The sequence below is a fragment of the Dromaius novaehollandiae genome, chromosome 2 (genome assembly GCF_036370855.1).
Source record: "Dromaius novaehollandiae isolate bDroNov1 chromosome 2, bDroNov1.hap1, whole genome shotgun sequence".
In the NCBI taxonomy this organism is placed as follows: Eukaryota; Metazoa; Chordata; class Aves; order Casuariiformes; family Dromaiidae; genus Dromaius; species Dromaius novaehollandiae.
In genome coordinates, this window is record NC_088099.1 from 142,894,364 (window position 1) to 143,038,542 (window position 144,179).

At 40.3% G+C, this 144,179-nt stretch overlaps 3 protein-coding genes across 12 annotated transcripts; all 3 read right to left on the reverse strand.

The window, feature by feature from the left end:
- Positions 1–4,827: 4,827 nt before the first annotated feature.
- Positions 4,828–34,027, reverse strand: FZD6 (frizzled class receptor 6). 3 transcript variants are annotated; one of them, XM_064507630.1, is made up of 7 exons: positions 33,957–34,027; positions 33,244–33,618; positions 14,616–14,812; positions 11,121–12,138; positions 8,935–9,083; positions 7,428–7,859; positions 4,828–6,884 (listed from the first exon to the last, which is right to left on the reverse strand). In XM_064507630.1, exons 2-7 carry the CDS (start codon positions 33,421–33,423, stop codon positions 6,728–6,730), a joined length of 2,133 nt encoding a protein of 710 aa, XP_064363700.1. In that variant the 5' UTR covers positions 33,424–33,618; positions 33,957–34,027; the 3' UTR covers positions 4,828–6,727. The 3 variants fall into 3 exon arrangements, with proteins under 3 accessions (XP_064363700.1, XP_025975412.2, XP_064363701.1); XM_026119627.2 differs by lacking the exon at positions 33,957–34,027 and having other exon boundaries at positions 33,244–33,721; XM_064507631.1 differs by lacking the exons at positions 33,244–33,618; positions 33,957–34,027 and adding an exon at positions 32,697–32,717.
- A 14,559-nt stretch (positions 34,028–48,586) lies between these two features.
- Positions 48,587–76,684, reverse strand: BAALC (BAALC binder of MAP3K1 and KLF4). 5 transcript variants are annotated; one of them, XR_010387991.1, is made up of 6 exons: positions 66,887–66,960; positions 66,709–66,794; positions 63,365–63,877; positions 55,920–56,089; positions 52,647–52,812; positions 49,801–49,858 (listed from the first exon to the last, which is right to left on the reverse strand). XR_010387991.1 is itself a non-coding variant. In XM_064507634.1 (6 exons), exons 3-6 carry the CDS (start codon positions 63,513–63,515, stop codon positions 54,102–54,104), a joined length of 393 nt encoding a protein of 130 aa, XP_064363704.1. In that variant the 5' UTR covers positions 63,516–63,877; positions 66,709–66,794; positions 66,887–66,960; the 3' UTR covers positions 52,857–54,101. The 5 variants fall into 5 exon arrangements, 3 of the variants coding, with proteins under 3 accessions (XP_064363702.1, XP_064363703.1, XP_064363704.1); XM_064507634.1 differs by lacking the exons at positions 49,801–49,858; positions 52,647–52,812 and adding exons at positions 52,857–54,110; positions 55,172–55,234; XM_064507632.1 differs by having other exon boundaries at positions 48,587–52,812.
- A 23,259-nt stretch (positions 76,685–99,943) lies between these two features.
- On the reverse strand, positions 99,944–123,807 carry ATP6V1C1 (ATPase H+ transporting V1 subunit C1). Of its 4 annotated transcripts, XM_064507636.1 has the most exons (14): positions 122,884–123,036; positions 121,738–121,799; positions 116,530–116,711; positions 113,864–113,931; positions 112,400–112,485; positions 111,385–111,479; positions 107,929–108,020; positions 106,742–106,840; positions 105,287–105,355; positions 103,836–103,928; positions 103,636–103,729; positions 102,696–102,793; positions 101,640–101,766; positions 99,944–100,559 (listed from the first exon to the last, which is right to left on the reverse strand). In XM_064507636.1, the coding sequence occupies exons 3-14, from the start codon at positions 116,659–116,661 to the stop codon at positions 100,464–100,466; spliced, it is 1,149 nt and encodes a 382-aa protein (XP_064363706.1). In that variant the 5' UTR covers positions 116,662–116,711; positions 121,738–121,799; positions 122,884–123,036; the 3' UTR covers positions 99,944–100,463. The 4 variants fall into 4 exon arrangements, with proteins under 4 accessions (XP_064363706.1, XP_025975391.1, XP_064363705.1 ...); XM_026119606.2 differs by lacking the exons at positions 121,738–121,799; positions 122,884–123,036 and adding an exon at positions 123,788–123,807; XM_064507635.1 differs by lacking the exon at positions 121,738–121,799 and having other exon boundaries at positions 122,884–123,038.
- Between the last annotated feature and the right edge of the window lie 20,372 nt (positions 123,808–144,179).

Consider the following 144,179-nt stretch of genomic DNA (forward strand, 5'->3'; position numbering starts at 1 on the left):
TGTATTTCTCTACAGCTGTTACTTTTACAATAAGAAGTGAAGCATTGAATACCTTAAACTAAATACCACTCACAACTTGTCAGACTAAGGTAGATGAACTTTTGTAGAACTATTTGGGAGAACTGAATGCGTCACTGATAAAGGATAACTCAGGATAAAAGATCAGACATATCCATAATGTAAACATTATGGTGAAAAGTCCGTACTGAGACCTGTTTCTACTTGATGGAAAATTTGACTCTAAATGACTGTGATATGTACTTCTGCAAAACTCGCTGTCTTCCAAGCGCAGCCGCTGCACTCCTAGCTGCAGGCACAGAAACATTTGGGTTGGAAGGGATGTCTGGAGTTCCTCTGGTCCAACCCCCTGCTCAAAGCAGGTCTGGTTAGGGAAGGTTGATGGAGAACTTACATCTGCAGTAGAATGTGAAAATTACTTCTGTCCAGTCACAATTTAGATTCTTGAAGAAGATGGTGATTATAGGGATCAGACTAAATATACAGCGCAGGCCTCCAGTGAATTAAAATGTGTAAGGAGGGAGTTTGGATTCCAGGGAAACATTAGTTGATTAGACTGGTTGTAATTAGTCAATGGTAGAAAAATTGGCTGCCTGAATCCTCAATGAATAGAACAGCCGTTTCTACTGAATTGAAAAATTATCTTAAGTCCTGTGCCAGTAAGTAATTAGAATATGGTATTCACAATACTCTTATTCATGCAGGGAAGTAGCTTCTTCAACAGAGGGAACAGTCTTGTTTCTTCTATACCATTCATCTGCCATAGATCTGTCCTTCGAATTTTGGAAAATGGTACCCTGAGTTAGTGAAAATGCTGAGATTAAAGGAATGGACTTGTTTAAATGTTTATTTTTATTTGTATCCAGCATGCTCTTTGAAAAGGAGTTGCTGAAGAGAGTCAATGCAACAATACACGGTAGTCTGAGAAAGGACTGCCTACCTCCTCTGGGTGTCTTAAAGAAACTTTCAGACTTTCATAGTAGCCATAGCTGACACACAGCAGACTGTGGATGCAAAAGAACCAGGTCGCAGATACAAATTAGTTGGTCCGGGACACTCAACAAAGGTGTATAAAACTTTCTGTCTGACAGGAGAGAAGGAATTCCTGGCAATAGCAGAGCTCATGCATGGTCACCAAGCCTCAGCCTACTGGGGAGGTCAGCAGTGCTGCCTGGAGACCACAGCTCCATGGTGGGACTGGGCATCTTATGGCCACACTGTCCCTGCAGGCAGCCTGAGCTCTGTGTCAAAATGCCCTGGCTGCAGGCAATGCTGCGGGCCTCCTGGGCAGGCCCTGCCTAGTCTGTTCAGTGATGGACACACACTGTCGCCAAAAGGGCAATAGATTTACAGAGGCTGCTGAGTTAGGCACAGTGACAGGTATTTTCACCCTGTGCATATCACTTGGGTCATCCAATGGTTAGCCCTAAGGATACTTCAACAGATAAACTCTTGCATTAAAATTATTATATGTGTAAAAATACAGATTTTGTTTGTCTTGCCTCTTAATCTGACTAGTGTAATGTAGCTGGAAATAGTTGAGCACACTACTGAATCACTGTCTCACATGGAGACGAAATTGTATTCTGGCCAGACCAGTGAAAGACCTATGAGACTACTGTGAACAAAAGCACCTTTTGAAGTACTGCTTTGATTTTTTTTTTTTTTCCTATAGATGCTCATCTAACTATGCATTTGTGAGGCACAATTTTATTTCTAGTATGACTTCCTTACTTCTGTCCTTACAACTTTGCTGTAATTACAGCACATCTTGATTGATTAAAACGTTCCATTGTATAAATGAAGTTAACAATTTTCCACTGGCAGGTAGAGAAACTTTCTGTATGTGTGCCATAAATATAGGTACTGCTGTTGAGGTTATATTAATTTAAAAGTTAAAGTCCTCCCTCGTTTTTATTGTCTCTCCTTTCTTGTTCTTTTTCTACTGTCTTGGTGACTTTCCTTTTCTCTTCCAAGGGAACTTCATCCTGATTTTTAGCTTCTCTCACAGTATCCATTCTCAGGATGATCTTGTCTATTACAATCACGTTAGGAAAACTAGCTTGCACTAATTTCCATTTCAAGTCCTGACGTGCACCAGTCCAATACATTTACATCTCATCTGCTCGTTACTATCTCATAAGTTTCTCCATGATATCCCTTTAGATTTTACAGAATGAAATACACTTTTGGCTGTGAGCCATTTAATGATGGCTGATTGATTGGTGTAGGTTTAAAGATAAGTGGTTTTGCTTTACTTCAAGTCTTTCTTACTAGCTAAAGTAATGAAACTACTTTAGATTTAGTTTTGATGAACAGAGTTGAAATACAGGCAGTAAGCATAATGAAGAATTCAGATATAAATGTCATGGCATGTTTTTAATCTTTTAATTATACTTTATGGCTCAAACACTCTTTAATAGGAAGTAAAATCTGGTTAATATACAGAAGCAGATTTGATAGATGTACATCAGAAACATACTCTTATTTCTACTTCTAGAGATAAAAAGTAGACAGCTCATGAAGGTGTGGTATAGGTAGCCCAACTTCTTTAATTTTTAAAAATTATTTCTAAATGTTTTAGTTTTTTTTTTTTAAAAAAAGAGGTTAAGTAGAATAAGGAACGAAAATAAGAGTGAAAGAATAAGTGCAAAAAAGGTAAGACAGGAAATAACATTTATTCCTGTGAGACTCTAAAATATCTTTGGTGCCAGCCAATTTTTGCAAATACCAGAGATTAATATTGGCAAAGATCTTGACCAGTGAACACAACCAAACAGAAAGTGGTCAGACATCTTCAATGACCTATTCAGCACAGCAGCCAGCATCAACCGAGGGATGCAGCAGTTCTCCTTTGATGTGTAGCGTTCTGAAATCATGCATTGAGAATGGGTGGTCAGACTTCAAAGCGAAACGTGATTCCTTCTCCTATTCAGCTATTGCATTTTTCAGTGCTGTTTAGAATGTTAAACTTATTGTTAAGAAGTTCAGTATTTAAATTAAAATAATTTTATGATTTAGCTCCTGAAATTCAACTAAAAAGAAACCTGGCTTTAAAGCATAAATTTTATATAAATACGTATTCTATATACAGTGAAGAAAAAGGACCTACAGTTCTCTGTAAATCAGATGAATAATTGTCGAAAGAAAAAAAAAGAATGTTTTAGCTCTTTAGTGTTCCATATCTGAATTGGTTCTTTGGATGCTTCAAAAAGTAAAAGGATTTAAAGAGATTTTAAATACTGCAGATATTTTTCTTATAATCTGCTAATACCACCTTTCAAGTTTTACAAATAAAGACAGAACAACAAACCTTTTCCCAGTGTCCTTGTTTAGTTTCTGTAAACTTGAACTATTTTTTCCAAATATTTGCATAGCTTTATTTTGTACTCTAGGTAAACTTTATCCCAATTTTCTCTAAAAAGATTAGCAAAATAGAACAGCAAAATAGAGTATACGCAAACTATCCCATAAAACTACTGTATTGGTAATTTCTGGCACTATTTATATCATAGATCAAATATAGCATATTATATCTTGGCCACTGAAACATTTTATATGTGACTTGAAAACCAAATATAATACATATTTTGAAGTGATTTACAACAGAGATACATTAAGAGAAAGAAGAGAAGTAAAAGACCATTTGGCGCACACATTTTAGGGCTTGAAGAAGCTGTTAGTATCCTCTATTTTAGCTTCTTGCAACGGTGGAGAACTAGACCAACAATTGCTGTAACAACATTTTAAATTGTTGGAATTATAGTACATCTTTTAGAAAGATATCCAGTCTTGATTAAATGATGCAGGTTGATGGAGATGTTCCGATATGCTTGCAGTTTTTAAAAAGCCCATTTAATGTGAGTATCTATCTTCAGTTTTAACCACTGGATTGCAGTAACTTGTGTGATAAAACAGATGAAAGCAAATACCCTAAATCACCTTTTGTTAGAAGAACAATGTTAGTAAGCTTCTTTATAGTCCATCACTGTAAGGCAATCTTCCATACCCTGATTCATCCTTACGCCTCTTTTCTTAACTTTTCCAATTCTTCTTCCCCATCATCATTTTTGTGGACATTTCAACAACTACTTTACTTTCTAAATACTACTTGGTATTTCCAGGTTAAAACAGGCAGAGATCACAGACAATCTGTTAACTATGATGTTTACTTTGGGAATTCACATCCTGTCAGCTATTTATGGTACAGCTATACTGGAACATGAGTGCTACAATCTAATTCACCACTGAAATATTCCATTTTAAAAGAGTGTTCTGACAACCATTTAGTTGATATTTTACAGTTCTTTGAAAATAGAGTAATTTTTAAGTATCATCTCTGTAACTTCAAGTTCTCTTTGTACTCATTTTCTATAGCAGTTTTCTATAGCAATTACAAGAAGCATAACCTTTTCTGAATTACCTAAAAAAGTAAATAATAAATAAATTTTAAAAGTACTTTAAGAGAGTTTACCAAGATCATATTGTGGAAATATATATTCTCCATAAGCTAAAGGAGGTCTTTAACTAGAGGGCATGTAAGAAAGAATGCTCTAAATGTCAGGATGAAAGAACTAGCGCAGTTTCTTGCTCTTTCATAAACTCTTCATGTGCATTTGGACAATTCACACCATTTTTCTCTGTCTCACTTCCTCGCTTATACAAGAGGGATAAAAGCATTGAAGTATTTATTACCTCAGACAGCTGTAAGTAGAAATACATTGAAAAGTCTTAGGTGTAAAAACACGATAGTGGTAGAGCAATAAACATGCTAAATCTAGTTAGTAAGAAATACCAACTCAGAAGCTCTTACTATACAACAGTATATTTTATTACTAACAAAGACAATAATAACAAAACTATTGAAAGTGTGTATAAAGTCTTCCGTTTACAAATATGACTACAAGAGTGAAGGGTATTTAGTATGCATTTTCACAGAAGATATTTCAGATTTTTTTCATTGTCCTTTTCAGCAGCAAGAATACTATATATATTTTTAAAGGGGAAACTATAAAAGAAATGGCACATCCTATTTAAGGCAATAAATTACAAATGTTAAAATGCAGAAGACAATATAAGGTGAATACATTCAATTTTTAATACATGATTGATAAAACTTTGGTTTATCAGAATTGTATTTCCTATTGAATCAGCATTTACATGACCTTTGCATTATGCAATTTTGCTTGACTGTTCAAAGCATCACCATGAAAGCTGTACAAACTGGAATGGAATAATTTCTCTGCCTAATATCGAAATGAATGTATCAATTTAAGAGCCATATTATTATCAGTAACAAATACGCAAGATGCTGAACAGTCTTACAAAATGCACTTTTAGAGTTAGACAAACAGCAAAATCCTGGCTCCGAATTAACTCAGTGAATCACAGCACCTTCAGTGGAGCCAGGATTTCTTAAGATTCAAACCATGAAACTCTTATCCATGTCGGATAAGTAGCACTTGCTCTTGAAAACCACCCTCTCAATAAAAAGGCTACCTGTATTAAGGATTTTTCAATTTAAAGAAAATATATTGCTATAGCATATAGAAAATTAAACTTTGTAGAAAAAGCATTAAGGTCTTGTTTTAAGTAAAAATATTATTGAACAAGCCTACATATTAACTCAAACATTTATTTTCTGCAAGGTATTTTTCCACAGAATTTTTAAAAAATTCAAGTCAGTTGCATAGAAACAAAGGGAAACAAATACACTTTCATTGCAGCTCAGTAGAAAAATGTATACTTCTGATTCTGTCCTCATGTCTTTAGGTATCTGCTGTATTTTCTTGTCTGGAATGATGCCCTGGAACACCACACCAGGACAGGCTCGAGGAAGCATTTTTTGGAAGCACTGCTGCATCTACTGTACCATCCCTGTAACAGGATGCACAGGTGTCTTATACCAGTCTTGCCCCTGATGTGCGGTGTATAGTGTACATTATGTACAAAGGTATTTTCTGTTTTACTCTGAACTAAATTATGTTGCTGGATCATCACAAGACTGTTGACTTTAGTAGTATCTCCTGGAAGCACATTACCAAGTTTGTACAATACACACAAAACAGTAGTTCTAAATATTGATCTCATGCAGTCAGTTATTTACATAATTCATTTCTATATACAAAATAAATCACTAAAATTCCAGATTCCCTTTCATAGTCAGTGTAGAAACTACCATAAAAACAGTGCTACAATTGATATCTCATGATACATACTTTAAAAAGTATTTATACCTTTGTATCTCAATTTTAAGTGATACAGTCTTTTAAGATAGAGTTAAAAGAAAAAGAATTGTTAACAAGAAGATCTGAAAAATATCGAAGATGCAGATGGAACTTTTATGCCTTGAAAAGTAACACTGCTTTCCATGCATTATTTTAATGCAAGTTATTACAAAGTGTTCTTAATATTGAGAATAATATTTGTTTCTCTCATCTCTTTCTTTTAAATTACTGCCAGTCAATCCAGCTGTGTCCTGTAGAACTTCAGTTTCCATTATTCCTGGATGGGATTAAATGTAGAACATTATTGCTAGCTGTCCCCACTACAAAACTTACATTTCTATAAGTGCAAAACAAGGTACGTGTCTGTGGTTTGTTTCTTTTTTTTTTTTTAATAAGGCACAGAGTATCAATTATTTCCAGTGTAACACAGGATCCTTATCAATTTTATAAACTGAAAATGTTCATATGAAAATTTCCATCTCTCAGGGGTTTAAACTGTTTCCAGAATCCAACTCTTTTCTGGTGTCTGAAGCTGAGTAGACAAGTAGTGACATGGAACCAGACTGTGAGACATCAGGTATTTGGGAACTGCTGCTTTGTAATGGAGGAGATTCAATAAAATCATTTTTAGGAGTTATCCTGTAAGTAATTAAAAATAGAACACAGGAAGTCAGTTTTAAGCACAATGTATTAGAGTGAAAGACAAATACATTTATAGCAACAAAATGATAATATATCTTCAACTATATTCTTTTCAATGCAGTTCTGTATAATCTTTTTCAAGCTTAGGAGTCACCACTGTTCTTTTTCAGACTGGTCACCTCCTAGAATGGTTGCATCGCAGCCATAGATTTCTCTATGCCACTGGATGGCATGTTTTTCTGAGCTTTGTAGCACTGTACCTTAAATCTATCTCAAAGATCAAGGAACACAAACACATCCTAAAAGCTAAAGCTCCAGCACTTGACACTGAAAAAAAATCCTAAAGAATGAGCCCACGTGCTAAAGCTACATGATTTGTGAGGCCATATAGAAAAAAATTGTAAGAATTACAGCATTCTCTTTTGACAGCTACTGAGGCTTAATTGTGTACTGATTCTTCAGATAAAGAAGAAACAGAAAATACACAAAAGCAGTGATAATATAAGCAAGCACCACAAAGATTAAGTTAAGGAGTCTTACCTTCCTTCACGTATTCTCTTCATACTCTCAGACAAGCTACTCATATCACATATATTATCTGCTTTGCCTCTTTTTTCCACCTGATCCACAGTCAGTTTAGAACTAGATAACATTTGATCTCCACACAAATCTTCACCTTCCTTGACTTTTTGGGTTGATGTTCCATCTGCCTCCATCTCTTTCTCAGATGTTTCTGGAGATGTTTTAATTTCTGTAACAGTTTCCTGGCTTAAATAATCATGACTAGTGATTGCTACTGCAGAAGTTCCATGATTTGTTGTGCCACCCGTACTAGTCCCCATTGACTTAGAAATAACTTTCAGTCTGTGCGAACTGGATTTGTAGTGCTTCTTTTTATGCTTAACTTTGGAATTGTGCCTCAAGAAAAATTCACATGATTCTTGCAGTACTCTTCGACTCTCACTTATTGGACTGAAAGAAAATACAAATGTGTGACTAAATGAACAGGATAACTTCAGATAATGTAATACAGTTTCTTATACCAAAAATGTATAAGAATAGCAACCAATGATGTAATCTGAGTTGGATGTAATGAACATGAGGAAAACAATTACATGTGAAAAGAGGGGGAAAGACTCTGATTGTAATGGCTCCAAAGTTATGATGTCTGTGGAACAATTGAAGCCAATTTCTACATTTCTTACTTCAGCAAGCAGGTCCAATGACTTCAGTGGTTTAATCATCTAAGAGAGGATAGTAGGATTAGCTTATAAGCAACTGTATTACTAAATTAAATGTATGTAATGTTTTTATTAATAAACATTATGCATAAACATGTTATTAATAAACATTAATTTATAAGCAGTAATCTAAAAAGAAATAATCAAGGAATAAAGAAGAAAGAAAAGAATGGCAACTACAAGAAATCAAGACTATATTTATAATCTGTTTATATCCAGACATATAAGTTTACTAAAAATCAGTAATAAAACTGAATTACTCTGTCTCAGAAAAAAAGTAAGGAGCTGTAGTCTAATACAGTAAAAGTGAAACTAAGTAGGGGACAATCAGAATAATTTTAAAATAATACAAGCATGGCAGACAAGAGCAGCACAGGACATGCTATTATTGCGTGACAGTAAACATAGCTAAGCACAGTGCCAACTGAAGAAGTCAAAACACTTGAAAGGACCTAAGTTGATGGCTGCAGTCATCTTCCCTGATTTGAATGGAAATCAGAAACCTATCAGTCAGTACTAAACACAACAGCGTGTCTTCTGTTCTATGAAGAGAACAAGTCATTAGAGGAATGTATTTTCTATCTTCTGAAAAGGCGGTCAAAAACTCATTGCCTATGTAAAATTTCCATAGACTCCAGTGGAATTTTGTCTATGCCCCTATGCAGCATTTAAACTCCAAAAAGGAAAGAATGCAAAGGCAAGACTTCAATTACCTGAACTATATTTAAGGAAAATGTCTTACAGCCAACATATTTTAAAGTAAACACTTTAAAAGCCAGGAATAAAAAAAAAAAAATTGTCCTTACTCTCTTTTGCGGTTTCTGTTGAAGAAATTGGCCCATTCAGAACAGGTCTTTTTACTTCCCACCCAAAAGACTGGAGATATGCCAACAATTAATGTCAGTAGATATTTCATCAGAAACAAAAATATTTCTGGTCTTGCTAATGCCTTTGCCTAGAAGATAATAAAGTTTAATAAATACACAGAAGAAAACATACTTGTTCATTTATGTTTTAAGTGCAGAAAACAAACAAATTATGTGAAAGATGTACTTTCTCCTTATGGCAGATATTCTTTGCTCAGGCTTGTACTGTAGACAAATGTAAGACATGTAGAGTCAAGTCAGGCCTTAATAAATGTCTGCTTGCAGGCTATAACTGAGGACACAGAGAGGAGATTGGTTAGAAGGAAATATTTTTATTTTAAATTGGAGGGAAAGATAATTTTAGAGGTAATAGTATTAGTAAGCATGCTCATCAGTGACAGTTGGTATGTAGGAGCTTCATCCTTTCAACTTAAAAGAAACAATAAGGGGATGAGTTGGAGTTAATCAGATTAGACAGCATCTTCAGGGAGCCGCAGGGAACTACATAGCTGTTTTCTGCTGTTTATTGCAAAATTAATCCACCTCTTTGCAGAACAAGATCATAGGAGCTAAGACATTTAACTCTGTAAGAGATTATCATCTTCTCCTCCCATGCTGCAAATTTAATTTATATTATCTGGCTTATCTGCCAATTCCATCTATGAAAGTCACTATTTTTGGTAGCTAGGTAACATTAGTTATGTAAATTGAAGTTTCTTTTTATTTGGTTTTGACCTGATCAATGTAAAAAAGAAGTCTGCAAGCCAGCTCAAGTGAGCCAAGGCCGAGAGTGCAACTTTAAGCTACTCTGAGGTTTGTAAATGCTGTTTATTATAGGGACAGATCCAATTAAGCATGCTTTTGTGTAACATTCCCTGCTGCTACTTACTCTTTCCAATAGATTAATTAAAGGATGAGAATACATGTTCTTCATGCCTTATTATCCTAAGCTGCTATATTTAAGCACTACAAGACAAGCTTTTAAAAAAAGAATAAAAATCTTGTTTTCAGCCTTGTTTATTTTTGGCCATTTATGTTGTATGGAGCTCAGTTCAAAACTCACTGAAGACAGTGCACTTGTTAAGAACATTAATGGAAGCAACAACAACCAAGAAGTCTGTGAGTTGTGGTATTCTTAGCTTATACTGATTTCAACACAGAGGATATAAAGGATGTTTAAGAATGTGGAAGGATCAAGCCTTATGCCACAATGCTGTGTTTATATTCCTCTTTTTAATGGTAGTTTATTGCAGTAAAAACACAGATAAGTGCAAAGCAATGAAAGATGACATGAGAAACCTACAGTTCTCTTACTGATAGTTTCTTCTTTAATATTGTGCTTAAATGGGAGGCACAAACCACAAATCACTTGTGATTACAGGGAGTTTTATATATTTATAAAAAAATAACTTAATCCATAGAGAGTGCTGAACATGTACAGTATTACTTTAAAAGCCTTTCTAAGGAAGGGGTTTTTTTTAACAGTTAAGTAAGAACATCTCAGCAATTTAAAGTTTATTTTAATTTTTTTTGATGATTTCTTTACATTACTGAAAATCAGCCTGCAAATGACAACTATCATGCAAAAAGTATCCTAGAAATTTGTTTTGTCTTGCACTTCTCAGGAAAAAAGAGACAAAAGTGATTTTAAATCTGTGGTTATAAGCAACATTTTAAATCCAATTTAGACTCAATTTTCAAGAATCTATTTTTCAATTTCAACTGAAATTGAAGCAAATTCTCCTTCGGTGCTGAGATACCGAGCTACACAACCAGGCAAGAAAGTACAGAGCAACTTTCTTTAGCAGTAGATACTGTGTGGAAAGATATACACATATACACAACCACTTTTATCATGAAGTTCAAATATTTTAAGGATTACATAATCCTTTTAGAGCTGTGAGTTGGAATTTAATTGCTGAGGGTTATCAACTTGATCAGTGAAAAATTTCAAAACAGAAGCATGATATCACCAATTTGGCTTAAAAACAACTCATCATTGCATGTTTTCAAATTGATTACTTAACCTGAAAATAACCTACTAAACTGCACTTCCATATAGTGATGCATAAGGATTCTATTTATTTAACCTTGCAGTATTAATGATGAAGAAAACTGCTACTTGCCTGATAGGGACAAGGAATATGGTACTGGTTACAGTGGTCGAAGACCCAAGTTGTTTCCCAGATTTTCCGATTCACCAGTTCATAGACATAACATCCAAGAAGTGCCACAAGTGGCACCAAGTATAAACCACTAAAAACTCCAATTCGGATCATGAATTTCTTTAGCTTCTCTTGGTTCCTGCCATCATGCTGTATGACTTGCCGCACATGATTTAAAGAGATAATACCAGCTAAAAGAAGAGAGAGACCAACAAAAACACAAAGGCACAATGGCAAAAGCACAAAGTACAGAGATGCATCCAGATCATAGAGCCCCACAAAACAAACTCCACTAATATTGTCCCCTTCAACTTTGTTCATTGCAAGAAGCATAATGGTTAGAAAACCAGGTATCCCCCACGCAGCTGTGTGGAACCACATGGCCTTCTGTGCAATAGCTTCACAACTCCATTTTCTTCCTGCTGCAAGGAACCAAGTGATCGTAAGAATCACCCACCATATAGTTCCTGCCAGAGTGAAAAAATACAAAACCATGAAGAGGACAGTACAGGCTTTGTTTTGAGAGCCAAGAACCACCGTTTCACCAATTTCTAACTTATCATCTGCCTTGTTACAGGCAGTTCTATTTCCAAGTAAAAATCCAATGAAGTACATAAGAGACACTATGCTGTAACAGACTGAATAATATATGATTGGTCTCTCTGGGTATCTGAATCTTTTAACATCAATCAGAAAAGTCAGGAACGTGAAAAGAGTAGCACAAAGACAAAAAATTGAAACTATTCCAATGAAGCTTTTTGCAACATCCAATTCATAATTTTTGAAGTACATATTGGGACATGGGGGTGCACACTGATCAATTCCTAGAAACTTGTAGCCTTGTCCATTGGAAGTATGTAGGTGTCGTGGACACCAGAATCCATAATCCCTTCGGGTCTGTCCTGGGGTCTTCTGAGTTCCATGTACATTTGCGGTTACAGCGGCAGTGGCAGGAGCAGTCTCGTCACAATTGACCAGTCTACATAAATTAACGAAATAGAAAAATATCTTAATGCCCCTCATTATCAACTATAATTTATGATTATTCTTTATAAATATGAAAAAATCTGCTTCTAAGCACTGTTACATTTTATAGATAATGCAAAATATGACTTGTGAGAATAAAATCAGGTGGCGTGTTAAAAATAGTAGTCTTAAGATTTTATTTTCAGTTTAAAAGAACATTCAAATACAGCTATTTAATACAGCTCTCTATCTGTTGATTTATGAGTTATGAAGCACTTCCTACCCAAACTGCAATTGTTTTTTATGGTTTCAATCCACACCAAAATTTTACATATGTATATAAAAATATTTACAGTAGATTTTCTATCTAGGTAACAGTATACTGTTGGAGGCACATTGCAAATGATCTGGTCAAAACACAAGTTTCCATCAAGAAAAGGAATGAAGGCTGGCAGTATCTAGGATTTACTGATGACTAGTATATGATGCTATGGAATTAATATGACTTTTTGTGTTACTATAATATTACATTGCTGATGTCAGTATTACAGAAACTACCTAACTGAAAAAGACAAGCAAAAGAGATAGGTGTAGCATAAACCGATCAGTATTTTAGCAAATTTTTATAGCTCCATAATGCTCATTTAAAAATTGCTCAAGACTCAGTTGCTCAAGGGTTGAATTGAACAAAATAGGTGAGCTATGTCTATGATTAATATTCTAGGATTAGCATTGTTGCTGGATTATGTAAGCATAAGTCCAACAGGTAAGCATTTACTCAAAATGGGATTTTTATTTATATGCATTCTGAGTTTAAGCATATATTTAAAATAACATTTATTGCATTATAGCTTTTAAAGTTAGATTCTCTTATCTCAAAACATAGGGGTCTGTCTGCAGTAAATGTGCTGACCTTAAAAGAAAGAATATTTTTTAGGACAGCTTGAGCTAAAAAACGTTAAGTTCTTTGTTTCTCTGCATTATCATGCAACCTAAATAAAGCCAGACTGAAAAATAAGAAAACTGATTCGGCAACAGATTCTTTCACTAGCCTCAGGACAAACCAGTATGCACATAAGCAGTGCAAACTTTAGTCACCCAAGTCTTAACAGGCTTTGTGTACTTCTGTAGGAATAAAAGAGTGCGTAACTCAGGATTACAGTTATTGCCTGTTAAAGCCCATCCCTGTGCCAGCCCATCTTATGAGGATTCCAGCAGCGGTATCTTTGCTGTTTTCAGAATATCCTTCATTATATGGACTATTCTGTATGAGGTACTGGGCAGAGATCATTTCACATATAAACTGAGCAGGTTAATTTTCAGTAAACACTAGCAGTAATAGAATAAACTAAAGCTGCAAAGACTGCTGTAAAAATGGAATTTAATCAAAAATATCATTTGGAACATATACTGAATAATTGGATTAACTAATAAGTTTCCTAATTTTTCAAAATAATTCTGGAAGACATTTGCTGCACTGAGTAGCACTGCTACACAGAAGCTCACACTAGATGGAAAAGTTGACGCCTAGCTCTAAAGATCTACAACTCAAATTTTTCCACAGGAATATGGGCTACAGAGTTAATGCCATCTGTCACAGTCATTTGGATATGGATTTCTACCAGAATCATAGTGAGGGACTATTATTCTTGCTCTCCTGTAGCCCCATCGCAAATGAGCAACTGTATGGGGGCTAAACACATGGTTTGTTAAGTTTCCAGCCCTTACTCCTTTCTTCTACTTCTTGCACTTCCATGTGGTAAATAAAAACCATCTGGCCTTAAACATTTATAAATATCTCCAGGTGAAGGCCAGAATCTTAAGAAGAATATAACAGAATGTTTTCAGTGGTTTCCATTTAATATATAAAGAATCCATCTTTGTCCCAAATGCAGTATTAGCTCTCTTCTCTCTGGCACAAAGACCTGAAATACTTTGAGAAAAAGGTGAAGTCTTTGTGGAAAAAAACAGACTTTTGGCACACAGCACAGGAAAAGTAAAAGATTTAATTTGCTCATTTAAGTGATTAGTACTGTGTGGGCATTCTAATAGAGTGCTTTATGTTTCATTGTTCTGTATCAGCAATTATTTAAAAAACCCTGTGAGGTAGGTATCATTATGCCTAGTTGAGAGATGAGAAAGCAGAGTGAAATCTATGCTGTAACGTTTAATGCTTCATTTATATTTTAAGAGTATGTAGAAAAACGCTTCTGTAGGGATCTGAATAGTGAAGAGTATTCACAGCTGCAGAACTTTAATGCAACTGGAATCAAAACTGCTAATAGGAAATGCAGGTGATCATTTTAATAATGAAAGAGCTTTAATAAGAAATACCCCTATGCACTCAATATCGTAGTGTCTCCACTGATGTGCAGGCTACAGCAAAATGTTTTTTAATGCATTGTCTCATATTTCCAATCTAGTCTAGATCAAATATGGCATGTTTGAAAATATCACCTCCTCTACTTGTCACATCAAAAAATACCATACCTGTTACATTCCAGCTCTTCAGGCCATATGATACCAAAAGTGTCAATCAATTGTTTACAGTCAGAATATACTTTCTCACAGAGGCTTCGACAAGGGTGAATCACGTGAACTTGCTCCAGGCAGGCAGGGACAAACGCTTTGCACAGAAACGCGTGGACGTCTGGTGAACAGTGAAGATTCATAAGAGTAAGAAAAGGCTTTGGGAAAGAAAAAGACTTTGGTTAGTAATTTTAAAAAGATAATTCAAGGCAGTAAAACTAATTTTCATCACTGTGGCTCGTATTTGTTCTCCTGTAGGTTTGAAAAGATATGAGAGAATACTATTTGTTCAACAATTGCAAAAGGGAGCAGAACCTGGCGGTTTGACTTCTACTAGCTCTTCTAGCGCACTCCCGGCTCTGACATCCTGGCCCATCTCCAACTATTCAAATTCGATTCTTCTAATTTGACAAAAATAGAAATCTGAAAGGTATCATTATCAAAGCCCTAGACTTTAAAATACAGGGTATAAGGTTAGGTTCCTGTGTTCACCAGTCAACTTCTAAATAAGCGGCCTGAGATTTCAGAAAGTGTGTCCATCTCTGTAGTTCCTGTTGCTATTATATTTTCAGTCCTAAGCAGTGTGTCACATTCATCATCTTCCCTCATACTATAGATGGCTTTTTATGATTAATGCAGTCCAAATATCATTAGTACTCTTTTTTAATATATTTCAAAATCTCAGCATGACTGACAATTTCTCTACCTTTATTACTGAAAGCTAGACAGTGAGTTACTATGCGTCCAAACGCCGTAGAGGTTGCTCTTCACTTTGTTTTGCCTGGGACACCAGGTAAACATTCCTACTTCATTAAAGCAAAACAAGTGAATTTGAATCCCGTTATAAGGCAAAGGGAAGTAATCCATGACTGAGGGTGGAAATGGGTCTGCAAAATCATGTCAGGCTAAGCCCTTTTTCACCCAGCTGTTTGATGGAACAATTGATCAGTCTACAAAAAAAGCCGTCTGTCTTCTATTTCAGAAAAGGAACCTCCGTATCACATCTGAATGGTTAAGTTCATGCATCAGGAAAGCTGAAACAACATTTAATACTCTTTCAAATGTGCTGATAAATAGAGACACTGTGTGAAATTTTGAAAGTAGGCAGAGCTTTTAGTCCAAAACAACGTGACAATTATTTTCTTATTTAATTATTTATTTGCTGTTAACAGCTGCGTATCTCGATTATTCTAAATTGATCAACCAGTGACTGGCAAAGGAAGGATTAACGTCTCTGAGTCTAGAATAGAATCCTTAATTTTGTCAGCCTGTAAATATCCCAAATTATGTACATACATATATGGCAAGGGCAAGTCTGACTACTGAGCATGCAGTTTAAAAGGAAAGACACTAATAAAATAACAGTATTTCCCCACTCAAAATGGAATAGCTACAAATCCTCAAGGAACCTCAGCAATAAACATAGGAATGTGGGAGGGATAGAGAAGATAAGGCAGAGTAGGAATAATGGAAAAATCCTTTATGAAAAAACAACAAAAAGGTTTAGTTGGCACTGTGCTTTAGAGCACTCTGGCTGCGCGCTGCATCTGCAAATTCCATCACAGCAAGCGCACAGAAGTCTGTCCCGCACAGGGATGTCTGCTGTGCATCTACCTTCTTGGGAACCCAAGGCCTGAATATTTTCTGATGAGAAGTATAGCTCTGGTATAATGTCTGGAATTTCCTAGGCTGGATTACTTTCTAAATGCTAAACACTACTTCAAAAAAAAAAAGTTCTGGAGTTAACTAGATGAATTAAATTTCCTTTGCATAATCATGATGCAATTAAATTTTGATTGCTCCAATATTTAATTTATGTTAGCTCTTTTCTTTCTTGCATGTAGGATAAAATAAACATAATAACCTGTGTAGCTGTACAGAACTCCTACAGAAATTGAAATTATTTTTGAAGTTAAGTTCTGTAGAAATTATTATTAATTCTTCCATTTTTCACCCATAATTCATCTCAGTTAATTTAAGAATTAAAATTAATTAAATTAATAAATTAAAATCAATTTTGTCTACAGAAATATTTTACTAGATGTTTTGACTAGCAACTAAATTTTTGAATTATCCATTATTTAATAGAACATAACAAATGAGGCTACATAAGTAAGCTCACTTGATACAGAAAATATAAAGTAAAGAGATACAGAGAGTATAGAGGAAATTGTCTAGTCAAGAAATTCAGGATTCAAGACCAATCTAAAACATTCAAATAGAATTTCTGTTATATAAAAATACTTAAAAGATAAAATATAACAATAATCACCATGCAATCAATAACACTGCCATAAATTAGAGGCAGATATTGACCAGTGAAAAATTACACGCATGCAAGAATTTTTAGTATGGCATGTTGTCCTTGGCTAAATATTGTGGTTTAAAGAACATGTTTTATAATTTAAAACCAAGTATCCGCTTATTAGTATTACATCAGAATGGAAAATGGTAGGAAGAGGAAACTTATGCTCAGCTTGTAATGTCACCATAGCAGAAATCCAAGGGCTTGGCTTATAAAAATAATTGTTCTACAATGATCCTTTTAGCTTATGCTAAATATTTACCTTTTGACACCCGAAAGTAAGAGCAGGAAATCTGGTGTTCTGTGAACACAAGCAGGCATTGAGTCACAGCAAATGTTTATTTAGCTAATTACCCAGTTGTGATAATGGCTGGTAGGAGGGCAGCATAAGACTAAGACAAGCAGACATCTCCTAGCGTCCAGCAATCAACAGCTTAGGAAACTTTCCAAGCTGCAGGTTAGATCCAGACCATTGTGTTTAAAGGACACCAACAGACCTTTTTCCCAAGAAAGTGTCCAATCCCTTTTTGAACCATTAATGCTTACACCCTTTATAAAATACTATAGCAAAAAGTTCTATTGCATAACTTAACTAGGCACTGTGCAAGAAAACACTGTATTTTACTGGCTTATTGTAACTCCTAGTTATCGCAGCTTAGTTCGTATGTTTTGACAGCAGTTAACAGATTATTCACTACTTTTCCTATACCATTTTGCCAACCTGCCATCATGGTTTTATTGACTTTTTCATATCCCTCAAATTATCTCTTCTTTAATCTAGGAGCCTTAGTCTGTTTCATCGGTCTTCACAGAGGAGCTATTCGATATTTCTGGTCATTTTTTTCATTCTCTCGTGTGCATATTTTGTGTGTGTGTATAAAAGATGTAAGCATGCTTTGAATTTACATGTTAGCATAATACTGTTTTTATTTTTTCCTATACCTTTCATAATATACGTTGCATTCTATTTGCCTTGACTACATTTGAACACCAACATCACATCTCCACAGAACTATCTATAGAGACTCCAAAAATTCTTTTCTGAGTGACAGTAGCTACTTTAATACTGTGCCCACTCATTTGTATGAGTAGTTGGGGTTATTTTTCCCTACACTCATTGCCCTGCATTTACCAACACTAAATCTCATCTATTATTTTATTGTCCAGTTGCATCTATCATGAGACCTCTCTGCAAATCTTCAGTCAATTTTGTATTCTAAGCAAATTCACTATCCATCCCTTTTCCAGGTCATTTCCGAATTAGCTGTATACCATAAGTGTCAGTATAGATGATTGGGGAACCCCTCTAGTCATCTATTTGCTAAGGGACCATGCTATCATCTAATGATTTCACACTATACATTGTGGGGAAAAAAGAGGGTTATTTATTCCTGCCTTTTCTTCTTGTTTTTTTTCAGGCAGGTATTAGAAAAGAAAATCTCCATTAGGGTATCAGCCTAGTTGCTTTAAAAACTTTGGGCTACGAACCATATCAAAGTGCTTTTGAAAACTGAAGTACAATAAATTGGCTGAATCATCCTTTTAAACAAATGTATTGAGTCCTTCAAAGAACTTCAATAGATTTTATAAGCAATTACTTCCCTCAACCAAAAAAACTCTACAAAATGTAGAACTCTGCCTCAAGTACAGGCGATTAGGATTTGCAAAATATAAGTTTGTTTTCAGAAACCATCTACTTCTATCATTTAGAGCATCAGAAGAGGTTGTGAATTGTGCTCGGAACACTGTTCATAATTATGCATCTTTAAATGTGGGCTTTTCTTCCAGCTAGCCAATTTGCAATTGTTTCATTATAGAAAATAATAGGTCTGCATATCCTGGTGGACTGTAAAAACTAAAATAAAAACACCCAAAACAAAGGAAAATATTCTCTCCTCCTGCTGGATAGTGCGTGAGCAAAAAGAACGTAAAACTGAGGTCACAGGCTCTCCGGAAATAAGAATTAGTTGCTTCAAGGCTGCAACATCAGGTACGCTGTCATGGAGCTTAACTGGTCCTGCAGCCTAATCCTTCAGCTTTGTTCACTCCTAACACATCAAGTGGTTACACAAACATGCCAGCCTTCTGCTACACAAAAACTCAAACATTACAGACTGTCTCAGCCACGGACTTTACCCTCTCAAGTCAGCTTCCCAGGTGTCCCAACCACCAGATGTTTTCTGTCTTAGTAACTTGCATGCATGTACATGTATATGCCTTGAGCATCCAAATCTGAGATTAAACTCACAGATTCATCAAACTGGTAAATCTAGAATCAAGTATCACAGTCCTCTCCTAATTAGAAAGCTCAGGACTTGCAGGTGGCATGACTGCATGGAGCAGGAGGCTTTTCCAGGAAAGCAAGGTACTCGGCATATCTCGTTAGCAAGCATCGTAATCACAGGAAGGACAGATGCGAAAATCTGCACACTTAGTGAAGGCAGTGCTAAAATAGAGTAAACCCAGGCTGCTTTAAAGCCACAAATAGAGCCTCACATAGCCAGTGGAAGCCCTAAAATAAAAATTCCTATCTTCTCCTTCTTGCCAATGGAAACAAAACCCAGTAAATATGAGGCAAGCTAGAATACACTAACAACATACTACAATGATGAACTACCTACTGAGGCCAGCGCAACATGAGCCCTTCCAGCGCGTTGTTGGGGCAGAGTATGGGAGGGCCACGGGCACCGTACAGACACCCCCCCAGCACAAAGCTGGCCAAACTGACCCCCCCACCCCACCCCACAGCACACACTTACCCACAGGGGACTGTGAGTAAGGACAGTCGCAGGGAAAACAGCAGTGCCGGCCAGCGAGAAATACCCTCAGCACCTGACAAAACATCAGCACCTAACTTAGGAAACCTCAGGTCCTTTCAGAAGTAATTCCCTGCTGTTTTCTCTCCGGCGGCAAAGCCAGCCTATTGCACTGGCGCAGCTTATGCTGCGGCCCTGCAAGCAACTGCAATGACACAGCTGAGAGGAGCGAGAAAACTGTGCCGAGTAGGGAATAAATGGCTAGGTGCGAACAGGATCTCCTAAACTTGCTTTGACAGCAAATGAATTGTGAAGTAGAGCTACATGCAAATCTCACGAGTTTCTGCTGTTTTTTTGCTCAGGACACAACAGAGACAAGGTCAATGTTCTAGAAAGAGAGCGCGGATGACTTTGGTCTCCCTCATCTCGGCTTTTCCCTAGAAAAAAGTATTAGCAAAGATAATTAGATGTCACTAGGGTTAAAAACAAATACATCTCAAAACATATAAGCCTAAAGTGTTCTCCTATACTCTGTTAATTAATGCCGTAGAAATATTTAAATAATATAGAAAGCAACGGGTGAAAATATAGAGGTCTTTGCTACAATCAACTATGGCAAACCTTGACTGGGAAAAGACAGTAAATATTTTGAGTTGCTGAGATACGTAGACTATAAGAGCCGTTGTTGAGCTATTTGGCAGCCAGTGATGTAAAACAGTAAGAATCAATTCTCTTAACCACTCAGGTTTAGCTACCAAGTTAATACATTTAGCTTTAGCACTTAGTTTACGCTGAGGTTAACTAACAAGGTTGAACAACGAGAGACACTAACTGTTCCAGTGTTAAGCAATGGTACTTGTCTCATGGCTTGATACAAATCCTGTGACCTAAAGCAATAACACTGCACCCTTGTTACTCTATGAGTGTCGTCCAGTAAGTGTCATTCTGGAATTATAGCATAACCTCACAACTGAAACACAACACATTTCACGTATACACTTTCACATGTGATACGTGGGAAATACAGCCACCTTCAACCACTGTGTATGTAAATGCCACGGCATCCAAAGAACAGGCAGTAATTACTCCCTATACTCACAGAGCTATATCAACAATTAATCTTCAAGATATCCTTAGCTACCTTTATAAAGATTTTCTGTTTCAATTAAAAATAGCGAAATAAGTAGAGCACGGTTGATTTAGTCCCACGCTATTGTTTCAGTAGAGTTATTTTGGACTCCATGCAAATGAGATAAGTATCATACCCAGAAAGATTAATGCAACTCCCAGACGGGCTGGCAAGGGTGGTAATTTGCTCGTGGCCACACAGTGAATCCGCTGCCAAGAATCCCTGACTTCCAATTCATGCACAATTAATTAAGTCACGATAAATAAATGTACTGACACTTCACGCTAAGTGAAGGATGAAATTTAAATTATATTTTCAAGTTAGATTAAGTTTAAAGCAGGGTTGAGAAAAGACTAGCTGCTTCTTATTAGAAGTTACACTGATAGATTTAGATTAAGGGCAAGTTAAAGACATTTTTAAGTTCATATGTAAGGATTTAGAAAAATACTTATCTTGCAGGAGGCTGGGGCAGTTTAAGCGACAGTATCTTGTTGCTACATGTCTACTAGAAATTACTACTTCCACAGCAGAGCTGCAAAACAGAAATGTGCCTGCAGCTCATCAACTTTAGTGCACTGTCAACCATCCTTCTTTAAGCCACCAGTGAAGATGGTATGAACTAATCTGCTAATTTAGCACTAACTTAGGGAGGGCCCAAACACTCCATGCTAGTATCTGAGCTGTGGGTAATAACCAGTATTTGCTGACAGCAGCAGCAAATATCAATCATAACCTATATTTTCTAACCTCGGTCAAAACGATAACAGTAACTCCTGTAAAACAAAAGTTTTTCAGGCCTAAAATTTCATTGTCAGGAAAAAAATCATTTAGGTATGAATATAAATTAATTTAATATGCATCATTAGTGCATGCTAATTTGATAGTGCCAAAAGAGAACCATTTAGAGCACCCAAATTTGATATTTATTTTAATAAGCTGCTTTTAAACAAAGCAGCATTACTTTCTGCGGATTGTAAAATAGAATTAAGGCAAAATATAAATCATGCTTAATTTAAAACCTTTTAAAACCTTTTCTAAATTTAATCAGTTCCGAGGTTATAAAGATGAAATAAAATCTTTTATCAGAAAAGAGAGTAGGTTACTCCAGTAGTTTAAAAGGCAAATAGTTTAAGTATCCTACCCAGGGACAATCTGGAGTTCAAGGAGCTGAGAAAAAAACAAAGGAAAAATGTAGCAAACAAGCAAGCAGATCAAACAATACGCTTCCACAAAGAGATAAGTCTATAAAGACGTCAGCTTTGATCTTTGTCCTTCAGCTGAAGAACAAATGCAAACCATGCACCTGGACCCTTGAAGACAAAACATTATTTTAGTGAATTAGGGCACTGAAGGAAGAGTGGGGACAGTCTGACTTGGAATGGCTGAAAAGCTTAACTGGTCCCAGCAGCCTGCTCCTTCCACTGCCATACGGATGTGGGAGCTGCTGGCCATCACCACCGGAAGCAGCATAGTCTGCAAGGAAGAGTTTACGAAGTCAGAGGTCAGCAAAGCTTAGAAATACTGTGCTGTAAACTCCAGCAGTTCAGGAGCGGCTGGCGAGCAGGGCAGGTGCCCACGGCGCGCAGACTGGGCGCCAGACCTTCATCACCAGACTCAAGCTAAACTGGTCAGTCATCAGTTCAGACCTCTTAGTCTGCGCAGCCATTCAATAAGCTGAATTACTCATCAGCTAAGCATTCAATATATTTGCAATTAAACAGTCAGGGTATCTGCAAACTCTTTCCCATCATTCACTGCTGCACCTGTGCAATGTATTTTACTGTATTTCATGTCGTGAACCTTCAAACTAGCTGTTCGAAGTCCACAATAGAATTAATCAGAATTTCAAGCAGTGTAAGGCCAAGGCACATGGTGGGGAGGTTTTCAAATGCCTGTAGGGCTGCTAAGCACTCAACACTCACTAAAAAAAGATCAACAGCTGGGCACTCAGCATACCATTTTAGCACCAAAAGTACAGAAAAACACACACACACACAAACACACACACACCAAGATAAAGCAGGCTATTCTGCTTTGTTTTTCTATGGGCTCTGGAGTGTTTTGCATATACTAGCAACTACAGAATTTAAGGTAAAATAATCCATGACCCCATCTCCCCTTTACATACTTCTTAAATACAAAATAAAAATAATAGATATATACCCATATTTTTAAGCTATAAAAAGTTTAGAAACAAAATAAACAGGAATATTATATCTCAGTAAAATAAGTTTTGCTGAAACAAACTAAAATATAAGTATTTCAATACTTTCCAAAATGGCTTATTAGCAAAATTCAGTGAACTCTGTGGTTCTAACCTAAATTATAGCTTGACCTAAATTATAGATCATATTACAGCCCCTACAATTTTCTATTCAAAGAAAAAAAAGAGTATTTTTAGTGAGCACTACAGAGCTGAAATATTTATGCAATGCTTTCAATTATATATGGTTTTATCTCCATGTATATTATACAGAGCATAAAAGACAGACAAAGATGAGTTACACAAAACTAAGGAATGCTGTGGGCCCTGAAACCTCTGAAGTCTAGACTACTCCTGTGGGAGCTTCATTATATCCGGACTATGGCAGCACAAGAATCTTCAGTCTTAAATACTTCAGGTATCTGCCATTTGTTACAGTAGTAAATGGATTTCTTAATGAACATTTTGCGTAGAATACAATTTAGAAGAATGTCATTAATACATCTGGTAGACTACCTGTTATCTAGATGAGAGCTCCCCATTTGGAGGGAATTACAGCAGAAGCAGTTACTGTTCTGGGCCCAAAGCAGTCAGACCAGACCGATGCTCTCCCTGACTCCGTGAGCGCAGAGATCTGTTTTAGCAGAAATGCACAGCCCACATGGAGGATAAGAGAATACTAACCCTGCAGCACGCGTTCTTCTACGCCTACTTCGCACTAACTAAATCAGGAAAATCTCAGCCATTACAGGATTGATCATCTCAAATAATCTTCTCTCAGTCTTTTGGGACACCAGATAAAGAAATCAAGGGCTAAATCCACAAAAGGGACTGGGTGTTGCAACAGTAACTCGTGGTTGCTAACTCTGAGGCACTTAGCAAAATCCCCAAAGCAGTTTTTCTATGCCATGTCCACAACGAGAGGCACCTGAGACTGACATTAAGAGAATTCAGGAACCTGGCAGATAACCTCACAATCAAAAGAAAATGCCCAAGAGGAACAGGAATCAAATCCCACATGTGTCCAAGAATTATGCAACTAACTCCAAGCTCCACTGTGGTGTTTACTCAAGGGACTTCTCAGAATTCCCAGGGATCCAGGGTCGGTTACCACCTTTGCCACTCTATAAAACAAAAATTTCAGCAATAGAGACAGCATGAATCCACAGCTTAGTAACTGGTACGCTCACCTGAGAGACACTGGGGAACCTGTTCCACTGAATATTTAAGTATTTCAAATAAAGTGATATAATATCAACACAGAAGATCAAGAGTGATTCCTGTGCCAGAAAACCATAAAATCGAAAATTAAGAGATCCTCCCGTCACCATTGCCTTAGCCCAGAAGGGACAACTCTTCCTCTCCCCCATGAGATATTCACCTCCCCTTTTCTAGTAAATCCACGCCATGCTAATACTGGACGAACACCAGTAGGTTCAACATCCCTTAGCCGTTGCAGAATTATCAGATTTTTCACATCAGTTGAAACGTAAGGATTTTCTTGCCCATAACACTCAAAAATTCACATGGTTCAATATGAACTTGTCTCCTGGTGAGCAAAGCAGTGGGTCAGTGCCTCAGTGCAGGGCCAGCTAAGCAGCACCAACCGGAGGCACCAAACTCGGAAGACAGAGGTAAGAACTGTACGTGGTGAGGGGGCAAACGCACACTGATGGGCTTCAAATTTAACGACTCAGTAAACTCATCTGACTTGTGCACACCTGACTTTGGCTGCCTGTCACGTTACATGATAAAGTGAACGTTTAGTGAAAGTTTACAGAATTGTTAATTTTAATAATTTTGATATAGCAGTATATCAAATGCTTTCCTTAAACTTCAAATAGATGAACCTACTTAGCTCTTACAAAATCAGTACAAGTCACTTCTGGCATGCACACAGTTCCCCAGGCAGGACTGGGTCTCCTGAATGAATTCTCAGTAATACGAGAGCAGAGACCAGAAGTCATACAGAACACCAAAAATAAACGATCTGAACGTCAGAGCCACAAACCAGAGGCAGCTGAAAAGAACAGTGGAAAATTTCATGGTGACCGTGCTTTGTTTTCATTTGGGGAGCTCTGACCATGTGGTGAACTTTTTATACACTTAGCGTTCACCACCTGCTGTAAATTGGCATCCGGGGTAATTTTCTGTAAAATCACTACTTCTGGGAAGATCATTTATAAACACAGTGGGGGCACAGAACAGCAAACCAAGCCTTCCACTTTAAACTCACTTCTCCTATAACTATTATCTTTGCTACATTTTGAAAATATAAAATTAGTTAATTCAAAAGAGTAGATGGTTATATTACTGTAATAGGAAAAGCGGTACTTAAGATTTGAAAAAAGATATATAAAATCTCTTTAAAAAAAAGTGGTTTATTCCTAAGTATTTGTGGGAAAATAGTTCTGATCTTTCACAGAAATGTATCTTTAACTATTTTCTGAAATTTTTTGTTCAGTTGTTACTTTATTTTTATGAAGTTAAAATGTCTGAAGCAATCCTAACCTAAGTAGCTATAGATTTTGCTCTGTAGACATATGTATGCATCTTAATTAAGTTACTTTTATTTAGCTTTCATTTACTCTGACACACAGGCCAACCTGAGAGACAAGAAAGGAAGAAAAACAACTAGATTTTAAGATCAAAAAAATTATCAAAATTCTAAAGGATGAATAAGGCACCTGGTAAGAAAATAAACTAATTCCTTTACCATCAACAGCCATTATTTTATGATCACCTCCTCCTTCCTCCAAATGCAAGACCTCCAAAAACAGGAAACAGGCTCTCTAAAAAATCAGGCTAAGGAACTGACATTACACCGGAGCCTCCTTCTCTGCTCACTTCCTCACGCGAAGTCTCTCCTCCCTCCCTCCAGCCACCCAAATCCCTGGCACCTTAAAACACCCTACCTATCTCCTGATACAGAGAAGATCGAGAAGTCAAAGGGAGAGACAGTTTCCCGCAGTCGCTGGCCGTAGCAGAGAAGTAACTTAGCACTGCTCAGTGCACCCTCTTGACCTGCCTTCCCCCTCCCCTCCCAGGCGTCAGGCAAAAGAGAAATGGGTACATCCCCAGCACATCCACCACGCTGCAGAAACCTTCACCCTCCCAGAGCTGGGGGCTCTAGGGATGGCCGCAAGCAAGACTACTGCACTGTAACCTCAGGTGGTTGAGGACTCACATGTGCTCTTCTCTTCTTCACAGATGGCCTGATGAAGAGGAGGACACAATGGCCACCTCTTCTTTCTCCCCCTTCCTCCTGGCATCCCAGTCCTAGACTGCAGCAGGTGGGAGGCAGCTTATGCCCTGGAAGGTCACCCCTCGGGTGATGCTGCAGCACCTCAGGGCTGCGGCGGCACTGGGGACAGCACCCAGAAAACCAAGACTGGGCATACAGTCCCTGACTAGCCCACCAAGGATGTGCAGAAGGACCAGAACAGCTCCTGGTGCACATTGCTGCCAAACTGGCAAAGGTGCAGGAGGCTCTAGAAACATGTCAGGGGTGGCAATTCCTGCAGGAGACCTTCCATATCCCTCCAGAGTGGCCAAACTAATCACTACAGTAGCAACTGGTGGGTCAGATGCAAGAGGGTCCATAGGACCTACACCGTCCTCAATGTCTGCTCTGCACCCCCTATCCAAACACCCTAAGCACCCAAGCAAGGCTGCAAGGCAGCATGCTGTAGGTGGCTGTTGGGACCTCTCCTGTTCTCCCCAATTCTGAATGCCCTACACTAGCCAACTTTTCCTTGTAACTAGCCCACAGTGAGCCAGCATGAGAAATATTTGTTTTCTTGGCCATGGTGGCCCCCCATTCTCTTTCCTATTTCTCCTGTTCCAAAAGCTCTAGGTCACCTTTTCCCCTTCCTATTCATCCTATGAGTTGTGAGCTATGTTAACCTTCAGAGTATGAAGCTCTGTCTGTAGCCCCAGGCTTCTTCTCTCCAGCTGGATTTTTGAGCTTTGCTTAAAAGGTTGCACCTTCCTAGCAAGAGTGTAATCTGATGTGAAGTAGTAGGGAGCTGCAACAGGGAGTCTGGGTCGCAGGGTATTGCTAAAGCCATCGTAAGGTTGGCAGGGGGCAGTCCCTCTCTGAGCAGCTGCTTTTAACTTTTGCATGCAGGATAAACGTGTAGAGAGTTTGGCCACTAAGTCCTTTGTGAACAGGAGAGTGATGATGGTTTCTGGGACTGAAGAAATCTGGCTGTGCAGACCCTGCGGGGAACACAGCGTGGGCCAAAGCAGAAAGGATGTGGTTATTCTCTGAATGACATCCATCCACCAAAAGCCTAAGCACAGGAAAGATGATTTTTCCCAGGAAGCTCTTGTTTCACAGCAGAGAGAGAAAGGATTTCTTTGTTAAGAGGGTCTCTCTCCTGCCCTGCAGAGCCCAACTATCCAGGCCTGCCCCATGTCCCTCTACAGCTGAGCAAGTCTGTCTCCCCTCAGTTACAACAGCTGCTTACGCAGCCCTTAGGGTGCTCCGCTGCCTACCACTCTGCTGTCATCTACTAGCAAAACTGAAAGCAAGCACGTCTCCATCCATCTCCGGCAGGCAGTTCAGGTGAAGGGGGCAGACACCTGTCTGCATCTTTTTCTCAGGCAAATAAATTACTGCTGTGGAAGCATAGCATTTCCCAGAGAGGTCTGCAGTTGGGAGGAAGATCTGCAAAACAGCCTTCCTTAGGCCAACTTCAGACATTACATACAGCAGGATGTTCAGTTCAGGAGACTGGCCTAAATAGATTAGAGTAAAACTCCTCAAGCTCATGCACTGGAGAGATAGGGAGCACGTTAACAACTTCATCTAGTGATCCACTCCTGTAACACCGATTACTTGGTAGTGTAGACGTAGCCTCTGAACATGGATGAAGATGAGGGTTTGGGAATCACATTGTCAGCGTTATCTTCATGAACAAAAGCTAACACAGGGCAAGTACCTCTCTCCTTCGAGCATGGATTAGCTTGGATCCCCTTCTACTACAAGCAGCATCCTTTCAGGACAGCGAGCAAGGCAGTACTGTTTGCGTTATCTAGCAGATTGGGAACGCTGTTCTGACAAACCAGCATTAGATTGTGTAGATGACTGATATGCTTAAAGCCAGTGTAATAGGATTACACATATTAGCTTGGTCGGTTTCAGACAACGGAACATGAGATAATCACACTTGATGAAGAGCCTCTGTACTACAGATAACTGAAACATTTTTTGTTGGTGGCACTGATTTAGCCTACCCAGAGGAGTCAGCAGAGATGGTATATGACTGTATTGCTAAATTTCCCACCGTTGGTAAGAATTAACGATTGTTTAGTTTCTTTGAAACACCTGAAAAAGCAAGCAAGTGCGTGCAAAACCCCCAAAACATTCCCTCCCCCTCCCCCAGTTTGTATGACATGGTACAGAATGACACAGATTTGTGTAATTTGCATTTTTTTGACCCGTTAGCCATAACCTTTCTCCGAGACACCTGAAGATGCTCAGTACATCAGAATTATTCATGTTTATCAACTATTCTGTAATTTTAGTCTTGCCCAGCACAGAAGTCAGTCATACTGGTTTCTATTTCCTTTGGTGCATAGGAAAAGCCTTAGAAGAAAAAAAAAGTTTGACATTTGCCACCTTTCATCTAACAAGTAGCAGTTTAACTACTGAAATCTTTTGCAACCACCACTTTGTTCTGATGAGCTACCAAAGATTTGAAAGGCAAAAATTTAGGCTTCAAATTTTAAAGTATTGGTGTGATGATTCTCTAGGCTGAAGGGGACAGGACAAGATGCATCATGCATTGCTCATAAGGGCTAGGTGTGAGAGGGGCAGGACGTGTGTCTGTACAGGTTTCAGTAAATTCACACCCGTGCTGTTTTGCAGAACATCTCAGTAACAGCATTGTATGCTAACTGGAATGGATTTCCCTAACATTCTGCAGAAGGTGGATTTTTTTTCTTTTCTTCTCAGCCACTGCCGCCTCCTCCTCCTGTATATATGCACTGATTTAAGCTTGTCGAGTATCAGGTTTCCAGGTTTTTTAAGTATCTTCATGGCAAATTAATTGTGAATATAGTTAGTGGAAGCAAATTAAGTGATCACATAAAATAAGAATTTAAACTAATTAGATTTAGAGAACCAGAAAATTACAGGGCTTCTGTATCAAGCTTTTGAAGGTATTTCAAAATGGTTTTGGTAGACTGTATGAGAACTACAGTCGGTTTAACTTCCCCCACTGCTGTACCCAGTTCCATTGTACTTTCTGTGGACAAACACACTGTCTGTCATAGGATCAAAGAACTCAGGAGTGAATGGAAAAATTCAATACTGAATAATTTTTCCAGTCCCTCAGAGGTACTTTATTGTTCTCTATGGGATATTTTCCAGTGCTTTGTGTAGCTTGCTTTAAAAATTCACTGGCAACAGTCTTTTCCCTTTGTACTTCTACAAACCAGTGGATCTTACCCGTCAGGAAGTCTTAAGCACTTGTCTGCACATTCCAGAACTGTAGCAGAACAGATTAAGAGATAAGAACAAAAGAAGTTATTATAGAGTAATATTCTCTGCTTTGCTGGAATAATACTTTATATTGACAACTTAATCCAAAAAGTTAAAGTAATTATATTGGAATTAGAAGCGACTTGTTTATAAAATCACAAGGGGGAGTTGTTCCTATTTAACTATAGCAAAATAGCTTCTTCATTACTGCTACATCCATCCATTTTCTTCAGTGAACAAACCCTAGGTCTTCAGCTTCCCAATTTGAGTTAGTAAAGACATGAACAGTCTCACTGTTAAATTGCTTAAAGATGCGGACACTGTGCAGATCTGCAGATAACTGGATTCCACTGTCATGTAGCTGTTTAGCTAACATAGCCTCCAAACCCTCCAAACTTCGTGCCACTAAGTCATGTGGTTTTATTTTAGTAAAATCTGCATTCGTATTAGCAAAACTAACCCAAATATAAAACAAAACTTAAAGAGCCTAAACTCAGTCCACCAGGCTGAAGACTCAAAATAATATAAATTGAGGGGAGGGGGAACACAACTGGAGATTATGAATTTTCTGTTGCAGAAAATAAGAGCCCAGAAGAACTATCGTCATTAGCCAGACCCCCCAGAGCAGAGGCCGTGAGATTGAGTCGATCTGTTTTCCTGCTTCAGTCAGTTCAGTGTTCTACTTTATAGCATATCATGAAGAGTTGATGCATGAGGCAGAAATCTAAGACTAGAAAATAACCGGAGATCCAGCTGACTTCCCGGATGAAAACCACCACCTGAAACAGTGGCTCCATATCATCCTCTCCAGAGAGGATCACTATGAAGACATCATCCCAGAAATGCCAGTGGAACATCTCTGCAGAAAGGAGAGAGACAGCAGATGGAGGGCACAGCTCTTCTGGCCAGGTGAAGCTATACAAGCCTTCCCACAGCAGAACACGCCTGTAGAGCCTTGGAAGTGGAATATACAAGGGAATTATGACAGCTCTGGAAAGTGAACATCCCCCTCATGAGGCACATCCTCTCCACTATGTACCCTTCTTTGTTTTTTCTTGGAGTTAACGCCAAGTAATGGGAAGAAGTTTCTATAGGGGACAGAAGCAGAAGATGGGATTAAGATGAAACCCCTTTATTGCACAAAACAGATTTTTGAAGCAGTCTCCTCCACACAAACTGGGATGGCATGATTAAGTAGCTTGCCCCAAATCAGTTAAGCTAAAGCGAGAAAAATATTCTGAGCCTCAAACTCAAAACCCAGTGTTTACATTTTAAGACCATGCCCAGTCTTGAAAACGGGCTGTGGGGATGGGGAAAAGAAAGAGAGGGAATTAAAAAACAAAGCCTTTCGGCATTCCTACTGAAGATCAAAAGAAGGAAATTTTAACCAACATACTATTAAAATTCTTTCTTTGGTATGAGTGAAGTTTGGACTACCAATTACAGAAAAATTCAGGCTCTTAAAACAACAGATGTCTCCTCCATCTCCCAGTGTGCCGCCTCTTTATGGCTGCAAAATGAAATTAAACAATATTCCAAATAAATCAACACTTCCACTGCCTCTGCTGTGAAACCAAGCTGCCTGAACGGCAGAACCTTTGACAATCCTGGTAAGCTTCATTCCCGCAGTTGGCCACAGACAGCCTGTACGGGTGCCGTCACTGACTACCACGCAGAATTACATCAAACGGTGCAAAGTGACGCTGGTATGCACCGGTCTTCCTCAGGAAACAAGGGCCCAACAATGAACTGGACTAGGCTTATCACACCAGCTCCAACTTAACGGCTAGCAACAGATTCACAAGCTACAAAATGGGTGAAATACTTCCTTATGCTTTCACCAGCAGAGCGTGTCTCTGAAAAATCCCGTTTGACCAACCAATCAATCAGCACTGATCAATCACAAATAAAGGGAGGCAGATGAACACACAAATGCATTAAGTAGCTGAGGAATGTCTATACAGTGCTACAGTAGTGAAGTACACAAAATCAGAGGCCAGACTATAGCAATGACAGGACATGAGGAAACAAATGGAACGGGGGAGGCAAAGCTGCAATCCTAGCAGACACTGCTGTTGCATATAACTCTGAATAGCTACCAGTGAGCTGGCTGAGCAGTGCCCATCAGCCACTGCAGGAAGTCAGAGGTGGCTATAAGGGAGCCAGAACGGAAGAAAAAGAGGAAGCAACAAAACTTGCTACCATACAGCTTTTATAAAATGAGTTGAAAAAGCACAGGTAAACCATGAACCCCTTCGAGAAGGGGCTCCTTCCATACAGGAGAAAAGTGGTAGGGACAAGTTTGTGACGGTTTGGAAAAATAAATCATAGCAAACTAATAAAAATGGCTCTGTGGCCTATCTGCTGTAACAGCAGTATGTCTGGAAGGCAAAAATACTGACAAAAGCTAGCTCAGCAGTCGTAGTTAAGCCACACCAGGTAAGAACTAACAGCATACCTGACGAGATAAAGCGGCAGACGCTACAGAAAAAAAAACAGACAAATGATGACTGGAGGAGGCTGCACAGAGTTTAAGAGCTGAAGTCTAGAGCTTACCTTCCAATTTACAAAGCACGTAATTTATCTGACATCTGTGGCTCAATTCAGCTGCTCACAAATAGGCTCACATACACATCTCATGACATTTAATACTACAATTTCCCATACATTGGAATGGCAGATATGATGCGAGACCAAAGTCTGTACCCTTCCAGCTGGAGGTCAAGCGGGGAATCCTGGGGATCCCAAACAGCACTAAACAAATGTTTTGGCAACTGAACCAAGCATATTGAACCTGCATTTTCCAGGCTCAGTAAAAAAATATGTAAGTAATTCCAATATCACCTTTAACTGTTTATCAGAAATTTCTGAATTTTCAACTCACTTCCATTTCACTCTTTGCATAACACAAGCCTGTGAGCTTTTCAAGGCTTGTATTAAGAGGTTCCCCCTTCTCTTACCACTGTAAAGCCATTATTAAAACAGGTTTAAAACTTGTTTTACAAGCCTCTTACCCAGAGAGGCTCTCGCCCTCTACAGCTATTATTATTGGCAAAGCTTTTCCACAAGGTGGCATACTCTCCAGAGAGACATATGCTGAAGTCAGTTTAGGCAAGAGAATTTTTTTTAACTGCAAACAAACAAAAAAGTTTCTCTTACCAGCATTCAGTCAAGAGACAGCAGAAGGCAAGAACCACAATGGAGACTGGGGCTAAGAATAAGGGTAGGAATTTCTCTTTAGCAAGCTGCACATAAGATGAGAGATTAACAAGAAGTAACTTCTCAATAATTATTTTTGCACCACTCAAGTTGTGGTGGGCCAGGATATCAGCAAGTTATGTCACCAGCGAATTTCAAGAATTGCTCCACGTCAGTGAGGTACCCGGGCTATGCATGATGGGCTCTGCCAGAGGGCTCAGAGCAGCCACACTGCTGTGCACAGCCATCCCTCCTGCAGCCTAGCATAGGCTCCAAGGGAGAAGGGGGGGAAAGAGATCCTATAGCTCCCTTACATATCCAAGAAGCTCAGTGCAGTCCACAGGTATTCAAAGGACCATCTAGTCACTTCAGATTATCTGCTTGGTCCTTCAGTGTAACAAATACCACAAGGATTCCTCAACGACAAAACAAAACCAAAAAAACAAAACACACACGCTGTTTCACTGCATTTACATGTTTATACTAGGATAGGGGAGGGAGAACTCACCTCCATTTGGAGAGCAGCAGTGTCCTGGTCATAGTGTCCCATGATATTTGGGAAAAAAGTCATATTATAAGCCATTCCCGAACATCTGGAAATAGTGATCGGCTCACAGGTGAACAAACTGTGCCCGTGCACCAGAGTCAGCAGGGAAGCGCAGGTCACGGAGAGCGCCAGCACTCCCATTTTGCCACGATCTCCGACCTCAGCACATCGCTCGCACGCGCTGTCTGCTCGCAGGGATAAAACCACGCATCCTCCTCTCCTCCTGCCACGGCGGCGGGACCCAGGCCGGGAGGAGGGCGATCAGGCTCCTCGCTGCTGCCTCGGGCACCTCCCCATCTTGCCCGGCTTCAGGAAACCCCGCCGCCAACTCGCCAGCTGCGGAAGCGAGCAGAGACGAGCCGCCGTCATCCCCGGCCGGCCGCCCCGGCCCGCGCACGGAGCCCCCGGGCGGAGCCGGCTGCCCGCCGGCAGGAGCCGCCGCCGCCGGCCGAGGCCTCGCGGCCGCCCCGGCCCCCACCTACCCCGCAGGGCCCCGTCGCGTCCCGCGCCTCGCCCCGGGGCAGCGCCGCGCCTCGGCGCCGCCGCCGCCCGGGCCCCGCCGCCCCGCGCCGGCTTCCCAGCCCCGCCCTGCGCAGCGGCGCCGCGGGGGCTGGCGGGGACCCGCCCGGGAGCGGGGGCTCGCCGGGCGCCGCCGCCTGCGCCCCGCGCCTCACCTGGCCCCGCGCGGCCCCTCCCCTCCCTCCCCGCCGCGCCGCGCCCGCAATGGCCGCGGCGGCCGGGCGCGACCCACAGGATGTGGCGCCGAGGGGGCGCTCGCGCGATACTTGGGCGGCCGGCGGGGGCGGGGGGCGACGCCCTCACCTTTCCCGCCCGCCCCGCTGAGGGGACGGCGCGCCCCGCCCCGCCCCGCCCCGCCCCGCCGCCCCCGCCTGCCGCCCCCCCGAGAAGGCCCCGCAGGCAGCGCTCGGCGCCGGCGGGAGCGCCGTGCTCAGGCCGGGCGTTGCCTCCCCGGGCGACGCAGGGTTCCCTCCTTCGCAGGCGGGAGCGGTGTGTCCGTTGGCCGCATCCGGCCTGATCCGAATAAACGTGCACAGCTAGGATTTCCAGACCAGCACAGCTTCCACAGCGCTCCGGCTGAGTCAGTCCCCGGGAGCAAACACCCAGAAAACCAAGTGGAAGGGGAAATCCTTCCAAATAATATCTGACACTTAGGTTTTAATAACCATACTAAATATTAGCTGGGCAATGTGTTATATAAACATTGGGATGGTTTTCAGAATTTCAAATATCAAGAATGAACTCATCCCTTCTATCAACGTAATTCTGAAATTTGTTTCCAGATGAGCATGTTACATCCAGTAAACCACATCACTGCTGAGTTCTGCAAGTGCTCTGCAACCGGTCGCCAGGGCATTTCCCTTGAAGTGGGTGGCATCTAGTCTACATTCATGCAAAAAAGGCAGAATCAGTGCAGGCGCTAATTAGATCAGGATGCGGCTGAGGAAGAGTTAGACATCAGAAGTCAGTGTGGAACAACCAAATTTAATGAAGGAAAAGATTTTTCTTTTTGGGGGGATGGCTTTGCTAAGAAAACAGATGCTGTGATGAAGACAAAAGAAGCGCTGTGATGAATCTCCAGATAAAGGAGAAATACCTGACTAAACCTTCCAGGTTTTAGTTGTCTTCCTAGAGACCAAGTTCAACCACGATCTGTGCACTGTCCACTTCTGCTCCTGGCTGAGGCGAGGCCATACAAATACATGTCTGGTAGCATTTAACCATGTTCACAAGCAGCTAGGCCTGAGCTAAGAAGACCTGACTATAGAAATCCTGAAGATTAGTCTGCAGAGACAGCCACATTTCCGTGCGTGGAGCCACCTGAGGTCTCATCAGGCTGGTGCTTAGCCATCTCACTAGCTCCGCGCTGCAGTGCTGGAACAGGAAACTCTGGATGCCGAGACATGCAAACCTAGTGTAGGGATGGTTTAGCTGCGTTCAGGGAGCTCTGCATTTCCGCTAATATGCCCCAAGCTAGTCTGTGCAGAGTCAGGCATATTTATCCATAAACCAGATAATCCGTCCGTAGGTAGCAGAGAGTGTCAAGTTGCTCATTGTTATTCAGAGGATCACGAACATCTAAAAGCTCTCTCTTCATGCAGATCTTTTTTGTATAATTTCCTATGCAAATATATACAAATATGAAAAATATTCCAGATTCCCATATGTGAAACCATTTTGGCACCTGCATGAATCATTACAAGGATTGTACCTACCTGCTGCAGATCCAAATAGCTCTGCCATTTGAGCAAATGGAGTAACTTGATAGCTGTAATGGAATTAAATTTGCTATATGAACAAGCAACTGAATGGGGAGGTGACTAACATTTTGCCAGCAGGTCTCATAGATTACATTAATTTAATCTTGTTATTTTCAGGATATGGCAGTTAATGCGTCCTAGTGGTGCAAAGACACTTACCTACATTATTCTCCGCCCTTGTTCCAGTTCTCATCCTCCAGCTGGCTTCTGTCCTAGTCTCTCTCAGTAGCTCCTTTCCCTTTTAGAAATATTACATTTTTCTTTTCATGAATTCTGGGAGGCTCCACACACTGTGGTTCGAGCAAACACTCTCCCCACTCAATTTTTGAAGAAGCAACTGTAGGACAGTTCTTGTTCAGCTGTTGGAGCTGCTGAGTTAACCTCTGCTCCTGGGACACGGTCAGTTCCTGGGGTATAGAGAGGCTTTGTACAGCACGTGGCAGCGTGTGTTCAGTGCAGATTCAAACTCCAACAGGTTTTTACTGATTTCCTTTTCTCTAGTTACATTGACTACATTTATAGGCATTTTCATGGGAACGGCAACAGGCTTATCTAGGACAATCTATACCAAATGAGAAGTCTCTGCTTCCCAGTATATAGGGTCTACAGAATCTCAGCCAAACTTCTGTGATAATTTTGATGTGGGAAAAAAAGCCTGTCTTACATAATTTTCATAGAAAAAACAAGAAATCTTTCTTAATGAGAAATTTCGCTGAAATGACCAGACAAAATTCTGAGGAAAGGAAATTTCAGCCAAACTATGGAAGTCTGTCAAAGTAGCAAGCAACTGAGTAATAGAGTATTATGAAGTTTAGCAACTTGAACTGTAAGCTTTGCTAGTATCATACCGTATAACGTGATACCTTAGTTCCTTCTATTGGAATGCATTTTCATGCATGGATTAAATCACTAAACCACATGTATGGCTAAATGACATTGTTTTCCTTCCTTTAAAGCACTAGTGTTTTTGCTATATGACTGGAAAAGGTAGAGAAAAGGAAGGATGAGCCCTTTTTCCAATCACACTATTAATGTATGTTGTTTCCTGACAACCTAGTTGCTAAGCAAGTTACTCCAGAGGTTTGTTCTCAGAGCCATGATCTAAGTATATTTGTTTCTGACTATATAAAGGCCTCGACTATCCAGAGCGAGGAGCATGAATGCTCTCACTGGTATCTAGCAAAGCACTTTTAAGTGTGATTAAGTATTTTAAGCGTGTGCTCAAATATATTGCTGATTAGAGATAAGACTACTCAGATGTGCAAGTACTTTGCTCACCTGGCACCTGAGATATTGTTAACATTTCAGTTAATGTAATAATAATTTGCTGACCTTTCTCTGGCACTGCTTCAAACAGTTATAGTCTAGCAATTTTTAATATGAAAAAATCAAGTGATCTAAAGCCTTGTTCAAGTCTTGGGCCTCCACAGATGTCTTCGAACAGATTTAGCAGTGGAGGTTTCGGCAGTGGTGACGGCAGCTCCCTTCCAAGCTCTGCTGGCTGCTGCGCCTGCCCGAGGGAAGCCATGCACCGGGACGTGTGCAGGCCCTTCCAGGCCCAAACGCTCCCGTCTGCTTTCAACGCACCCACATCAGAAACGTTAGCAGCTTCCCTGGGCTTCGAATTGAAGCACCTTTTGCTCGCTCAGCTTTTTGTGGGTTCACCCCTCCTGGAAGGGCAAAAAGCGGTGTGACCACGTTCGCCAGCTACACGGACGTGTGAGTGCTCCACACGCTCATGCGCTGGGGAGGCAGGATCTGAAATGGCTGGCAGTCAGCTGGGAGCAGCGTGCCTCTGAGGTACGAGCGATTTAGGGCTTCGATTCTGCACACCACAGTTTTACACTGGCTTGAGCTTTCTCCTGTCGGCACACCTGGAAAGTACATAATTGTTGTAAGGTTCATAATGTTCTTATTATTCTGCATTTAAGACACGCTATTCATAATTTGGTGGAATATAAAAGGAGTGAGTAGCCAGTAGATGGCACCAATAAATCCTGTTGTGAGACTTAAAATTGAAGTGTCATTCTTGTCTTGTTCTCAAATGCATTTTGAAAATGAAGGAACTAGATGAAACAGTATTATTAAGGAAATTTATTTTAATTAGTTTACAATAATAGTCAAGGAAAACATTTCAGTTTATAAACTGAATGTATTTTCCCAAGCCAAAACGCTACCATTTAATTGAACATACAGACTCATGAGAAGGGCTTAGTAAGAACATACAGATGTTCCTCAATAATTTCACAGTTATTTAGTAAATCTGGTCTTTGACAAGTTAGCTCCTTCTTAGCGTCCCTCCAATCTCATGAAGCTCTTTCAGCTTAAACCTTTCTTTATAATACATTTCTTCCATAAAGCCTATAAACTGTAACCCCGCCTCCCCAACCCACAACAGCAATGAAAACCAGAAAAGCATATGGAGAAAGCCATAAAGTTTATGCATTGCTACGTGGCAACTACAGTCCTGGGTACTGGGAACCTGTGTCATCTTCACTCAACAGAGTATGACCTAGTTAGACTTTAGTCCTTCAAAATATTGTGGCTGTGTTTGTGGCACCCACACAGGTCACACATAAAAAGATGTTTATTTCCTTTATGCTATAAGGATCTCATGTTTCGTTTGTCAGTAAATGACAACACTGTGCCTTTGTAGTGTTGCTTTAATAAAATAGTGATTATGTTAATATTATTCCTTTCCCAACAGGTTACCTCACCTTACCTCAGTTATTAAGCACAACGTAAGCAAAACAGGACATACTCTTATAAAAGAGTAAACTTTCCTCAGAGCGATCAGGGAAATCTCATTCTTTGTGGCCTACTTATAGCAGACCTCTTTGTGCCTGGGTAAATCTGCAGCCTATCTCCTTGGGCGACTCTAGCAGTAGCAGCAGCTGTGGGTATGTTTGCCCCGGTGGTGCTCCTCTTATCTCGTTCTTGCTGTGGCTCAGGCCATATTTCCTTTGGGCAATGTCACAAAGGCCGGCGGAAAGGAAATCTGTGCTACAGAGCATGAGTCATTTCCAATGCAAAAGACCAATACAAACCAGGCGCTGTGTTACAGTGGGTGAGCGAGGTACGGAGGACACTGATAGCAAAATAACACATCCTGAGTTAATGGGGTATGTTATAGTTTTGTGTGCTGTTCCCTCCAAAATACTGATGCATTAACTTGAGCTGAACTGTCCCTATCTATATGATATACAATTAGCAGTGTGGGATTGAATGTACACATATTTCAATTGCTGCTTTTTAAATTAGCAGTTTAATATATTTCTTGAAATGTCCAAATGCCAGGGATACAACAAAACAATAGTTTTTGAAGCTCAGACGCCAACTACCATGAGTTGCAAAGGTGCTAACAAACAAGTTTAAGGCAGACTAGTGAGCGTCCACAGCACCGTTCCAGGGTATTGGTAATTACACCCATCCCATAATGGGTATTGTCTTCACAGCATAACAGTACAGTTCTGCAGTGACTTCTCAAGTTGTAGGGAACTACAGAAATACCTTACACAAAAAACCAATCTGTCTGTAGCTGTACCCTCCGGCATCTCCTCCCAGTCAGATTTTTCTACTTTTCCTGAGAGGCCAACAGGCAGTCTAAGAGGGGGTGTCAAGATATATGTATGTATTGTACTGCTCATTTTAAAAAAAGTGTGACTTGGGTTTGCTCAAGCACATCTCCCACATGTTTTTGAGAGAACAGAAGTATATTTAAGAATTCAGTAGCACTGACCATTGAAGCAAGTGGGATAAATGTCATTTGAATTTGAAGAGAAACAGCTTAAAGAACTGACCAGACATATATCAGAAAATCCTGAGCTAGTAAGAAAAGATCATCAATTTACTACTTGAGAGTTCTATAAAGTGATCATAAACATAGAAAATAAGAACTGTCATTATCTCCTCCTAAGATAGTAGCTTTCTACCTGCCTTGAAAGCATCCAAAATAGAAGCTCCCAATTATTCATATCTGTGACAGTGGACTTCCAGGACACAATGTGCTTGAGACTGTAGGAAAGACTCCTTGGTTAATCTAACAAGCGGATAAGCACAAGTAATCAAAGGAATTTACAAAGTTGCCATTCCTTGGCTCTGAATGGCTGACCTCTCGGATGAGACCTGGTGTTTGACCACCCATGTGGTAATTTCTCATTGCTCTGCAAAATTACTAGTTTGCTTAAATCACCACTGGAAGGTTCTCTGACATGAAAAAGGCAAATTTTAAATCACTGCCGTGTCTTCTAGAGACTAAGCATGGAACACTTAATTGTGTCATGAGATGAGCTCAACTTGAGCGTTGAGCCTGAGAAGCAGTGTTAACAGGGTTGGGAGAAAAAGCTGGGAGAAAACTTTACAGCAGATGTTGGTCACAGAAGTGCTTGGAGTTACCACAGAAATTGTCTCTCACTGTTTGTATCCTGCTGAGGCCAGGACAACAGGACTTACTGTACCCTCTATAAAGAAGTAGGACTACATCAGAGATACTTGACTGTCATCAAATTCTCCTCCTAAATGAAACAAAATGAATTATGCTAGTGACTTTGATCAAAAAAGGATAACACATGGTCAGCTCTGGAAGGATTCATTTATGGGTTTTCCTAGGTATGTTATTAAAAGTAACCTAGACGTACAAGACTACTCATTTGTAAGAGCAGAGAGAAATGAAAAAATACTGCCTTTCATGTGAGGAATATCACATGACCTCTCCTTAGTCCAAATTCAGTCCATTTCCAAATTCAGCTACGGAGATTGGCAACTCCACTTCTGAAGACATCTCCCCTAGCATAACTTGTGTTCAGAATGTCAGGGCTCGCCCTTCCTAAGCGAGCTAGCTGCACCACATTGCATAGCCATGAAACTTGGCTTCCTATGCATCCAGCAGGCTTACCACCAGCTCACCCATTGGCCTTTCTGGTGTGCCATGTATGGCATTTTTGTCTCACACATGGCAGGTGACTATCTCAGCAGACTCCACAAAAACTGTCTGCACACCCCACACATTGATAACCACTTGCCACAAGAGTGTGCCGCTCACCACTCTGCTCTTGCACTTGCCATCGCTACTGCTTTTTAGTGCCTCTGCCACTGCTGTGGTTACTGCTCACGTTCATGTCAAAGACACTTCGATGCCATCTGTGGTCTGTCCTATGCCTGACTCCTGCTCTTGAACAGGATCTCCCCAAGAGAGCTGGAGACATCAATCCTGACAAGCGGAACAGCCATCCTGGGGAAGCCAGTGTATGGGCAGGCTGTAGCCAGAGATGTGAACTGCCAGTTCAGGTTGATGAATCTTCACAGGGGAAGTCACCTGAGCTACATGCCTGCCCATTTCCTCATCATCCAGATGAGATTTGTGACCAAGGATAGCAGTGCTGCTGGTGAGACCAGGATGTGCCAACCACCAGGGATGACCTGGTAGATACAGAGGTCTTGTATATAGGGACTGTCTACAAGAGCTGATGGAGGCAACTGGCACAAGCCCATGTCAGCTTGCCTGTGAGCTCTGAAACCTCACCATCTGTAAGACTATTGATTAACAGGCAGCCAGTTTATGTCTGCAGTGAGCATGATCATGGTGGAAGTTTCTGAAGCCATCATCCAGATTGTTTATCCTTGAGTGCACTGGCTGTGTTTATAAATTATAAACATTAGACTAGTGGAAAGTAATTTTGATAACTTAATTTTGATAATTTTGGTAATTTAATATTGCCATAACTAGTGGATATATAGTATTGTGTCTATTGCTGTAGGTGTCTGAATGTATCTGTGTCTTCCAATGGATTATTATTTCTGTAAAGTGGCAGAGTTCAATAATAACCTTAAAACAAGGATGTACGTGTGAAAGTTGTGCTAATAAAACATTAATTAGGTGATCAGTAAGCTACAGTTTTAAGGTGGTTGAAGAAAAATAGGAGGTTGTAGCAGAGGTCCCTGCAAGTACAAGCACAGAATGGTAGTGGAGGCCTTGAAAGTGCAAGCACAGAATCATACTAAAAGTGCCAGGACTGTAAACCCAAATCACAGATGGTCAGTACTAGTCATTAAAGAAAAATAAACCTGCAAATTGCTAAAGAGAACAAAGAACAAGCCTCCAAAATAAGTAACATATAGCAAATTTAGATATAGTATGGAATTGCTGAAACAGTGAGGAAAGAGTAGATGAGCAGACTGTGTTAGAAAATATATAAAAATGACTCTGAACAGACCCAGAGTGAGATCAATGTCATACTTCTCCCAGAGAAGTGGAGGAAGAAACTATCAGCATTAACATCATATTCCTCTCAGTGGAGAACTTAGGATACTGATGACTTGCTGTAACAGCTCCCTTCCTTAGCGGAGAAGACTGGGGCCATTGGCCATAGGACCCAGAGGGGCAAGGAAGAATGAGCATGAGCTGTATCATCATTGGGAATGAACTGTAATAACTGGACAATTTGGACTATCTGCATTAGTATCATTGTAACTGGACTAATAATGATTCTTTTGTTATTAACACTGTTAACACTTCAATTAGACTAACAATAAATTCATAACTGTGCATGGAAGGTGTGTTTTTTAGCCTGTAGAGCTTGCACTGTACGTTTGGTTCTTTGCCCTTGAGGGCTGGCTGTTAACATGCAGTGCAGTCATTGATGGAGAATGCAGGCAGCCCTTCTGAGAGCCCTGTGGCATTTTTGTGAGCAGTCCTTCGTAGGCAGAAGCCTACAGCAATCACACAAGACCAGAATGCAGCTCACATGTTCCTGCGGTCCTGGCGAGTATCTCACTCAAAGCGTAACGATCGATTTTACCTAGACTGTAATTTCTGGTGCAGAAAGATAGTAGTCGTAAGTTGATAATGAACACATTCGTCATGTAGCTGAATGGACAGACTCAATGAGCTGAGCATGTGTATATTGGTGGACAGAAAGGAGTGGAAAGAGTGGTGAAAGTGGAAAGAGGGGTTTATTGCAACGAGATGTGCATGAACATATGCAGCACTCCCGGAAGGTCAGCTGGGAGAGAAACAAGGAATTCTCCCTGAAGGAGGGGACTGGGGACTTGCAAGATAAGGGCTTAGACTGTGTCTGGACTGCCCAAATGGCATTGACCAGGAATGTCGAAAGCAGGGGATGATAGGACCTGGCTTGATGATGTGTGAAATGATGTGTGCCCCCAGGGGAATGAGGAAGACCTAAAAGCCTGAGCAAGCAACAAGTAGTGCTCAGTCCTACAGCGGGGAGATACCATGCACAGGACCAGTATGGATGAGTCAGTATTTAAGGTGAATGAAGTGTTTCCTCTGAGTAGTGACTGAGTGGGAGCTGTTAGTGTTAACCTTAGATTAGCTGTATTTGCAATCAACAGGTTATGTATGTCAGCGGTATCCTTGAGGTTGTGTGGCCTTTCTCCAGAGGGTCATGAATGAGAGGGGGCCTGAACAGGCCTGCTAAGACTGTCAGTCCCTCTTCTGCGTGGGCTCTGCCTGCTCCCAGGAGGGCCAGAGAGCGTCCTCTCGACTTTGTGGGTTTCTGCCTCAGTTCTTGGTAGGAGGCCAAAGTTGCCGTCTGTATCAAAGCTACATCTACACTAGTCAATTGGACATATCCTTTTTTTAAACTGGCTCTTTCCCAGTGCGATTAAAGCGTTGCTGTGCAGCTCACAGGAGCTGTTTGCAGCGTGCTGCTGAGGGTCGGTGTGCCGTGCCCGGGGTGCCGTGCACGGCACGCGGGGAAAGGCAGGCGGCGAGCCTGCTGCGTGGGGACGGGGACAGGGACAAGCAGGCACAGCGGTGCCCCACGGCCTGCACGGAGCAGCTCCTGGGCCAAACCCTGGGTTTATCGCGGCTGGAATGAGCTGTTCTGTTCCAGAGGAGAGACTGGGAGGGACCGCACGTACGGGCAGGGCAGATGTTCTGGGACTGGGCTCTAGGAGCAAATCTTGGAGCTAAGTGATTTGACAGCATGGACTCACCCACTGATAAAGTGCATTTGTAATATGAAATGCTAGTGAGAGCTTATTAGAGGGAATTAAAAAGACCTAGATAGTACAGGCTTAAGAAGCTGCCTCCTTACCAGGGATGTGAGTGATTAATCTGTTGTAAGAAAACCCAGCAGCTGGACGGATAAGCAGCGATGACAGTAAGTGTGTCTGCATGTGTGCTGGATAGTGCGGCCAAGTATATGTTCTGGAACTTATTCTTTTGTATTTATTAATTATTATCCCAAATTGTCAAAGATTGCCATGCTGTCAGCCACAGCCAAGGGACACCAGCTCCATATTTAGCAGGTCTGAATTCCCAGCTAGAGCGGTAACCTCCTGCATTCCAGCAGTGGGTGTAAAATACTTGCCTCAGCCTACAAATTTAAACATGCGATTTCATCTGAAGCATGGTCTCGAATCAGAAACATAAATAACAAGTATCATTTGCATAGAACACTATAACTTTACATAGTTAATATTATAAATAGTAGAACTATACATAGTAAATATTTAACGCGTGACATCACAAGAGTTCCCAGCGGATATGCTACTACTCGCATGGGATCGCAGCTGGACTGTGAAGTGATGAGACGTAACTTTGCTCCTCCAGATCAGGGCTTCAGATGACGGGCTTCAGCTTCCCCACGTCCGCCTCTGAAATGTGTACAGTTAGGCTAGCTGTGATACAATCATGTGTGGACCACGTGCTGCAAAAGTTGTGTCATATTAATACTCCAACTGAAGCTGAAAAAAATCTTTTCTCTGGGAGAAGCTAATCTGAGGATAAGGTGGATGCTACCACAAGGGCTGGTTTAGGGACATGGGCAAGATTCAGCTCTCGGCATTTTTCAGTTCAGATCAGCCCTTCATGCCTTCAGTCTGGCAAAATGAACATTGAGCAGTTTACTAAAACCTGGAAAGTTTTATCTGCATTGCAGGAACAAATCCGATAGCTTTCTTTTCTGGTAAGAGCAGAGACAAATGACCATAAATATTCTCCATGGTTTTTGCATTTCACAGCTTCTTATAGCTGATAAATAATAGGCTGCTGTTAGCTCTGGTGCTTTTTCTTAAGCTGCTTTTTGACTGTGAGCAAATTGCTCTTTCTATCCCCAATAATGCCCCAAACATATTTCCCCTTATCCAAACATGTGGGTGTTTTGCAGAGGTTAATGGAAATTAAATCAAAGCTGAATAACACTGATCATAATGCAAGAGTGTGCAAGCAAGGCTAATTAATACAACTGGCAGCACAGCTCAGTGCTGACCTGTGACCCCGCTCACTTTTGTCTCCCTCAACCCTATTTTTTTCCTGAGCAGTCACTCACAGCAATGTAAAAGTGCTTGTTTCAAACGATCCAGCCAGCTTGACAGGGAGAGATTTACAGAGCAATAACGCTTTTTTCCCTCAGGACTTAAATAATGTTCAAGCCTCCAGAAATAAAAGAAAGGCTATTACATTCGCCTTTCTGCTTTCTTGCTTGCGAACACCCTTATTCTACCATAAAGATTAGAATATTTCTTACATTTTAGTCTTTGCTGAGTTTTTTTATGCTAGGAACTGTTGCAAATAAACTGAAATTTTATCCTGTTAAAGTGACATCAACAAATATTTTTTTCCTGTGAATCAGCTTACATTTTATCCCACAATAATAATTAATGATTTACCCACAAGTTTCCCTACAAGCAAGAGAATGGCTTTTAGCTTTAGATAATATGCACAGACTACCTGAGACAGTTCTGAAAATGGGACCAGAGGTTGATGATGGGTTGGACAAGAAGTCTTGCACCTCTGCATCTTCGACCACTAAATCTCATTTCTTTCTGGTACCTGTTCCACATCCTTCATCAAGAAACTCTGGAAAGGAGGCAGGTCAGAAAGCACCAGGGCAAAGTGGGATGTTTGGCCTGAGGCCGTTGAAGGTTTAATCTTGAAACAGTGCGGTGTTCTTCAAAACATGAGGCCAGATTTGCCTCACTGTGGAATAAAAACATGCTGCGAATGCAGGGTTTACACAGTGTCGTAGAGCACTCAGCATGCCAGAAGCTTCACGACTAGCAATGCTCTGAAGAGCCAGGCTATGGCTAGACCTGGGCACTTCTACTAGGTGGAGGAGAAACCGTCTTAGCCCTTTTGGGGCGATCAATTCAGCGTAGCAAGGCAGGAGGGAGCAGCCCCCGTTCCACCTCTCGGTCGAAGCTGCTCGCCATGGAAGGGCAGCAGAGCTGCCGCCTCTGCACGTATTCCCTGCGAGCACGTGAGGAACCGGGTCCATGGCACCGTGGTTGCTCCTGCAGCGCCTGCAGCGAGCTCCCCCGTCGCTCCGTGCATCAGCAAGGGCTGAGGCACAGGTGAGCGCCCGGATTCGGAGGGTGCTGCTCTCCGAGTCGCCGTGTGCTGTTATGTGTCTGACTGCTGCACCACGGTTTCTGTGTCCCCCCCAGTTCTTTCTTTTTGGCACATCCGAAAGCTGCTCCTTTGTGCTAGTCTTCCTTTTCGGCAGGAAACACACTAGCTGCTGTGTCAGCATCCTGGCCACGAATCAAAGAAGAATGAGCTGCTTCTCCAAGTACGCCCTAGGCATAGGCAATTAGGGTAGGGGTGGTATTTCAGCGAGAGGAGCCCTTTCTGGCAGTAGGAAAAAATATCTTAACAACTTCAATTCACTGGAAAGGTTTTAGAAAAAGCGTTACCTGTAGAAGTCATGGATTAATTCCTATAGCACAGGTTGAACGATGCAGCGGCTGTTTTCTCAAAGCTGTGCTTTCCAATGCAGCCAGGACCATGTGTATTTTATTAGCTATATGTTCTATCTGCCTTATACATTTACAAGTCCTGCGCCAAATATACAAGAGCAATAGACCACATCCACACTACTCTCCCCAGTCTCTGATTCCCATGCTGGACACAAACCAGGCTGCTCATAAGGTTGCTCATCCTTTGCTGCTGGGGTCTTGGAGAAGGCAGATCTTTGTGACAGGCAGTTAAAACCTTTGCTGCTGGCCTGGGCTATGCACTTTCACTGGCAGGAGCTTTATATTGTTGTCTTCAGCATTGTACTTGGCTGCCATTCTTTCCACATCACTGGATATTTTTTTAATTCTTGTACTAGTCAGTCATGATTTTGTTGATTATTTCAGTGTCGCAGAAAACTCTAAACAGCACAGACATGTTGCCTTTAATGTGGACCCAAATGCACAGCCCTCACTAATGTCATGCATATATTGGTACAGCACTGGGGATAAAAACGCTTTTTGCACTATGGTTGATACTGGCAAGTCCCTTAAGTGTCACATTATTAACAGCAAGCGGAATTCACTTCTTGCTACCTCTTATGCTATTTTTCCTCTTCCCCTCACGTTTGGCTACCTTTGTAGCACTCATTCATTGCACAGTCATTTTTCCACATTCTAGGAGGGTCTCAAACACATCCAAAATGATGAAGATCTTCTGCAAGAAGAAGAGAAGAGCGCTATACCCCAAAGCCTGAACTGGGACTCACTGTACCTCCCGCTTGGTTTTTGGCAGTAGCATTTTGCTAATGCCTTGCTAATGAACATAGCATGTCCTGTGGCCATTCCTCTGCCTGTTATCTGAACTTCGAGTAGCGCTATGATTCAGAAGTAAATGTTGCCATTTTTGTATGTTTGAATTTACACCTTCTTTTCTCTGGTAATTTTCCCAGTGAAACTTCCAGAACAGTTCTTCCCTAAAGTCATGCCATACAGATTTTCTCCAAGATTTCAAAATATTCCTCACCAACAAGACCCTTATGTTGTGCACATGGCTAGCTTGCAGAGTCGTCCTCATCCAGCTTTTCCTTGCTGTTGGCCATGCGCATGCCTGTGCCTTGTCTCAGAGAACGCCATGTGCCCTTTGGGACAGGGACTGTGTCATTTGTTTTTATATAGTAATCTTGGTAATGAACCTTCAGGGTGCAACCTTGCACCCTATTTGAAGAAGGGCAGATAGCTGTTATTACCACCCAAGGAGAAGTAGGGCTTTAATTACACGAGCGGATCATGCCTGCCTAGTATTTTACCTCCTCTTATCCACAGACATCATAATTGGATCTGTCCTGAACAGTACAAAACTAATATAAAATGCCTATTATTCACTAGTTGCCTCAAGGAAGAGCTATTTGGAAGACTGGAAGAAGACAACTTCAGGTTTCTAGAAAATTTAATAGAGTAGGGTTTTCTACAAGCTGCGACAGAATGGCCACATGAAATGCAGAATCAACTGTCCCTACACCATATAACAGTTATTTGCCTAGTCTGATCTTACAAAAATTTCCTGCACAATCTGTCAAATACTTATTTACCATTAATGTTAGTTTTTTTATTTTCTAACATTAATCTTTCCAGCTTCACCTTAAGTCCATTTCTTCTTCATCCCAGCCAACACAAAGAAGAACAGAAGAATGCTTCCCATCACTTTTCTCTTTTCCGCACTAAGCAAGCACACTTCCGCAAGTCTGTCCTGGCGGACTCTGCCTTCCAGCCTGCTGATTGCTGGTGTTGTTTTCTTCTGGACTTTCTCGGAGTGAGGTGCCTGGAACAGCCAGGGTGCTTTAGCAGAGGCCTCATCAAGGCCACTTAAGGTGGAAGGATTACTTCAGGCGTGTATTGACATTCCTATTTATACTGTGAAAACTCAGTGAGTTCTTGTTTCCCAGCCCCCAAATAATAATCTAATCTTATTGAGAAAATGTCTTAAGTTCCCAATATCTTCTCCTTTTGCTGTTACAGCAACCGTGAATTTTCCCATTTATAATTATGAAAGCTACAGTTCCTCCCATTTTTGATCTTATAAACCCTCTTTGGCAAATATAGCAGTTTCCTATGGTGAGAATATGTATTTTAGCTCTTTTCAGTGTGACTGTGCAGTCCATGAGTCACAGTTTGAGACCATCAAGTACAAAAATATTCTGATTCCATAAGGAGAGGAAGTGGGAACCATTCATTATACCTTCTCAGTCACTGGTCCTAATTTTTAAAGATAAATCAACAACAAATACAGGAATATTAAATGCACAGAGTAATAAGAAGACACATCAGTCTAAAAGATTTTATTTTTTTTCAAATTGAAGGTCAATCTTCAATAATTTGCAAAGAAAATTAGAGTACAAAAATGCTCCTTTTATTCTGCTTTGAATCCTTATTTAGATAGACTATTCATATTTCCAAATAAAACTAAGCCTGCTTTTTCAAACACCAGTTCTGTGCACAAATGATATAGCTCATTCTTTTCATAAGGCATGTTAAATACATTTCAATTCAAACATTAAAAGATTTTACATTGGTGTGACAGAATTAAAAACTCAACTGAAAGGTTCACAAAAACCATGCATGAAGTGCAGAACATAATTACCAATTAAAGACATTACAGTGTACCCACACACAGACATGCAGATGTGAATATATAGGTAAATGAACACACAGGTAAATGAACACACTAGGAAGATCAAAAAATCTGTTTTGTATGTGATCTTAGTTACCTAGATAACAAGAATGCATGTTTAACCCAGTACTTATATACTGCCCACACAATAATTGTACTTTCCTCCTTTTTCAGTGAATGATCATTTTTGCTGCACAGTACAATCGTGTGTCCTCCAATCAATGGCATGCAGTAATGCTGAAATCATGACATACACGAAGCAAGTGTAAGGGACAAAATCAAGGAATAGCAAAAGATGGGAATTCCATTGAGTTACAGGAGAGGATGAATTTGCCTAATGTTGTCTACTGGTAGCTGTGGATCCTTTCTCTTCTTTATCCAAAGGCTACTTTGTTTCCAAATTCAAATGGTCATTTTCAAATTTATTTTAGTGACTCCATTTCTCATATGTCAGAAGAAAATACATTTTATGTGTACATACATATCAGAATAAAGTCCTGTCTGGATGTTGCATTGGAATTGTGGAAACATAACAAAGTAAGTTTGTTTCTATTCAAAACCTGAACTAAGGTAAATCATAAAAACTCACGCAAGGTTGGCAAATAATTTCCATGGAAAGAATGTTGTTTCAGGGCATCTGTACAAATCCTCCTCTGCAGCCAAAGAATGGGGAACAAATCATGTGGCGTAATACCTTGTGTGGGAAAATCACATTTCAAAAGTCCTGTCATATAAGACGTCAAAGATTTCAGCAGGTCCTTTATCTAAAAGTATATGTCTTCTAACATGGTTGTATTATTTCCTTCACTTGGGTCATTTATATTTTAAAGATCCTAGCTGAAGAACAGACCCTGTAGATAAGACTCTTCACTCCTAGAAAGGCCCCTGGAGTGAAGATGTCCAGATGATTCTTTGAGCTTGCTTCCTGCATGAAAACCAGCACAGGAAACTATTTTTAGTACTTTTAATTTGTCTTAAGCAGTATAGACTAGACTCTGTTACCCTTAATTACACTGAGTGGTATATTATTTCATAAACAAACGGGTCGTTTCTACTACTGGTTGTCTCTAGTAGAAGCAGAGTAAAGAAAACATAATATAACCCTAGGTAAGCACACAGGCAGAGTTCATGTCTCCACGACACAGTCTTAGTTCTGTTGAGATCACTGGGAACTCGTGCCTGAAGAACAAGCTATTGAAGACATAATGTAATGTCTTTTCGATTACTTCTTAACAAAGAAGAACAGTAATATGTTACATGAAAACAGGTTACAAGGTTGCTCGTAACTAGGCATGGTTCATAACACAAAAGTCAGATCTATCTTTGAATGCCCTAAAATTATGGTTCAGGATGTAAACTGGTTGTTGAGATCTTGAACTAGCTCAAACAAGTTACCATGAGCAGACACAGGTGTCAACCAGAGCAGGCAGCTTTCATGACTCCATAACTGCCATCCTGATGAGGGACGCGGCCAGCATGAGCAAGGTCTGTGGTACTGCACAGATAGTTACACGCCAAGCCATCCCCTGCCAACCATCCTGTCACATCTCACGCTCTGAACGTAAGACTCAAAAGTCTGACTCCCTGCTGACTGTTCACATGCAATGAAGGCTACTTCTCATACCTTTGTACAATGCAGCTCTGCAGTCTTCCTCCTGCTGCGTGAACCAAGACACCAGCTGCATCTGGTCAGCACATCATCATGAAAAAATTTCTTAGCTAGTAAATAATCGCATTGCTCGAATTCCCCTATCTTTGCATCTCTTCACTCCAACTTCGTAACCATCCAAGACAACTCTCTGTGGAACAGCTTCTTAAGTAATGGCAAGCAATGAAACTTCCCTTTTGCCTTCTTTCAAAATTGGTTGTACCCTTACACAAACCAGCATCGCTGATTGTTTTCCATACATTTTCTGTATCATACTGTTTAATACTGTACTGTCTCTGCCAGTAAATCCTTTGAAACAGAAATGGGTTGCAAGTTTGGCACAGATCTGAAATGGTTCACTTTCTGCTCTGCACAAATAATGCAAGATCCTGAATATGTGCTTTCAATTAGATTAGTGCATGGTCAAAAACAAGAGCTATCCATTTCTAAATTAATACTGCTGAGCTGCTACAGCTATTGTTTATTGTTAGAGTAAGTCAAGTCCCTTCCTGTCCTCTAATGTTGCAAGCAAGTTGGCAGAGAGCCACAAGTTGGAAGGATAAATGTAGACAGCATGTTTTACCTGTACAGCATTCTTTTCAGTATTTTTTAGTTCTTCTATGTAAATGTGCAGCACAAGACCACTTACCAGATAACACATTGAACTGAAGAGAGCTTAGCACAGGACCTTTGTCCTTTTTTAGGACATCTAAAAAGAATGATTTGTTAAAAATACATATCCTAGTGTATGCAAAAATCTCTCACTGCCTCTGGATTTTGCTTTGTCTTTGTGTCGGAATAATAGAAAACAATTACTTACCTAAACAATTCCCGACTGCATAAACTTTTTGTACTCCAAGTAAAGTATTAAGTACTCACACAGCTAGCAGGAAGTTATTAAAATGATCCTAATATGGAATAAATTAGGATTCAGTTCCACAATTCTATTTATACTTGTTTGCCCAAGTGTAAAAAAGACTTTTTGCAGTTCATATACAGATTTTATTCCCAATCTCATTTGTTATGAACAACTTTTGAGTAGTTATTTTAAATGGTCCTCAAAGGATGCTCATATATGTTTGATGGGGGATGCAAATAAATTTACCTCTTTTATCTTTATAAAAGTGTAAGCTTACAGTGAATACTTCTATACGAAGAAGTAATATGTTAAATTCATTGCTGGATTTTACGACACTGAACATTTATATTCCTTTTAGCTGTATATTTATGACAAACATAGAGTGCTATGATACAGGATGCATACAATGCAATTAAATACATGTTCTGCCCATCAAAACAACTATGTCTAATCAAATAAAGTTAATTTTTGGAGCTATCATCAGTGGAATATTGTTTTAAGAAGTATGGTCATTGTCATATAGAGTGATCACTATTTTCCAGAGTTTAGCGAAGAGAGTTTGGATCTCAAAATAATTAAAGGGGTATGTCTAAAAAAGAGAGTAGCCAGAACTCTACTGGCCAGCTAATACTATGAACTTCAAGTAAGGCTGGAATATGTAAGTTATTGTTTATAAGACATAAATTCTGTCAACATAGAAAATAAATTAAAATTAAGTATTTAAAAGATTAATATATAAAAAGGTTAGTATATGACATAACTATATATAACTGATATATATAGCTTAAAAGAGTTATAATGGAAGCCATCCATGTGTCATTATTTCTGTGATATCTGGGTTTGAGTTTTATAGAAGTGAACTCTTTAAATGAACTCTGTAGAATTGAGTGTACATACTTCAAACTCCTTATGGCTAAAAATGCTGATTCATTTTTTCCTTTCCTGCTTTAAATTAAGAAGAACTATACCTCTCATCCTAATAGCAATGCAGAACAAGACGTCTACAAGTAGATAACATAGGACTTTGTAAAAACAAATGGCACAAATTTTGGCATATGTCCATGTAGTACCCCTGCATTAGACAAGTGACATGAGAACCTCGTAGGGTGTTTGCAGCTGTTTTCTGCAGGACATGTTTCTGAAGGCACTCGGCAGCAGCTGCCTACTGTAGTCAACACAGAACGTCTTGCGATCTTCAAATGCTACCTGGCTGATTTAAAGTGCAGCGAAGTATTTCTAGGTCCATCCTCGCTTTAGCTTTATGTCGTTAATTGATGCAATTCTTTGCTATCCTTCTGTCGCTTTGTCTGATGCTCTTTGTGACGTTAATGGTGACTTCTTTTGTGGGCATTTTCTTTGTGTCCCGTTTGCTCTGTGAAAGCGTTAAACAGTGCAATGAGTTCCACATTGACAGGACAAAGAGTCATCGACAATGACCTCATAATTTATGGAAACCACTGTGATGTGGAGCAACTGTCTCATTCAGCACGGATGTAAGCTTCTATGAGTGCTTTCAAGGCTATGGATATGAGCAGCCTTTGGAGCAACCCTTCTGGCTACCATTATAACATTTTTGCACGTGTCTTTTAAGAGCAAAGCAAATAAATCTGCTTCCAGTCCAGAAGTGGAAATTAAAGGTTTCCTTTGATGTCACTGGGAATTGAGTGTGACTACCCTGAAACAGAATTTTCTCCGCTTTCTCGTAGGTTTCTTAAATGAAAATACAGTTTCAAAATAGCACTTAGTTCTGCCTGCATATAAGACCTTGGTACAATACATACCTTCCAGATCTTCATCAAATAATTTCCAAATATTCAAAATAGTCAGTCTCTCTGAGGTATGAAAGTGCATCCTTAATTTAAACTTATCCTTCTTCATCTCCTAGTTTGTCTGCTTGTTGCCATAAGCAACATGTTATAATATGCAGTAAATTGGATAGGTCTAGCAGAGCACACTTATAATTGGGCTGATATAAACACAGAGCTGAGTTAGGTGTTTTTGAATGTTGCATCTCAAATGTTCATGAAATTATTTGTAAATGTAAATAATGCCAGGTAAATTAGGCATAATTTACCCGCTAAATAACACCAGGTGTAATGATGCCAGGTAAACCTCCACTGACATCAGTGGAAGCTACACTTATTCATCTGGGGGCAAAAACTGGGAATCACATTTGTGAGGGTGTATTGCTTCACACTTCTGCAAACTAAATTACATCTTCCTCCTTACTAACTTGCCCCCCAGTGTTTATACCCACTCAGTGTTTCTCCAAAGACTACATACATCACAAAAATCAAACTAGGTTATTGTCACGCATTGCAGTAAATAATCTGGATACCACCTTTGCTCTTGACTATTATAGTGCCTTCACTGTCACTAGTTTTCATCATCATCATCTTTTGCATCCAAGTCCTCTTCCCATTACCCTCATGAGAGGACACTAGGAGGCAGATTTCCCAGGTGCAGCCTCGTGTCAAACCCTTTCCCATTCAACACCACAGATTGTAGCCGATGCTAAGGTAAAGAAGTAGGACGCTTCAGAGCTTGAAGCCTGAGAAAATGAGACACGGAGAGGTAAAGCAATTTACCCCACCGCACCCCATAGGCCAATGGCAGAAGCCAAGTCTCCAGAGCATGGTGTGTGTTACCTCACATGGTACTCTACAGCATCTAGAGATAAAAGACAAACTGTAGTCAATGTGAATATTCAGAGGAATAAAACATGCACATTTTGAGTTGTGGGGAACAGTAACATTCTCTTCTCTAGGCACCTAAACTTTAGGTGCCCAAACTAGAAACCTGTTCCTCTTACACTTCCCTAGTCAGTGGAGAAACAGAGATTCAGAATGGTAAATCAGAGCCGGAACCTGACTTAGACACTACAGCTTGCCTACTGTAGGAACCTGCATTTCTTTTTTGACTATAAGAAATTTAGATAAATTATCCTCCTTTCTTAGACATCTGCATTTAGATGCACAGAATAATGTAAATACCCTGCTTAGCATCAGAAATTTTCTCTGCACACTTGGCTGTAGCAGTACAAATATACGATTGAATCTATCTTAGGTAGAAGAAGACTGGAGGATACAATCAAAGCCATAGGACCCAAGTCAGTAACTGATACTTAACTGAGTAGTCCCATTACAGTCAACATCACTCATTAATATAGAATAATCAGGAATTTGCCCATATTTCCTAGTAAGTCTAGACGCAGAAGCAATTTTTCAATTGCTTACAAAATAAAAAAGAGAAAAATCTTTTCCAACAATATGTCAGATATACAATAAAATTCTCAGGTGTGTCCAGGTCTCTCACAAATTGAATTAATAATTATGTTAGTTCTGTTCAATCATACTCAATGTGACCAATTATTTTTTCTCTGTGGGCTAACGGTTAGGACAGGCATTTATGTTTTCATTTGTAGCAAACTTCCTGTGGCTCTAGATGTCATGTAGATGCAGAACGTGGAGCGGTACTTCTGCAGCTGCAATATCTAGTGGAAAGATACAGTACAATCTATGTCACTGGAGAATACTTCCATACTTCAGGAGTACTGAAGGGAAGATATTATGCAATGAAGGTTTAAAATAAACACACAGGTACCAACATGTTTGCTGTTAGCAAATGCAAGGTAAAATTTGATCCACATTCCCTTTTTCATTTGCTCAGTGCCTCTGGGTTTAAATTTCCCTTTGTCAAGGACCTGATTCACAAGAGGAAACACAGCTTACTATGGGATGGTTGTAGACATTCCTGTTCCCACTATCCATGGGAAATTCTTGCCATCTGAGAAACTGAGGAAACAGTAAACCAGCTGTAAGTTTTGGATTATTTTAATCTGCAGCAGTTGAGCAGTTGCTACATAAACAGTGCAGCAGTGGAAACCTACGAGAAATAGGCAGGGTAGACAGCCAGGACAGGAGAAATCTGGCACCAAAGCGTTATGTTTTCATACATTATTGTTACACTGGATGATCCTTCTACAGAGTATTCAGTAGGTGAGGGGGAGAAGGACAGAGGATCTGATCCAGGCCTGGTGAAGCTACTGAAAAGACTCCCATTGACTTTCTTAGGCTTCGCATCCAGCCTTGAATGAACCAGGCTTCATGCAGTGAATACGATTTGAGCAAAGCAGTAATTAAGGAAAAGTACAATCCCTTTCAGATTATTAATCTAAACGGCTTGCACAATATATGACATAGCCTGATTGAGTTGAAAAACAAAGCGTAGGGTTTTTTTGCTGTGACAGGAATGTGAGTTACTCCAACTGCTGAATAAAACATCAATTTTGCGGCCACTCAGGCATGACAACTTGTCAGAGGTGCTAGGCTTAATCAGGCTGTGGCTGTGCTGCAACTATTCTATCTTATTCCAAAGCATTTAATAGAGTTTGACTGCCGAAAGGAATATTGTTACAAAAATAATTTTGATCTGGTTGAAGCTAGTCCTGAGCACCATGGAACATAATTACAGTCTTACCTCTGCGGTTCTGAAGCTGCTGGGCCTCTGCGCCACAGCTCCTGTGGTGGGAACCGTGGGGTTCCCACACTGAGGACCACAGCTGGGTCTTTTCTCGGTGTTCAGAATTCCAGTTGTGGTTGATGCTGTAGTTACACCTGTCTGAGTTGATTTTCCTTCTTCTAAAATACCTAGTAGGGATAAATGAAATTGTGTAATTAATACTATGTAGCAGCTTATAGCTGTGGCTATGGCTTCCTTCTATTTTACCACTTTTTTGTAATAATGAAAGTCATAAAAGGTGTTTTATGGTGCTGCAGTGAGAGCATTCTACCTCCTTTGGTAACCTTTCTCCTTATGTTTTCCATTATTTGTCCTTTCTGCTGTATTCATTGCACTGTGAAACAGTGGCTCAGAAAATGGGGAAAACTGTTTAACGTGTGCAGCATGTTAGTCGCACTTTGTCCAGCTGCAGATCCCCGCTGGCTACTGATTGTGGAGTTTCCACACGCAGAGCTGCTTGCATGAGTGAGGGCTTAACTAAGGACTCAGAGGCATGCACAAAAAGGGACTTCCCTTAAATCTGCTTGAATTATGCTAAATGTAGGGGTCAGATTTCAGTTGAGACCAATGTCGATAGAGAGATGGCTTTATTTATGGCCCTGAATGCTTTTTTAATCAAAAGTTCAGGAAAGAATTCAGGAAAAAATAGATTTTATACTGGTTAGCTATCAATAATCAAATAAGTGATTAATTAATATTTGCTTTCTGCTCTAGCTGCATGGCTAGGCATGTGCTGTACAATATGACATTGGCCAGCCTAAAAGAATTTACTCATTACACTGACAGAAACGAGTTGTCATTTATGGTCAGCCCGGAACACTAAACATCTGGTTGCAGCACCAGGTCTGAAATCCAAATATGGATGGATGGTGGATGCATCACTGTAGCTCTCAGTTTTTTTTTTTTTTAGCAAAGCTCATTTATAAAGAGCTTTATGTTCTAATATAAAAAAAAGATCGATTTAGTAATAAACTGGCAGTGCAAGTATCAAAACTGGAAGAAGGAAGTATTCACTGATACTAAAGGAAAAATAAGTGTGAGGAAGAACAATGACAATTTATTGCTATTTGAAGTTCGCATTGCATCGTCAAAACCCCTTGCCCAGAGTCAGGTGGCAAATCAAGTACAGTATTACAAATATTAAAAATGAAATAGAAGTCGTCCTGACTTCTGTCCCAGGAATCTGTAGGAAAAGTTGCTTTATCAATAGAAAGAAACACCAGCAGCAGCTTGCTAAAGACAATGACTGAAAGCAATAAAGCTAATTGAAATAGCAGTAGGAGGCCATGTCAAAATAGCTGTTCCAGCTAGAGTAAAAGGAATTAACCAAATGTTTAGGGTCTTGTTATTGAAAATGTGTAAGGCTGTGTAAGTTTTAAAAAGTCTAAATAAAATTTGTCACTGCATTTCCCTAAGCAGTCAGAAGATGGTGTTAGAGCTTTCGTAAGCTGGTTTATCTGGTAGTGTTGATCACCAAAAACAATACAAAAGTATCTACTTCTTGATAGAAAAAAATGTTTTGAAACTTTAAAATATTACACTATATTTTAAGTAAAAAACCTAAAAAGTATCTCAGTCTTTGAAAGCTACCTTTTTCTGCTAGATAATAAAACTAATGTTCTCATGCCTAAATCTACAGGTAACTTCCCGTAAGGCAACGGCAAACCTCACCTCTCCTCCATCTCCAGAAACTCCATACCTACTCATATTTTAGACCCTCTACATTCCTACCACTCCCCAGAGCAAGAGGAGAGGCAGAAAAGTGACTTTGTGCAGAACAATAAATTTTATAGACTGATCTCATACACAAAATCAATCTTCAGGAAGGGAGATGGAGAGGTAATTAGTCATGAGTAATAACTCTAAACCTAGTATGTAGTCACGGCACAGTCTACTTATTCAGCTTGCAGTGGAGCTGTGTGAGCAAGTTTGAGAAATGCTTTGAACAGGCAAAATGCTCATGGCATTAAATACTAATTCCAAAATTGAGTTGCAGACATTTTAAACTTATATGAATTATGAGATTTTCCTTCTGTGGAGTCATCCTCCAAAATTACTTCCCACCATGTGCCCCTTTGGCCATCTGGCCTGTAACTAAGCCGTCTTGTGAAACAGATGTCAGCTGAAAAGCAGCTTTGTCATAAAGTATAATTGTTCATTTATCAGATGATTGTCTTGCGCTTACAGTCTCTCACAGAACAATTTTCTTTACATCAATACATTTCCGTAAGCTGATGGAAAAATCTCAATCCAGAGAATGGTATATTTGCTTCATTTTTTGGCCTCTGTTAGTTTGCAGCTTGAGCATCATTCATTGCAGGAATGAGATCTTTCTTCCCATTACTTGTCAGAAATGAACCAGATACCAGCATCTGAGCCTTCCAGTATCACTCCCAGTGTATCTTTCTACAATAGCAGGGTATCTTAGCAGTGCAAAAAGCTTTGTTATTTTATTCTGTCATTATCATGTTTGCTATCTGGAAACTAAGAAACTCTCTTAGAATTCTTTTTCATTAGCAAATAGATGATTTACAGGGTAGGCAACAGTTTAGACTTCAATAATTTGCTCTTTATATATGAGCACTGAGAAGACACTGGTGAGAATGCATGAGCAGTGGAAGTGAGAGCACAAAATTTGTTGGCAATTCATAAAGTGAAACATTTTATGGACTAGATATCTAACAGAAATGCTGATTACAAACAAAGATATTAAAGAAAACACTAGGAACAGATCTGTTCCTTTTTAGATGCCAAATATTTTGCTTTGCTATTTGGAGTTTCTCATAGTACACGAAAATGGAAGTTAATTTTCCTCTGTACAGTCTGGAAGTTGCAAGCTAACAGTGTGGCAATCCTCACAATCTTGTCTCCTGTGATTTAAACCAAGCTATCTTTCTAGATATGTGTATCATCCTCACTGCATGGGTTCGGTAGCTATCCTCCTGTCTTCCACTGTCCAAATTTGCAGAGCGCTTCAGCAGAAATTTAAACAAATGGGTTCAGTAATATTGCTTTCCTTCTCACTTTCCTGCTCTCTGCTAGGACAATCCCCTGCCAAAAGTCTGTGGGCCTCCTGAAGCCAGGAAAAACAATATCTCCCATCACAATGCTCTGTCAAATTCCTATATTTTATTTTTAAATGAACTTGCAAGCCTAAAACATTCTTGCAGCTCTACTCCCAAAACGCGAGTTTCTGAGTGATTATCGAACCTCCACCAATGTAATGCTGCCCTTTTTGTCAGGAACGGTTAGTCGGTGTTTCAGGGCTTGCCGCACTGTTCCCGTTAGGGGAGAAATGAACGATAAGAGGCATGTATTTCCTTGCACGTAACTGCGTTTATTTATGAAGAAGGTACATGAGTTCTCTTTCAACGGACGCAGGAAGAATATGCAACAACGAGCAGCGCCGTTGCTCAGAAATCCAAGTCTATCTTTCCAGTGAGAACTGTGCAAACGAATCTGTTCTTGGCTTCTCCCACCGCAGCGCTGCCTGTCCTCTTCCTTGCTACCAGCTTTGCAGGCTGCACAGGCAGCTGTGACTCTTGCCTTTCCTACCAGACCAATGGAAATCCTTTAGGCTGTAGTTTGACAAACATTTCTTTCAGCAGCATCAGGAAAAAAGGGGTTATTTTTAATTCAGCTAATCCCTCGACTTTATTCATCATCCAATGACGCAAGCAGTTTTACTGGCACAGCTCAAAAGGGAGCCCAAGAATGGAAACAAGCAGCACCGGTTGGTGCAACTACCAAAAAACCAAACCCACTCATCCAGCTACACTCTTTCTTCTCACCGAGCTGCCTGCTGAGCTATCTAAACCCTTTGGAGGGGTTCCACATTGCTTCCAACTACCCCTTCCTCAGGAGACATTTGTTTCATGCTTTTAGCCTAGATCCACCAAAGATTCCCACCGCATTTTAGGAGTAACATTAATGTCCCAAAGTTTTCTAAAGGAGTTTCTGGTCCAGGGTCCAGGCTACAGTGTGATGTGACTGACTGATTACAAAGACACCTATACAAAGAAATTTTTCTCTAAAACTTCTTTCACTAAGAAGTCTGATGATTTAGCCTCAAATAAACTTTCATGTTGTGTATTTTCAAATTCAAAACCGGAACAGATTTAAAAAAAATAGATTTGCCCAAAGTTTTTTTCCGCTAAAAAGCTAGCATGAAATTACTGTCTTTTGTTCAAACTTCCCAAAGTATGAAAGTTTGGAAGATGGAATACAGGCAAAAATCAATTCTGCTTACTGAATTTCACAAATCAAAACTACAATCTGTCCATAGGATACCTGGGTATGCTTCAACTGTTCCACAATTTAAAGGGATATTTCAGGACAGTTCAGTAATTGTATTAATATGTAATGAATAGAAAGTTGCTTAAAATGAAATCCCATGTGAAGGAGAACAGGTATATTAAAGGTAATACAAACTCCTAGAAGAGGACAAAGTGAACAGAACATGAAAATTCTGACTATTAACACAAAAATAAAGTCATCAGTATTTTTAAATGGCTCACAAAACCAGTATGAATAATATTAGCTCTCCAAGAACTAACTGCTACTCATAATTAGTAGTTTATCATAATGTTGAATATTTAGACTCCCAGTAGGACACCAAGTTTTTCCAGTCTTTCTGGGATAGCCTCCTACTCTCTTCACTGTAGCCTTAGCGAAAAATCCAGCGTGTCCAAGCAAACTTCAAAAGTAGATTTTAGCAGGAAGATTCTGAACGCTTCAGTGATTCTCTTACCTTAATTCTATCCCTGCTCTAAACCCGCCTTTATTAATTAATCATAGTTACTATTGTCAAGATTCTTTGTGTTACAGACTATAAAGCAGTATATTAATCACTGGTAGGACACTACCATTTTTAAAAGAACAGAAGAGTTTTTCATAACAAAATTCTTCAGTAAACAATACTGTTCAAAAACATGTTTCATTTCTCAGATAGCACTTGAAAATCCCATGTAAGTTCACCAGTGCTTTCAGCAGGGTAATCTGTCCATGATGCTCCTCTTCTCTGCTGGATGTACCAAACAGCTGTCCTAACTTCTCCTTCCCAACTTCTCCCTTTCCACCTCATTGTTCTAAGAACAATAGTCACCAAGTCCCACCTCCCACCATGTTCTCTGAGCCCTCTTTTGTCTATAATCCTAGGTATTTTCAAAAGTTGAATGAGTTCTCAGAAATTCCCAGACAGCAGCATCCCACAAATGTGATCAGTGAAAATAGGATATAATGTACAGATAGGATTCATTTTCATATCAAAAAATGAATTATGTAATACTAAGGCCATTCCTGAAATATTTCTTTTCAATAAGCATTAGATATTTAAAAGTAATTTATTCATAATATTAAAGTACATAGGTTCTTAATGCCTCAGGCATTTTGTATTTTAGGAGTTATATATTTAAAATTGTACTCTGAAAAGCTGCTCATGTATTTGCAAGCTAATGTCTACTCAAAATAAAGTGTTCTTAAATCATATTTCGTAACTCTTTAAAACCATTTAAATGGGGAGGAAACAGTCTAAGAAAGATTTTAAAAGAATCATTTTAGTAAATAGGGTGTTCATCACAGGGGAAGCAAAGAAAACATAAAACATGGAATAAGAATTTTAGACATGTATTTCTGATTTTTTCTATTATAATGACAACACTAGTGATAACAAAATCAAAGATAAGCAATGTATAAAGGTTGCTATAGTTTTTCATACAGCCTAGTTATGCCTAAGAGTTAATGCACAATTGATACTTAATGAGAATATCTTCTAAACACCAGAGGACATTTTTACTCTTAAAATTTTACTCTTTCTAATCAGATTTAGTATGGAAATAGGGATGATGTGAAGAAGGGGGAAATCTGACATAATTAATTCAGATTGTGAAACAAACACTAGAGTAAAAAGCTAAATAGTGTTGTGGTTCAACAACTGACTGAGAGGTAGGAAAAAAGAGAAGAACTACAGGGTTGATTTTCTATATGACAGAAGATGAAGATATAAATTTCTCAAGGTTTTTTGATAGATCCTGTGTTCTTTAGCATATATTTGCTAATGAGCCAAAAAGGGAGACAAGGAGATAACAACATTTACAGATAGCCCTTAGTTATCAGGACTACAGGGAACTTCTCAAAACACAGACGGCCTGAAGGTATGACTGTCTGGATCGACGTGCATAGACATAGTCAAAAGAACAAGATCTTAGTAAGTTCCAAGATGAACTGAAAATTTATGTGACTAACAAAAATAACAAATTCTGTTATCAATGGTATCAAGAAATTTGGAAGGAGTAGTAACAGAGCCTCATAATACAGAGGTTAAATTCTTAGCCATAATAATCAGACTTTTGTGGAGAAAATTACTGCACATGTGCTTGTCACAATATTTTCACACCTGATATTAAAGCATCAGGTAGTAGCCAAAACTGGTCACGAATTCTGACCCAAATAGTCTGTAGACCTGACTCAATACTATGGATCCCAGGCTATCACATGGGATAGTATTGAATAACAGGCATATATTAGTTTAAAGTGAGTAGGTGTTGATTAGTATGCCCTATTTATATCTTTGGAATTGACCACAGACAAACCAGTAAGGTTCAATTTTCTGGTTTAGCAGCAGCCCTTTCTATTTTTCATGGCTGTTATCTCATGAATAATGTGTAACATACTGTTTTATAAAATGTCTGCATAAGATACTGTGGCACAGCGCACTGTAAAGATGTACTCTGAGAAAATTCACCACTAAGAAGAATGAACAATGCTATTACAACACAGTTGCTTCCAGAGAAAATGTGTATTTGTTATCATCACTGAACTTCTTGCTTTTAACATTACAGATTGATAATAAGTATACAGAGCACTGAAATACCTCTCTTATTCCCTGCTTTGAAGCTACTCATGTTTGGGAAAACCACGCATCTGCAGGACTGAATACTGGCATGTACTTCTACTGCATAAATGAAACACCGAATGGATCCTATTAAAAATAAGGGAAGTGGAGGCTGGGAAGAAAGGAAACTAAGTCATTTCCTCCTATGCAGAAGCCAGATGGTCAGGAAAACTCTGCAATAGATTTTTTCCCAACAAGTAAGGGTTTAGGATTTTTCAGACATAGCAAAGAGTGACTTTGTAAGCCAGGATGAAGGATCCAGCAGATCTGCAAAGGAAGGACCTGTTGCAGTAGGAAAATGTCATCAGAAAGAGTGTTTATATTCCTGGATCCTCATATTGCCCAGCCATTCGGAGAATCCAGAATGGTTTATCTGAACTCTAATGTGATATGGATTTTAGATGGTGAAGCAAAACAAACCACTTACTTGCATCTTCTGCATGTTCTATCCTGGCCATTGAAATTCTGTGGAGTCTCTTTTTAGAGATCTCCACAGAAGTGCTTCCCTTACCTGCTGGGGAAAAGGCACTGTGCAGGGAAGGAAACTTCTTTTCCTGTCCTGGAGTCCTCCATGCATGGCTGGGCAGTAGTGACTTCAACCAGGTAATGCTCAGCAATGCCCCCAGCGTGCCACAGTCCTCAGGAGAGCAGAAGGAAAGCATGTGCCTTACTCATATAAGAAAAGTGATACCAAGATGAGACTGTTCACCACCCTACATCCATTGAATATTTATGTGAACTCAGCTTGTCCTAGGAGCACGAACAGCCTCTTCATTTTCTGTTTAGAAAGAATCTGCTTTACTTTCAGCACTGAAGTAAGTTGGTAGTAAACAAGAGCAATGTGAAGCAGTCCATATTCATGCAAGACAACAGGACTTGTATAATAGCTAATAAATAGCAGAAGGCAAATCAAACTCTTAGATCCTGATCTTGCCAAGAGACCCACGTAGATATGCTTCTGTGTCCTGTCAGGTTCAGGAGACTTATGGAATTCTGTTCTTCTGGAAGATGAAGGTATTAGTGTCTAATTCAAAACAGAAAAAACTGGCTCATGATGAATATACTTAATGCATATAAATGACTATATGAATACTGGAGTCCTGGAAGAACTGGGAGACCAAGCACTACATCTTCCGACTTTTTTGGTTGTCAGGCTTCCTTATTTTCCTGCTTTCTGTCACTTGATTTCTGAGCACAAGACAAATGAGGTTCTTATATAGTTATATATTTCAAAACTTCTCTTACCATGACTATTATGAAATGAGGCAAGATCGTCCTCTTTGATAGGCTAAATGAATTTTTATAAGATGCTAGATCTGGAATTTAACATGCATCTATGTAAATAAGCATCTCATAAATAGCTCTGAAAGTCAGATCTGATTTATTACTGTATTATTAAGATTTCTATTAGAGAGTATTCAAGCATTCTAGCCAGACAAGTAAAATACAAAAAGAACAGTGTTAAAGATGCAAACCTTGATATTCCTTAGATGGTCTAATTTCCCAGGTACACCTGGATGCTAAATGTTTGCAATATTGGTATATTTTGATTTCAAATTAGGACACAGAATCATGGCACGACTATCTTGCAAACAAGCTTAACAATGCTGGAACCCCAAGTATGGGGTGAATATGAAATTGTATACGCTACAGTTGTGTATATACTACCCCATGTATGAAAAGTATGAATTTTTTATTTATTCCAAATAGAAAATGCACATGGGCAACAATTTTTAACAATGTGCCTTTCACCAAAAAATATGGAACCTAGTTTTTAGATTTCTTCACTAGTCATATTGCACAGAACTTTGAACATTAAGATGCAGTGGTCATTTCAAAGAGTAGGAGGATTTTTCAGGGCTGAGTAGCAAAATTGTTAAAGAATACTTCAAGTTTAAACTATGACCTGCTAATTTGACAGTTCTTAAATTAGCTTGTAAAACTATAATATTTAGAATACAAATGGTTTTTATATCTGGGAGAACGGATACAGTAGGGCAAAGGATAGGAGGAGATACAGCAGCAAAAAGTAGATACTGTTAAGCTGTATTAACTTCTCCAGGTATCTCTGCAGGGCTTAGGAAGTACCGATTTCACAGCCCTGAACACAGTGACACAAATGGCTCCACTATACTCTACGTCAGTTCGTTACGAAAAATTATGCAGTGCTCTGAATCAGAGCGTTTGCTTCTGAACATCTCACCTGGCATGGCCATGGTTGCTATGGTGACTGCTTAAATAAGTTAAAGAAGTCCTAAGGATTCTGCACACTTCATGTATCCTACAAAGTTTAACATAATTACATGCAACTTTGGAAATGGTTCTCTCTTCTTATTATTGGCTATAAAAGTGTTGGAAAAACCCCCGGATAAAATGCCTGCTGAAATTCAGTCAGTGGTCCATATATCCACAAGAACTCCCTCCTGTATAATTCATTGACTATTTGCAGGCAAACAGGAGTCCATTTTCATTATTTAGTCACCAGAAAAATGTATTTACGTTATCAGAGATATCAGAGCTTTACATCCTACCACATCAAAGTTTTTCAATGGTAATGTCCCTATAATCCTGAGTAAATGTTGCTTTTGCACCCTGTGGATCCACAGTTTATTTTATTTTGATGAAAAGTAGCAAACAGGCAATTACTTCCTCCTCGGAAAGGCAGGTTACTTTTAGTATCTAAAAATTAGAAAATAAATCTTTTCTGGTAGTTTCAGGGTTGTAAAAGCCCCTTCCTGATTCCGAAGAAGTGTCACAGTTTTTCCTAACAATGTTTACTCTTTATTACACTTCCTTCCATCTTCTGTGACAGATCGAACCACGGATCCTGTTATGGATCTCACCAAGAAGGATGCGTTCTGCTGGGCCTACGTGCTAATTCTGGGTGAGGGGGACTGCTCAGCAATCTCTGCTGAATGATATATCTCCCTAAAAGCCGAGCATGTTGTCTTCTCTGTACCCACAACTCCAGAACATGAAAACGTGTTTGATTCTGAGTCATTGCACACAAATAAAACATGCTGTCCCTATTTCACTAAACTGGTCTCAGAGGCTCTATTATTTTGGAAGTTGGCAAGATTTAAAGAGCTATCAACATCTTTGAACCCAAAATTCTGGTCTTCATGACTCTAGGTCCATGGTAATGAAACCTGTGAAGGGCAAGATAACGGTTTTCTGCTAGAACTTGGGGAAATCTCAGATGAGTGGTAGCTGTAGGGAAGGTCTGAAAAGGTTTAGTGGAAGTTGGCCTTCTGGAAGCCAACCATGTCTCTGGAAGTGAAATAACTGAAAGGCTGCTATCACTTATAGCAAGACAAAGGATATCATGTGGCAAATAGACCCCAAAAGTAAATGGAGTGGAGTTGATCTGAATCCTGAAGGGAACATAAGAAGTATAAACATGAAAGAATTGTAATCAGGGTGCTAGGAAAAAAATTAATGAGGTGAGGACAACAGAGTTTCACAGATGAAGATACATATTAGTAACTTGAACTGGAATGGAGAATTTTCACTATATTATGGAATAAGAACTGGCAACATTTTGGAAGAACCTTCATATACAGGGAGGGGTCAAAGATGTCAAAGTTTGATTATTTTTTACACCTGGGGAAATCATGATATGGAGTGGATTAAGTGATTTACCAACGCCACACCTTGTGCCAGAGGCAGATCACTCATTCTTCAGAAGTGGAAAAACTAATATACAAATAGCAAATGTCCAAAGTACTTCCCATGATACTGCATTTTAGAAGTATAGGTAGTGCATGGATCTCCACATGCAAAAATACATGCTTAGGTTTCAGGGCTGCCCAGGAAAAATTCACCTTACACAATGATACACTCTATGCACAATACCTTATTTCATAGGTGTTCAGACTAAGTCAGATCAGCCTGTTTTCCAAAGGTTCTTGCTTTTGGCTCAGTTCCTGTCTGAACCTTTCCTTAAAAGACAAAAAAGAAGTTCCCATTATATGAAAGCACTGTGCTAAATGGAAAACAAGCAGCAGATTGTTCCTTTCTCAACCATCCTTACCACAATTGTATCCACCTTGTTTTAAGAAAGGCTCTGAACAGCAGCTTGGATTTGCAGATGTTCACATGGTCTCTCCTTAGGGATGTGGTAATGCAACATCAGTCATAATGTTTTTAGAACAATTTCCTCTACAGAAATGAAAGCGTTACTATCATTCTCACTATCTAGCTAATCAAACAAGGAATTTTAAGATAAGTAGACAGTATCATTGCAATTAATTGTACCAAGGAAAGGTAAAAAAAAAACTTTAAGCAGACTAAACAAATAACTATTAAAATATCTATACATACATGAAAACTGATATGAAATGGCTCTTCAGTTCTGCTCACCAAGGTTCAGCAGCTGGAAGTTAAGGCTAAAGGTTCCAGGTAAGACATTAGATGTATATTTTAAGAGTGAGTGACTAACTACTGGCATAGTTTATAAAGGCCTAGACAAACTGTCAATCATTGAAAAGTTGTAAATTAAGTCTGAATGGTTCCCTAAAGATATACTCTACCTGGGAATTAATTTGGGGAACACCAGTGAGCTTTATGGTCAGATGATCCCTTCTAGCCTTACAGTCTATGAATATATGAAAGGATATTGTTGACTTGACTGGTTCATGGTATGATTAATACCTTAAAACTGCTTTGACTTAAGATATTTGCATGTGTGTGAAAAAATTACAACTCACATTTAGTGCTCATTCTAAATTGAGGGTAGTAGCAGTGTTAAAACCTAACACTGGAGCTGTTAACAATCTGCTAAATAAATCTATGAGCAGTTTTTCATCTTTCCTCTTGACAGTGCTAAACACTCAGAAAAACTCAGCACTCAGACACCAACTTTATGCAAGTGGCAGAAAATAATATTTTCAGCACTGCAAGTGCTAGTTATAACCCTTCTGATGGCCCTCATGTGGGAAATGCTAGCACTTTACAAGAACAATGATTGCAGTGTGAGAGGAAATAAGGAGAGTGCAATATCCAGGTGAAACATAGGGAAACAGAAACGCACAATACATATTGCTAGGAAACTGGAAGGCTAAAAAAAAAATCACTCAGTCAATACAGGGACTGGTTGATTATTTTGCTCTTCAGTGGTTATCATCCACCTCAAAAGGCTATCCCAAACCCATGATCTTCCAGAAGGAATGAGAGGCTCAACATCACTTCTGTTTCATCAGACGCTTAAAGTGTAAGGCTGAGTCAAGTGAACAGCAATGCAGAAACAATCTGGATGGTCTCAGTGGATTAAAGAAAAAACTTAAAATGAAAAATCCTGCAATGCAGCCTACAGCTACCAATGCTAACCAGTAAAATAGTGCTTCTCCATTTACCTATTTGTTTTACTCTTAACCTATCTTTTTCCTAAACAGAATAGAAAAGGCAACTGTGAATCTTAGGAAATAATTATGTATGTACTCATATGTAAGAAAATTGGGACAGGAATACATTAGTTATTTCTGTAAAATGAAGGGACAAGGCACTTTTTCATGCAAGTCCACTGCAAAGAAATGTACATATTCACACATCTTTTGAAATACTGTCCGCATAATCTAGAAAGGAATATTGCTTTATATAAGCCAAACAAAAAGCCTTATAATAAACTCATAGCTTCTATCACAGAGCTTTTCAGTCTTAACTATTGTTCCATTTGAGTTTAACATAAAAGCCCAACTTTAAATCTCAGATTTTTTTTTTTTTTTAACTGAAAACAATTTATTTTTAAACTGTAGGAATATCTGAGAAAAAAAGTGGCAATATCAGTTCTGGCAATATCAGTACTAGCAATATCAATTCTGTTTCTATTAAGAAATATATTTCTATAACTGACTACAGGTATCCAGACTTCTGTCACTTAAATGCTGGATTACTGCAATATGTGCTAAATGTGGAAATTTTGAAAATTTGAGTCAATGGCCATTGAAGTAATCTGCATTCCAAGCCATGTTTCCTGTATGAAATCCATCACAGCTCTGCTCTGAGATTGCCAGGAGCCTTCACTTAAATCCAATTCCAACTTTAGGTGTTAGTTTGAAATCATACATTCCTAAACTGGAAAATATACGGTTAGAACTGGCCAGAAGGTATAAAATCATTCCTGAGAAAAAAGAAAAGAATTTTTCAACATCCTAAATCAGGACATAAGAGGAGAAAAAAGGAGAAATTTGTCCACAAGAAGTCTTTATTGCAGCAATTTCATTCTGAGAGAGTCTTGCAGGCAGAAAGTGTCATTGATCAGAAACACCCAAAGAGGAGAAAATACCATTCAAGCTCCCCCCTTGAACACTTGCAGACACTTTCCCTTTCCCACTAGCCCTCCTCCCCAGCCTGCTGCTCTTCACTTGGTTAACGAGAGCCTTTTGAGAAAGCAGTAATGAAGAATTTTTTTTCATGAAGGATTTCAGTGTTCTAAAAAGGACTTTTTCCACTGGAAAATCATTCAGAGAGATGGGTCCAAATCATCTCTAGCGACACTTAACAACCTTTTTTCTTTGTGTTACTATGATGGCTAGAAAAGTCTTTAACGTAATTTAAGCGTTCACGCATGTAACATTTTTAGTGAATTTATTTTATCCATGGGTAGGTGAGAGCAGCAGGGTAAACTGCAGGTGGTCAGTCCTAGCAGGTCTACTTTAAACTGCAGGAAGAATTTAGCAAGACTGATGGCCACTGTCTAACCTGGAATTAAGCAGAGACCAAGACACTTTGTGAAAAAGTTATTGTAGTATATTTAAAAATTGTGACTGGCTGGGGTTCAGATCAAACAACCCATCCCCAGTCATCTCTCTTAGTAAAGCAGAAGGATCCCAAGCCCCTGCGTTTGCAATGCAGGCAGGAGCAAGTGAGCAGAGGCTGCCGAGGAAGGCGCAGACGGTGGGGTCCTGCCCGCTGCTGGGCAGCTGCTCCTGGCCAACTCACCAGCACCTTTCAGAAGGGCTCGGGGCAGTACCTGGATGTCAGCCATCACCTACTATCAAACCAGGCTGCAGTTTTTCAGCAATTGAGTCTGTAACATCTGATAAAGCAACAAGCCAAAGTCTCATAACTGAAGATTTTTTCTCATCTATGAATTATGACAGCCACTTTTGAGAAAATCTTGCTTACTATGGACTCTTTATATATGGCTTTTGATATTTATTAATAAAGAATTCAGTTTAAAATACTTGTAGAGGTGGTGGATGGAGGTTACTTGGACCATCAGAACACACAAAGTATCACTTTTTTTTTTAATTGAATCAATAGAAGAAAATAAAAAAATTCACAAAGCATATAAATGTACCAAACGGTCCTGCTGCAAAACAGCAACAACAAGCCCTGTCCAAATTACTTACTTGCCCTGCATATCATCTCAAACCACATTTCCTTCTGCAACAGTCCTCTCAATTTAGCAAAAAAAACCCGTAAGCACATGTCTCTGTAGAGAACATTTTCTGTGCTTAAAAATAAGCAGACATTTAATTTTGGGAGGTGGCTCTGGTGACTCAGGAGCACAAAAGGATAATGCCTAAGTTCGTTCATAGTATATTAAAATATTATTTTGCTTTCAACCTATATTTCAGTTTCAGTTCTAAAATGACATCCATATCTATGGGAAATTAAGATGGTATTAAACTGTCAAAACTATAGCAAAGAGGGAATGTATGGATCAGCAGAATTAACAGCAATGTTTGGACTGAAAGATACAACTGTTGTAATAACCGTATTTATCAGCTGAGTCCAATTTTCCCAATAATTTCCGTGTGGCCTTGTTGTGTAGTAAATATCAGTTTTGGTTAATACTGGAATCCTTGACTGGGTTCTGTGTTGAGTGAAATACAAGTAGGTTTGCAGAATGAAGAACAGCAATGTTGAGCTGCTTCAGTTCAGTGGGTTTGCTACCATCATTTATTACACAGATTATCCATTTAATTCTATTATTTTCCTCTATCGCTATTTAATCTTCTTTGTAATTCCCTGACTCATAGACTGAAGCAAAAATGTGATTTGTTCAATTTGTTGCAAAAATTATTCATTTCCCCATTTTGAGGGAGAAATATGGCTGGGCTGTGCATGAGTGTTATTTCCCTTCTGTCCCTGTGACACTTGCCATCCCTCTCCCCCAGACATGCTGTGAGAAGTTTAACTAGAAGTCGCTAAAGCATATGTGAATGATTAATTCTTCTGAAACAGCAGGGACTCTTGGCTTTTTGATTGCTTTGGCTTACCTTCACACTTGGTACTGAGTTTGTGCTTTTAGTTCTGACAGAGAGGTTTATGCATGTGTTCTTCCACAGGTACAGGGAAGCATTATACAAAACAAGGTGCCCTTTAGCAAGAAACCCTTTCGAGAACAGCCCTGTCAAATCATCCTTTTAAGAAACTGATTTTCAAAGGGCTCTGAACCCAATCCTCCTCTTATGCATATGTAAGCATCTACACAAATCCACTCTACAGGTGAGTTCTACACACGTAAAATGCCTATTACCTACCCACATAAATACTAACATACTCAAAAAGTTGTACAAAGTTAAGTAGACACGTAAGACTGCTTTCTGAAAGCTAGATGATAGAGATTTGATACAAAAGCTTTCTTCCCTACTCTGGCTATAAAACATCCCACATGCTATCTATTCCTTTCTTCCTCTTCTTTTTGTGTGGCTTTAAAGGGTTTCTTCAGTACAGCCCTCCAGAGGCTAGTGGCAGTTTAAACTTAAAGAGTCAGTAAAATTAAAATCCAGAAACAATACTAAAATGGCATTCTTTAGCTAGTACCATGTTATTATATCCAAGTCTAGATTAATGTGTAATATAGAATTACTTTATACATGTACACTCAGGAAGATACTCTGTTTATTTGCTTTTACTTTAATTCTGAACTGTAATAAAGTTATCTCCTTCAAAATATCACATGCCAGAATTGCTGCTATAACCTATTTTTTTAAACATACCAGATTTTGAACCAACCTGTTAATAAACAAACAACTATAACAGCCACAAGAGCACAGAAAAATATTGATATATCCTTATTATGCATTAGCAACAGTGATCACACTTTGGTTCTTAAGCCAAAATAAATCTATTTTATTAGATGCTTCTCTTGAAGTCTGATTTACAAGAAAGAATCTGCTGCACAAGATAAGTTCTTCATTTACAACCTGATGATTGCTTATTCATTTAAGTTAAAACTTTTAACTTTTTGTTAACCTGTTTACCTAAATGAAACAGCAGATGATTGCAGCTGTGGTCAAAACCAATACCAGTCTCTGTTGTTATGGCAACCAGTATTCAAACAGCCCCATTATTTTTCTACCACTGCTTTCAGTCTCTCCCACTGTAAAGCAGCACAGAATGGAAAAGCAATTTTCAAAAACTTCTGTATAAAAGGCTGCCACTGAAATGCTGTGCTCTGTATGCTGATTCTTGAGCAGAGGCTAACTGCAAAGATGAACCTCGTCTATAAAACCTTCCCAGAGCTGCCAGTAATCACAGAAGAGCAGAGCAGCAGCACAATTGTGTCATTTAACTCAAGAGAATTGAACTAAACAAGAATTGCTCATAAACGCACAACCGTATTAAAGACAGTTATGGCAGATTAAATGTTAGCCAGTCAGATTGCTAGATACTTACAGAACTTTTCTCCTGTTCTTTTCATGGATTTTTTTTTTTAAAAAAGTCCTTACAAAGGACTCCATCCTGCTCCCTTTACATAGACATTTTGTAAAGGACTTCAGAAGGAATGCAGTGAACCTAAAAAAAGTGTAGGTTTCCTATTTGGCAGACCATTAGCCTTACCTTTGCTGATACCATGATTGCATTTTTCTCTGGAGTGCATCAGGTTAGTCTGCATTGAAACATGCTGTGGACATTGTTTTTCTTTAACACACTTCAGGAGAAAAGATTTTACTATAGAAATAGTACAAAGACGATAGAAAAATTGTCTTTGTTTTTAAAGCCTTAGCCAATACTGTGACTCAAGTAATGATAAAAAATAAACAGATGTTCAGTATCTCATCTAATAAAACAACTGAATTCTGAGACAATATACAGCTTTTCAGTTCTGAGAGGAGAATTGTTTTTCATTTGATCATTTTAAAATTTAATAATTTTATTTGCATTTCAAAACCACTCTCCAGCCAAGACTGGGGTCTTCCTGTTCTACTCACGGTTGGAAAACACAGTAAGGGACAGATCCTGTCCTAAGGACTTCACAGTGAATGAGCTAAACCATGCTTGTAAAGTCTTTCTGACCATGAGGCAGCATGCTGTTTTATTCAATCTGAGACACTTTCAAGTATAATAAGGAAGAGAATATTTTTTAATAAAACAGCTAACTTAGTCACTGAAAAACAGAAAGAAATAAAAATAAGATGACTTAAAGTCCACTTTAGAACAAAAATACTCAGTTTTATTGTAGTTGCTACTTAATGGGATTATAAAACACTTTTTTAATACTGGTCTCTGGTAGGAAATTGTACGTCTTAAGTTACTACTCTGTTTTTTTTATATATATATATATATTTTTTTTTATATATCTCAAAAAGTTTTATGGCAGTATAACGCAGCAGAATACACAAATGTGTTCTAAGATACTTCAGTTTGCATGCAAAATATTTTTTTTATTTACAAAAATCTTTTCCTTGTGGTTTGCTTGTAACCCATGGTAATTGCCCTTGGGGACTAGCCTGATGCCACAGATCCTTACTTCCTCAAGAAGCCTTTACTCTTGCTAACAGTTCCACTTAGTTGAACCAGACTGTTTAAAAAGAGCAGGCAAATTGTACAAAGGGTTGCAAGGATCAAGGAACAGTTGCTAAGCAGAAATGTAGTCTATTATGTTCCCCAGCTATAGCCTACGCATTAGCTGAATCTCATGAAAAGTTCTTAGCTTACACAGCAATGGATGTACTGAGAGAAACTGCGAGAAACTGTTTTGTAGTTTCATTGTGAGTATTCCTTTAACTCCCTCCCTCAAGCCACTCGCGCTATATACAGCATGTAAGCTTATGTTTTAGATGTCTTTCAATTTCACCACCTGCAGTGCTTCATGAAATAATGTTATTTTTATACTGCTGTCCCTCCATACTTAGACTGTTCAACACTGTCAAAAGCTCAGCAGCATATTGCAACAAGTTGCTACCACATGTATTTGTCTGTTAGTGACTTTTTTTGATCCTAGGAAAAGTGGTCTGCCTTATTTTAGCTATATTATAACAATTAATATTGTTCTGTATGTCTTCGCGCAAAAAATATAGAGATCACAATATGCTTTATTAAAATAGCTGCAGAAAAATCAAGTAGAGAAGTGAAAATATTCTAAAAGAAAGTTAAAACAAGAATAAAGAAAAATGAAGGGAAAAGAAATTACTCTATTACTTCCTTTTAATTAAAAATAACTATCAAAACATTGTTAGTAAAGATACAAACACTTGGCTACAAATATGTATCATTCTAGAGAGTAATCACAGAAAGCTAAATATGCTGGTGGGCAAAAAGAGAAGGATATAATGAAAGTTTGGGACAGGATTAGATTACTAAAATGAATATGAGATAGTTATCTATCTTTTCTTCATCATTATGCTTGTTGATCCTATATATTGTATGTTCTTCCACACTCAACTGATTTGCCCCTCTTTCCATTTTGATGTCTAACATTTAGTGCTGTTGTTTGCAACTTAATTGAAACATGCCAACAAACATAGCCACCTTTTATTGCTTTTGACTCATTCCTGAAATCTTTCTTTCCATTTTCACTTCTCTCTTCACAGAATTTCATCCATTTGTTCCAAGAGAAAAGTGAACAAGAGCTCTCCTCCCCTGGCCGCTTTGGCTTGTCTCCCCTCCATCTGACTGACTCACTCCTTCTCTGTCACAGCTACAGAAGTTTCTTACCTCCATTTGAGCCAGTGTCACATCCCATCTCCTGATCTCTCCCATGATACTCTTCTCCCCTTCCTCTTCTGTCTCTTACTCTTCTGTAGTCTCAGTTCTCACAATAGAGACATGCTTTCCTCTTTACCTCTTTTTACTCTTAAACCCATGCTTCACCTCATTCACCCCTCCAATTCTTCATTCGCCCTTCTGCTTCCTCTCCCTTTCCTCTGCAAATTCACTGAATGAGCTGTTTCTAGCCACAGGAGTACCCCTCCTTTACACCATTTCCAGACCCTCTCCTAGCTCAAGCATTACCCTACAACAGCTCTCAACAAAGTACCTTATGACTTTTTAGGTACTAATCAGAACCAGTATGAATTCCTCATGCTCCTTAACCTGCTGGCTGCTGCAAGCACGGCTGTGTTGAAGAGTGACTGTCACCCTTCTTGAAGTCTTGGCCTCCCTGTGCACCCAGTGCTCTGTCCTCTCCTCATTCTTCTCTAATCTCTTCTTCAGCATGTTCTCAGAAAGCTTCTCTTACCCTAATCGGTTTCTATTGGGCTTGAGTGATGTCTCTTGTCCTCTTCTCCTTATCTCTGGTATTCTCATCTGTAAACACAAATTCAGTTATCATATGTTTCTACACAGAATACTTACTGGTCTGCCTCTTTATCATCTCCTATTCAATATCAAATCTCAGACTGACTTCTGTCTACGAAATTTTGCCACCAACTCAAACTAAGCATGGCTAAAAGAATGCTAAATATTTTTACTGAGGACATCTTCGCTACGTCTGTCCTTCTTCCTTGCTGGAGACAACAGCCTCGCCTACCATTCCGGCTTGCTGGCCACTACTGTCTTGAACTTCAAGTTCCTTATATATATATATATTTTTTTTTTTTTTGATACAGCATTTCATGTTTCAACTCGCCTTCAGATTCTCCTAACTTCACAAGTGCAGCCTATACCCTTCATAACTTCTCCTTACCTGTCACATCTCAGTCAGTGCAGAAGTCACCTCCCAATCCCAGCTGCCCAGTGACGGCAGCTTTCAGTCATGCCTGTCCATGACTTCTTCCTGATGCTGTGTAGCTTGCTATAGATATCCACAAACTACTTTTTTTTCTGAAGCTGCCTATATGCACTTACTGCTTTATATACAAATTATCATCTATTTGGGGCATCAACTGCTTTCGTGTTGCGTTTGTACAACGCCTACCACAACGGTCCTAGACCGAGACTTCCAGACACCACTGCAACGCACAATATATTCTGAAACCCGTCCGAAGCCCCCCGCCAAGCCACGGCTCCTCATCCCCTTCTCCATCGCTGCTGCTGCTGCAGTAACACCTTAGCTGCGCACCTAAGACCGCGCCACTAAGCGACCCGAACCGCGGAACCGGGACGCGCAGCCCCGCTCCCTCGCGGCACCGGGCGGAGCAGTTTTCCGCACACCAGGGCGGGCCGGCGCCGCGCTCATTCCTCCTCGCTTTAAACCTGCTCCCTAAACGACTCGGTTCCCAAAAACCCGCACCCCGCAGCAAGGCGCCGAGCCCACCGCGCCCCCTCCCCCGGCGGGGAGGCGATTAACGGCCCCCGGGGGCTCCCAGCGCCGAGCGCCCCGCGGGGCTCCCTCTCCCCTCGGCGGGGCCGGGCCCGGCCGCACTCACCGGGGCGCGGGGCGGGCTCGGCGGCGCCGTCGCCCTGCGGCGGGCTCTCCGAGTCGGTGTTGGTCAGCCAGGTGGACTCGGTCTCCCGCGTCCAGCTCTCGTAGTAGCGCGGCTCGATGGCGTCGGCGCGGCTGCCCCCGCAGCCCATGGCGCCTCAGGGCCGCCGCCGCATCGCGCCCCGGCCGCGCCGCCGCCGCCGCCGCCGCCGCCCGCAGCTGCCTCGCTCGCTCGCTCGCTCACGGCCACTGCCGCGCCATGCCGCCCGCCGCCCGCCGCGCGGCCTTTATCGCCTCCGCCAGGCCCGCCCCCCGCCGTCCCCTCCCTCTCCCCTCCTCTCCCTCTCCCTCTCCCTCTCCCTCTCCCTCTCCCTCTCCCTCTCCCTCTCCCTCTCCCCTCCCTCTCCCTCTCCCTCTCCCTCTCCCCCCTCTCCCCTCCCTCTCCTCTCCCTCTCCCTCTCCCCTCCCTCTCCCTCTCCCCTCCCTCTCCCTCTCCCTCTCCCTCTCCCTCTCCCTCTCCCTCTCCCTCTCCTCTCCCTCTCCTCTCCCTCTCCCCTCCCTCTCCCTCTCCCCTCCCTCTCCCTCTCCCTCTCCCCTCCCTCTCCCTCTCCCTCTCCCCTCCCTCTCCCTCTCCCCTCCCTCTCCCTCTCCCCTCCCTCTCCCTCTCCCTCTCCCTCTCCCTCTCCTCTCCCTCTCCCTCTCCCTCTCCCTCTCCCTCTCCTCTCCCTCTCCTCTCCTCTCTCCCACCACCCGCTCCCGGCCCTGCCCCGCTCCGCAGCCCCGCGCCCCCCTCCAGCCCCGGCGCCCCTCGCCCGCGGGGCGGCGCTGCCGGGCGCGCAGGTGCGGCGCTGCGCGGAGTGGGGCAGTGCTGGGGAGAGGGGGCTGAAGGGGAGGGGCGAGGAGGTCAGAGCACTGGGGAGAGGGGCACCAAGGAGAGGGTGCTGAGGGGAGGGCAACTGGGGAGAGGGAGCTGAGGGGAAGGCTTTGGGGGGAGGGAGCTGAGAGGAGGGCAGCTGGGGAGAAGGGTGCTGAGGGGAGAGGCAGCTGAGGAGAGGGTGCTGGGGAGAGGGCTGAGGAGGGCAGGGTGCTGGGGAGAGGGGCACCAAGGAGAGGGCACTGAGGGGAAAGCTTTGGGGAGAGGGAGCTAGGGAGAGGGCCTGCACCTGGCTCCTGTGGTGTGGCGGTGGCTGGGCCGGGCAGAGCAGAAGGAGGGGAGGGCGGAGAGGGGGACGGCGACTGGGGCGGGCAGGCCTCCCCCATTTCTCTGCTGGGGAGGCCGACGCTTTACACCGGCCGGGGATGAATGCCGGCTGGCCCTGGCTGCGCGGCCCGGCGCCCTGTCTGATAGACCCCGGCCTGGTTGGGCACCCAGCTCGTTGCCCCAGCTCATCACCCCAGCTGCCCCTGCTTTGGTCTAGCCGCGAGCGCCTTGCTCTGGCTGGCGCGTTCACTTTGCGGCTGCTAAATCGGGAGCTGACGGTGCAGTAAGCAGTGCCGAGCTCCAGGGCAGCGTGCGCTCTTGTTCTGGGATGTGCTCTTCCCGGAGGCAGCGGAGAGTAGACCAGGCTGCATACATGATTCCTGCAAAACAGAATATAATTCGTGTTAGAGCGGGTAATCCAAGTGACAGACGCAGCGGTTTGACATTGTCTTGAGTCATGTTGATAGTGTTTGTCGTTTGTAGTGCAAATAGCTGTTTCTTGGGACCCCCAGTCAGGGATGGATTAAGCCCCATAATACGAGGTGCTGTAGGATCATACAGTAAGAGAGAGAGACTTTATCCCACGTCATTTTGCAGTAGGCTAACAAGCGTGACCTTTTCACCTAAAACAATTTGCAGGATGCTACAGAAGTCATGTGTACAGCACTTCATGCAGTTGTGTCACACTGCTGTTCAGCTAAAAAAAAGTATGTGCAGTGAAAACTCAAATTCTGATTGTATGTTATTAGAGTTGGAAGCAGAAACAGTTGATGCTTTGGAGCTGAAAGCCCTTGTTTCTCACAGGTGGTATAAGACCTTTAATCAATCAAAGTTATCCAGCAGTTCTTAGTTTTGCAGCCCATCCGTTAGTGCTTTCTGGTTCAGGAGTGACTGGGGCTGAAGAGTATTCCCAGTGTTGCTGAATCACCCGTTACACTTCTTGAAGCAGCTGACTGTTTAGATGTTTGCAAGCAGCTTCTCAGCCAAATACTGACTCACAATGATCTTACTTTCCTACTGAGATCCCTCACAACGTGGTATTGCCGCTGACATTTATATCCCACATACTTGTGTTACCAAGGATGCTTCGTCCTAATGTCAGTGAGACAGCTATCCGAGAGGAAGCAGCTACTTTTTCATTACTATGATAACATTTTCATGTATTAATAAGACTTTTAAAAGGGAGTTCCAACAGAGATTTCATTTTAATCAGGCCGCCCCAGCAGTGGATACTCTCCCGAGTAATGGGAGATGGTGGTATCTGAAAGCGAATTTATCTAACACACTTCCTGCTTCATGAATTTTAGATGCCCTAAGTGGGCATTGCATGTCCTAGCAATAACTGCAAGACGTACTTGGGTCTCCAAACGAAAGCTTGAGCAATACAGTTGTGTCTCACATTGTAATTATGTGAAGCGGCTTCCTAGACAGTGCTAAACAATGTACGCTCTGGAACAGAGCCTCTGGGGACGTCTTTTTATTTTGTTTTTTATTAACTTAAAAATTGGAAAGGCTCTTACAGAATCCTGTTATTCCACATGTACTTTCACATCGCTGAGATTTAGTTCTATCTGTACTTGCACAGATTACATCCTCTAACGCATTTTTTTCTAACACAGTTTCAAAACTCTTGAAAAGCTACTGGCAAGAAAACAACTACAGAGTTATCTATTTCCGTCCTCTCCTGGTGGAACACTTAGCAAATTGCTGCAAAAAAGTAATAATGCAAATACATCCTTTTTCTACTGCACTCGTATTTAAATGGCTGGTGTCATTTTTGATCAGTTTATCACATCAGTTGGACAACAATAAGACTTGTTAATTTTCACTCTCAAATATTAAGGTTTGACAAAGTTCAAAAAATTTTAAAAAATCCTTCAAAATAAAAAGTTTAGATAACCTTAAAAAATGTATTTTGTTTGTATTAGTTAGCTCTGGCAGGCAAACTGTTTAATTTTATTTTCTTCAGTTCCTAGCGGAACTGAGAACCTTTTTTTTTTTGAAATCTTGTTCTGTTTCCACAGTTAAAAGAGTTTTCATTCTTTGATGTCTTTTTAATTAACTTAAGAGACTAAGAGAGAAAAAAGAGTTGTATTCTTTTGTTAAAAGAGCTCAGTCAGTCAAGGGTACCTTTGTGTCAAAATCCGTTCTGATTAAGAAAATTATTCCTCACGGACATGTGCGCTGGGCACAGCGCAGAGTTTTCCTGTGTCTGTGCACTTCTGCCTGGTTCCTGAGCTAGAGAGCAAACTCCAAGCCGCGCAGCAGTTGTGCCAGTGGGGCTGTGCTATAGCTACAAATTACGGTGCCCAGTGCCAATTAAATGCATTTTCATTTGCATGTTGGCTGGCAGGAAGAAGAAAGTGGCAGCTTTAATACAGCAATGTAACAATACAAAATGAGGATAGTAATAGTATTAATTTGGCATTTTACCTTGCAGTGAGGAAGTGATAAAATAAACAGGATTATATCTTGGGCATTTAGGAATTTTTTTTGTGTGTTTTTGTAAAGTAAAAGAGAAATAATAGCAGCAACAGAATTTCTTCAATAATTTCGTTACATTCAGGACATTGCTTTTCAAAGGGAATATTTGGTCACAATTTTATCAGGGAGGAAAGAGGACAGAAAAGAGTATCTGCCCTTGGAAACATAGAAAATACCCAGAATCAAATTAATCCTTGGCATGAAAGCATCTATTCCAGTGGTGTAATCACACGTGAACTTGTCTGTCAGTGAGGATAGGTGGACAGCAATCAGTGTGGAGCAGGATGACGGCAATGTGTAAATGAAGAATTGCAATCTGCGGAAATCCTGGTGGGAAACACTTTACAACTTGTTTCTTTTCTTTTTTTTTTTTACTTCAGTGCCTGGGGTGTTTTAGCCTAGCAGGAGTAAGATTGAGAAAGTGAGTCTTTTTGTCTCATTTAAATTGTCATGCTGTTACAATCATGCCAGGTGGTTATTAGGGAAGCAAAATGTGATCGCTTTCTATTCCTCGCCAGCACAAGTATGGCCTCATATAAATCCTGTTAGTGGAGTTTGCACTATATTTCAGCTGTTCTGTTTTTGTGCTGCCTGACACACTCCATGCAAAAATGTTTTTCCTTATAAAGAAAGAATGAAATAAAGAAATATTACTACTTCTTTCTGTAATTAACTCAGAAAATATTTGGGTCACATTTTTAATTGGCCTCTAGTCATCCTATAAACATACATATATAAGAATTCAGTATTACCTAGAATTATATGTTATTTGCATGTGCATTAAGTGTTTTCAAGATATTGTGCATATTATTTTGTATATGTGAAACTGGACACCAGTATTCTAAAACTTGGTCTTCCTCGTCAGGTATTTTATATCTCTGAGGAGAAATAAAATTAATTAGCTGTGTTATATCCATTTGACATCATCACTCTAAGCTTGCAATGTGCCTGCAAGCAAGGTTATCTCTGAGGCTGTCACACTATGTATGAGTCGGCTTTCCTCACGACCACGGATACTTACTTCAAGCAAATGCTCAAGCGTTCATCTTTACTGCCATGAGTACTTCTCAAATGTGGTTTTCTTGCCTTGATTGCTCAAACGTATCTCTAAAATGATTTCAAACTCACACCATACAATTTGCACATTGTGCTGCAATAATTATGCATATCTTTCAACCAGGAAGCAATAGCATTTATCTTATATGGCCATTCAAACCAGGAAAGATCTCAATTTATTATTCACAGCTCACTGCAAATTTATAGTAGACATTCAACAACAGCTACATCTGAAGGTTTGGTAAGATGTCTCCAAACAATTCATGAGCAGGAGAAAAAGGTTAATTAGCCTACCGTTTTAGTGCTTCTTTTCACACTTAATGATTGCTCTGAAGTAGAGCCCCAAATCCCAACATCCAGACAGTCAGAGAGCAAGAATTTGAATTCCCACATCTGAGCCTGCCAATTTAGTTTTAAATTGGATTTAAACCCCAAAGGGAATAACTTTCCAGATTCCTAATTGTGAATAATTGTGCCCCCAGCAGCACAGAAATTTCCCAAGACTGCCTAATACCATGGAAATTTCATGGGCAGTTAACCTTTCCGCAAGGACAGCTTATAGGCTTTCTCAGCCGTCTCTTTGAACCGCATTTGGACTTTAGTTCTGACCTGTACTTGTGAGTGCTGCAGCCTCCTTCCTTCATGTATTATAGCTGATGTTTCCTGGGGAAGCTCATGCAAGTTTTGAGTAAACCAGAGGTTTAGGATCAGAGCTTTTGAGTTATACGTGGCTAAGCATATCAGCTTTCTGAGCAAGAAGTGTAAAACGGTCGTGTAGCAGGCACAGGAATTTCCTCGCTGTGTGATAACGCACTGATGGCCCGTGGTGTGAGAGCTGGGCCTGGCGTGCGCGTCTGGGAGGCGCTCCATCCGGCTCTTCCAGGATGCCCACTGCAAAGAGAACCGCAATACTCATATGCGGAAAGGTAAGATCTGAAAGTGTTCTCTCCATCTGACTTCTACAATGTGGAGAGTTAAACATTTTGAAGTAACACTAGAATATTTGCTTAATTTAGGAAGGAGGTTCAGCGTCCTTTTTCTGCCCTTGGACTACAGCGTCACCCTGTGCTGTCTGAACTCCTTCAGTCTGCACTCAAGCATGGAAAGAGGTTAGAAAAGTCTCAGTAGAGGCAGAGCTGTGTCGTGGGGTGGTGGGAGCTGGATTTTCAGGGAAAGGAGGATGCTGGCCCTAGGGAGAGCACTCTTGCTGACGGCTAGGGACATTTTGCCGTTGGGAAAAAAGCGTTCTCAAATATTTTCCCAAGAACTCACGTGGTTTGAAGGGGTCAGGAGAGGGGTAGGTATGAAACTGGGTGTGACGGAGAGGGTTTGGCTTCACTTGGGCGAGGAGCCTGAGTACGGCAGATCAGGTGCGATCGCCGTCGGCACAGCAAGGGCAATACAGAGGGAGGCTTCAAACAGCTCCCGCGGCGGCTCTGTGCGCGGCGCTCCCGAGCGGAGGCAGCCGGGGAACCTGCACGGCGGCAGTGCGGATCACCCGCTGCCTGCAGGAGCTGGAGTCGGTGCAAGCCGTAGTCTCGCTGAAAACCTCTAAACCGCAAAAGCAGTAGTAGTGCTGCGTGGTGGTTGATTTCTTCCCATAGCCTCTAGTCTCGGCAGAGCTTCTCCACATAAAACCTGTTTACCTTGTGCTCTGTTCCAAGGCTGCAGTTTGTACCAAATTAAGAAGGTAAATCATAAAACATAGTTATGAAATCAGTATTTCATGTAAATAAGTAATGCGTACTGGGTAACCATTTATGACTTAGGATGTTCCTGGCAAAGTGAGCCTGAAATTTTATGGCCATAATACCTAAATGGTAATTAAAATAGCCTGGTCTTATTCTTTCAGACACGTTCTCTTATTTGCTGATAATACAAGATTAAATAGGTACTGCTACATTTTAACCATTTACGGTAATTCATTTATTTTGTTATGGACTAGATGCTATGAAATCTAAATACAGTGGATAAGTGAGTAGACCCTCCATTAGTTATGTAATACATGAGGAAAGGTGTGTAAATTGGGGGAATTCTTAATTCTACACATACAGGGTTCATTCAGTCAACTATAAACCTGACAAAATATAATATTTGCTGTTGACTACTCTTACCCTTGTTTCCATTCTCTACTGTGCTAAGAAGATGGAAAATAAGGAGTGGAAAACCAGCAAGGTTTGATTATGTTTGTGTTATCAATGTATTAGATAAGAGTTTAATTAGAAGTAATTATGTTGAGTTTTTAAATCATGTTTTGTTATTTTAAAAAAACAAATGTTTTAAAACCATTTGTTTTTAAAACAATAAACAGAGGTCATTCCCGTTCAGTAAGCTCCTTGAAATCTTTCTGAGCTTTAGCAAAACCATGACCAGCGCGTTCCCTGATGTAGGCGTCCTCCTCTCAACTCTGGTGCGTCTGCCAGCACTTTTTTTGGTGAAATTGAAAGCTTTCCTCGGTAAAATTATTCTGAATTCAACCTCGTTCTTTAAAAACGTTAATTATGAAAGAGCCTGTCTTCCTGTTTGCTTCCCCATTTCTTCCATCCAAACTGTGGGAGCTGACTCCCGTTTACGAAGGGGTCAGTCCCGGGGGAGAAGCGGGAGCTGTACAGCAATGCCCACTGCGAGATCCTTTTTACACAAAGATCTGAAATGCAACTGTAAATATTTTGAGGTTTCAGCCATTGCAGTTTGGTACACAGTATCTGAGTCACCGGTTGCTGCACGGTGCCGGTGTTTGCTGTTGTGTGTCAGTGCAGCAGGAGAAAGCAGATGATACCGTTATTATGTAAAATCACTTCCACCCACTGCAGTGACTCACCAGAACGTCACCGGACAGGATTTACATCAGTTTCAAAATATATCTCCATTATCCATTCCTGTCTCAGCATATTATTTATTCCTTCCTCCCAGTCCTTCTCTGAATGACGGCAGCGCGTATACATTATTTTCTATTGGGAGCGGCACAGGGCTGGAGGCTCTGAACTGTCCGTGTTCATTCGGTTTGACAGAAGCAATTGGCTGTGAGTTGGGGCTGGTACAGAAACGCGGTGGTGTGAGGGCCGTATCCTCCCTGCTCTTTGAATGCCTGGGCCCTTTTCCTACGAAGGAGATTGCCCTCTTCACTTAAAGATTTTTTTGCCTCTACTAACAGCAAGTCCGCTCACAGGTATCTTAAATTGTTGACTCATCTGCCCTATTAACGTAAACTAGTGCTGATCTCGATTTACCGTGATACCAGTCTGTAAATGGTGATTCAAGCGCCGCAGAAGAACAAGGCAATCAGTTGGGCACAGTAGCTATCATCTGTCCCAGTTTAAATTTGCTAGTGCTTATAACGCCCTTAGTGAAGGAAACTGCAACGGGATGTCCGCTCGTTTGTTGCCAAAGTAAATATATACAGATTGTATAGGATGCCATGCTAGTATACAAACTAGAACATAGCATATGAAAGCAAAAAATATCTATCAGAAGTTCTCAAAATACGTTGGGGAAAATATATTGACAGATTTTCTATCTCAATGCAGTAGGCAAGAATTATCCTTAAAGACTGCAATACGCAACCACCATTTTAAAGCAGTTGGGCTGCTTTTACTTGCTGAATGACAGTCCCGGTGAGAATCGGGAGTGTATCTCCGTTTTAGCCACCTGGTGCTGAAATAACCCGGGCGGTCTCCCCCGAGCACGGCCCAGCAGAACAGAGGAAGCACAGATCACTTTCCCTTGCTAGCACCTAAGTTCATGTCGGTTTTTAATTGTCAGAAAGCTTTTATCTTCTCAAATAGCTTTTCAGGCCTTATGATCCACATAAAACAATATATCATTTTAAAGATTGTGAAGATGTACCTTCCTTAGGAATTGTTCGCAGGTGAAAGATAGGTGTTCCTGCTCTGACTTCATGCCTTGCTTTGTTTCCTTCTTAAACAGATGTGTGCAATTACAACTCCTTGCTACTTAATCCAGGTAATTTATTGATAAACGTGGTAACTGGCCAGCAGACAAGACAACGCAGGAGCTTCTCATGAGCCAAAAATTCCCTTCCAACCCCAGATGATTTCCTTTCAGCGCACACTTGTCTTCTTGCCCACTCGGTAGAGGCGTTTTGGAGGCAAGTCATAATTCAGTTTTATTGACCCTATTACAAGAGCTTCATCATTTTATGTATTGGTTAGGTTTTGAAAGCCTCTTTCAATTTGAGTAACTTTTTATTAGTGGGGTGAATTATCCCAAGTTTGAAAACAATGATTTATGACTTTTGGGCTGTGGTGTGGTTGAATGATGAGCTGAATTTCTTTTTCATTTTTACACACAGCACCAAAATTCTCATTTAAATAATTATCAGTTTCACTGTAAGGTATTTTGAATTGCTGCTTAGAGTATTATGACACTGCTGTTTTCCATTGAAAGAGCAAACTGGGGGATCTACATGCTGTATAGGAATCTGTGATTTTAAAGTATTACGGTTTTCCTTTTAGGCTTTCTTTACTATCCATTGTTTGTCATTTTAACACAACAAATCACATTTGATATTGACCTGTGAAGTTTGATTTGCTAGAATATAGCCAATAACAAATGGCTAGCAATTTAGGTTACCAGAGAATAGACTGAAAGTTAGGCATTTTTTTTTTTTTTTAAACAGTGAGGACAACACTGGAATAATTTAAGTAGCACTATGGATTACTGAAGTGTAGATCTATTTGGCTGTTTAAGACTAGATGTGTTACCAGCAAATAAGCACTAGTTCAGCTAGCCATTTTGAGCCAGCTGCGGAAGTCACTTCTTGAAATTTTGTGGTCTTTGTTGCACATAATGGTCCTATATGGGCTTAAAGCCTATTCATTCTCCAGTCTTTATCAAACAAATTTTCTATGATTGCAGGTTAGGCTTGCCTAGTCATGAATGGATACAACTGGAATGCAAATATTAATGTAAAAGCTTGACAGCTTGGAAAATCACCTTCTCATAAGAATTATCCATATGTACTGCTGACACTTGGTTTTAGAAGGGAAGAACTTTGTGTTACCTGTGTATAGGAAGCACAAAAGAACTGCCTGGGAACAAATTCTCCCACAGCGACGGGAGCTCTTCGCTCTCCATCTTTCCCACCGCACTTGGGCCTCATACTAGTCTTTCGTCTCGGTTGATGAGATTAACTCATTTTACTAGAGCTCTTTAGTACTCTCCTGGTTTAGGGCAGCCAGGATTACAGAATAAGAGAAGTTAATTCTAATTTACCCATCTTTCTGATCTTTGTCACTAACCTAGTCTAGGAGGAAAAACATAGCAGGCAGGAGGGTCTGATCAGACCCAGACCTAAAGGCTGGGGAGAGAGGAAATTAAGCTCTTGTGATTTCTGGCAGCAAAGATCCTCATGCAAAAATGTTAGGAGTCCTGCCCAGTCTAAATCAATAAAACTATGAGAGGAGGTTAGTAAAGTCAGTTCTGTCCTCACTGAAGTTCATAATTTCAGGTAAAGAAAAATCAGAGGTCCATGTAAAATTCATGCTGATATTTGTGTGTGCAAGTATCACTCACCTGTGAAAAATGATCAGACATCCAGGAAATGGATTAGAAATTCGTGTATGACCCACAGGGTTAGTCACAACTGTGGAGGCTTCAAGGCCTATTTTTAAACATGATGATACTAGTGCTTCATATCAGTCAGTTGTCTAGCCGTCTGTTACTGAAACCTCTCTCAAACCCTGTTATCGCTAGTGCCATTCCAAATCAGAGAAAGGAAGAAGCATGCTTTCAGATAAAATCAGTATGTTTCTAGATGGTGCATGGAGGAAAGAGAAAAATGGAGTTAAAGAAGAGAGGCCAGAAAAAAGAGCGATCATCCAAGTGTAGTTATAGAAACTGTGATCTCAACCATAATTGCGAGGTTACCCTGAGAGCAGTGATGAGACAGAGATTAAATAGTTATTTCAGTGAAAATTCATACTTCTCCAGATGTCACCTAACACGCAAATTCCACTCATTCATGCCTGAATTCCCTGAAATTTTGAATTACTCAGCTGCTGTTTTCAGAAGATATTTTGTTACAGACCAAAACAACACTGAAAAGCACTGCCTTGAGTGTGCATTAAGTCTATCAGTGACAATCACTTCAGTGCACAGATTATTTATTAGCAGTTTTACTCTGCACCTGGGAGCCCTGACACAGGCCACGAGTTTATTGTGCTACATCTGTGCAAACAGAACAACCTGATTCACCTGGCCTTGGAGGGATTAGAGATTGATAGCTGGTATGGGATAGGTTGTAATTTATTTTTGGCATTTGTAATGGTTACAACAAAGTAACAGGCCCACCTCTGCTTCCTTTGACCCCGGTTTTATCACGGATATAAGGCGTTCAGCATCAGTTACTGTGGGTTCACATGCAATGGGATGGTAATGTGTTTTGTTTCGTTTTCTGTGTGTGACTCATTATAAGGATAGAGAAAGACAGCACAAATTTAAATAGTTTCAAGAACAGTTAAAAAGCAACAACAACAACGAAGCTTTGTCTTAAAGCAGCCCAGCATAACACTAGAAGACTGTGATTTGCAGAGAGCGCTACGCACAGGAATAAAGTTCGAGGCAGTAGGTTTCTGAGCATAGAAACACAGTGCTCGTGATTCGGTTTGAGATTAAGAGATCTAAACACATCGACGCCCCATTACAGTCAATGGAGACCTAATTAATAGCTTGGAGAGCAATTCAGCTGCCCAGCCAGAAGGGGTTCAAGGCAGTGGCATTAACCAAGGCTCTAGAGCTATCTGATATGCCGCGGGGTCTCCTGCTTGGCCTGCAACCACTGATGGGGAAAGACATGGCTCTCCCATGGGTCCTACGTCTGATCTACCAGTCCTACCTGGGAGCCTCAGATATCTTGTGGCTTTTTAAATGGCACTGGACAGCTGTGTTTTCATAATTGTAACAAACTCTAGGTCTTAAGCAGTCTACGCTGAGAGCTTAGGCACCCAGCTTACATGTAGACACCTGAATTTTGTTGTCCAGAGCTGAATCTCACACCTTCTCTTTCTTGGTTAAACTACATTCCAGCCACTAACTCTGCCGTTTTGAGTCTTTCTCAGTAGATGTTTATTTTGGTAAAGGTTCCTTTTCCATGTTATGGACAAATGTTGGATACTGTTCCACAACACAGCTCAGATGACCAAAAAAAGGAATCTTCTTCAAAGTTTATTACTTTAACATTATTACTTGCAAAGATTTACTTAAATCAAGATAGGGCAAGGTGTTAGTTCCTTAATTATATAAAAAATTACGGTCAGCCTTGTTAAGCAGCTGACCTGCTTTTAAAGATTTTTGTGAAATTAACTTTTTTCTTCCCATAAAACTCAAATTTCACAGGTTTGTTTTATTAGGAAATTATTCAAGAAGAATAAAATAATTCCTACATAACTATTTTAAACATAAATGGATTTTGTATTATTGTTCAGGTTCCACTATTGAATTCCTTGGGGTCAGTTGCAGGAGAACTACTGAGAGATACAAAGGCCTAAATGAGGCAAGTGAAAGCAGAGCAGCAGGAAAATTATAAGTTCGATATAACACGTTAAGCATAATCCTAGCCTGGTTGAAATAAGTGTAAAGACTGTCATTAACTGCAGAGGGGATAGTATTTCACCTATTCATTTTCATTTTTTCAATTTTGAAGCTTTAAGATTTGAAATACTTGCATAAGAAAAATTATATTTATATGGAAAAGTATATTTATTATTACAACAGCTTTTCTCACCTAAACACAAAATAACCCTTTTCTACTTTTCTTAAGCTACACTTTTTCAGAAGTCAGCTAAAGAATTTCATGAATCTAAAGCTGTCTTTAAAGAATTTCAAGTTTTTAAAAATAATGTAAAGCTATTTTTAGACTCTACCTAAACAACTATCTTAATAAACTTTTCTATTAGAAAAAGAATTAGGAATTATTAGGGAAAATGACAAGAGATACCATATTTTAATTCATTATTTCTGGTATCAGTTGAACTAAATCTTCCTAAATACTTTAATTATAAACTTGCTACAGAGTTTGGTGCCACTTGAAAGCACCCAGAGTGTGGGGTTGGAAATTGCCATTTGGGCTAACTAGTGGCTATTTGCACCCAAACTGCTGATCTCGATGGCAACTACTGTCTGCTTAGCACCTAAAAAAAAAAAAAACAAAACCCAAACATGCTAAGTCTGTAGGTGTTTAAAGATGGCTTTAATGCTTCTTTCATTCATCTGGAAAAATAACACAGTTTATATTCCATTTGGACCATCTCATATCTTCAGAGGATGGCTGATGATTCACTGGCTCTGTATTCATTTAGCAAAAAAAGTCGAGTGGTGCTTTATCTACCAAAGCTGAAAAAAGACGCTTGATGTCTTAAGCCGTATCATTCCCACAAGCTGAAAAGTCCAGGTCAAGACCAGAAAGAAAATTAGGTCTTTGGCTTATCGAAAGCACTTTCTATTGGTCACGGAGACTGCTCATAGATATGCACTTACAAGCACTTCTCTACATTCTTCGTTGTCTGGGAAAGAAATTTTGAATTTAGGCTTTACCATGCCTCTAGATTTGTTGAGCAGTTATAAACAGTCTCAGTAGTCTCAAAGATCCCAGTATCTGAGTGGCTGGCTTACAAGACCTATGGTTCCATATTGGTATGAAGATGTCTCCCAAACACTGTAGCAGTACAGGCTTATCACTTTGTGGTGAATTTTTTATGATTGTATTTGTCCTATATTTTCTATTACATTCGTCTAAACTGTGTAAGCGCCTTTTCATGATGTTCATTTTCATCTACTATTCTGATAAATAATACTGCATATATAAATATTCACACGACCCTGCTGTTCCCCATCCTACCTTAGAGTAACATAATTTTTACAAATCTTTTACATGAATAGAACTTTTAAATTCTAAGATATTTACATGTTAAAGAAACATTACTTATATCTCTACTAGATTTAATTTTGATTGCATTTCCCATAAGAAAAAACAATTTCCTCCTTCAGATACCTTTAAAAAATAAATAATAAGACACTGGAGCTGTTCTCGACAAGCACTTAATATCAGTCTACTAAGCAATTCCACAAGGCATTTTTTTCATACTGATTTCTCAATGACTGACTGTGGCGAACAGATAGCTTTGGATTTGCTATACAATATGAAGCCACTCGTATTCCCTTGCTATTTCACAGGGCTTTTTCTTAACATAGTATTATTTCTCAAGCAATTTGAAATGCTGTTCTTCTGATGCTCATTTCCTAGTGGTAAAGCTTAGCCTTGAATCCGGCTGTAAAAACGCTCACACCAATATAGGTAATTCTGATCCATGATTTTGCAAGGGGCGACTGGGATTCTGGGACAGTTTCACTTTGTAGCGGTGCAAAACTTTGTCTTTTCATGTGTCTATTGTATCAGTAACTGAAAAAACTAGATATACTTTAATTTCTCCAGCCACTTAAACAATGGAGCATAATGACTAGATTGATAAAGTAATTTGTCTGAGTACATTTTGTCTCTGTGATCCTTTCGCCCATTCACAATTTCTGCAGCATGACTGGCCCCAAGACACACGGATGAAGTTGGTAAGTTAGATCGTTGCTTATGTGGGACGTAAAGACAAGGGTGCGTCTGAATTTAGGGCAACCAAGGCGGGGATTGCCAATACTGAATACTGCTGAGAAAACCAGGCTGCTGAGAAGGGAAGGAGCACAGCATTGCTTAGCAACATGAAAACATTCAAAACTGTAGCCTCTGGTGGAGTGGCAGTGTATAAATGCAAGAGGAAAAAGCGAAGAGAGAAGTGAGAGTGTGTAAAAGAATGAGAGCAAGAGTATGAGGGGAAAGTCAGAGTAGCAGAAGGATGGAGAATAAGAGATTCGGTGAAGGGCATGCAGTGACCTACTGAAAGCTGATACAACCGGCTAGGACAAGGTGAGGGAGCAGCCAGTGCCAGGCTGTTCCCGACTGCTCCCATGTGGAAAATGGGTTCTTACAGAGTGAGATTGTCCCATATGTTCTAGATCAATGCTTTTTCTTACAGTTGTTCTCTCCATCAAATTCACAGATAAAGTTAAGCAGAAAATACCTTTCTCACTGGTGTCTCATATTCCCCCCTTTTTTGTAAGCTCTGTTGGAGAGGAGAGGAAGGGCTGCAGATCCTGGGCTTGCTTTGGCTCTCGACCACAGTCTTCACAAGGTGTTGTGGCCAAGTCACTTAACGAAAGGGTAAGTCTGCACTTGAGCCAGTGAAGCAGGTCCAGCACCCAGCTTTGTTTCTGCCACCCTTGTGCCATCACTAGTGATACACATAGCTGTGCAGTGAGCCAAAGCAGGTCACTGATCCATGCAAAAACAAGTAGTTTTCAGCTGCATCAGCTGCCAGACCTGCCCTGCTGTACAGACACTGTTACTGCCATAAGATCGACACTGGTGACATAGATCTATGCAAGAATAAAGCAACTGTGTAGTCATGTCCACAGCACTTCTGTCCAGAGTGACCATGAATATTTTCTGGGAAGTCTGGAAGAAAAGGCAAGTCTCTGCCAGGATCTATTAAAAGAAGCTGCCAAAAACCTAAATTTCAAACATTTAACTTAAAAATCTAAGGCTTTGGGGGAAAGGAAACTGGATAGATTGGGAACAAAACTTCTGGAACTACAGGAATATTTTCACACACCAAGAAATTCATAAACTATTTTAAAAGGATATAAAGGTTAAAAGGCCTGCGACAATGCTTTATAATACAATCTTCAGCTTCAGGATATTTCTGCTTTTTTTTCCTGTTGTCGCTCTGGGCATGAAGCAGGGTTGTATATTGAAAAAGGAGATGGCATAGAAGTTGGAAAGTTGAAGACTTTTGCTTTGATGGAAAAAGAACATGATTCCTAATAATCCTCTAATTTAATTTTTGGCAAAATCAACTGAAATAGTAAACAGTGTAATCAAAGAATCCACTTTTAAAATATAGAAGTGCCATGATGGGCCTGAAGGTAGAAATATAAATTTTCAGGCAGCAATTCTGTTTCACTGTGAAGATGTGTAAATATCCTCTCTTCAAGCTTTTTCAGTGAGAGCTTGAGCATGTGCACAGCAACAGATACTCCTCTCTAGAGAGCAAGTAGAAGCAAGGAATAATAATTATATACAGTATTAAAAATTTTCTTGATGCCATGAGAACACGAGATGAAATTGTTAAAAAAATCAAACACTGTAGTTCAAGCCTTAGTCATTCTCAAGCACTGGGTGACAGTTTTACCCTGACAGCGTTTCGGGAGTAGCTCGAGATTGCTCTCTAGAGGTGAAAAATAAACATTTCATTTCTGAAAATTGATTCTTTAGTCAAAACGTTCAAGAATTCCTGAAAGAGCATACAGAGAAACCTGATGCCAGACAGGAGAAGTTCTGGATAAACCTAAAGCTAAAAATACAAAGTTTTTAGAAGAACCATACTTTGGCCAAAAATGTTAGGCATCCTCACTTTTATTTTCGTAACTCTTTAACATAAAAGTACAGTACTGCCAAACAGCATTTTCTATTCTAAGCTCACTCCCCATTGTCTACTTCTATTTAAGTTAGCTTCCCCTTTAGTTTTCCTCTTTGCTTTGGCTAATGCGCTGCTCTTCAAACCTGCAGAAAGCCAGCGCACAGCTGCAGCTTCTCAGACTGCCGGCAGCCCTGCAGGAAATACCTGCATGCCTGTTGGCTCACTACAGACTGCTGCAGCTCTGCTCCTCCGAAATCTGCTCTGCGGGTCTGCTGGGTATCGTGGCTCAGGTCAGGGGGGAAGAAGGGACAAAACGCTTCTCATACAAAATAGACTTGTCTCCTCCCTATTTTCCCACAGAAAAAAGGCAGGAAACTTTCAACACCCTGTTTCCTTAAAGTCCAACTTCTTGCTTTAGATATAAAGAAATTTTACTTTATGGCCCACAAGTCTCAGGGAAATACAGTGTTGAAATAATCTGCTTGTGGGCTCAATTGAACCTCAATAGAATTATATTAAATTCACTGAAGTTGCACTGGCAGGAATTCAAACATCATACTTGTATTTTCCCTGACCCAACAAAATGCAACATTTGTCTCTTGGTGATTTACAGAAACCTGACCTTTGCAAGATTGAGGGTTCATGATTTACTCTTCCAGTGATTTTTGCAGTTAATGACCTAGTAAAGAAGTGTAGGAGTTTGTTAATACCAAAGCAACACTAAAACATCCCAGGCAGGGCTCACATCCCCACCTAATAAAAGGTGCTGCCATTTGTTTATGACTCATCTCATGTATTGTGCCCTTAAAGATATTTAAGTTAGTGTAAGATAAACTACATACTGTCTGGCTGGAGACAATTACTAAGCTGCTGGCAAATGTTAAAGTCATTCAGTCTAAGAATCAGATCTAAGGGAGATGAAAGACAAACACTGCATTTATTGATACAAGAGATCGAACAGAATTCAAACATCCCTTCCCCAGTGTGAATTCTACCAAATAAACAAATGCATGTGCAAAGGTAACTGGTAAGAAGTCATCTCCTAAACTCTTCTGCTCAGGGAGTCAATCACTGTGGGCAAAGTCTCAAATTCACTGGTCACTATAGTTTGCCATGTTTACCAGCTTGTATTTCTTAAAAGCAGTGCCAGAAGCAAGTCCTTGAATATTGCAGGAAGCACTCACACTCAGGCCTCTGCCCAAAAACATCCAAAAAAACTACAATAATGACAAAGATCAACTTCAACACAAAAATATTCAGTCATTTAGCATATCACCATATTCCCTTCTATATTAATTGCTGTCCTTGACATGTTAGACTATTACCTTACCAGATTTGAAATCTCTTTTTATGCCTGTTTACTTTTTGACTTTATAATACATAAAGGAACAGGACATTCTCCTCACTGCCTTTGAGCTTTAGCCATATTGCACAGAATTTCCTTTCCCTTCTTCCTCCTCTTTAAAGCTCACAAAGATGCTGCAGTATCCTTTTACACTCTCCCCTTGAATTCCCCTTTAATCTTGCCCTCCCTCCCCACGGAGTCTTCTGTTCTGCCCTTGGGCAGCCTGTGTGCAGCTATAAAATGGCAGAACCAGAGTCACTGAGATCCGAAGGCACCTCTGGAGAGTGTCTCATCAGAGCTCCCTGCTCAAGCAGGGTCAGCTAGAGCAGATTGCTCACGGCTGCGTCCAGTCAGGTTTTGAGTAACTCCAAGGATGGAGACTTCACAACTTCTCTGGGCAACCTGTTTCTGTGCCTGACCACCCTCACCATAAAAAAAGTTTTTTCTTATGTTTAAATGGAATTTCAATTCATGCCCATTGCCTCTTATCCTTTCACTGGGCACCACTGAGAAGAAGCTGGCTCCGTCTTCTTTATTCCCTCCCATCAGATATTTATACACAGTGATAAGATCCCCTCTTGGTCTTCTCCTCTCTAGACTGAACAACCCCAGCTCTCAGTGTCTCTTTGTATGTCTGATGCTCCAAACCCTTAATCATCTTTGTGACCCTTCACTGACCTCACTGCAGTAGCTCCATGTCTCATACTGGGGAGCCCAGGACAGGACCAGTGCTCCAGACGTGTCTCACCGGGGCTGAGTAGAGGGGAAGGGTCAAGGGTCAGCACCCTGCCTAATGCGGCCCAGGATGCCATTGGCCTTCTTTGCTGTCATGGCACATTGCTGGCTCATGGTCAACTTAGTGTTGACCAGGACTCCCAGGGCCTTCTCTGCAGAGCTGCTTTCCAGAAGGTCGGCCCCAGCCTGTGCTGGTGCATGGAGTTATTCCTCCCCAGGTGCAGGACTTTGCACTTCCCTTTGTTGAACTTCATGAGGTTCCTGCTAGCCCATTTCTCCAGCCTGTCCAGGTCCCTCTGAAGGGCAGCGCAGCCTGCTGGCGTATCAGCTACTCCTCCCAGTTTTGCACTGTCTGCAAGGGTGCACTGTGTCCCATCAGCCAGGTCATTATAAAGGTGTTCAACAGTACCTGCCCCCAGTATCGATCCCTGGGGGACATCGCTAGTGACCAGCCTCCAGCTGGATTTCACAGCCGTCTGAGCCCAGTTTCAATCCACCTCACTGTCCACTTACCTAGTCCATACTTCAGTTTGTCTATGAGGATGTTGCAGGAAACAGTGTCAAAGGCCTTGCTGAAGTCAAGATAAACAGCATCCACTGCTCGCCCCTCATTCACTGAGCTAGCTGTTGCACTGCAAAAGGCTATCAGATTGGTCAGGCACGATTTCCCCTTTGTAAATCCACGCTGACTGCTACCTCTTGTCCTTCAGATGCTTGGAAATGGTTTCCAGGATTGTTTGCTTCATTGTGTTCCCTGGGATCAAGGTGCGGCTGACTGGCCTGTTATTCCCCAGGTCCTCCTCCTTGTCCTTCTTGAAGAGAGGACTGACATTTGCTTTGTTCCAAGAAATTTCTGTTTATGGTTCATTTCCCCTAAGTTCATTAAAAACCTCCCACTGTTTCATGCCTTTGGTGAGCTCTCCTAGCAGGCTGAGAGACAGTAAGGAAGTACACATGCCCTACTACCTCTTCTTGCTCATAAATATTAATATCTGTCTCTTTCCTGTGTCTAGGTAACTGTCCCTTCTACAAGCTCCTAGCTACCAAATTTTCTCTTCTGCCCAGTTCTCCACTCTTTCTTCTCTCAGTCCTGGTAACCCTGAAGGAAAGCACTGCAGGTATCATTTTCGAATACAAATTCATTACTATGCTTTATTAGTTTTTTTAATTGCATCTATGTTAAATTTAATAAAATATTAATATATTGCTATTTTAGATACTTTCATTGTGCAGATTTCTCCCCTTCTCAGATTTTGACTATTTACAGACATTCAAATTGTGAAACTCCAGTTATGCCTGCTTTTCCTATTAAGACATAATTCACCTGTTGTTACTTAAAAAATTCCCATACTCCTCACGTTCCAGAGTATATATGCTCTCCATTTCCTCCACAAATCATCTTCTGCCTTAATCACTTGGCATGCTTCTTACATTCTGAAAGAAAAATTTCCATTTCTACACAATTTAATTCTTGTTCTATTTGGCCAGAATTCTTTTAAGAACTCCAGAAATATAATAAATTGTATAAACAGAAGAAAGGGTTTTTACTGTAGCCTTTCCCTATAAATTAAATCTAATCCAGACTACCACCCATGCCCTGCATCCAAAGTATCTCCCTTTACCCCTAGGAAAGCCGATGGATCTCAGCTGTTCCTGCTATTCCATGGTCGGTCATCAATATTTAATACTCTATAATCTTCCTCTCCTTGCGAATAGGGATTCTGAGTCTACCACTTCAGCCACAGACAACCCAAGTCTAGAGGCATCACTGAAATTCCTTTCCTGAAGTAGTGTAGCGAAAATCTAGCATAACATGACAAACTAGCAAACTGCACTGAGTAGGATCTAGAAGTGCTAAATCCCATGGATTAGTATTTCAAGTCATCTCTCCCCTTAAAATTAAAAAATGAAGGATCTAATTAAATGCATTACACATTTTATTACCATCTATTGGTTATCATTTATTGGCTGTTTTGTCATTTATTCTTGTGTACACATGAACTCAGATTATTACTAGGATCTTACATTCAGATATCAACTCTGAATTAATTTTATACATCCTTGTACACTTCTGTCATGCAGCATCATAGTCATACTGCAACATATCCCCTTGACAGTCAAGAAGCATCTCTTTCATTATCCATAAAATCAATTCGGAATGATAGAATAATTTAAGCTGGAATGCACCTCTGGAGGTCATCCACCCCAATCCCTGCTCAAAGTAGGTCTTACTAGATCAAGTTGCTCAGGGATGTGTCCAGTTGAACTGTGAACCTCTCCAAGGATGATGAGTCCACAACCTCTCTGGGCAACCTCTTCCAATACTGTATCACACTCATGGTTAGAAAAAACCCCTTCCACTTAATCAGAATGTTCCATATTTCATCTTGTGTCTGCTGCCTCTCATCCCATCCCTGTGCACCTCTGAGCAGGTGCTGGCTTCTTCTCTGTATCCATGGCTCAGGCAGTTGTAGACAGCAGTAGCATCTGCCCTTAACCTTCTCACCTCCATCATGAACAGACCCAGTTCTCCCAGCTTCTACTTGCATGCCCTGTGCTCCAGCCCCCTGCACAGCTTTGTGGCATCCATTGGACTCACTCCCGTATGTCAGTATTTTTTTGTGCAGAGCCCAGATGTGATCTCACGAGTGCTGAATAGAGGGGAAGGATCACTACCCTGGGCCTGCTAGTTACATTTTCACTAATACAGCCCAGGATACAGTTGGCCTTTGCCACAGGGCACACTGCTGGCTCATGGTCAACTTGTTTTCCACAAGGAGCCAAAGGTCCTTTTTTGGCAAAGTTATTTCCTGGCCAGTCCCCCAACCTGTTTTGGTGCACAGGGTTATTCCTCCAGGAACGCAGGACTTGGCACGTGCTTTTGTTGATCTTCATGCAGTTCATGTCTTTTCTCCAGCCCTGCCTCTCAACATACTGACTGCTCCCCCTAAATTTGGTACCTATTCTAGCGGCCAGTTGCCTCTTGCTTCCATTCTCAAACACTTCTTCATGTAAAAAGACTCTAGTGCTGCTTTAGCAGGCACTGGGCTCTTAGAACAGGGCAGAGACTCACCACAGTCCACAGCAAAGCAGTTGCTTACTGTACTTGTAAGCCCTTTTATATTGCACTTGTTTGCAGTAAGTTTAATAAATAAATAAAGTAAGTTTAATAAATAAATAAATATTTGATGAAGAGCAGACGCAAATTCTGTGCTTTCAGGACCAAGGCTTTCAGGGTTAAGTGCTTTTCAATGGACAAGAAAAAAAAATCCAGGATCTCACAACCAGGGATTTCTCTCTGTGCCCCTTTTACCCCAAAGCGTTATCTCACAGCCACAGGTGGGTTCAAAACTAAGGAGTATATCTTCATACACAATAAGAAAAGTCAGTATTCAAATTTAGGTCTACACATAGGAAGAGCTGGGCAAGAAAGGGGAAAACCTTTCCCTTTGCTCACACACTTTAATCTGGTCAGCACAGTAAGCAGCCATTATCTTCTCTATAAAGGAATGAGCCAGAGCGCCTGAGAGCAACGGAATACTTGATCTCAAACTCTGTTTTACATATAAAGTTGATGACAAATTGATATTGATATAAAGTTGATATTGATATCAAGTTAATATTGATATAAAATTGATGTAAAATTGATAGATATAAAATTATATCAATTTTATATTAAAGTTGATATGATATAAAGTTGATGTTGATATAAAATTGATGATATAAAATTGATATAAAGCTGATATTGATATAAAATTGATATTGATATAAAGTTAGTATTGATATAAAGTTGATATTGATATATTGATATAAAGTCAATATTGATATAAAGTCGATATTGATATAAAATTGGTATAAATTGATATAAAACTGACATAGAATTGATATAGAATTTATATAGAACTTATAGAATATAGATATAAAATTGACACAAAGCTGATATAAAATTGATATTGATATAAAATTGATATAAAGCTGATGTAGATATAAAGTTGGTATAATTGAGAGATTTGATATGAGAGAGATTTGATATAAAGCTGATGTAGATATAAAGTTGGTATAATTGAGAGATTTGATATGAGAGAGATTTGATATAAAGCTGATGTAGATATAAAGTTGGTATAATTGAGAGATTTGATATGAGAGAGATTTGATATGAGAGAGATTTGATATGAGAGAGATTTGATATGAGAGAGATTTGATATGAGAGAGATTTGATATGAGAGAGATTTGATATGAGAGAGATTTGATATGAGAGAGATTTGATATGAGAGAGATTTGATATGAGAGAGATTTGATATGAGAGAGATTTGATATGAGAGAGATTTGATATGAAATTATAATAATGTTCCACAAACTGAATCGGAGCCTATTGTCTTGCATTTCATTTTTTCTGTAGACTTCAGAACCACAGGTCATCATCAAGAGTTAGATACAACTTCTGCACTCAGAGCTGGCCTTCTTTTTTGATAATTAGAAGTTTCAATATTTGCATAGCCAAGATAACAAATTCTTCAAAAGTGCTTCCGACTCATGATCGGACAGTTGAAACTTCTATACTACTGGTATTTTCGGTTAAGGACTAAATTAGAAAAAAATATATATTTTATAGAAATACAGACTATTTTCTAATATTAAATTTGAAAAATCAGTGCTCCCCAGTCTCAATCTTAATGCAAGTTCGCTTTAAAGAGTAGTGCAGGTCTTATGCTACATATTACAGTTGTTAAGTATGCAGTATTTGCAATAGCTGTGATAACTACTAAAATAGCCCCTTCTCTATCACATTAAAAGGGAGCTGTCACTTGCCTTGTACAGTAGAAAGGATGCCACAAAAAAGGGGGGAGGCATCTAATAGAATGCTCAAAGCCATGAATTGGTTGCAGGCTGCAATTTTGTAGATTGAAAGCTACAAAGAACATCAAAAAAATCCCAGACATGACTAGCTTGTGTACCTGTCCAGGTTATTCCTCTTCCCAATAAATACTTCTCAAATTTCTTTAGAGTCATGAAGGAGATGGACATGAAATACACATTCATACATAGGTTTGATGGCCAAACAACATATACTTTATGAATATTTTCTGCACAGTTCCACAAAAGAAATACCTGCATATCTTGAAAGTATTTGTGTTGAACTCTATTGCATCTCTATACCATCATATGCAGGATAGAGCATAGGGTTTTTTTTTTAATATTTCATCAGTTGATTAAGTTTAGACAGAGGCATCCACAGTTCATACAATAAGTACTGACACATTTGCACAGGTATTTTTATTTTTCCTGTGTTTACAGTGCTTTGATTGTAATTTTAAAACATTCAGAAAGCACAATTTCATACCAATCTTACATACTTTACATCACAGTTCAACAATGTTAACACAATTGTATCTACTAAATCAAATGAACAAAATGGCCATGAACATTTACACTATTCTTTTGTAAACCATTTTTTAATATAAACAATGGTAAACGGAATTAACACACATCACCATATGAAAGAGGAATGATCTTTTCCTTAAATAAATGACTCTGTTTATAAATACTTCAATTCTCTCAATATACATTTACAGACATAATTGGTTAAAAGCAGATTACCTACACTTTTCTTTAAAAAGAAAATGTCTAGAGATGGACCATGGTGGGCAAAATTCACCTAACATAAGAAGCAAGCATAGGATTAGTAGAGTGTTAAGAGTTTTACTGTACTTCAACCTCACTTCTGTTTGTTTACACCAATACTGAGAGGATTGTCATGTTAGGGAACTTCTACTTGAATTCCAGCAAATTGCAATCGATCTTGTAGTACACATATGGGTAGTATTCCTGTTGACTGAGGTTTAAGCCTGGAATATCCATAGTTGCCTGCAAAAGAGTTTTGAAACCAGTTATGCTTTTACAATTCATCAGACTCTTATTCAGGAGCAGATCAAACATTCAGATGCTTTTCAAAATGAAATACAAGTGCTTTTTCAAAATCTAGGTAGCTCTGTATCAATAATTCACGTGTGTTGCTGTAGTAAACATACTGCCACTAAATGGAAGGAAAAGGACTGCAATGTTGTTTCACTACTTCCAAACACAGCAAGCTTATGACAATGATATTATGGGGTGCTTGAATGATCCAGGAAGTTACATAAAGTTCAGCATCTTTAATTTTCACCTTAATTGTCACATTCCCATAGCAGCCTTGAAGTGCTTTGGAGAAAAACAGTTATTTTATTCAGCTGAACTCACTGTGTGGTCTATCTTTGGTTAATTTTTAAGCTATCTATGAAAAACAGTGCTTTTCAATACAAAACAAACACAGTAGAATAAGCCTCCCTACAGACCAGTTTTAAACAGGAAAATCAGACACCTCTACAGATGGAAACCTCTACATGACTCCATCTTGACATCCATTCAGTCTCCTTCAGCAGAGAAGAACAATGAAGTTAAATTAAAAACAAAGACAGCAGCACCACCAACCCCTTCCCCCCCATTTTAGTATTTTAATGCCACTGTTACCTTAGACTGTGGAAAGTAATTTTTAGTGTTCTTTCTATTCTCAAAAAAAAAAAAAAGATATGAAATGTATTCAGGTTCCTTAAGCCTAATTCTGTACCAAAACTGACTTTGAATTCTTTGAGGATGTGAGCATGTATGCAATCAGTAGGACATCCTTCCCTTCGTGGCAGGGAAGAATGCGGTAGGAAGAAATAACACAGGACTTAAACCCAGACAGCTCTTCAAGTGCATTCGCTGCAACTCAAAATACTATCTTCTTTCAGAAAAAGGTAAGGTAGAAGGGGCATTTTTGTAAGGAGAATTATAATTCTTTTTACTGGGAAAGAATGATGGAGAATATGGAGAGGTATTGCTTTTCAATGAAGCTAAAGAGACTTCTTTTTTTTAAAGAGATTAAACTTAGCATTGATTAGAAGTAACAATTACAAAAATACTTACATCGATGATAGCTGCTGCACTGCTGTCAAGGTGCTTGTATAAGTCATACAAAACCTCCCTCAGTTTTTTCATTGTTTTCTTATTAGGCTGAAGGAGCATTGCCTGGAAGTTAACTGGCAAACCATACCTGAGGAAATCAAGCAGAAACTCAAAAAAAGATACCTGAAGTCTAGGACTAAGTTTTGAACATTCCTGTTAGTTTACTTGTAAGATTTTGCTTATGCCATTAGGTGGAGAATCTAGTCTCTACTAGATATGTGGAAAGACTTCCTGATTTTCAAATCAAGTCCAACTGCCTTCCTTGCTCAAATTTGTCTGAAAATAAGTCTGTAGCTATTATGAAACAGACTAGGTTACAAGTTAATGTGATTTTTCCCCGATTGTCTCCTTCTCTGTGATAAACCTTACTAAAATTAACCCCCCTCCGCCCCCCCAAAAAACTTTCAGTATTCTGACTGATCAAGGCTGAAGTACTGTCTGCTCTTAAAAAAAACAAGTCACTCCTTTTGCAGAATCACTACAGCTATTTTTTTACTCAAACTTACTAGCAATACTTCTCGATAGGTAGGAAGAAAACAAACGCAAACAGAAATTTTACAGTGAGAATACTGAACAAGAATTGCTGTGTATTGGCATGCATTTCAAGATGTCAAGCTGTATGACTCAAAGTCTGAATATTTTCACTCTGAAACATTGACATTTCTCACAGAAATAGAAGATATGATAAGGGTTCTCCCCTCCACCCCCCAGCTGCTCAGTTTGAGCAAGCTAGGAGTCAGTAAAAGTGCCTTGCTGCATACCTTAAAACACTGGAAGAAATATCTCCAAGGGCCAAGATAAACAGTTATCTACCTCAAGGATTTCTCAACTACTTTGCTCAGGTTCCACAAGTGGCAAGAAGAGCTAAGTCACCAGCCGTTCTTGCTGCCCTGTGCCTTGTCCCCTCCTGCCCAGAAGAATGGCATTCACATATCTCAGTTTGGCAAGTCCAACCTACATGTAACTTCTTACAAAGTCTAGGAAGAAGAAACACTGTTCAGGTCTCTGGCTCTTTACCTTAGAACAGATTCAACAAAAACTCGTAATGCTTTTACATGAATCCATGCAATGAAAGCTTCACTGAAGTTAACTTTCAGCCACCGAACCAGAGGCCCCTGTGAAAGGGAAGAGAAAGAAAGAAAATCTATAACTCACAAACTTCAGGAAAAGATACTTAGTGTGTTTATCATGATATGAAGACAACTTAAGGGCACAGTTGACTATGGACATAATGGCTCAAGGGTGTTTCAGTATGGAGTGAAAAGTTTTACAGGATTTCTTGTCTCTTCTGTTCACTGTCCCATTTGTTGTGGACTGACTGCATTAAGAACTATTTTAATAATATTTCATTATTTGTCCCAAATGCTTGCCTATTTTCAAACTTCATATATAAGCAGCTGCAATTTCAGCATTTGGTTCAACATAGTTAGGTGCATGTGTGCTACAGGAAACTCGGTTATCCCTGAGCAGATTATCTGGGTTGCAGGCTGACTGCGCTATGTCATCCCTTCAATGCTTTCTCAGAACCACAAGTTCATGACATCACGAAGCAGCAACAACCAGTCAGCTCAGAGTCCAACAGGCCTATTGCACTGGCCTGGGTAGAACTACCAGACAACACCTGGATTTCTCTCCAAATTCTCCGGTGTCCAGGTAATCCGTAACTGCTACTGCAGCCCCTAACTGGTCAAGTGCAGTTTAAACTAGACCATTATAAACAGCCTCTGAAGTCAGAGACCACGTTTGCGCCCACATCTTCAACAGAAGACATCACATTTAGTGATTTAAATGTGCCAAAGTATAAACTTCACCTCCACAAATACATCCATCTCAAGCCACAGTTAAAGATGCATTAAACTAGTGCATCTTCCTGTCAGTTTCTGGTCTAAGGAAATCTCTGGTCTGAGAAAACTGAGAATCTCAGGTTTCTATAATGACTTGTTTATATAAAACTTACAAACTGTTTCTTCTTATCAGTTGACAGTCTATTCATTTCTTCTTTATCAGCTTTCATTTCTTCTTCATTATACTGGAAGTCACGGACCATAAATCTACATTTGGAAGTGAATAAAATCACAAGTGGCTATCTAGAGAGCCTTCAAAGTATGAGACACAGAACACACACACATATGTGAACACACACAGAATAAGCCTTACTTATATTCTCTGGCTTTATGCTTGAAATCATCCACTGCCTTCCTGAACAACGTGACATTACAAAGGTAACTATCTTGATCCTCAAAGAGAACACTACATATTGGAAAAAAAAAAAAAAAGTGTCAGAATGAATATGGTTCAAGTTACAACAGATTTGAAATACAATAGCTTAAGTTGTACTTTATTGCTACTTAGGCAGGAATATAAATGTAGATAATTACATGGGATTAATTCCCAAATTAAACACCCTGTAACAGAAAGCTTTGGCAACCACTCTTAATTACTCCCTTAAAGAATGGCAGTTGGCATTTCACATTCAATAGACAGCCCAAGTAGAAAGAATTCATACAAGTCTAGATATTTCTGCAAGTTAAAATTATTTTACAAGAAAAGGATCTAAAGCTGGTTTAACTCTGAAATGTTGAGACTACATTATTTAAATGGAAAAAGAAATTAAAAGGACAGGGTTTGGCAAGGAAAAGTGTTATCTACACTTTAAGGAAGACTCTTAGATTTATTATTGTTATACTTCAGTACTATACTGCCTACTTTGAGAGTTCACCTTGGGGAAAAACACTTGAGAAGGTTTAGACTGTTCTTCAATGCCATATAGTCTTCAATAGAAGCATGATGCATAAGTTTAACAAGTCATCTCTTACACTACATCTAGGTCATGGTTTCCCAGTAATTAAGTTGGAATCATTAGTAGACCTCTCAGCAGGCTGAAGTTTATCCAACAAGTGTGTAGCTAGGCAGTTCAGACTTTACAACTGGGGTAGAGCTGATAATATCAGATCTGCCTGATAAAAACCTCACTATCAGTTCTAATTAATATCACAGCAACACTTAGTGCTATGGGTTGATGGTATTTTTGATTTGGTAATGAGATTATTAAAGTGGCATAACTGCATTATCAAATCATGGCCTCAGTCTTCCCCATCAAGTACCAGCACAGCACTAAGTACCTTTGTTAGCACGTAAGAGACAAGTTACTTTTCTTTGCACAGAGGAAAACCATCTATGTTTCCAGTTCTTCACTCCCTAACAGCTTTCAAAAGGTATATGTAACTTGTTTCAAGTCCTTCAAGTATTGACATAAATCTTACAGAAGGGCAGCTACTGCTTGTTGTTACCCCTCATTGTGCATTAGCTTGAAGCTGAATGCACCTGATCTAGGATGAATGCACTTGGCTGAATGCACCTGGTCTAGATTAACCTTCCTCTTCAATTCTTTTGCCCTTCCCACATAAATGAGTTTGATGCCCTTGTCAACCCTAGAGAAACATTCAAAGGATCGCTAATTCAAGTACAGCATAGTCAAGCTTGACTCAGATAAAGCTAAAAAATTGTCAAGTTTTAGCCTAATCTTTAAAACTAAGTCACTACAAGTAAAGAACATACTTATAAGATATAATACAAGCCAATATGAGATTTAGCATTTGACATCTTACTTGCTGGAACGTGGTACAACCATCTCTGCTAGTGTTTCATATTGTTTAACCCAGTCATTATAATTTAACCTAGAAAATACACAGGTTACGGTTAGATTTTTATTACTGTGGTAAGAAACCTTACATAGAAACCTAATCAATGGATCAAGCTTTTCGAAGAATTTAAGAACATTAGTCATCACATCTTCTAACACCCAGCTGTAGGTTTTCAGAAATACTCAAGACGAGGACAAGTGTCCCTGATAGTCTCTTTGTAACATTATTGCTAACTACACTACAATGATAGCAAAAGCGAGAAAAGTACTTTATCTCCAGTCTTCATGTAAGTTCCCATTTGCAGAATTTTTGAAATCAAAGAACTCTGAAACAAGATTAGTCGTAATTAAATATAGATCTCAGAGGACCAACTAATTGGACTTAACTGTCAAGGTTTATCAAAAACTCCTTAAGTAACTCCATTGCTCTGCAATATTAAAAGGAGTACTTTTTCCACCATTACAAATGGGTTCCTCCGAGTCCTGCACATGGCTGAAAGACCACTGAGAATTTTGGAAGCCCTGCCTTTCTTTAGCTCAAGGTGCAGGAGTTCCACCCTTTCAACATCAAAACCAAGTCACAGGTAGAAGAAAAATAAGGGTTAAGGTATACTAAGTTCTCTGCTAAAAGCATGGCAACTATTTTGCCTTCCCCATAATTTTACATCTCACAGAGACTACTTCTTCATGTAATAAACGGCCTAGTGGCTAACTTTAAGTTAGAAACTAACCTTGCTCCCAATTCCAGAAAGACAGTTTGGTGCTACAAAGACAGCAGAACTAGTTGTCCAGGGTTCAGCCATTTTCTCACTTTACAACAGTCTTATAGACATCTGTATCACCACTTTCCTTTTTTTTTTTTTTTTTTTTTTTTTTTTTTTTTTTTTTTAATTTCAAACAAGGAACACCCTATTCCCAACAAACCTTTGACATGACATAAGTGGTATTCTGTTGGTAGAGACTTAGACAAAAAAAAAAAGCAGTGTTCTGGCAATCTGGAAGAGTGTGCAGCAAGGAGACTAAGAGTACACTTTGCTCACTAAATGGCGAAGTCCACCAGAGAGCTAACTAGGATAATTCGGTCATTAAACACAGTACTGATTATTTTCATAAGGATACCTTTTACAGCATGAAAAGGAATTGCTAATATTAGCTGCAAGACAAATTTGATTTCAAGTTCATTAGTGAGATTGATGAGCACTCATCATTCCTTATGATGAGCTCTTGTGAAAAAAAACAGAATATATGTGCACAGGCTCATTTGCCACTGCTTAGCATCAAAAAGTCTGTGTTAGTTCATGCAGGAAAACCTCAAACAGTTTTAGATGTCCTTTCTTACGGCAGCATAGAGTTGTGGGATCTATTATTTGATGTAGATTTATTATTTTATTCTGCTCTTAGGACAAGGTAATGAACTTACTTTGGTACAACCACTAATAACGTGACCAAATATTCTGAATCGAGTACAAAGTCCTCTTTCTTTACGACATCAGCAAGACTTCTGGTTAGCAAACTTCCCCTGCAGAGAAACAGAGGCAGAGTAAATACATGCTTAAGATGTGAACTGGTCTGGACAACAGTTTTAGTGTTTAATTAGTATAACCTTTTAGGAAATGTATTTCATTTAAGCATTGACTGTTACGCAGAGCAAACAAAGTGTCCTCGTATGCATATTATATCTTACTGTTTAAAGTCACTGAAAGGTTTTTCAGTAGCTCCACTGTTGTACGATACAGCAAAATATTTATTTCCACATTCCCAATACCAAGTAGACTTAAGAAGCCAGGCTATTAAAAAAAAGTGATCTAAGAACACAAAGAACCATTAAATCTCAGTAAATTCTAGTATACGAAGCCTCAGAGTTACAATCAAGCTCATACATACCTACAGAATCTGAAAATTTAAAGAGTCACATTGCCTAGTATCCACAAAAGATTAAAAACCTACACAGATTTAATGGACTTTATCAGACAAATTACAAGCAGCTTACAGCCCACTCAAAATAGCTGTCCTTTGTTTGATCTATAGATCTGAATCACAGACAGCAGGCTTATACCATTAACTATAATGGTAGGACTGTCAAATTTAAACAACCATATTTCCACAGAACTACTGTACTTCAATTGTATTTAAGATCATCATATGTAACGATGAGACAGCAAGCAGTTCTTGTTTATTTTATCATTACTTGCATGCAGGCAAGAGCTATCTTTCTGTTGGTTAATTTTAGAGGACAGGGTACTTATGTGAAGAAATGCACTAACATGGATATGCTTAAAGCACAAACAGTATAAAGGGAAAAAATTCCTTGTTTAGACAAACACCTAAGTAGCAGTGTTACATACCATATAAAGAGCAAGTTTCTCTCAAAAGCTTCACCAATTTGTACTATTTACATATATTTGTGTATTTTGCAACCACTTACCAATCACAAGTGAGCCAGGCAAGTTAGCTGTAAATAAATATTCTTTTATGATACCTGTTATTCAAGATTGCTAAACACCTCAAAAATATACTAAACTTAGAGGTTGTACGAATTTACACATTACTCACTTTTCACAGTGGAAAAACTTCATTATGCTGCATTAGCAAAAACACAATACTTACGCATTCTTTCTTTCCAAATTCTGAAGGTTGCCTTTGAGATTATTGTATGCTGAGGCTCTTGCTTTCAGATCATTGTCAATCTGGTTTACTCCCTTAAAGATAAAAGAGAACAGTGTCTAAAGAACTGAAATAGTTTTTAAAAGATTTCTTAGCTTTAAAGCATAGATCTGGAGATGCTACAGCACCCAGCTGATAATTACTCCACTAGCTTGAAGCTACCACCCTCCCACTCAGCTGACAGGAGGGATTATCTGAAGTTTACTTCCCCACTATGATACAAAGATACTCATGAGTACTCAGTATCATTTGCTCCAGCTGTTACCTCATTTCTAATTATACTTTTCCCTCAGAGTTTCAGTGACAAGAATGATGGTAAACAAATCAAGAATTAACTAAGTAGCAAAAAGCATTATTGCTTTGTAGCAACTACAACTTAGGAAGAGACTGTTTTGCATTCTGTTTGCCTATTGCACATTTTCCTGCACCCTTCATTAAGATGAATGGCCATGGGCACTCTGAAAGATAGACTATCCGCTAAATGCATTAGTTGTCTGATCACAAATGGCTGTTACTATTTACAGTTCTAGGTATTATCACATTTATTTTATGTCAATTTTTCTAAACATCACAGCTATTTCCCCTTTTGTATGTTTTCAAAGAAAAACGCAATAGATTATATCATCAACCCTCTTCACAAAGTCTTCTTTTACACTCCTGTTTTTCATTTGCAGTGGCTTACAATTATAAAGGAAAATCTGTTTTATTGGAGCTTTCTTCATTTTGTAAAAACTTCTATAAATATTTTGGAATGTCTGAAGTTACATAGGGCTGCCTCCAGGTAGTCAGATAAAGAGCATTTCAGACTTGGATCCAATTTACTTCAGACTAAATATATTTGTCTATTAAAGTACAGGCTGTATTCTACTTTTAATGTCACTGGTAACCTTCAATCATCTTTTATATCAAAGTTTCAGAGATGATTGAAGGTTACCAGTGACATTAAAAGTAGAATACAGTAATATAGCTGGAACTTTGACATAAAATTTTCAAAGTTCCAGCTATTTTACTGTTTATACTCAGACTCTCAAATTCTGCTCACTGCTTCTGCTCAAATAAACCATCCTTCTCAAATGCATCCTCCAGGATTAATTGAGCATGATTACCAAAAATGATTTATTCCCAGTTAGATAGCTTGGTAGTAACTTAAAGAACACAAAATCAATTAAACTATTAGAAGGTCTTAAACACCCAATCATATTTCTATCAGCTTGTACCCTATACACTGTACAAGGTAATACTTTAAAAATCAATATACTTAGCCAGATAACTTGAAGAACTCAGTACAACATTATTCTGGCATCATAACACATGATCATAACTCTGTCCTTTACTGCTTCCTTATTTCAGTATAGGTACATGCATATAAAAAAACCCCACCACTCCCAGCAGCAAGTGTTTGAACACCTAGTTGATGACTTTCTCTTCTTCGGGCCTAGGCTGTTGACAGAACATCTTTTTGTTTTGACACAACACTTCAGTGTACTGCAAACAATACTTCAGTGCACTATAAACAGCTTGGAGAACAAGATACAGTTTTATTTCTACAAAATAAATCTCTCTCAAAAGCTAGGTCACTCAGTTATACAGTGACTATGTTTATGGTAACACAAGATCATTTGTCTCAACCAGGAAGAACTTATGTAAGCTATATAGCAAAACATGCAGAGAAATGGTCAAGAGGATAGTTCACCCTGGAACTTCTACAGACCTGTTTCTCAGCATTTTAGAATATAAATTAAAGACTCACTGAGGTACCTAAGTTAAATGGGATAAATGTAAGCCAGTTATTTAAGTTACAGTTCAGGTTCTGAAGCATAACTTCACTGTAAGCAGATTATCTATCTAGCAAATTCTAGGACCCAAATAACATGCACTGAAACCTTGATAACGTTTCAATAAATAAAAGTGTAAATCCCTCTATGTTCTTCGCTGCTTTCTCAATAAACTTATATTGCTATGAAAATAAGTTCTATACTATGGAAACAGGTACATTCCAATAATAAGAGAAGAAATAGGCAAATATTTTCTTTATTCACTAACTTTCACTCATATTTCAAGGCCAAACTTAAGGAATTAATTTTTAAAGAATCACTTCCCTGGTAAGACTTGTGGAAGTCACATTACCCTGTCTTCTTATGCTTTGTCCCTCTTTTCCCACAGTTCCTTTTACTCTCAAGTTAAAACTCTATTCCTGTATCTGCCAAGTAGCTGTTGTAAACAGTTGAATGCTTCACTTTTCTACTTTCTTCTAAATGAAGAAAAGCTTATGTACTTCAGTGTTAGATTTTAATTATTTTAGATCTGCAGAACATTTTTATGATGCAGATCTTTACAGAATTGTAAATCAGTCATTCTTCCTCCAACAAAATTCCACATGGCAGATATTTTCCAGAAAGTTACTAAGTATTATTTCCAAGAGTACATTCAAGATATGGTGATATCCCCAATGAACATATCAAAATTAATTACATTACAGCTACATTCTCAGTCAGCTACATAATATATATTAGGATTTTGTAGTTTCTACAAAAATTTTAAGCTAATAGTTTTAGGACAGAAACCAACAGCTGGAGAATCTACAATTACTGGAAAGCATTTAGCCTGCCAACATTAATGCTTTCGCTCATGATTATAGCTTCCACATGTCTATCACCAAAGACAATATCTGTAGGTACTCTGAACCTAGGTTATCTATTTATTAATGTAAATTATTCCAAGAACAATTTGGCAGTTTACAGAAAACAGAAGAAAGAAAAACTGAAAGACTTCAAGATATTAAAGCAAGGGTAGCTTACAGAGAACTATTTCATCACTTCAATACAGTCAGTCAGTACTCAAGACCCAACCTGTGCTCACAGCAGGTACAAGCCAAATTAAATCCACGAGGTGAGAAAAACTTTACCAAGTTTTTACACACTTTACCAAAGGGAGGGGGAACCCACAACATCAGAGATGAGCTTGCCTTATATCTTGCATTAAAGGCTTATTTTTCCCTTCACAGCTGACTGCTATAGCTTTCTGAAGAGAAATAAATCCCCTGATTTCACTGTCAACAGCCCAAGATGTTTTAGAGCATCAGACAAATGGCAAACCAACACAGCAAAATTGAGATGCAAGGGACATAATTTGCTAGCGGTTCGCTAGCTTTATCTAGTAAACATAAGAAACAAAACCAGCAAAGACAGTGCGACGGCCTTCAGGGAGCAGTCCTCAAATCCCATCTTTATCTCAAATTATTTGTTTGGGTACTAGAACATATATGCTGCCACCCAGTTCACTACTACTGTTCTATCAGACCAAGCTAAGAAAAATACATAAAAAGCTCTGAGTACCAAGTCTTGTGCATAAATATCTCAAGTCCAAGAAATAAAGTTCTATAAAAACAAATTATCTTACCTTTGCAATAATTTCTGATATATTCTTCAAAGATTGTTTAATTGGATATTTCGCCATATCCCACTGGAATCTTGTTATATAGGTCACTAAGTCAACTGAAATGTTAAAGAAGGACTTCTTAAGATAGACAACAGACTGCATTACACTCCATTTAGGATTAGTGTAACAGAAGAGTTCTGTAATAGAAAGTTTGTGGACCTTCACATATATGGATCCTGTTGCTTGAGAATTTTGAAAATAAACTACCAAATCAGGAGCAAGTTATCTGTGATCTTGGCTTCTGCCCCTTTGTAGACCGTAAATTAGATTTACTACCAAGCCAATGATGGCTGGGGAAGTGCTGAGAAGACCAAACATTATTCTGACTGCTTTGTATGAAGAAAAAGAAAGGGTTGGAAAAGGGAGGGTTATGAAGGAAAAAGCAAGTCCGAGTTCCTCTCCAAGATTGTCTTAATTAGGATCCCAGCACTTGTCTCATGTTAATTCACTTATATAAGCTTCTTCTGCATCAGTGCAAGCTGTGTGAAATTTTATGAAGCTGCTATTAGAAACAATACATTGATTTAGATATCAATGACATTCTTTAGTATGAGCAGCTGCTTCCATGAGACAGCTAGCTTTATAAAGATATTCTATGACAATCTGGGACCAACTGAATATTCCAGCATAGCTTACCTAATTGACAGCTACTCAGATGACAGACTAATACACAGGAAAGGCTTACAATGATCACTAATTTTTTGTGTTTCAGCAGAGACTAGTGATGATGAAATATAGCCCTAAAGGATCAGAAGGCTTCTCTTATAAGTGAATGTTCAAGATGCAGATCTGTAATGTTCTGCAATGCTGGATCCCATCATTTCTTTCAGGGCAAATGATTCACAGGAAAAAGTATTTCCATGTTTGAACTAGGCTTTTAGAATGTCCTACAGAGAAGCAGCATTAAGTATGTTTCAGGATCATTGCTTTCCCTCCTACCACTTTTACAAGGTATATATTACAAGTAACACTTTACCTCCATTAGCCAGAAGATTTTCCTGAACTTTATCTTTACTGTCTTCTAGAACATCAGCCATATACTGGGCCACCTTCTTGACAACACTGAAAAACAAAAGATAGAGCTAGGAAAAATAAATGAGTGAAAACACACTGCTGTTGGAGAAATACCACTGATGAAACTGATCTGAAAAGAATTAAGAGATTGGTCAAATATGAAGAATTGACTGTTTTAAATATAAGCTTTCCAAGACACAAACTTGGCTTGGTATATGAAGGAGACCAACTTCCCAAAAACATACAAGAATTGTATTCAACTCCTTCTCTACAGTTTTACTTCTGATTAGTTCTCAATAAGGTGAGGCTACTTCCCTCACCTCTAGGGAATAAGGGTTGACTTCAGGTGGAATCCCACCATACCCCAATCTTTTTTTTTAATTCAGTCAGCACTTCAAAATCCTAACCCCATTCTCTAAATGGATAATGAGGTAGAGAATATCAATAAACCAAATTAAACACAAAACAACTATGGCAGTGAAATGCCAAAGATGACTGAATTTCCAAGGAGGACAGGGATTTCTCCAAAGCCCTCCTGAGATCTGACACACAAGACCTGCCTTCCTCTCTCGAAAGGGTATGTTTAATATTATTCACGTTTGCCAAGCGAAAGTTTCCTGATCTGCTTAAAAGAAACTGCTTAATACTTTCTCTCTCCTTAAAACAGGAGATGGCTCTACAAGTTCTTACTATGTCAAGTTTTGTTGCATTTGCTCAAAATCGCTTTCAAAGGACCATTAGTTTCCTTAAAATGAACAGCTTCTGCATTTTAATGCTGTGTAATCATCTCTTCAGTCTACAAACCAACATGGATACCTTCTCAAAGTCTGTAAATACTATTCTAATTTGCTAAAAGCATATTTTACTCCATTTCATCATCACTTCCAGCAGCTGTCAGGCTCAATTCTTAACTGTTCTCCAGTATCTGGCAGCAAACAGCATTACTATATGGAGAACCATCTTTCATCAATTCGTGATGTCCCACTATGTCATAAGTTGCTTACATTTTCTTTTTCTAGTAGAGGTGCTAGTAAAAAACAGCAGGTTTAGCTTGCTGAGATCTTAGCTTGCCAATTTGAACATGACATAACAAACAAATCTGAACATAACAAAACACTTTACTGTGAGGATGGTTGAATGCTGGAGCAGGTTGTCCAGGTAGGCTGTGGAGTCTCCAGCCTTGGAGATGCTCAGAACCCAACTGGACATGCTCCTGGACAACCTGCCCTAGCAGGCTTGAACAGGAAGGGTTGGACCAGATGATCTCCATAGGTTCTTTCCAAGCCCACCTATTATGTGATTCTGTGACCGCCTACACAGGATTATCAAGCCAAAAAGTTGAAAATAATCCATGCATCGTTATGACTTCACAAGCTATCACATCATTGCTCTGGTATTTTGCATGCTAGTACAAACAAACTGTTACCCTTCCACAAACGCATCCAGTTTAGCCAGCTCATCTGAAAGACCAACTAAAACATCCAGTGTGCCAACCTAGAAGGAAAGATCAAAACATATTAGCAATTTTATATGCAAACCTAAAAAGATTAAAAAATGACAATAAAAGTAAAATCCCCTGAACAGGTAGTTTTCTATAACTGCATAAACACTAAGATTTCGGATCTGTCAATTTAAGAAAGTCATACAGTGCTTAATCTGCTCAAGATACCCTTAAAGCTCCACTGCATTAGCTCTAACTCACTCTAGTTTGGTGCACAGTTTGTTCTGCATTCCAGCTACCCAAAACACGTTAAAACAACTTTTACATTACAAATTGGCTGCATTTTCCACAAGTCATTTACTTTAACATTCGATTTACTGCTTTAGATCATATCAGAGATTCCTGTAATCAAGTATCTCAGTGCTGGAGGCAACCAGAACATGGGAAGCTTAGATGATGCAAGAGCCCTGCAGCAGTCAGACCAACAGAGTCTGGAACTTTTTGCATCCAGAGAAATGGAAAAAAAATATAGTATTTTTAGTTTGTCTAAAGCCTTCACTTTTTCTTACATCCTCCTCCAGAAAACACTTTCCTTACTTGCAATACATAAACCTTTTCAGAAAAAAAGATGATTTTAGACTCAGCATAATTCAAACATGAAACTTACGGCAAAGTAGTTAAATATTCTGGGGTTTAGCTGTTTCATAGGCAAAACTCAATTGGATCTTAAGACATCAAAAACTGTAAAAGAGTATAGTTACGCTGAAGCTAAACAACTGAAAGGCATTTTTGTTTTAAATAGGACATACATCATGAGGGTTTCTTTGGTTCTCTCTTCAAGTCCGACACATTTGTTCATTCTGTTCAATGAATGTAGGAGGTATCTCCAAGAAGACTACTGTTAAGTCTAAAATTTTATATACTGTTCATGTACAGTATATACTGTATATATAAATATATAATGTTTATGTACAGTAATATTTCAGCAAAAATAAGTGAATCTTTTCTTTAGCCAACATACTATTAAGGGCTTTAAATCTAGCATCCTTATTTCACATATATGTCCACTCATCATCTGCATGATTCCTGTTCTCTCCAGCCTTGAAGCAGAAAGGGGTACAAGACATGCTTTCACATTCTAATCCCAACAAGTGGCCTAATTACTGGTTCCTATGAAGTCCAGAGCTCCCAGGTGAATGATTTATGAGATTTTTGTCCCCAGAGAAGTGAAGTATTAGAATGCCTTGTACTGTTTAAGTCACAACCGTCACAACCAAACCTCCTTCTAAGCCCCACCATCTGACCTACGTGTAGAATTAGGGAACTAATGCTTTGACCTGTCACTTATAAGACACAGAACAAAAGTCATTAAGCCCAAGACACTTCTATACCCAAGCAATAAGGCTGCTGTTCACTGGAGAATAAGTTACTGCTTCAACAAGTTTTAACAGGTACACAGAAGCCAGACTACATACCATTGTATGTAAATTTAAAGTACATTCAGCTTCTTCGCCTTTTAGGAAGGGTTTTAGTTCATGGGAAATAGAGTAGAAAAAAACAATTGATTAAAACCCTAATGGGCCACATGAGTTTTCAGCAATAATTCTTCTAAATACTGTAGTCACCCTATAGTTAGAAGGTCCAAGGATCTCATGGGAAGAGACTGACATTTGCTGTAGTAGTTCTTATCTCCTCTAATACATATCCTGAAATAACTGAGAACTCAGGAAAGGGGAATGTAAGATACTGCACTTGGAAGGTCCTCTAAAAAGCATACTGCAGCACTGTATGCTCTGGGCCCATTCATCATGGAGACAGGAATGAGGCATCACTCCTGCTGAACCTGTCCACAGACAGATATAGGTTGCATTTTTCCTTCACTTTAAGTTTTCACTTCCGAAAAGTTAAAACTGAGCTCACAACTCTGAAAGGGTTTGGTTTCAGGATAGACCTTTTCTTAAGGAATACACTATCCCCTAACTTCTCCATACCCTGATAATCGTCCTTAACCAAGAGAAACTGCTTTCAATTTTTGCTTCTCTTCCTGTCTCACAGGAATAGTTTAAACAATTTTATTCCTATTTTCTATCACACACTTTGGCAGGTCATATTAAAGCACTCAGCTGGAGACAGCAAAAGCTGCTCTGCCAGAAGAATGTTATATCTGGACAAGGAAAGGAAGCAGCTGTTTTTAATCAAAAACCCCTGTTTTAAATCAAGCCATTTCACTGCATCTCAGCCAGAAAAGGAGAAGCAGACAATTCAGAAGTAAAAATCAAAGATGATCTTGTCATCTGAGTGTTCAGATAACAAGTCTTCATTTGCATTTAAGTTACAAAACTAATTTTTTGCTCCAGCTAACTGCATAAAGTCAAGGCTACTTCCCCAGAAAAAGCTGCTGTAGTAGCTGAAAGAATGCAAACTGCTGAACCTTCAAAACTTAGCATGAAGAATCTTTAGCTTAGAATTTCAGAAAAAAGATAAATAACTGTTGTCTAAATTAAGTTTTTTAGATCCACACATACTCAAAAGAAATCAGCTGGTTTCCCTAAAAAGTCTGCAGCTATTCATCATCTACAGTTTCAGACTGAAGAAACAAACATGATACAAAACAAACATATGTCTTAAGACATGACACAGGGCTTACATACCTTTAAGTCTGGAATATTGAACTTTGAATTAGTAGAAAGATTGTTATTTTTTGTCGTTGCTGCATGTAGTTTCTCCCACGTCTGTTGACAGGTTTTTTCTCCAGGAGCAGAAATCAGCCAAAACTCAGTCATTTTGTGTCTTTATCTTGACACCTTCTGTTTCTGAAGATACAGGCAAGATGCTGTGAAAAGGAGAGCAGTTGGGGGGGGGGGGGAAGAAGGAGTATTTGCTGTGAGTTGAGGATTCAAAGCTTTGCCTTCAGAAAAATATTCTCTTCTATGCTAGTAAAGTGCAGTTCTAGCCACCATAAAAGATTCTACCAAGAGCATCACATGGTTCCAAATTCGTATTTTCCTACCTTCCAAATCACTTTTGCACAGTTGGAGAGTCTTTTTAAGCTCTCCATCTTGCAAGTTAAAGCAGGTTGAGTTTGCAGTATTAACATCTTTCAACTACAATTCCAAAAAAGATTATAAGCAAACAATCCAATTGAATAAATACAGTAACATAGGCTCCAAGTATATTTTCACAGCTGTATATCGTTTCCAACATCAGTATAACAGACAGCTTTTTCTGAATACATAAGAGAAAAAACATATTTCAACTCTGACGTTACAGCTTTTCTGATCACTTTCCAGATCAGGACAGTATTTTAAAGTGATTAAATATCTAAAAAAGTATTTAAATGATAAAAAGTTTGTTTTTCTTTCAAGCAAAGAGGGTTCTCTTTGCAGCTAAAAACAAAACAAAGGGACATTTTCTAGTTATTGTACCTCTATTGTCATCACAGACCTTTATAACATTATACATACTAACATTATTCAAGAGACTATCTGTACTATATAAAAATTATGTTGAGATACTTCACAAATGAGCTGAAGAAGTTAAAAGGGTATATACATCCTTCTGTCACTAATAAATAGAACAAGTTAAGAGTTACTGGATTTTTTTAGAAAAATCAAAGCATACCTTGAGAGAATCAAAATGTCTTCTGCAGCATACTTTGGAAGAGTCAGGACTAACTTACATTTTATAATGAGAGTCCAGACTACAGCACTCAACTTTTTCTGAGAGAATTAAATACCACATTTGTAAGAACTAAGACACAGTAGCAAACAAAATAACATACGTGGGTCCTTCATCTGTGTAATAGTTCTAGAGTCAACAAGTCATCGAGGGTCGTGAAGTGACAGAGATGAACTATGTCTTGTTAACAGAAACTTTTGTAAACTATACAGGAAACCTAAAGCTGAGGAAAGTTTACCATCCCATTAAAGTACATCCTTTCACCAGTACAACAGCCATCCTCCTTCATGACATCCAATTATCAAGGCTTTTGATCCTACACACTCAGTGACATCTGACACATCAGGACCACATGATCCCACAATAGCGCTATAATTCTAAATATATACAATGACAAAGCTGGACACCGTTATTTGAAAGATCATAATATGTACAACACTAGACACATGCCCCATTCTGCATGTATGGCTCGACCCAGCCCAGCTTGGCCTGTGCTCTCTCCTGCATCAGTCTAGTGCACCTGCACAGCTGATTCACTCCACTAGCAGTACTCTCCTCAGCGACACTACTCATTCCTCTCATCTAACAAGTTGCCAAAGCAAGTCAGAAGGAGAAGGGACAAGGAATTCTTTGCTTCTGGAAATAGCAGGGGTGAGAAAAGGGGTGCTCTCTGTGAGAAGCCCAGGTGAAAAGGCGGAGGCTACATCCTCCTTCGTGCTGTGGCCTCAGCTGCTGGGGTGAAGTACCCCAGAGCAGAATCAGAGAGAGAGGGTGAAACCCAGGCTAAGAGCCCTCCGACACTGCTGACCTCCCACACACAAGGCTATGGTGTAACAATGCCTGGTCATACTGTATTAATGGTGTTGGTATTAGCAGGTATCAGGAAAAATTAATGGGGAATTGGTTGCCACTGGCACAATATGATCTATGTTATGAGGCTTCTTTGTTTAGGGAAACACTAACTGAATTCTCTCATATAGTGGGCCTCCACAGGAGGTCGACTGCACAGCAACATTTTGGAACAAGACAAAGTTCCCTCTTCTTCTAATGACTTAGGTGCATTATCCTCCTTAACCCATGCCAAACTCGGTGAATCCATTGCACCCTGCATTCTCCTATGCTTCACTGAACCCTGGCACTATAAAACACATAGCCAAGTTTACTGTAAACTCCACACAAGGAGATATTGCTGCAGTTTATGAGTGTACTTGAAGCATTTAAGTCTTGCTTTTGTTTCGATTTGACTAGGACTTGAAGAAACTTTGGAATGGCTGTTGGAAAAATAAGAGGAACTAGTTCTGGCAGCAGCAGCGAGCAAACACTCAAGTAAAAAACAGAACAGCCATAACAGAAATCCAAGGCTCCTATTCTGTAAAAGGGATGGATGCTGCATTTTCACGTTTTCCACTAAAACATAAATAGCCCTTAAGGTTTCCATAGATGAGATCAGCCAAGGAAGCAGTTACATTTTCACAATGACACAATCATTCTCTGCATTGCACATTTGGAAAAATCAGCTTACTGTTAAAAATCTAAACACCTTTTCTTAGAAAAAAATCTTTAATGGGCAGTGAATAATTGCTTTTAACAAGTTTTCCAATCTTTAAGATAGTTTTCAAAAACTTGCCGTGAAGACTTCGTATTAAGACTACTAGTCTACTGCAAACAAAACTGAAGGTACGAACACCTCACAGGTAGACCTGTAGCAAATCTTTTTTTCTGCTTAAACAAAGTGCGGTACTTCTTGATTCCTTAGTATTAAAGGCAAAACCAGATTTATTCTATTGAATAAACAAGATCTTTTTCTACTGCTTAAAGTGAACAGAAAAAGATAGAAGAGCTGTAACGTCCAGGAATCACTAAGCTAGCAGGTTTCTCCTTCTTTCTTCCCCACCCCCCATCCCCTCTTTGTCCATGTGGTTGGTTTTCCTCAAACACTGTTCCATTTCTAGTAGCCGGTGGAAATAAGATGATTCACTGTTTCAGGCACCTACTGAATGGAGGGTTATATGAAATGGGCGGGGGGGGGGGAAGAGTGCTGATACACAAAAGACTGACAGTGATCTCATCTACACATTGCCCCAGTCAGTTGCACTGACTAGTTTTAGTATCATGGCTTTTTTAAGTTCCCAGGCAGATTTTCAAATACATACAATGAGAAAAGGCTTGGCATAAGAGTTTTACAAGCTTGTTCGTATGTTTATGTTAAAGAGAATGGGGTGTAAGATCAGGACTAGAGGAAACAGAGAACAAGAAGCAGGGAAAGGAGAAGTGTCACAGAACAGTAAGAAAAACAGAAACGATGCTAGCCAGCCAAAAAAAACAAAACAAAAAAACCCACATAGTGATCCTTATAAAATGAAAGCCATGAAGTTTAAAGGACAGTCATTCTATGGAAGGACCACAGAGCAAAGCAGGAAATACCAAGGATTCACATTTTCTAAGTACATTAATAGCTATTTAACAGTAAATTATTATTGTGTTTCTTGAACAGCAAATAATGGAATATAGTCTTCCTTCCACTGTGGTGAATTTATTCTCTCTTTAGATCAAGGAGTATTTGTAAAATGCCAAGCCTTGGCATCTCAGTAGTTTACAAGACCTACCATTGGTCTCATTTTGGCCTTAACAGTGGAATATCAGCTACAAGGATACTGTCAATTTATGAGCTGCGCCCTGCCCTGAAAAGGCTCACCTACATTGTCACTTTGGCTGTAGGTGTAGTTCTAAAATACTGCAAGTGTTATTATATGACCATTCGAGAACTCCAGTCCAATCCAGACAGGAATCTCATCATACTAAGCACTGTTGGTATATGGATATAGCCCTAACCTAAGACCCTGCAGTCTGAAACACTGTATTTTGAAAACTAAGTTACAGGGGGGGAAAAAAAACCCAAAGAAACAAACAAAGGAGTTGCACTAACTTGTGAGTTTCTTAAGCACGCTAGCAGAAGCGAGTTTAGTTCAGCCATGAGATAACATGACTAAAAGCTAAAGAAAACCCTAGGGGTGCAGTTCAAATTCTGAAGTACATGGCTAACAGCCTGATGATTAAACCTCTTATTTCATCTGCTTTGCTTATGCTTGCAAGTGACAACATTAATTGAAGCAGAGAACCTACAACAGAAGATAGTCAACTTTCTGTTGGGGCTATCAGCTATCATCTAACCTTCCTCACTCCCAAAGAACATCAACTGCATTAGTCCAATAAAATTCTCTCAGATTTCTTTGCTTTTACATTTTAGGACAGCAACGCCATAGAAAGACCCTTCTGCCCCTCCCCTCCCCCCAAAAGTTTGAGTATAAAACAAAGAATAAGCAATATGAACAGAGATGTGAACTTTTGTTTACTCTTACATCCCTAATAACAGGGTTTTTTTTTTTTGGGGGGGGGGGGGGTAAAGTGCTATTGAATAGAATTTGTTATAGCATAGTTTCATCTAATTACTAACAGGCTGTTAGCTATTTTTGTTATCCCAATTATTTCTGAGGTACACACACAAAAAAACAGAAATATCCATAAATGGATACCTGCATTAATAAATGGAATTGTCTACAAAGAATACATCAATTTAAAAACATCGTACACATAACACAAACATAGATTAGCCAAGCCAAATTGCACAAGGTATTTTTCTCCTAAATGTCCATCCAATACCACATCATGCAATGATACTAAATGAGCAGAAACTACGGTCCTAGTTCTGTTGAGTATGGGTAGAATCACCTAACCATGACTTAAGGAGTGAAATTGCTTCTGAAACATCATTGTAAGTATTTGCTGGCAAACTTCAACAAAATGTGTTTGCTATACAGGTGGAAAAAAAAGCCCCTAAAGCTAGGAAAAGGAAAAAAAGCAAAGTTTATTCAAAAAAAAAAAAAAAAAAGAAAAAAAAACTTCTCTCAACAAACAACTCTGAACTGAAGTTCAGAACTTTTGGGAACTGCTTCTGGAATACCAAGTTTATATACTGCATTTAGCTAGCTACATTGATACTTTTAATACTACAGATTACGAAGTTATCATTTTAATATGGATCAACTGAAGTTCCAAAAGTTCAAAAAAATTATTTTATAAAACCAGTAATGTTTTGACCTATCTTCATCTTGTTTAGTACTCACAAAGAACATGTATTCTCATTTATAAGGGCTTAATATTAGAAATTTATTAGAACATACTTAGATTCCACCACTAAACAGCAGCCCAGTGAATTTCCCTTGACACTCTTCTAGAAGCATATCTGCAACGTAATATTAAGATATAATAAAATCTCTCATATGCCATTAAAGAGACAGATTTAAGTAACGTAGATACATTACCAAAATGTTCTGCTAGATAGCAAGCACAGTTTGGCTATAAAATACACTCAAAATATTTCAATCTCTTGATGCATTTCCCTAGAATTCCTCTTTTTAATACCTAACTAATAGCTGAAATAAGTTCAATATACTATGAAAAATGTATTTTGCATTACTATCCATAATTGATGCTTAGTTTTTGTACTATTAGGAAAATCGACAATAAGAGAAAAATTGTTTTCCAAAGAAAAAGCTTTCACGCAATATGTCACATCCAAGTAACAACATCTCTAAACTGATGTTTCAATTGTGTATTTAGGAGCAGGGAGAGCGATATCGAAACGGTCTCAACTAACATGCCTTGTATTGCATTTTGCAAGAACAACAAGGCTTTAGGAGGAGGGGAATATTGTTTATTCTTTCCTGTTTAGTTCAACTATTTCCTAACGCGACTTAGGAGATCCCCAACATCCCGCAATTCATTAGGCCCTTCAGATGCTCTTTCTTCGAGCTTGTTCTCAGAAATCCCCTCTGCTGCTCGGTGCCGGCCTTCGCTGCCTCACCGCGCCATAAACAGCGGTCACCACAACGAGGAAGCGGGAGCTGCGCCCAAGATTTCACAACAGGGCTTTCGTACGCCTTGGGCAAGCAACACCCGGGGACGCGGCGGGGGCCCCGCACGGCGCCGCCGACCGGCACCCCGGGGATCAGGTCACGGCTCCCGCAGCGCCGGCGCTCCGCACCTGCCCCCGCCGGTCTCGGTCTCGCCCTCGCGCTTCTCCCGCCTCTCCCAAAAGACGAACCCGCTCCCACCCCCGGCAGCAACAGCGACAGCGCGGCCCCGCCGCCGGCCCGCGCGCGGAGCGGCACCCTCGGGGACGCGGCGGCCCGGCAGCGCGGGCACCCGCGGTGCCGCCGGGCCAGGCCGCAGCTGCCGTCGCTCCTCCTCCCCCGCCGCCGCCGCCGCCACACACCGGCCCGGCCCGGCCCTCCCGCGCTCCCGCGCCGCGGCGGCCCCGCACTCACCGAGGCCGGGCACGGGGGGGAGGCGGCTCCCAACGGCTTTACCCGTCACTGCTCCATACCCCGCCGCCGCCGCGCGCCGCCCGCACGCCGCCGCCCGCGTCACGTGACGCGACCAGTCAGCTGACGCCACCGCAGCACCGGTCACGAGGCAGCGGAGCGCCGGGGGCGGGGCGAGGCGCTGGCGCTGGCGCGGGAGGGGGGCGGGCGCCGGCCCGGCCCGGCCCGCTGGGGGCGCTCGCAGGGGCCGCGGGTTCGAGACCGGGGGCGGCCGCGCCGGCTTGGCCCGCTGTGTGCGCAGGGCGGGCAGGGGCCTGGGCGTGGCAAGGCAGCAGCGGCGGTGTCTCGGGCACGACCGGCCTCCTTGAGGAGCCGAGCCGAGCTGCCGCAGTGCCCGGGCCCCCGCGGGTACCGGCCCCCTCGGCCCCAGCCGCCTTAAGGCCTGACGGGCACCGGCCGCCTCAGCAGGGCCCGGCAGGGATGGGGTGGCCTGTCCCTGCTGAGGGCCCTGGGGCGTCCCGGTTCCTGCAGGAAAAGGGAGCAAGTCGGAGGGAGTGCAGACGTTGGCGTTTCCTGACTGAAAATACAGGTTTTAAACTGTGCAGTTCCATCTGGGAATAAAATCCTGAAGTTTAACGTTATATATATATATTTTTTTGCCGCAGCTCGTTTCTCTAGCGGTTAAGGTACAAGTCACGGCATCCAGCAGCGAGCAGTCAGCACCCAGCCCGGCCCCCGCAGCCCCCCGGTTGGCCCCTGCAGGGTGTCGGTGCAGCGCGGTGCTTCCCGGCCAGTGAAAGACTTTGTACAGAAGACAACATGCATGCAGATGAAGAGCAGAAAAGGAGGGATTTAGAAAGAGGCTTTGCTCAAGTTTTACTTCGGCACTGAAGCCTGTTTTTCTTACCTTGCGCTGTAATTGCTAAGTGAAAACAAGATGGAGGTGTCCAGGTTGTAAATTGCTCGATAACTAGGAAAGCCAGTTCCTTCTGTTGTGTGAAACTGCCCATCGTCTTACTTCACGTTATTGTCTGGAGAAAGGAGGAACCTTAAACAAACATCAAACCCCTCCTTCCTATTTTTTTTCCATTTTTCTTCAGGTAAGCACCAGTCAGGGCCATCCTATAGCTGGAGGTGAGTTCCGGAACTCCCTTTCACTGGCAGCCCAGAGGAGGCACAGATGGGATGGCAGATACCAAAAAGGTGACTTCACATAGTCCCAGCACAGCAAGTTATGTGATTTCATATCTCTGGGAGCAACTCCAGTCCTCTAGCCCAGTGCTTTTCATCGCCTTAAATATTTACAGGTCTAGCTGCCCCAAGCTTTGTTTAGTCAAGTTCAAAGTATGTGTATTGTCAAACATCTCCCAGTGCGGCAAGTCAGTCTTCCTTTAACCCGTTAGCCATTTGTGTCGCTCTTCGATCACCAGAGCAATCACCGGTCTTTTAAAAATGTTCCCGTTACTGAACGGCCCACAGCCATTTATATTATTCTAGACTTGCTCCTACTGGTACAATTTTGTTAGACAGACGTTCTTTGTATCAGTATAAAAAACGTATTCTAAGATAATGTAGAAAAATAGAAAGTTACCCAAATTAAAAGCAGGCAAACTTAAATATCTGCATTACAAATTCCAGCAAGAATCATTTGTTAATAGCTGAATTATTAACAGTCCGTTTTCTGTGGGAATTCATATGAAACTTAGCAATAGGCACATTTACTCCTTAGTACTGCTAGCTGTTTCTTGAAAATGTAGCGCTATATGGCATATATCAATGCTAACTTACAAACGCAAGTCATTATGTTATTTATGGAACAAGATAAGATTTTTTTGAGCGAGCCATAGCTCCAAGGTACTAGACGGAAACTCGGCATTGACCTCTGTGAATAAACATAGCAGTTATCAAATGATACTGTAAAGTAAGTACTTAACAGAGGAATAGTGAGCATTTCTAACCTGCATGACGACAACGTGCTTGTGAAACTGCAGGGGGACTCTGAGGACAAGGATCTACGATCTGCCAGTTAAAGTCCACCTGCTAATGTGGTTGTTTTTGTAATGATATCTGTGATTTGATTAATTAAGATTAAAGATGTGCAAAGCAGGCCTGTAGGCAATCTGTAACTCTTCACTAGAAAACAAAAAAGGGAAAAAAGAATTAGCACCCTCGGAATAGACACACAGTAACAGTGAGCTACAACAAGGTCTTTAAGCAACCTGTCAGTGAGAAACCCAAGCCACGCTCATAGTGATTGTAAGTGATATCATGGAAAAGACTATAAAGAAATGTTTTTTAAAACCAGAGCAACTATGATCTAAGTGGGTATATGATAGATGAAACAGATACATTCACTAATATTTTTATAAATACACTTACCTGTGACATCAGGGTATCTCATCTGGTCTGACAGGGCTGTTTTTATGAAGACTCAACAACCTGAAAGAAATAGCATATACTTTTTTTTTTTCTGCTGAGAAATGCATTCACTGAAGGTTCATTTGGAGAGAGGGGAACTGTAGTGGGTCTTTTTGAACTCAATTTTTTTCTGTTGTGTTTTTTGAAAAATAATTATCTGTTTAAGTTGTCACATAGAAATCTAATACAACAATCCAAATTTTTGTCAAAGGCGGCCTTGGATCAGCTCTGCATACATTCAGCTTTAGGCCTGTATTCAACTTTAAAAATCTGAATAACTCATTTTTGTTTAGGAAACACGCACAAGGTAAATGCAGTTTGACGTGAGTGTGCACAGAGGTAATTGCAGATAGAAATACTGGGCCCATAGGATCAGGAGAACTTATCTAGAAGTTAAGCAACAGGCAGCAGAAAGAACAGTGGCAGGGCTGCCCCTGGTTTTACCCACTGCAGAAAGTGATAGCGCTTTTAGATTTGGAGAGTGAAAATAACACATGAGATGGGTCATGGAAGCAGCTGCTGCATTTCAAAAATCCTGGCAATGAGCGTGACACTAGCCAGGGCTGGAAACTGCTGCAGCCAGACTAATCCCACAGCGCGCACATGACCCGAAGCATGTGTCCTGTACCCGGTGGTGACGGGGAGTCCCCAGCCGCCCGCGCTCTCCTGGGGTGCCTGGTAGCCTTGGCCAAAAAGCCCATCCCGGGCAGATGTCAGAAGCCATTCGAGGACTGTGTCCCATGGAAGCCCCGCCGCTTGCTTAGTGAGTCGAGGTTTCCTTTCCCCAGCCCCTCACAGTGATGAATGTTTCCAAATTAAAAGTGGTGAAAGGATTTCAGCTTTTCATTCTACTGCAATGACTCTTGACATCTCCAAGCATTTCTTAGGGAAAACAGAGTTTATTTGAATTGTGGAAATAGAGGTTTTGTTTGAACTGTGAGTATTCCCCCCATTCTCTTGCTATTTATTAGTTTTGATTTGTTGCCACCTTTTCTTTTCTGTAGTGATCTGTGCAGAGCTATATTTTCTTCTGTGATACATGGATGACGCATACAATGTCGCCTGGCAGAGACGGTGAAGATTTCCCCTGCTTTCTGGTGTTCTCTGAGACATGCTCCTCACAAGCTGTACAGACAAAAGGGCTTCCTGAAGACAATTACCACCAGTTTTAATAAGATCAGGGTTTTGCTGACAGTCTTTTTAATGAGTCGGTAGGATTTTTGTATTCTGGTGATACAGATACTAAAATAAAGATTCGCTACAGCTTGCAGGGGTAAAGGCCTAAAAGTTGAAAGTTATATTTTGTAAAACCTGAGTGAATATCTGTAGATCAAAAGTAAATCAAAAGATAAAAATATTGCAATATATGTAACACAATATTCAGTTACACAGCATTCAAATATCTCAAAAATCGCAAGTACAATGGGGCAAGATGATGTTGGTATGGTGGAAACTGCAATATAAGACCTGAGCCTCCAGCCTCTACCAGTTTCGCTGGTAGGAGAATGAGAGAGACAATGTTGTTTTGCCAAAGACATTCAAAGCATTTTGAGATAAAAAGGGTGATGCTCAGTTCTCGGTTCTCTTTGCTGCTCTCTGGTCTGAGATTAGAAAGTGTAGAGAAGAAATAAAGTGATATTACTTTGTTAGTTACTTTTATTTTTCTTGAAGGTGGTGATACAACTTTTGGATGCATTTTAATAAAAGATGCCCATCAAAGCACATTGCATTTTAATCTTTCTTGATGTTGCCTGGGAGACACAAGCCTTAAGATTAAAATTTAAATCTTTGAAAAAATATATTTGCAAACTGGAACACAAATGGCTTATTTTCTCCAGTCAAGCTTTTTGATAGAAAGGAGATAGATTTTCTTCTCTGTTTTAAAACTGCCTCCCTGAAACTGCTTTCAACTTCAGATCAAGGACTTGAGGAAACTAATTAATCTGAATTTACAAGAAAATCCTGAATTTGTGTAATCTTTAGTTTCAGATCTGTTGAAGTCACTATATATATAAATATATATATATAATATGTATATATGTATATTTATGCATATAAACATTTAATTATTTTATACTATGTGGGCAGCATCTTCAGGACAGGTGCAGAAAGACTTAAGCCTACTTAAAAGCCTTTGGGGCAGGATGCACTCTGATGGACTTTGAAATCTATGTCCAAAGCCATGTCTCATATCAAGAAGAGGAAGATTATGAAGACCATTTTCACATCGCAAGTAAGTGTTTCACCCAGACAGCAGCAAGTCCTGCCTTGCTGTGTTTAGTGCGGGAGAGAGTCCCTTGAGTGCCCTACTGATTCAGGCTGTGGAGCTGAGATGCTTGGGAGTGCGGCTGATTTATGGAATGGGCACCAGGAAGCTCAGCACTGTCATGAATCTGTGTTCCAGAGCCTCTGCTGATACCGCTAAGCTGACAGGGGTTTATTATGCCACCATAGCGACAGGCCTGGATTTACCAGAGGGGCTTAGCAAGGCTGCAGCCTCGTACTGTTAGCAGTGCCTGGGTCGCGTGACACATTTCAGCCACGAGGCTACACAGCACTTCTATCCACACATGTGCCATGCTGAGTTTTGTGTTAGTCCCTCTCTTGAAAAGCCTTAAATCAGACAGTGTGCTCTTTGGCTGGCATTCCTGCGGTTACAGCAGTTTGGCTGACGGGGCTGCACCAGCAGAACTTTGCAGGTGCACCATGTTTCAGGCAGTTACACTTTTGTCCGGCAGCAGAAGTCTAGGAGCCCGGGGAAGGTCTGTCAGCAGAAGGGTTGGATGCCTTGGGCCTTGTATGAGCAGCCAGGCATGAGCTCTGTGGACACCAGTGATGCTAGATGTTAATTCACTGTAATTAAATGGCTGAACCCCACTGTGGATCTTTGATGGTTTAAATGACCATGTAGTTCTGATTATTTTTTCTTTTTTCTGCTTTTAGTATTACTAAATAAAAAGTCAGTTTAGGTAGTTTCAGTGTCATAGAATAGTATTTCAATGAATTATGTCTGTGTAGTCTGAAAGATGGAAGCAATATGTAACCACAATAGTAATAGCAATCATGGATTGGCAAGTTAGATTTTATGAAAGATTTTGAAGACACAAGTCACAATAAAGCACTAATTGTTACAGTCGCACGTCCAGGTCTGTAAGCACTCATTTGAGCAAGTTGGGCATACCTTGTGCCTTTCTGGGTGCTACCTTTGAACACAGAAGTTGCTGACTAGGATATAGATAATACAGGTTACTACATGAGTGTTTCTGATAGGGGAAACAAAAGGTCCATCTCATTTCTGTACAACCAAACAAGAGTTTCCTCTCATTGGAACCCTTTGGTTATAATCCTGGCCAAATTAGTTTCTCGCCACAGCATTATGTTAGAAACAATATTAGGGCACAGTCTGATAAGAAGCTGTTTGGCAGCAGTGCCAGCTTACAAAGTCATCATCTGCCGCCTCTGTCCTTGGCTGCTGGTCCCTGCCCTGTGTTATCTCCCCTTCTGCCCGGGACTGCGCTAGCACGAGCTTTCTGTGGTCGCACAGGGGACTGGGCTGCTGGGCTGGGGAGCTGCTGTGGCTGAAAAACAACGCTTTATTTTTCCCAGATATTTTTCATCTGAATCCATTCCTTAACCTGGTTTACTGCGTGGCTGCATAAGTGTTTGTGCCAGCACTCGGAAAGTCAGAGCTGGGGTGAGAGTGAGAGACTCAGATAGTACAAAAACAATGAACTGTTAAGATGGTTTATGCTGTACTTTCAGTACATTCACTGAATGGATAAACATGTCCTCACACAAATAAAATTATGTATGTGTTTATTCTTTATAGCATTTAAGCCCCTGAAATCAGTGAAATGCATGATAAAATGTTAGCTACCACAAAAATTCTTTCAAATACAAAACTCGTACAAATTATATAATGCTTTTATCATTACTTAAAATTTCTGATAGAGGGCAGTGTTAGTACAACTCATCTTGTGATTCCTGCTTCTGTCCTCTTTTTTTCTCTCGGTCTATAAATGCTGGTATGCTTGGCTCTTTACAATGCAGGAAAGCAAATACATCTGTCTAGGTTCCTGGAGTCTAATTTTGCCCAGCATACCTCCCAGGCAACTACACTGACAGTGTGATACTCACATAGCACTGCCTGTTTATTTTTAATTTGACAAAAGGGCAGTGATTTATCTGCAAGTGATTTTAGACATTTACGCATACTCTCCAAATAATAGCAGATAGTCTTCCCTCTCTTCTCACAGCTTAAAAAGCTTCCTCTGCTAGTGGGCATATGAACTAAGCAAATGCTAAAATCCAGGCAGTGCACTGAAGTGGTCCGTGGGGGCAATACAGTGAGAATTAATAAAATCAGTTAAAACCAGCCAAAGCCTCTGTCCAAAGCACAGCCAAATCTCCATTAGGCTTGCTGACCTGTGGCTCCGTTTGCTCCGGCTTAGGGAAGCCGCAGGTGAAGGCAGCAGTCATCAGATTGCCCGTTATTGCGAGTGCAGAAGCAGCCTTGTCTTTAAGCTGGTATTGGAGTGGAAATGCCGCTCGGTCTGATGTCTCGTTTTAAGTACTTCCGTGGCCTGTGTCAGTACACCTTTAGGTCATTCAAACATTGGGAGTTTTCTCATAGCTGTTGTGGCTGTAACACTTCCTTTGGATAAGCTGAGGATCTCCAGTGTACTCTGAAATAAGCTTTAGCTAAGTCTTAGACATAGAAACAGGCCTTATTTTGAAAATGGTGAATGATTCTAGGAGAAGACTTTTCTTTGCTGTGTTTAAAGAAATATGAAGTTAAATCCAGTCACACTAAATCAGCTGCAATACTTCCACCAAATGTGCTTGGGATACAGTTTAAGCATTTCAAAATTGCAGTCTGTGCATGTGCAGCAGGTGATTTTTAACAGTGAGGTCCAGATAATCATTCACAGCTTCAAACTTGCTAACAGCCACAAGCCGTGTCACAGATGAGTTTTTACAACTGTATATCACTGTATTCATTTTCATAAAAGGAGGACCTGAAACATAACCAAACTACTGTTGTGCATTAGCCAAAGTGAGGTAAAAAAGATTGTTTTAAAGGTGAGTCATGGCCTGTTCAGAGCAGGAGTCCTGACAGGACACTTGCTCCTAGTAAAACATTCTTTACTGGAAAGATATTCTTTCCTTTACCAGAATGAAATGAGCTCACTGAAGGCACCTGAGTTTATTGTAGCACTCATTTAGGAGGATAGAGGCTCACCCAGCAGTGGCACTTTGGATATTTTATCTTTGAGTCTATTCTGAAAGGATATTCCAAAGCTCAGACCAGGAGTGTAGTTTATTCTCTCCCACACACTTGGAATGCAGAAATACAATAAACAACATTCAGTTAATTCCATCATCATTTCTTTTGCATCGTTCTGCCCTTTGGTTTCTTGCAGCTGAAAATACTCAAGGGGTCTCTTTTTCCTGAGCTCTTCTGGACCCAGGTTAAATAATGTAGTAGATATTCTTCCACGTCAAATCTCTTTGACTCATATTTATTCTGCTTGGATGAATTAGTAACTGGAATGATTGTGTTAAAACAGTGAAGATCAGAAGTGAACTTGCCCTGAATTGCCTGGGTTTGGAAAATGTACTGTGAAACACTACTTTCCTAAGATAAGGCATGCATTGAGAACAAGATAGATTGCGAGAAGAACTGTTGACACTTGTTACATGAATTTGAAGCAGCTGGAAGATAAATAGACACCTTTTCTTGCCTAAAGCACAACTTGGATGCCAAGCAACTGAATCTGGTACATGCAGTTATGAGTGTCATAACTTTCTTAGTTTTCTAGGTAATGTCTGACATATTGCCGGTGACAACTGAGATGTAAAAGCTTGAATAATGATAAATAATAATACCAGCAGCAATATCACTTTAACACCACTTTCATTTGTAAATCTCAAAGCAGTATGTATCACTCTTAGGTCGTAGTTTATGGATGAAGAGATTGAAACATTGTGAAGGGAACTGAGTTGCTCTAGTTTGCCCTGCAAAGCAATAGTAGAGCAAAAACTGAACCCAGGCTCCCTGTCCCTAGCCCAGAGTCCTCGGCACTGGGCCACACCGTGAGAATGACCACCTTTTCCAAGCTGCCTTTTCTGTCGACAGCAATAATTTAGATTTGCATAGCAGGACTAATAGCTTCTGCCATGCAAAGGATGTCTGAAAACATGTCCTTTGTAGTAAAGAGGGGGAAGAGAGAGAATACAAAAGGAAAGCTGCTGAGAGAACAGAAGTGGTACAGTTCGACTTGGAGTGACTACATTTGAAACCAGCTGTCCAAATGCTTTCTAGCTTTTTTCAAGTAAAAAGGTACTTGACAAGGGCACAGCTGCAAATGGGATGGAAATGGCCTTCTCTTTGGCCGTGATGGAAGGGAAAGTAATCTAGTAGGACAATAACTGTATGAAAGCTTTGATTCTTGCCATAAAAAAATACAGCAGCTCAGTGGTGGACAGTACTTCTGACAGTGTATATTACTCACAAAAGTGTTTGGTGGATCATTTCCCTTCCTCTCTGCAGCTGACTCATGTCTCTGGGCTTGGAGGACTGCAACCCAAGAACGGGGAGTAGAGCCACGTGACCTTCTAGCTCTTTGCAAACATCATGGATCATAATTTGGAAAGTGCTGTCCTAAGAAATACAGCAAGAGAGCTTGGGGACTTAGTGCGTTCATCTGAGGACTTTACACACAGTTAAGGTTTGCATCAGCCTGTTTAATAGAAACAGTCTTTTTCATAGACACATTATAGATATATAACATAAGCATTGTCTAAACTATTTAAGTTGCAAAATTCTCACTAAATCAGTTTAAAATTGATCTAGTTAAAGTAGGACAGTTTTTCTATTATAGGAATGCCCTGAGGCATGGAGAGATCATGATTCCCAATGTGTAGAGCATCCACAGCTCCCATTAGTTTCATTTGGGAATACGAATGCTTAACATTCATGAAAATCTGGCCCTCAGTGATGTGCCTGAGGAGATGTATATTTTAGCAGCAAGCCAGTGACAGGAATGAGAATAAAAATCCAGAGGTCTAATACCATGTCTGCTGTCATAACTCACCAGCTTTCCCACCTTCTTTTCAGGGTACCAACCACAACCAAAGTCAGCATAACAACAGAACATTCATTTTACTTTATGCCATACAGAAATACAGTATTTTAGCTGAAATTTCTTTTTGGGGATGCTAATTATTCTATGCATTTTAATGACTGGTTAAATGACTGTTGCAGTTAAAAAATACTTAAGGAAGTGTGGTGTCAGTGCAATTAGAAAGCTACCTTAAAAGTTGCCCTTACTTTTGTGGATGTTTTCCTGAATTTTGCTGATGCGTTAGCACGGCATGGTGCTGGGGGTGCAGTGCAATACGATGTACGTGTTTATTCTTCCCTGGAATTTCCAGCGAGGCCACCAAGGCTCTGAGCCAGCCGGTGAGTCCACGCGCAGTGGGAAGGGGCAGAAGAAAACCCCCACGCTGCTCAGCGGGGCAGCCTTGCTCTCCCTTTCCTCAGTAGCTGGCCATAGCTGCTTGCGAGCACTGTAGAAACCCAACCCCTGGTGCTAAGAAAGCGCCCCAGGCTCTTTGGAAGAACCATAAGCTTCAGCCTGAAGCCGTCATCTCCAGGGCTGCCCTCCGGGATGGTCCGGCTCCGAACTGGCCTGCTCAGAGCTGCGTGCAACCTATGGAGATGTGCATAGGCTCCCTGGTGCACACAGCGTATCAGCTGGCTTTGCCATGGTACTTGTTTCTGATGGGAGTAAATCATTTACAGTTCTGCGGTGACGTGATTCGAATATCGGCGTGAAGAATACATGGCTGAGCAGAGGCTCGCCAGGTGTGATGGAAAGAGTAGGCTGTGTTTCTGTGCTCATTGCTCTGAACTATAATGTGCAAACTGCGGCTCTGTCACCTTCAAAAACCTTCAACTAAAGAAGTCCAAAAAATCTAGTGCTTGCATTTGAAAGAAATTTGCTTATTTCTAAAGCTCCTAACAACTCTTACCATTGGGTTTTTCTCCATGGCTCATGGGTGTTTTCCTTCAATGAATGTGCAGATCTCCTCACCGCGGGAACTAGGCAGAAGAAAACATGTAATATCACAAGTTCTCACAGTAACTTAGCAAGTGTTGCAACACTGCAGCTGGCTTACTACATTTGTGGAGAGACCTTTTGCCTTTCTAACTTGCACATCCCATTGGTCTTAATGTCGCACTGCCAACCCCATATTTTATCCAGACTTTGTGGTCTGATAAGACCTCTTGTTTGCAGGGAAACTGGGTTTGGTGAGATCTCATACTTGGTAAGTCCTTTGTTGCACTGATGGTATGCACAAACTGCTGGTTATTTCTGCGTATATGATTATTTTTTAAATTTGTATAAAGGTAGGTTATTTTTACAGGGAGATCATATATATCTAAACAGAATTTTTAGAAGAGTTTCTTTCTGGAAATGAAGTGTGCAGGACTAATTATAATTGAGAGTTAATATATCTCTAAGACCATAACATGCCTGTAATCTGAAACATTTATCTGTTTTCATATGGGTAGTGAATAAACACTCCCTGGTGAGCGTCCCGCTTTCATCCAGTCACTGCGCTATTCATTCACCAGATCTGACATTTTTGGATTTTCACTTTAAAGTTATTGATAAATTTGTACAAGAAGCAAATTAGAGAAGTGAGTGAGAAACTGCTTAAAAGGAACTACCTATCACTAAAGCTATTACAAAGTCATACTATTTTCCCTAAGACAAACATACATGTGGTAGGAGCTGCTAATGCTGGATTAGCCCCATGGCTCATGTAGTCCTGTGTCCTTCCCCTGACAGTAGCTGGCAGAGGAAGGGACAAGAAGCGTCCTAATCCTGATTAACTAAAGATTGGTGTAAACCCTGATTGCTTGTAAAATTTCAAACTATTGCAGCTCTTGTTGTTATTCAGGCTCTTACTGACTCTTACAAAGTTTTTGCCATCAGTGACATCTTATAGGAATGAGCCCCAGTTCAGCTATACATCATGAGAAACAACCTTGCTTTACCGCAATTCCTAATGTGCCAGATTTCAGTTTCTTCAATTGTCTGTTTGTTCTCGCGTCATGAGAGATAGCGGAGGTCCATAGTCTGCCTCTTCTGTAGTGTTGTTATCTGATGCATTTCTGTTACTCGTGCCTCTGTGCTTAAGCAGGCTTTTCCATCCCTGGGTTTATCCACGCAGGAGACAAGCACCTGCCAAGAAAGCAAGAGGGCGAATTCAAAGTGCAATACTATTTTGCACAAACTCCTCATGTGACTGCACTTAATCCATGCTGGAGGGCTTTCACAAATTTGTTCTAACCTCCTTCTAGCGTACGCAGACAGCATAGTTACAGAAAGCGGTGAAGCAGAGCGCAGAAGTGCCGACGTACCGCACATAGCATAGTGCTAGTTTGGTTCCCGGCAGCTCAGCTCTTTCCCCCGCGTGCCTGGCTGCGGGGTGCAGCGCTGCCCTCGTGGAGCCGCTCGGTGACGGTGTCTGCCGGGGCAGCGCTGGCCCTGGGGGGCTGGCGTGGGGCACATCCTGCAGCGCTCCCCCCGTGCCGGCAGCCTCGCCGGCGGGTTCGCAGGCATCCTCGGGAGGCTCCTCTAAGCCCCTCTCCCTAAGCCCCTCTCCCTCCGTATTTATTGAAGCGGCCTTCAGCGCTATCGTCGGGTGCACAGGGATGGCTGGCAACCATGCACAAGCGGGGGCAGAGACGGCTGTGGAAAGATGATGGGCTTGTGATTCGACATATCGTAGGTGATAGGGAAGAGCAGGTTTTAAGCGATCAAAGGAGGAGAGCGGGGTGGGCTAGCTGTGTCTGGTTGCTGTGGCAGAGCACAGAGGGAAGAAAAGAGGGCAGCGCAAAGGAGGCAGGACAGCAGGGTCCCTGTATTTGTTATCTCTGTATTTGCTGTACGGCTACAAGCTCTGTGGCTTCCTGATTCAAAGAGAATTGGATCATATAGGCAAGTCTGGAAAGAAGCTGGCGGTAATTCCTTAGCAGTTGAAGTAATAGTAGTTCCCAGGTGGGAGACTCTGCAGAGCTGTCTGTTTTATTTTATTTTTTTTCATTTACAGACTGTCCAAACATTTTAGCTGAGTGAGTGATGTGGAAATCATTTTGTAAGGACTTTCCCCTTAAAGGCAAGCTCACAGCATGAAAGGTCTCCTAGGCTCTGCTGAGGGCTGGCAGAAGTTTCTGAGTGACAGCCAAAAACATGTTCTTGCAGCAGCGTTTCCACATTGATGGCACTACAGCAGCGGCAGCTCGGCTGGAGATAGAGTCGAGAAAACCCCCTTTGCCAGAATCTACTGTCCTGGCTGCACGGGCTTCAAGGTAGCTGTCATTCTTGCTGTTTTGTTTGTCTTTGCCTAAGGCAGTGATAGGAATTATGTTCATATTGCACATAAAAATCGTCCTAGTAAAAACATGCTAGACCTTTATCCTCTCCCTTTTATCTTACCAAGAATTACCCACAGCACTTAGGAAAGCTGAGATTCTCTGAACACGGTAAAAGGCCTGTGTAGTGCTGGGTGCTGGAGAGGTGGCTAGTTATGCTGTACTTAAATGTTTTGAAGGGTGGGAAGGAGAAGAGAAAACCCCTGAAATTTCCACTGTTTCAGTCTCGCTTTATTGAGGGGGGAGAGAAAATGAATGCCATAGCTTTAGCTCCCTTTTCAGCTGGGGCCGAGGAGAGGGCTCAGATGACCCGTGCAAGCAGAGCGACGTTTCAGAGCAGCCCATGCCTGGAAGGACGTGCTATCTGACCTAGCTAATTCCTAAAATACAATCTGCAGCCACCGGCTGGTGGGAAGGAGCCTCACGCATGTACAGTGCTTTCCTCTGTCGGTTGACCTAGTTAATGCGGAGAGTCGCGCACAATAACAAGTCTGTTAAGTGACTGCAGATTTCTTTACACAAACACGCAAACAAGAAATTAAAGAAAAGCTTCAGCCATGCTGATAAGCTCGTAGGGGCACACAGGCCTTGTTTGTTTGGGGGGGGGGGGGGGTTGTACGTTTTGTCCTCTCTGTGAACCCAGTCGAGATGGGAAGCTGCGGTGAGCTTCGGCGCGATGCGGCAGGCTGAAGAAGGCTTCGGGGCTTGCCAGAGCCAGCAGAAGACCCAGCGCCTGAGCGTGAGTCCTGCTCTCATGTCCCATCCTCCGGAGCCAGGGAGCGTTTGGTCTGTTGTGCTTGTGCCTTAGGCTGAGAGGTAAAAGGAAAGCATGCGCCCTTCGGCGTTAACCGTCCTCTAGCCAAAGACATCCAAGCGTTTCTCTAAGCCAAGCAGCATCAGGGCCCGGCTACCAGCGATTTCCGTATCACTGGATGTTAAAGATACTTTGAGACACATTAAAGGGCCCTGAATTTCAGAGCAGAGATACCGAGCAGTTTCTGAGCTGTTGCTCTCTAAGGAGTTCCTAGTCCTTAAGGGATCAGCTATCAACTTACAAGCGCTCGTCCAAACCCTTTTCACTTCCAAAAGTACGCAAACATAAAAATTGTCCTGGGCTAGCAAATACAGCGTTTGTTAGCCACACGTGTTTCAGGACCACGTTATTTTGGGATGGCATTTAAAAAACAGTCTCAGACAGTCTTTTCAGTAATAATACTTGCTCTTCAGCATGAGGCACGGTCCTCCAAGCGCAGCAGCTGGCAATACCTTGGAGTGATGCTGGGGGAAACTCCTGCCCTCAGCAGAAGGCCTGCTTGCAGCCTACAGCACGCATATGCGGAGCCTCGTTTTAGGCTCTATTTTAGAAGGTTCTTCGTGGACGCTTTAAGTAACGAGGACAGGAGTTAAGATGCATGGGTTGAGAAGATGGCTCTTTACAGTACTACTACCCAAAGAGTCAGGCATGTCGCTTTGTCTAACCTTTTTCTTATTGATACTGAAGAATATTTACATCAGGATATATGTTATTTAAAATATATCTTTATGTGGTGGGAAGTGAACCATCATTTTATTTTATTAAAAAGAAGGCCCAAAAATATCTCTCTTTATTTTACTGGTATCTACGAGGCGAACACTATATGTTTCCTGTGGGACTGAGGTAGAAGGCTATAATACATGGATAACATTCAGGTCCGTCATGCTTTAGCTGTGAAACTGTGCTAAGCCTGAGGCAAATCACGTTGATTTGCATACAAACTATTGCCATAATGAAAAGGCAGATGAAGGAAGGCAAATCTTGCTCTATTGCAGCTACATTTTTCAGGATGCTAGAGAATGATCACAGACTCCTCTTGCAATTTTTTTTTTTTTTTTTTTTTTTTGAGAAATAAATGCTCCAGAAACCATTCTTTCCATGAAAGATGCCAGTACAGATGGAGCATTGGAAAGATGTCACCAGCGGGACAAAGCACCAAGACAAACCTGCTTTTTTGTTGTAATATATCACACTGCACAAACGTTAATGGGCCACTGGCGCTGGAGCCAAGCCTTCTGGAGCAGCTCCAGCTGCTGCAGGTGTTACCATGGCAGTGCCTCCACCAGCTTTGAAGTGAAGGCCCTGACTTCAGCAGCTCCATCAGGCTGGCTGCTGTTCAGCGCCTGGGGCCTCGGCTCAGCCCCATGGACCTACTTTTCCTACACAACTAATTATTATCCTCCTGGGCCCTTGCAGCATCATTGCACAACCACAGCAAAGGCTGGAGCCGTCCGTGACAGTGCTCTCAACTGAAGGTCTCTGCACAGTGTCCTGAGTGTATTCTTGGAGATCTGCAGTGTTTTCTACTTTTCCCACTTCATCATATGTGTCCGTAGGAATATTAATAGACTTTTCCAAGAACACTAATGCAACTGTTTGATGAAAACTTTAAGATAGTGGGGCGCAAGGATTAGGAATAGGAGAGGGCTTTGGCTTTTTTTTCCTCAGGTTTTAATCATACACAAGATATCAAATAATGTTGCTCACTTACTGTGCAACAGAAGTATCATCTGTGTGAGATGGACAAGCAGAGAAGATAATATCACGCAAACTCAGCCTGCCCTCCAACCTTTGCTACAATGCCTGCGTGGATTTAAATATCCACCTGCTCTGCTCTTGTCACGCCACACTGTCCTGGAGTTTCTGCCCAGTTTTAAATATTAGTAGCTAATCAGCAGTCAGTTAGAGCTGGGTGGATAACGTACACTGCGTACGCTGTGGAAGGCAGTCACAGGGACGGAGCGGACGCGCGCTGCCGGACGAGCGCTGGGATGGCAGGAGAGGCTGGCGCTGCCCAGCTGCTGCTCTCCGGCAGGGCGCAGTGCTGCATATCTGCGCTCGCCGTTGCCCTGCTGTAGCTCCACCACCTGCCAAGGAATGTCCTGCCCCATGCAAAGAAAATTGCAAGGCCCAGTGAAATAGTAACTCATGCCCGAAATATTACAAATTTTTTTGCAATGGATTAAAAAGTGCATTCATTACAACACGTTGTGAATACAGACCTTTTTTTTTCCCCTGGAGATATGTGTTAAAACATTTCAAAAAGTTTGTAGCTTATCGTATGCTTTCATTTGTATGGCTCATTCATAGACAAGGGCTTTTTCCACTGTAGTCCTCTTCAGTACAGGATGTAAATAGAGGGTATTTACTCTGCACCTATGGTGATGGAGAAGGCACAGTTTGTTTTATGGATGGAGGCAACTGAAAGGTTTGGGTTTCTTCCTAACAGTCCAGTAGTTGCATTACAGATAAGAAGAACGCTTATATTGCCCATATTCACACAGTTACAATACACCGAAGAAGGAGGCTGCGAGAGCACGGGGCTAAGCACGGAACAGAAGTCCCTTTACCTCACCCTCTGCAGTGCATAAGAAGAGTCTGGTCATGGTAAAATGTTCTTTGTTACCAATTACATTTTAAGCTTAATTAACATTCGAGGTACAAATCTGGAAAGGATTCAGAGAAGGATTTCTATTGTAGGGTTTTTAAAATTAATTCTTGCGCCTCACCTGTATTCTTATTATATTCTCAGTATTGGTCTTGTGTATATGTGAAATTGTGATTGCCCTGTTGTGAATCAAAGCCATGTTTTACTACAGTGTAGATGCTCATGGTAATGTGATTTCCAGATGTTTAAACTCATTATCATGTTGGTACTGATTGTGGATACTTTTTCTAAATTATTCACTTCAGAAAACAGGTAATATGTGATCTGACTTATCAAAATGAGTTAGTACTCCGTGATCTGTTTGTAATCTAATGACTTGCAAGAGATGAAGTGGAAAAATTAGACAGTCATAACTGCCATCAGAACCACACATCTGAAGCATGCCTTGAACTTGTGCCGCTATTGTATTTGGAGTTGTCACTAGAAGTTTAACTGTTTTGTGGCCTTTTCAGCCAAATCCTATTTGAGTAATGGTGATAGTAAAAATAATGTATTTGAAGCAGCTATAAAATCCCTCTGCTGAATTTGGAAAGACAGGTTCACCCGTCCTTTTGTAGAATTTTTTGAAAGCATGTCTTCTTCTGTAGAGGCACAAGTATTCCCGCTAACTCCATCTTCAGACTTTTCTGGTAGTTATTTTTTGCTTAGCGAGTTGTAGCTTTCACGTAATTGAATGAACTAATACACAGTCCTTTGCAGAGTTTTAATAGATTACACTTTATGTTTAGGACTTCTTAACCTAAGTCATTGCCAAGGAGGAATTCATATTTTTCCAGTGCCATCAATTCCTGCTCTACTTCCAGGGTCCCTCTTATCTTTTCTAGCCTCCCAAGATACGTAAAACAGTGTTGTTCTTTGAAACTAGAGTTAATGTTTCTGTGCAGAGAGACCCTCTTGGCGATGAGGGGACATGAATGACTAATATTGTATCTATCTACTGCTTCATAGTTTACCTCCTGAAATATTGCATGTAATTTTGTTGATTTTGTAGTTACTGTAGTGGCTAGTAGTACTAGTAGTAGTAGTGTTTATTTTGTTTTAATTATTTGGATAATATTATTTGTAATAGTGTCTGGCACGCCAAACCTTAAGCACATTCTTGGCAAGGGCTATATGTAGCTCACAGTTCCTCCTCGCACTGCTCTGCTGGTTCACTTGATGCTATGACTGCCATTTCGGTGACACTTTCAGAGCATCACTCAAGCACATTAATGCATCTTGACTTACTGATACAGTTACCCTGCCAATACACAAGCTATACTGTACCATCCAGATAATTCTTCATGGATATTTCTGTTTGTTTATTTACCCGTAGCATAAAACCACTTGGCCTTTGGTGAAGTTTGTTGCTTAATGTCTGTGTATCACACTGCATATAATCTCAAAATTTATTCCTCACAGGCTTACAAGCTATCATTTACACTGTCTTGTTATGAAAACCTTGACTTCTGATATGGGGTTTGGGTTGATTTTTGCTTTCTTTTTTTTCCCCCTCCAGCTTCTTTAGAACATCAGGATTCTACTCTGTCTGCAAACCCAAAGCAGTTAAATAAAATTCCAGGCAGTTTTTCTGCTTAAGGGCATGATTTCAAGTTTCTCATTATAGACAGCCTTGCAGTACAAGTTGTTATCTGGCACGGGTAGGTATATAACTTAGTATTTTCCCTGGAATCTCCCTCGTTTCTTCTCTGTTCTGGGAGTACTGAAAACTTAACATGTCATTAGTATTCTCTGTGGTCTTTTGAAAAATATCAGCTGCATCATTATGATATAAGGAAAATTGGTGCCTCTCAAATTTGTTTAAAGCTTCTCTCCTATTAGGGAATGCAAACTATGTGAAAATTTCATTCTTGGACTGAGTCAAAAGCAATTGCACATAGAACTGAACATTAGTGAAAACTAATTATACCGTCCTTAGCTTCAGAGCAGTGGAAGAAAACATGAGTTATCAGAGGAGGATGAGCCAAGAGAATGACCTGGTTTTCCAAAGTTGTGCTCAGACAGAGACATAAACCGTGGCTGATGAGGTGTCTGAGGAATGCTAATGGTATCATGCAGCTGGCATCCCGTGCTAAAGCAAGAAATGGCAGTGACAGCTTGGTACTGCAATCAGAAGAAATCAACCCCCACGTTGCAGGAAGCGTAGCTGCATGCTTTCTCATCAGTTACATGCTACGTGATTTCTTTTCAGTGTTTTGCAAGTATTCCCTTTATTTTATACTACACTTATTTGCTCATTGAGAATGCTGTGGGAATGCATAATTTAAATCACACGTACAGGACTCTGGCAAACTGAAACATTAATCTGGCCCCATAGCTTTGTACTGTTGCTGTTGCATATAAGCTCATCCAGACTGTGGTCAAATGAGACAATCTGTTCCACCACCAGCAGCAGTAACCATGTCTGCTCGCCTATGATTTGTGCCTTGTTTTTCATACTGCCAAAATCCTTGCTCACCTTAGCATATCCCCAAACTTCTCCCTGCTTCTCAAAAGCCCTAAGTACTCCCCGTAACACCTCTTATCCCCAGTCACCTGCCAAATACCAGCCAGGCAAGAGGCAGCGTAGGCTGTGGCCACTTCCAAATGATTGCTCTCAGGGCTGGACAGCCAAATGGGCTGAACCCAGCAAAGGGTCACTGAGCTCCTGCTGCTGCCTTTACTTTCGGAGGTGCTAATCCTGGTAGAAGCAGCTAGTGTGGCTGCAGAAAGCATGGATGATGAGGAAAATGTGAGTTTTACGGAGCCCCCTCCCACAAGAAGAGGGGGACTCTATTCGCTGGATCCTTTCTACTTAGAAAAAAATGGCTCCAGGACCAGCTGCAGGTGAGACTTTCAACGTGAAGACAGGTGCTACCTTGGAGAAACTCAGAGACTTTGGACAGCTGGGATCACATAGCTGTATCTCAGCATGGCTGAAGGGAACAAACAGTGAGTAGGATGAACTGTCCTTATTGCAATAACATACTGATATGGTTTCATTGGTAGCTAAAGCCTTCTCTCAAACTGAAAAAAAATAGCTGTCTATATTCCTTTTTTGATATTTATTGGGAAACTGAAGTGTAAAAGTCAAGTGTCGTCTGTCAAAAATCCTTATGGATATTGCTACAGGAAAGGTAGGGGTGATGAATACATGCCACTGAGTTTGTAGCTTGCTGTTTCAGGCAGCCCTAGCCCAGTCATGCGTAGTTTGCTGAGGCCTCTTTCATCCAGACTGAGAACCTCAAGGAAATGTTATCCCAGCCAAAGGGCTGGCAGGAGACAGGATGTCGCCTGAGTGATGGGAATCTTCTTCTGATCAGAATTTAGAAACCAGACAGCTTAAAAAGACAATAACGAGACAGTGCTTCAGAATAAAGGGTACCAAACACAACACTGTCTTAGCTGTGGTTCTGCAAGTGGGATTATGCATGTGAAATCTTCCTGTTGTGTTTGCCATTTTTATTCAAGGTGAACAGATTTATGAACACATTTTATGTACAGCAGAACAGGAAGCATGTTTTGAATGTCTACATCATCAATTTTTCTCCTGTGACAGATGACGCCCTTGTGTCCACATTTCTACTTTTTACTGGGCAGAAGGGACAACCCATGGTTGCCAGTTTTCAAGACTTTCTTGTGAATATTATGTATTTGGGGTGTTTTTAAGTGTTTATCTTGAAACACTGTATGTTTTCTGGGTTTGCCTTTATCCATAATTTTTACCTCTTCCTATTATTTTCAATGGGACTGAGATGAGAGTTTGCCCTTACGAAGATGGTCGCTACGTCTCTTTCTCACAAAACCCAGCTAAGCTGCTCTCAGCAGGGCTGAAGCCATGTACTGTGGATAAGAAAAGTCCTCTGCAAAACAAGGCGCAAGAAAATGTGGAAGTTCAGAAAAGGAGACTGTGGAAGCAGCAAGCAGGAGGCATATATCAAGATGAGCAAAACCCCTCGAGGAATTAGACAAATGGAAGGAGAAAGAGACAGATTTAGGGGACTTTGGAGGAGTACAAGGCCAGGGTACGGCTGATGGGCTGCAACCGTGCAGAGGGGCACACGGCGGCCCGAAGAGAGGAAGGGCTGCGGGAGCAAAGGGGATTTGGGGAGGGAGCCTGCGAGTGTGGGGGCAAGCACACAGGGCAGGTGCCACAGGGCCTGGCTGGTCAGCTTCAGTAAGATAACCCCTGAAAGGAAAATTAAATGCCCCCTTCTCTAATTCCTCGTGTTATATTGCTCCAAATAGTAAACAGAATTTACTGTGCCTGCATTTCTTTTGAAACCTTCAATAAAACAAATCAAAGTGCGATAGGTCTCCCTTAAAGATAGAGTGAACTCTGAATATGGGTAAAAAATGTGATTTATTTTTTCATAAATGTTATACTTTTTTTTAAAGCCCCTATGGTAATTTTATGTAGCCTTTTTTTTTTTTTATGGCTGAGGCTATCAATGTGGTGTGGCACATTAAAAAATTGCCTAGTCTTTCCACTAGAATAGTTAACTCTGCATAAGACTTTCCACAGTCCTGCAGATCTGGTAGTCTCCATGTGCCCTGTTTTTGCCACCATGGAGTGTTAACAGGCATTGAACTGTTGAACTTTGACATTCACAGGGTCGCTTTAATACCTTGCAAAAATGGTAAAATTTGGGTAAGTCATTTTTCCTTAAATCTAGACACTTAGGTTTTCAGTCAAAATATGATTTCTGGGAGCAGGTGCTCTATTACTACCTTTGTTCTTGGTTTTTATTTTTTAAGGCATGGCATTTACATTCTGTATCTGGTTAGGTCCACATTAACAAGACATGCACTGAAGGACAGGGCTGATAATGGAAATTCAGAGTGCAGAATAGTTGGATAAGCTCCACAGTAAAGCAATGTTGTATATTAAGTGTTAACACTTAATTCATAAGATCAAATATATGTATTCTCAGAGACTACACTCATTTCATTAATTTGCAGTTATTGTG

What these genes read in the sequence shown, in the direction of transcription:
- ATP6V1C1 (XM_026119606.2), bottom strand. Translation starts at nt 116,661, where the DNA reads ATGACTGAGTTTTGGCTGATTTCTGCTCCTGGAGAAAAAACCTGTCAA. An exon ending in TATCAGAAATTATTGCAAAG is followed by an intron (nt 108,021 to 111,384) that starts GTAAGATAATTT and finishes TTTATCTTTAAG; the next exon opens with GGAGTAAACCAGATTGACAA. An exon ending in TTTGTTGAATCTGTTCTAAG is followed by an intron (nt 101,767 to 102,695) that starts GTAAAGAGCCAG and finishes TGATTTCCTCAG; the next exon opens with GTATGGTTTGCCAGTTAACT.
- FZD6 (XM_064507630.1), bottom strand. Translation starts at nt 33,423, where the DNA reads ATGGGAGTGCTGGCGCTCTCCGTGACCTGCGCTTCCCTGCTGACTCTG. An exon ending in ATATTCCTTGTCCCTATCAG is followed by an intron (nt 9,084 to 11,120) that starts GCAAGTAGCAGT and finishes ATTATCTTCTAG; the next exon opens with GCAAAGGCATTAGCAAGACC. An exon ending in AACAGAAACCGCAAAAGAGA is followed by an intron (nt 7,860 to 8,934) that starts GTAAGGACAATT and finishes ATTTTCTTTCAG; the next exon opens with TCCAATAAGTGAGAGTCGAA.
- BAALC (XM_064507632.1), bottom strand. Translation starts at nt 63,515, where the DNA reads ATGCTTTCCTTCTGCTCTCCTGAGGACTGTGGCACGCTGGGGGCATTG. An exon ending in CAGTGCCTTTTCCCCAGCAG is followed by an intron (nt 56,090 to 63,364) that starts GTAAGGGAAGCA and finishes TATCCCTACTAG; the next exon opens with GTATTTTAGAAGAAGGAAAA. An exon ending in GCAGCTTCAGAACCGCAGAG is followed by an intron (nt 52,813 to 55,919) that starts GTAAGACTGTAA and finishes ACGCTTTCACAG; the next exon opens with AGCAAACGGGACACAAAGAA.